The 121,961-nt window shown below is 42.0% G+C and overlaps 5 protein-coding genes and 2 long non-coding RNA genes across 11 annotated transcripts; all 7 read right to left on the bottom strand.

The window, feature by feature from the left end:
• Positions 1–2,827: 2,827 nt before the first annotated feature.
• On the bottom strand, positions 2,828–21,925 carry LOC309516544 (butyrophilin-like protein 9; the record flags this gene model as incomplete). Its single annotated transcript, XM_082195309.1, has 11 exons — positions 21,731–21,925; positions 19,676–19,772; positions 18,328–18,684; positions 16,391–16,675; positions 13,970–14,068; positions 13,194–13,220; positions 9,113–9,139; positions 8,239–8,265; positions 6,242–6,268; positions 4,048–4,074; positions 2,828–3,384 (listed from the first exon to the last, which is right to left on the bottom strand). Exons 2-11 carry the CDS (start codon positions 19,740–19,742, stop codon positions 2,828–2,830), a joined length of 1,500 nt encoding a protein of 499 aa, XP_082051435.1. The 5' UTR covers positions 19,743–19,772; positions 21,731–21,925.
• Positions 21,926–24,325: 2,400 nt separating this feature from the next.
• LOC309517313 (uncharacterized protein) lies at positions 24,326–105,192 on the bottom strand. Of its 4 annotated transcripts, XR_014213177.1 has the most exons (7): positions 105,078–105,192; positions 93,096–93,179; positions 92,428–92,494; positions 91,809–91,864; positions 89,424–89,455; positions 82,967–83,364; positions 24,326–24,692 (listed from the first exon to the last, which is right to left on the bottom strand). XR_014213177.1 is itself a non-coding variant. In XM_082196459.1 (6 exons), exons 1-6 carry the CDS (start codon positions 105,133–105,135, stop codon positions 24,937–24,939), a joined length of 435 nt encoding a protein of 144 aa, XP_082052585.1. In that variant the 5' UTR covers positions 105,136–105,192; the 3' UTR covers positions 24,735–24,936. The 4 variants fall into 4 exon arrangements, 3 of the variants coding, with proteins under 3 accessions (XP_082052585.1, XP_082052586.1, XP_082052587.1); XM_082196459.1 differs by lacking the exons at positions 24,326–24,692; positions 82,967–83,364 and adding an exon at positions 24,735–25,074; XM_082196460.1 differs by lacking the exons at positions 24,326–24,692; positions 82,967–83,364; positions 89,424–89,455 and adding exons at positions 24,735–25,074; positions 25,536–25,567.
• LOC309517459 (uncharacterized protein) lies at positions 27,661–38,959 on the bottom strand (the record flags this gene model as incomplete). The annotated part of the gene is made up of 6 exons (XM_082196692.1): positions 38,802–38,959; positions 31,702–31,767; positions 30,932–31,222; positions 29,994–30,011; positions 28,238–28,321; positions 27,661–27,728 (listed from the first exon to the last, which is right to left on the bottom strand). Exons 1-6 carry the CDS (start codon positions 38,821–38,823, stop codon positions 27,661–27,663), a joined length of 549 nt encoding a protein of 182 aa, XP_082052818.1. The 5' UTR covers positions 38,824–38,959.
• LOC309517326 lies at positions 36,820–38,789 on the bottom strand. Its single transcript, XR_014213191.1, has 3 exons — positions 38,538–38,789; positions 37,332–37,622; positions 36,820–37,251 (listed from the first exon to the last, which is right to left on the bottom strand). It is a non-coding gene; the product is annotated as an uncharacterized lncRNA (long non-coding RNA).
• Positions 42,763–57,986, bottom strand: LOC309517458 (butyrophilin subfamily 3 member A1-like; the record flags this gene model as incomplete). Its single annotated transcript, XM_082196691.1, has 6 exons — positions 42,763–44,043; positions 52,512–52,538; positions 53,533–53,553; positions 54,421–54,478; positions 57,207–57,263; positions 57,750–57,986. 6 exons carry the CDS (start codon positions 57,984–57,986, stop codon positions 43,499–43,501), a joined length of 945 nt encoding a protein of 314 aa, XP_082052817.1. The 3' UTR covers positions 42,763–43,498.
• On the bottom strand, positions 94,444–97,418 carry LOC309517321. The gene is made up of 3 exons (XR_014213186.1): positions 97,328–97,418; positions 95,688–95,753; positions 94,444–94,835 (listed from the first exon to the last, which is right to left on the bottom strand). It is a non-coding gene; the product is annotated as an uncharacterized lncRNA (long non-coding RNA).
• A 3,197-nt stretch (positions 105,193–108,389) lies between the features above and the next one.
• LOC309517309 (butyrophilin subfamily 3 member A1-like) lies at positions 108,390–121,403 on the bottom strand. Of its 2 annotated transcripts, XM_082196454.1 has the most exons (9): positions 121,249–121,355; positions 120,985–121,104; positions 119,634–119,731; positions 117,599–117,700; positions 115,467–115,523; positions 112,631–112,651; positions 111,374–111,394; positions 110,408–110,434; positions 108,390–109,624 (listed from the first exon to the last, which is right to left on the bottom strand). In XM_082196454.1, exons 3-9 carry the CDS (start codon positions 119,644–119,646, stop codon positions 109,080–109,082), a joined length of 786 nt encoding a protein of 261 aa, XP_082052580.1. In that variant the 5' UTR covers positions 119,647–119,731; positions 120,985–121,104; positions 121,249–121,355; the 3' UTR covers positions 108,390–109,079. The 2 variants fall into 2 exon arrangements, with proteins under 2 accessions (XP_082052580.1, XP_082052579.1); XM_082196453.1 differs by lacking the exon at positions 120,985–121,104 and having other exon boundaries at positions 119,634–119,736; positions 121,249–121,403.
• Positions 121,404–121,961: the final 558 nt, after the last annotated feature.

The raw sequence follows: 121,961 nt of genomic DNA, 5'->3' as shown, positions 1-121,961 counted from the left end.
ATAGAGTTGGAAGAGACCACAAGGGCCATCGAGTCCAACCCCCTGCCAAGCAGGAAACACCATCAGAGCACTCCTGACATATGGTTGTCAAGCCTCTGCTTAAAGACCTCCAAAGTAGGAGACTCCACCACACTCCTTGGCAGCAAATTCCACTGTCGAACAGCTCTTACTGTCAGGAAGTTCTTCCTAATGTTTAGGTGGAATCTTCTTTCTTGTAGTTTGGATCCATTGCTCCGTGTCCGCTTCTCTGGAGCAGCAGAAAACAACCTTTCTCCCTCCTCTATGTGACATCCTTTTATATATTTGAACATGGCTATCATATCACCCCTTAACCTCCTCTTCTCCAGGCTAAACATGCCCAGCTCCCTTAGCCGTTCCTCATAAGGCATCGTTTCCAGGCCTTTGACCATTTTGGTTGCCCTCCTCTGGACACGTTCCAGTTTGTCAGTGTCCTTCTTGAACTGTGGTGCCCAGAACTGGACACAGTACTCCAGGTGAGGTCTGACCAGAGCAGAATACAGTGGCACTATTACTTCCCTTGATCTAGATGCTATACTCCTATTGATGCAGCCCAGAATTGCATTGGCTTTTTTAGCTGCCGCGTCACACTGTTGGCTCATGTCAAGTTTGTGGTCAACCAAGACTCCTAGATCCTTTTCACATGTACTGCTCTCAAGCCAGGTGTCCCCCATCTTGTATTTGTGCCTCTCATTTTTTTTGCCCAAGTGCAATACTTTACATTTCTCCCTGTTAAAATTTATCTTGTTTGTTTTGGCCCAGTTCTCTAATCTGTCAAGGTCGTTTTGAAGTGTGATCCTGTCCTCTGGGGTGTTAGCCACCCCTCCCAGTTTGGTGTCAACTGCAAATTTGATCAGGATGCCCTTGAGTCCATCATCCAAGTCGTTGATAAAGATGTTGAATAAGACCGGGCCCAAGACAGAACCCTGTGGCACCCCACTAGTCACTCTTCTCCAGGATGAAGAGGAACCATTGATGAGCACCCTTTGGGTTCGGTCAGTCAGCCAGTTGCAAATCCACTGAGTGGTAGCATAGTCAAGACCGCATTTTACCAGCTTCTTTACAAGAATATCATGGGGCACCTTGTCAAATGCCTTGCTGAAATCAAGGTAGGCTACATCCACTGCGTTCCCTTCATCTACCAGGCTTGTAATTCTGTCAAAAAACGAGATCAGGTTAGTCTGGCATGACTTATTTTTCAGAAATCCATGCTGACTATTGGTGATCACAGCATTCCTTTCTAGGTGCTCACAGACTGTTTGCTTAATGATCTGCTCCAGAATCTTCCCTGGTATTGATGTCAGACTGACTGGGCGATAATTATTTGGGTCCTCTCTTTTCCCCTTTTTGAAAATAGGGACAATGTTTGCCCTCCTCCAGTCTGCCGGGACTTCGCCTGTTCTCCAGGAATTCTCAAAGATGACTGCCAGTGATCAAGTTTATTTTTAAATGCAGAACAAGCTTATGGTTTTAGTTAATTTTTCTTGTCAGTTTCTTAAACTTAGTTCCTTTGCTGTCCTATACGTGTCTAACAACTTCAAACTGATTATTCCAACTATCTATCTGACTCCACCTAACAATTCCTCTCACTCCCTCACAATTCAACTCTACCAACCCACAGACCTATCCTCCCTCTTCCCTCTTCAACTCCCAAAACTCAACTGACTTTCAAAAACTCCCACTCTAACTTTTACTCCTCCCCCTGCATTCTCACTGGCCAATCACATCACAGTCATTTAACCCTTTCCTTATGACCCATTCTAGGAGGCAAACGCCACACCCTACTTCCTACTGTAACAAGTTCTTTTTGTTTTTGTTGAAATGAAAATGCTACTCACATATTGACTCCATACAAAAGGTACTACAGTGGTACCTCAAGTTGCGGCCGTAATCCATTTCGGGGTACCATTCACACCCTGAAAAGTCAGCAACTAGAGCGCCTCTTCTGTGCACGTGTGCGGTGTGATCAAGCTCTTCCGCGCATGCATGAAGTGCGCAAATCACTTCTGTGCATGCGACGAACCTGGAAGTAAACACTTCCGTGGGGGCAGCGTTCATAAGCTGAAAGTCCGTAACAAGAGCAGAATGCAACACGTGGTATGACTGTAATCCTCATGGACTTGTGCATTGAGTTGCTGTGTGTGGTGTACAAGCATGTTTGTTCAGTCATATACCTCATAACACTCTTTTTACCATCTGCTCAGTTATGAAGACATCATCCCCTTCTTTTCTTCAGACAGTTGCATGCCCCTGCTTTAATCTTTAACCCAATTTCCATGTCTCCCATTCCCTCCTTTTTGCAATCCCTTCTGTTTCCCCATTTTCACATTCGCTCACTTTTCCCTTTCACCTTCTTTCTTACTTATCTCAACTGTTCCTTAAACACAGTTTGCCCCATTTTAATCTCAACTCTGCTGCCTGATTTGCACATGAACTCTACTACGTAAAGGCTTTCACTTGTGTGTGGGGGGGTGAGGACCCCACTACTAGCATTCAACTCCCAACAAACACTGTTTTTAGTATTTTTTATTTACAAATATGACAAAGGCTCATACACAAAAATGAAGGAAAATGTACAGTATGGTGGTTGAGTTGGTGCCATAAATGTATATCCATAGCAGTGGTTTTTAAAAACAAATAAAAGGAAAGGAAATGGCAAAAGCAAAGCAAAATATCCATCAGTTCAATTGTGCTAGTACTGTTTCCATTATTCTACCCTCCTTGTGAAGCCTGGGCATTTCATGCCAACAGTTCTTCCCTGAGAACTCTTCTTTTCTATGTTTCTTTACAAAGTTTGAAACGCTTTTCTTTAACGACTTTGGACCAATGTTTTCTGAAACATTGCTGATGGCTTTGGACCACTGTTTTCTGAAGCACTGCCATAAGCTAAAAATGGGTACAATTTGTCAGTGGATTTAATGGGGATAGAATCTATAAGGAAATAGAGACCTCTGGAGTTATAAAATGAGATTTCCCGTTTTTCTTGATCCAGTAACAAACCAATCACTGAATAAGACACATGTGTGTTCTTTTCAATCTCTTTCTCACATGGACTGGAAAAGAATTTTCCTTGGCTGCTTTTGAGAGCCCAGCAGCCTTCCTGAAAGGACTTAGCAACCTTTTTCTTTTGGAATTTGTCCCTTTCAGCCTGAGTCAGCACCCCCAGCTCCCAGTCCAATCTCTCTCCTACCTCCACCTCCCAGTAGTGTTTCCCAGCAGCATAACCTTCTTTCCCCACAAAAATCCGAGTTCCCAGAGCAGTTCCTTCTTCTTTCCCTGGGGTGAGAGGTTGAAGGCTGGCTCTTTTTTTAACTTTACTCCTGCTGATTTCTGGATGTTTATAATATGACTCCAAAGTGACAGGAACTATAAGGGAAGCAATCACAGGGAGAAAGGAAACAATGTTTAGTTCCGGAGCAGTAGATTCCTCAATCTGCTTTAGCAAGCACATTTTATCTCATAGTTGACCAATTATAGTTATTACACAATTTGGATATAGAAACTTAACTGGTTTGTCTATATAGAAATGCCAACACATTTGTGTAGGAACTCAGTACAATAAGAAGACATGGCTATATAGGTGTCTTGATCACCCTTCCCCTGGTTCAGAATGTTTTTGTTTTGTTTTTAATTTTACATTGTGTATCTGTTTTCTGCCCTGGGCTCTTTTGAGATAAATAAATGATACACCTGAGAAAGAGCTCAAGTGCTGACTTCTCTATACAGACAGCCACATGCAAAGTACAGTCCTAAAGAAATCTGTTAGCTCAGTTCCTCTCTGGTCTGTGTGCATGTCAGCTCTGCACTTTCATACAACTGGAGCAAGGTAGGATAGTTTTAGCAGCCCCGAAGTTGAATTCTGATTGCCTCAGACTGAATTAAAACTATGAAAGCACAAATTGAATTAATCCATTGCTACTGTGATGTTTTCATATGAAAAAGGACCACAAGTGAAAAGTCACAGAGTGATGACATTTGAGTCATGTATGCACAGCCATGCATTAGGCCTAATTAGGACAGTTTCCTTACCTGCGTATTGCTGAGCTCTTCTAGCCTCTACAAACAGAAGAGAAAATTTATCAATCATAGAGAACAGAGAAACATCTATGAAACAAGTGAACAACCCAGAATTTTTCAGAATTGAATAAAGTGATTTAGATCTAATTAACATACAAAAAACAATACTTCAGTACAGAACAATCATTGCCTCATCAAAAGCCATCTGCCTTACCCAGCTCATTGGAGATTTGACCTGAAGTGAAAGAATATTCCAATTAGTGATATCAGTGTCAAAATATATGGAGTTGTGCATCATGACAAACTTAGTCCACATCCTCAACTTATATTTATAGCATTATTATTCCAAGACTACCCCTAAAGCAGGAACTGCAGTTAAGTATCCTGAGAGCTGTTAGGAGATGCCTAATAGAGCTACAGTTCCCACGGTGGTTTAACCATCAATCCTCTGGAAAGTGCAGCTCTGTGAGGGGAAATAATAATAATAATAATAATAATAATAATAATAATAATAATAATAATAATAATAATATATTTATACCCCACCCATCTGGCTGAATTTCCCCAGCCACTCTGGGCGGCTCCCAATCAAGTGTTAAAAACAATAAAGCATTAAACATCTAAAACTTTCCTAAACAGGGCTGCCTTCTGATGTCTTTTAAAAATAGGATAGCTGCTTATTTCTTTGACATCTGGTGGGAGGGCGTTCCACAGGGCGGGTGCCACTACCGAGAAGGCCCTCTGTCTGGTTCCCTGTAACCTCACTTCTCGCAATGAGGGAACCGCCAGAAGGCCCTCGGTGCTGGACCTCAGTGTCCGGGCTGAACGATGGGGGTGGAGACGCTCCTTCAGGTATACAGGACCGAGACCGTTTAGGGCTTTAAAGGAATAGTGGTTGTGTGTGTTTCCTCACAACTCTCAGCACCCTTAACAAATAACAGTTCCAAGAAGCTTTGGGGAAAGCTACTACTGATAAAGTGGTATAATATTTTTAAAAATTTATGGTGCAGATGTGACCTTGGTCACACTTAGGTCCTATTGAAATTAAAGTAAGAAATTAGTCATGGTGACCTATTTGTCCCATTGATTTAAAGGTGGACTAAGTGCAAGTAACTTAATCTGGATCCAACCTAAGAAAAATATATTGCAGGGTAAACTCATAATACTATTATATATTTGGAATTCTATATAATACTAACTATACATGCAATAAATTCTGATCCAAATTGCAAAATACAGTACTTTCTCCTACCAAAATGCATGTCACCGTCCTACTCCTTCCTTATTAATTCAATCCCTAATCCCTGCCTCCAAATCCATACATCACATTTTGTCTCACCAAAATGGTGTTCCAATTCACGAACACCTATAAAAGAATGACTTGAATTAGAACAATGAAGAGTTAAAAAAATAAACGAGAAGAAGCGAATTACTAAGATGTGAGGCCAAGTTACACAACTGAAAATCCATATAGCTCATATGTTGTTTTCAGTGCATGCTAGATGCAAAACCCACAATGCTGCTCCCTGTGACCCCCCGTGACCCCTTGTATGCCAGGCATCCACCCCTCGTGCTCACTACTGCTAGCTGTTCATCTCCTCCTTCTCTACTGCAGCCATGTTCCTCCTATGTATATCATGAAAACTTTTATTATTACATATAAACTTTTATGATAATGAGTTATTTCACTGCCCCAAGAACAATGAATGATTCATCAGTACAACATCCAGTAAAGTTATTTATTTAGCAGTCAATAGGTGAGCCTGTTCCCCATGCTCTTTATTCTACTAGGAACATGGATTTGTTTATTTCATTTTATATTTTTTAAATAATATTTATTATTTATTATTATTTATTTATAAATTTATTATTTTTATTTTCTATTTTGAAAATAATTTTTATTAATTTTAAATTTTTATTAAAGATTTTCTTGGATTATAAAATTAGGTACATTGTCTCTATTTTCAGCTTGTAGACTCATTTTGAAATGTATATCCAACCCTTCCTCCCAAATGCCTATCTGGAGATCTGGAAGAGATAGGAAACCCCAAGGGCTTTCTCACCGCCAACCCAAGTCTGCTGCTGGCCTTTGGTTGTGTATCAAGGAGCTGGTAAGAATGGCTCACATAAGTGCAGGAAAGAAGCTTGCAGTTTATCAAAGACTACGGGCACTTTGTGGCTAGTTATTCATTAAAAGGATACTCACTTGCTTGTCCTGTGCGTTTCTCAGTTTCTACAACAATAAATGAAAAAGAGTAAATCTTAGCACACATGTACCCAGCTTTTCATTCAGTTCCTGGGATACTTGGTTTAATTTGAGCAGAACACTAGCCTGAAGCAGCCCATCCTCCATTCATTGTAATTTTATAGCCTCTGTCCTCCTTTTACAATTGTGCAGATTACCTTCCTATGGATACCTGTATGATGTGTTCTATTTTCATAATAAAATCTGCTCTCAAAACCACACAGGGAAGCAAATTCCTTTTAATTTAGCTTGTGCCCAGCACAAAAAGAAAGTATTTTTTGCTCTATAAGACTCACTTTTTCCCTCCTAAAAAGTAAGGGGAAATGTGTGTGCGTCTTATGGAGCGAATGCAGGCTGCGCAGCTATCCCAGAAGCCAGAACAGCAAGAGGGATTGCTGCTTTCACTGCGCCACGATCCCTCTTGCTGTTCTGGCTTCTGGGATTCAGAATTTTTTTTTCTTGTTTTCCTCCTCCAAAAACTAGGTGCGTCTTGTGGTCTGGTGCATCTTATAGAGCGAAAAATACGGTATGCTTCAGGTCACAGACTCCGCTAACCCAGAAATATTACCTCAGGATGAGAACAGAAATCATGCAGCAGCAGTGCAGCGGCAGCAGGAGGCTCCATTAGCTAAAGTGGTCTTCTGGTTAAGAACAGTTTCAGGTTAAGAACAGACCTCCAGAACCAATTAAGTTCTTAACCCGAGGTACCACTGTACATATTTGTCCATAATTTGGAAGATTTCTTTCCCAGAAGTACTTCTCTCACATACACTGTTTTCATATATGACTGTAAAACAAGAAGGCAATTTATGTGGCTTCTTGTTAGCTACCTCAAACAGAAAGCCTACTCTTGCAGAAACACTACAGCAATATTTTTTTTTTCTTTTGGAAGGATTCATCCTCCTGAATGGGAAAAACAACAACCATGCCTGACAATTTCATCCAATTCTGCTGAAAATAAAGATTAAAAACCAAAAGGGAAAATAAGCAAAGTGAAAGCTTTATACCGAGCACAGAGGACAAAAATCAAAATCAAAACAAAATCTTGGGCCTCTATGCTTGTCATTTGGCAGATGTTCTTCACTCTGGAAGCTCTGGCTGTGCTCCATTGGCTGTGCTCCAAAAGGCATGTTGTGGATCTGCCCAGAGACTCACATGGGAGAGAGAGGAAAGTGATGATCAGCTCATCAGCCAAGCTCAGGAGAGCTGTAGCCATGGGCAGAGGGGAGAGGCAGTGGGGAGGGAGATTGGGCTGCAATCCTGCTGGGGTGGAAACTGCTCTTCCTGATTTACTTAGCTTCTGCACGTGAGAGTTCTCTCTAGCAGTGGATCTGAAAAAAGCAGTAGGCAGAAGATGGCTTTTGGCAGATCTGCCATGAAAATTTATTGAGACACTCAATGCTTCAGTTGTAACCATACATAGGCAGTGGCAGGGCTTGCCCACAATATTTTACCGCTTGAATTCCTGGTACATTATAAGGCACATGTTAAAACCAGAGCAATACATATATTATTCTCCCTCTTTTTATGCCCCCAACATATAAACATGATCACATATCTCCTTCTCCTTGGCTTTCTCTTCTCTAGCTAATAGATCTAGTTTATCTTTTACTCCTTTTTTGATATATCTGGAAGACCCTTAACAGCCCAACTCCAAGTTGTCAGCATTATGGAATTTGAAATGCCTCTTGCAGTTGTCAATTTGAACATGGTTCCAGGAGTAAAACTTCATAGCAGTAAGAAATGCCTAGACAGGAGATGAATCAATGAACCTATACTGCAGAAATATGATATGATATGATATGATATGATACAATAATCTTTATTGTCATTGTTCCATACAGAACAACAAAATTGAAAAAATCTACATCAGACATTCAAAAACCAACAAGGATAGAAGAAATCCTGCCAATATAAAAAAAAGGGAGCTTGAAAAAAGGAAAACAATTTCATCTTACCTATTGCTTCGATTACATGATTTTGGTCTGAAAAGAGTGATAGCAAAATGTTAGTCATACACACTCTATACATACATGTAAGTATGATTAATCAAGAATTTACTTGCACCAATATAGCTAAAGGGGTATCTTTTGTGGGGAGAGTCCCTTCTACTACTCTGCCTGTTAGCTACTATTGCCAACACAACTACTATTAATAATACAAGTTATGGTATATAAAGCATTAGCTCAGGGGCCTAGGAAGGGGGGTAGAGGGGGCAGTGCACCCTGGGTGCCACTCTGGGAGGGGTGACAAGATGGCCCCTGCCTCCCCCCAACTGTAGAGCAGCCGAGGGTGCGCGCAGTCCATACGGGCTGCCACTCTTGCGTGCCATTCATACGGGATGCTGCTCACGCGGCAGCCTGTACGGACTGCGCATGTGCGGCATCCCGTACAGTCAGGGCACATATGCAGTCCATACAGGCTGCACTGCCCCGGGTGCCGGAGGGGGTTCCTCCGCCCCTACATTAGCTTGGCAAGGTATCTTGAGGATGTGACAAGATTATTCCCTCCTTGCTCAACCCAACCTCTGCTTTGAATAGTTTCAGTCACCAGGGCTACTGTATGACCATCCAGTCATATAGCTATTCCAGAACATTAAATTTTTCCAGGTAATAAGAGCATTTATTTTTTTAATAAAAAATTCTGGGGCTCACTCATTTTTGTGGTTAAAATTTTGCTATCCCCTCCCCACTCCTCTTTACTGGGCTATTAAAAACGTGTTACTGTTAGTCACCCTGAAAACAATACTGATAGGGGGAGGCATATGCTAAAAATATAAACAATTATGGAACACTTCTATAGAACAAGTGAATCTCTCTTAGAGGCATTTACCAGCTTGTGCTTCATTCTTCTGTTTCTCTGCAGAAAACAAGATGCATTGCAACATTATTCATTTATTTACTGAACATTATATGCTACACTGTATCTGTTTAGAAAGATTCATACACCACAATCATAAAGCTTTTAAAGTGATGCACACACTGAAACTATTGGTAAAACTCAGCTAAACTGAGTTAAAACCCACAAGACTGATTAAAAAGTATACAAATGATAAATATCACTGAAACAGAGCATAGATAACTATGTATATATATATATATATATGCAGGTTTTGGTGTCTTCGGGTGTCTTCCCGTGTAAGAGTCGGGGTGTCTGGGCGACGTTTCGACGAGGTCTCACTCGTCATCTTCAGGCTGGAGCTTTCGGCTTCTTGTTACTGGAACAGAGCAGAATCTGGTGTTTGAGTTCCTATAAATACTGTTGAGGGGTGTGGTGTATAGCCTCCAACGTCTGGGCAGAGAGGAAGTTCCTAGATTAGTGTGCCTTTTCTTCTTTTGTTCCTTAATTACTTGAGGGATATCTTGAGTGATTTCATGAGTGATATTCTGAATACCACTGGGTGGGTCATTAAGTGTAGATTAGTGGTAAAGCTTTCGTGTCTTGACCTCTTGAGCTTGTGAAGAGTTTTTCTGAGAAGATGGCTGTGCTGCATTTAGTTGTGCTCTGGCTTGGCTTCGTGTATAGGGGCGAGCTGTAATTTTGTGCCTTGTGCCAGCCAGATCTGTGTAGGGATTGCAGGGGGGTGCAGCATCAGGAGGTGCCACTATAGTTTGGCTACTGGATGGAGTCTGTAATATGTCTGTGGAGAGGGTCTGGGTTTGGGTCTGGTGTGGTTGATTGGTGACGGCGTTCTGTGTGCCTCTGGTTCTGGTGTCGGTTTTTGTGGGGAGGGCTAATTTCCAGATGTCTGGCAGGCGGGACGTGTCGTCACGCTTGTTCATGTTGTGAGGGTGTTTCTCTATCTCGATGGCTTCCATGATTATTCTCTTGTGGTGATGTTCCATGTTAAAGAGCAATTTGGAATCTGCAAAATTAATTTCGTGTCCTGTTTCTTTCATGTGTTGGAAAAGAGAGGAAGTTTTTTCTTCTTTTTTGACGGCATTCTTGTGTTCTGCGATACGTGCATTTATTCGTCTGTTTGTTTGTCCAATGTACGTGGCTGGGCAGACTTTGCAGGGTATTTCATAGACCCCTTGGTTTTCCAGCTGGATTTTGTCTTTTGGGTTTCTGAGGATATTGGCTATTTTTTGGTTGGTGCAGAAGGCTGTTTTGATATTGTGTTTATGGAGGATTTTGCTGATTTTGTCTGTAGTGCCCTTGATATAAGGAAGGAGGGCCATGCCATTGTTTTCTTCTGTGTCTTGGTTTTTGGGGGGTGTTTCTTTTTGGATTAGCTTCGTAACCCTGTTTTTCTGGTATCCATTGGCGATTAACACATTTGAGAGATTCTGTAACTCAGTTGTTAAGTGGTCTTTGTCAGCCAGGCGTTTGGTTCTGGAGATGAGAGTCTTGGCTACGGAGTTTATTTGTGCAGGGTGGTGGTGTGATTGTGCATGTAAGTAACGGTTGGTGTGTGTTTTTTTCCGGTAGATAGTGTGTCCTAGGGAGCCATCAGGTTTTTTGTAGATTAGGACGTCAAGAAAGGGGAGTTGGTTGTTGTCGTCTATTTCCATAGTGAATTGTATTTTGGGGTGTAGGCTGTTGAGATGTGTGAGGAAGCTATCTAGTTTTTCTTTCCCGTGTGGCCAAATTACAAAGGTGTCGTCAACATATCTGAGCCAAAGTTTGGGTTTGTGTTCTGACTTGTCTAAAGCATTGGTTTCAAAGTGTTCCATGTACAGATTTGCGATGACCGGTGAGAGGGGTGATCCCATGGGTGCTCCTTCTATCTGTTTGTATCTTTGTCCATTGTGGATGAAGTACGTGTTGGTTAGGCAGTGGTTGGTCAGGTCCAGGATGTATTTGGGGGGGTTGTATTTGTTTTGAATGGCTGTCAAGGCTTCATTAATGGGCACTTGAGTGAAGAGAGATACAACATCGAAGCTCACAAGTAGGTCATCGGGATGTAGGTATTGTTTCTTTATTGTTTCTATGAACTGGAAGGAGTTAGTAACGTGTGAAGCGATGGATTCTGCATAGGGCTGAAGTTGCTTAGCGAGAAATTTAGCGAGATTTTGTAGAGGTGAGCCTATGGAGCTGACTATTGGTCTGAGTGGTGTTCCTTCTTTGTGTATCTTGGGGAGACCGTAGAGTTCCCCAAGCTCAAGAGGTCAAGACACGAGAGCTTTAGCAACTAATCTACACTTAATGACCCACCCAGGGATATTCAGAATATCACTCATGAAATCACCCAAGATATCCCTCAAGTAATTAATGACCCACCCAGTGATATTCAGAATATCACTCATGAAATCACCCAAGATATCCCTCAAGTAATTAAGGAACAAAAGAAGAAAAGGCACACTAATCTAGGAACTTCCTCTCTACCCAGAACGTTGGAGGCTATACACCACACCCCTCAACAGTATTTATAGGAACTCAAACACCAGACTCTGCTCTGTTCCAGTAACAAGAAGCCGAAAGCACCAGCCTGAAGATGACGAGTGAGACCTCGTCGAAACGTCGCACAGACACCCCGACTCTTACACGGGAAGACACCCGAAGACACCAAAACCTGCATTCCTATACCCGTGAAAATCTACGAAAGCATATATATATATATATATATATATATATATATATATATATATCCGGGGAGACTTGCTGAAATAAAGAAGTTTGTAGCACCTGTAAAAGTGCAAGTTGTGCAGACTGAAACATTTAACTTGGCATGTAAAGTGGTTCCAGATCGTTAATGGCTTTACATACTAATAGTAATACCTTCAACTTAGCTTAGTAACAAAGTTGCAGCCGTTGCAGCCAGTACTGCAGCATTCTGCACTGACTGCAGTTTCCAGATCAACCACAAGAGATGTCCTGCATAGATTGAATTACTAGGGTCTTGGCATTTCCAATGACTGAACTCTTGTAGTCAAGCTATCACAGTTCAGGAATGATTCTAGCTGTGGCACCTGCCCAAGGTGACAAAAGGCACTCCTAGCCACCAAGGCCACCAGGGATTCAAGTGGAAATATTTAAGGTAGGTATCATCTCCAGAAATGGTAAGCATGCATTTAATGCTTCTCTCCAAAACAACCAGAAATTAATTATAGCCATTGTGGATTCCCCCACTTCTTGGTTACATCTAACAAGTCATAATCAAAGTAGACTCACTATAATCAGTGATCTTATTTCAATTGATCCTACAGATCTCAGCAGGAAGATGATGTCTGAGCATGGCTTCATCTACCAGACCCTCCAAGTGTCCCTCTTTTCCAGGGATGTCTCTGATTTAGAGGAGCCGTCCCAGTTTCTGATTTGATCTAAGAGTGCCCCACTTTTCCTTAGGTTGTCAATATTTTCATTGGAGAAATGTTAGAGGGTTTGGAGTTATTTGACACCCAAGCTGTCTGAAGGCAATCCTGTATAGTTGTTGTTTTTTAAAATAGTTTAATTTTTTATTGTGTTTTTATATATGTTGTAAGCTGCCCAGAGTGGCTGGGGTAACCCAGTCAAATGTCTGGGGTATAAATAGTAAAATTATCATTATGGAATGGGACATCCCTATTTTCATCAAAGAAATGTTGGAGGGTATGATTTTAATTGTCCATCACTTAGAGACATCTTCGATACTCAAAATGTATCTTGACTGCCCGTCATCAGAAGATCAGATAGCAAAAGTGTGAATATAACTAATTTACAGAAAATATGACTAGAATTTTAAATCAACAAATAATCATTTTAAAAGGCAAATGAAACCCTAGAAAAGCTAAATAACAGAATATTCCATCGTTAGCCATAGCGGAATAATAGGGCTTGATCCTCTGTAGAGGTGGAATTTGTTTTCATCCAAGGAAAGGAAAAAAGAAAAGAAAATAGTGCCAGGAAATTTGATTTTGATCCTTTATACCTCAGTAGTAAACTCCCTGTCCCTTACATAAATGATATGTATAAAATATGTCACTGTACTCACCATACTGAGATAACTTCTGATACTTCTCTGAAATAAATATAGCAAATGATAGAAATCAGACAATTTATTTATCTGACAGTCCTTATTTCTCCTAATACACATATTTTTGAAGGCTATTTTCACTAATACAGAGGTACCTTGGGTTACAAACACTTCAGGTTACAAACACTTCAGGTTACAAGCTCCGTTAACCTGGAAGTAGTAGCTCCGGTTGAGAACTTTGCCCCAGGATGAGAACGGAAATCGCACGGCAGCAGTGGGAGGCCCCATTAGCGAATGTGCACCTCAGGTTAAGAACGGTTTAAGGTTAAGAATGGACCTCTGGAACGAATTAAGTTCGTAACCCAAGGTACCACTGTATATGCATTTTTGTGTACACTTTCCCCTAGTATATTTCAGGTTGGAAAAATGAATCACAAAATTCAATAAATTTGCATTTTGGTTCGCGTCCTGGTTTGCTGAGTCCAACATAAGTAGAACCACATTAAAATGTAAACTGCACTAAATTTGCCAACTACGGTATCTGTTGGGGAAGTGACTGATTGCCCGAAGCAGCTTTTAAACTATGCTCATCTTAAGGCAGTTTAAGGAGCAATTACCGGTACTGGCTGTAGTAAATACGGATTGATTTAACTGGTATGTACCCTAATTATTCTCTGTATCTAAGAACACATCACTCATTTTAATAAACATGGGTACAAAAAACCAGAAAGTTTCTGTAACAGTTCATATCTACAGTTTAATGAGATTATGAAAATGACAGATTTAATACTTACGTCTGACTTTGTACCCAGAACCAACAAGAAGGCAGATGAAAATCAACAGAATGATTAGGAAGGGTGCTAGCCAAGGGGAAGTGGCAGGGTAAAGGGCATCTGAAACACACATTAAAATCTCAGTTACAGCAAAACTAACCCAACTGGTTTCAAGTTGCAAAACTAATTAACCAGTCTGACTTTGGCACTCACCTTCTTTGCCCCAAATTCTTCTGAACTTCCCATTTTGGGAGGGATTGAGCTGAAGTTGTGGCAATAGGGGTGCTTCAGCTGTGACCTGCCTGCCTCTCTGGTGAATAGTGGATATGGGAACCGGAAGACACTTTAGCCATTACCCCAGATGATAACTGATGAAATGTTGCTGAGCAGAACTACAGTTGTAGATAATCTGGATCACTGGGCAACAATTTTTTACTTTTTGAATATTGTTTAGATTTCTACAACTGATTTAGGGTATTTTTGCACTGCTGAATCAGGAAATGGCATCCGTTTCTCTCCATCAGGTCAGGTTTACTGTAAACTGAATGGTGGGCATTGTTAAAGGTAAGTACACGTAAATTGCATGTTGCTTCGCCATTTTTCAAACTTCAGGGCTTGAGTTTCCGTTTCTTGGAACTCCTGGAATGCTCAGCGGCAGGGAGGTCTCTCTTCAGAGTCCAAAAGTAGTCAGCCATCATGACTGCATCCCAGCGACCCTGATACCTGGTCTCCATCTCTTTCATGTCCTGATGGAATCTCTCCCCCTGCTCATCACTCATTGAACCCAGGTTCTCAGGAAACCGTGAAAATACGTAGTGCATCTTGACGCTCATGTTGCAGCCCAGGTTTCTGAAAGCAGTCAGCATGTTGTTGACAAGTTCTGCGTAGTTTCTGGCCTTCTTGTTGCCAAGAAAGTTCTTCACTACCAGAACAAATGCCTTCCACGCTTCCAGTTCCACTTCGTTCATTGAGTTTCCAAACTCTGGATCTCTGATGAGCTGACGGATCTGAGGACCGTCAAAGATGCCAATTTTCAACTTCTCCATGGTCAATGCTGGAAAAGCCTGGCACAAGTAAGTGAAGCAGTCACCATCCTTGTCCAGAGCCTTGGTAAACTGCTTGATAAAGCCGAGCTTGATGTGCAGCGGTGGGAAGAGTATTCTGTCTCTGTCCACCAGAGGGTTGTTGATGACGTTTCTTTCTTTGCAAGGCACCAATTCCTCCCGCACAGGCCAGTCCTTCTTTGTGTAATGCTGAGCACGGTCCCTACTATCCCACATGCACAGAAAACATGGGTACTTGGTGAAGCCAGACTGTTGTCCCAACAAAAAGTTCACCATCTTCAGGTCAACACAAATAAACCACTTATGCTGATTATAACCAATTTTTTCCCAGCACATACTTCACCGCTTCATAGTTCTCCTTCAGTGTAGTCGAGTGAACCAGGGGTATAGAGGCAAACTGGTTGCCGTTATGTAGCAGAACACATTTCAGTGATCGCTTGCTGCTGTCAATGAACAGTCTCCAATCTTTGGGTTCGTACTGTGGCACTCCAAGCTTGAGCAGAAGCTGCGCAATATCTGCACAATACACCAAGTCCTTCTCTTCTGAGAAAAAATGGAGGTACTCTTGATGCCTGTTGTGGAAGAAGCTAATGCGAGCACTGTCAGAGAGGAGGTCTTTCCCCTTCAACCTGGATGCCAACAGTTCGGCAGAGTCCTTTGACAAGCTGAGGTCGCGAACTAGATCATTCAACTCCTTTTGGGAAAATGGATGTGGAGCATCATCTTCAAGAGCCACTTCTTCTTCTTCATGTCCTTCAACACTGGAGGCATCTTCATCACTAATGTCAGGAAGTTCTCCGAAGATAGGCACTGGAATTTCATCACAATGAGCTACAGGACAACGTGCTGATTGAAGATCAGGATTAACTTAGTTTTGATCCCCCAACTTTATGCTTTGCCGCACCAATTTATGGAAAATTTCGAGGTTTTATGACTTCAAACTGATCCCTTTTTGACATAATCACCCAGAACTATCGGACCTGAATACTTCTTGTCATTAAAATAATAATTTCCAATCAAAACAATTATTCGACATGGCATTTTACCCCCACCAACTTCTTCCAAAATGCTCCACACAAGTGTACATGTGAACAAAAAAGTAAAAAAAGACGTGTGGCCATAGCTCAAAAACTTGACCTGATTGAGCAAAACCAATGTGATTTTTGGATTAAGCACACCAGATTCGTCCTAAATCAACTGAAAAAACACAGACAACAAATTTGTTGTTGACCAGTGTAATCCATTCAAAGAGCCTGATGTACTTCAGAGGCATCAAAATGGAATAAATTTCCCAAACCCCTCTCTTCTTATAGTACTTGCACTGAAAACACAGTGAAAACATTAAACCTCTTGGCACTTTTGTTTCACCCCTACTCACCAGAGATCAGGATTCTCGATTCACTCTCCATCTCTAGCAGTTCGTTGATGATTTTGCAAGAGACTTCATGGTCAACTCCTGATTCTGTTGTAATGGAACTGGAAACACTGAAGTTCCCTGCCTTGGTCTCTGTGATTGTAGTGTCTGATTGTTTACTTTGGACTTTCCCTTCACTGTCCAGCCAGAAAGCCTTGGGCTTTGGGTACCAACCGTTGGAGCTGCAGGTGAGGCCAATCCCCCAGCCTTTATAATCCACCAAGGCAATGGTAGGCTCTGTTCCTTTTGCTGCACAAGAAGAACACCACATATTAATTTTCCATTGCTCCAAGTATCATAGAACCTGTCTAGAGGTTCTGCACTCTGACCAAATACCAGGAATGATGCATTATTACAGCCAGTTCTTACAGTACACATTTTGTGACAAGCTACTGTTCAAAATTCCATGTATTGTCAAGCTACAGGACGATTGGTGCTGTGAGTAGTGCTCATGGGTGCAAAGAGATGGAGAAGTCTGAATGAGTGAGTCACTGACCTGGGTTCTACAGTTTTAAGTTTGACAAAGCGTGTTCTCCATAACAGAGAGCACGTGTTGCGGTTGGGAAAAACAGGCCACCCTGTAGTGACTAGGCAAATTTGGTGAGGAACCCAAGCCTTTAAGTGGTTAAATTGGGTTGCTAGGGAGTTTGAATTGTGGCAAATTTGTGGGTGGGGTCAGAGTCTTTAAATACAGGGGCCAAGACGTTGGACGCTCTCTTGGCCGTTTTGCATCGGATCACCCGCCCTCCCGCCCTTTTATAGGGTGGTGTTTTTTTTGTTTTGCTCGCTTGACCTTGCTATTGCCTGTCATGGGGTCGTCCGCCTTGGTGCGGGGGCCTAGTAGGAATTTTGCCATCTGGCTGATTGGCTGGTGCCATTTGGTTTTTGCCTACTACGTAGCAAATCGTCACAACTTGTAAGGTTGGCGGTTAGGCATTGGTTAATTTGGTGCTTGGAGGGGTAAGTGCCTACCCCTCCAAATGATGCGGAAAGGGAATTCCGTTAAAGGAATCCAGGGGCTTGCCATACAATTTGTCCTTGTCCCCGGAGTCGGACCTGCGGCCGTGCAAGCCCCACCGGAACATGAGGGTGAGAAGTGAGGGACTGTCGCCCAGTTTCAGATTTCTCACCCAATACTTGTTTCCCACGCTGGCTTCCGCTGGTGTCCGGAAGGGCCAGCTCTGTCCTTGAGGGCAAGGACAGATAGTCATAACCAATGCCTAAGCAACCACTCACATTTTTTTGTATTTAAATAAAGTTGTGGCCAAAATTATGCCAAAAACCTTAAACAAAAATTTACGTGTGAAGTGTGAAATTTTTGGTGGGTGGCACTGTGGGACTCAACACGCAACTTGTATTTCTGAAAATGTATGCTTAATATGGCCCACAGCACCTGGCAATGTCCCTGCCTCCTCAGAGGTGCTCAAGAAGAACACCCAGGAGTTAGGTGTAGGTGGTGGAGGCAGCAAGGCTTGGCTGCTGCTGCTATTCTTCATGTGCTCCTCTCTCTTCTGCAGCTGTGCATCTTGTGCAAGTGTCCATGCATACTCTTAACCCCATCCTCCTCTAGAACCCAACACACTTCCTTTTCTTCCTCTGCTCTCCCTCCCACCACAGAGCCCTAGAGAAGGAGGTTAAGTGGCACACACACACACACACACACACACACACACACCCCACATATGCAAAAGGGGGGGGGAATTGGCTTCTGCGGGCTTGAAGCTTGCAAGCTGGATTCAGAGTCTTCTAAAAACATGGTATTCCCCCAAAGGTGCTCTTGCCTACCTGGAGATTCAAGTCCTCTTTCTGCACCCTGGAGTGGGGCAGGCAAACCTAGAGACTCCAGGTCAGCCCCAGAAATTTGGCAACCCTAATAATAAGAATAATAAGAATAAACTCACCTGCCAAAACCAACTCAACCACCACCTCCTCATACCAGTCTCCAAGGAAGACTATACAGGTGTAATTTCCTTGGTCAGACAGATGGGTTTTCTTCAGAATCAAAGACATGTTTCCTTTACTAAGATCAATACGGGAAAGCTCAGCTCGATCTCGGTATCTGTTATCCTGTGTTTCTGGCCTGTTTCGACCATAATAGGATTTCACGTCAATTTTTTCTGAGGATTTCTCCAAGATCCACTGGACCTGCATGCTGGTGCTTTCTGGTATGCTTGAAGTTGTTAATTGACATGGCAGGGTAACTTCTTTTCCAAGGAAACCAACTATAGGGTTTTCAGGTGGAATGATCACAAATCGACCTTTGGGGAATAAAAATAATAATCAAAAGTTCACCTTAAACTAACCACTACTGGCAGTGATTCCTCCATGGAATTCTTTTTTGGGGGTGGGAAGATATGGCACCCATGTAAGAAGTGTAAGACTCTGCACTCAGGCAGGAAAAACCAGCTTGCCAATAGTACATTTGAAAAGGATCTAGGGGTTTTAGTGGATCACAGTCTGAACATGAGTCAACATTGTCATGCAGTAGCAAAAAAAGCTATTGCTATTCTAGGTTGCATCAACTGAAATATAGTCATATTACAGACACTTCAGGTTGCGTGTTTTCGGGTTGCACACTGCAACCCGGAAATACCGGAAAGGGTTACTTCCGGGTTTCGGCACTAGTGCATACGTAGAAGTGCCAAATCGCGACCCGTGCGTGCACAAACTCAGTGTTGCGGGTTGAGAACGCTGCAGGTTGCAAACTTGCCTCCCACACGGATTACGTTCACAACCCGAGCTTCCACTGTATAATGTTCTGAGGAAGAGAAGCAATAGTCCCACTCTGTTCTGCAGAATACTGATGAACTTCAGGACGGTAAGAGTTGTTCAACAGTGAAACAGATTCCCTCGGAAAGTGGTGGACTCTCCTTTATTGGAGGTTTCTAAGCAGAGGTTGGATGGCCATGTGTCATTGATGTTTTAGGAGAGGTTCCTACATTGCAAGAGGTTGGACTAGATGGCCTTTGGAGTCCCTTCCAACTCTTGGATTCTATGATTCTAAGAAGCATGTTTTGCTCAGCTGTAATTTGCACCAGTTATCTTCAACATTTTTCGACCCAGAACCTACTTTTAACCCAAACATACATTTGGAGATTCATTTCTTGGTCTTTTATCACAGATTTGCATGGTGGGAGTATCTATTAGTGGGTTCTGAGGCACCAGTTGAAGACCAATGCTTTATACACAAGCAGTAGCTCAGAGCTGAACTGCTCACTGCAGTAAACCTTACAAAAGTAGCTTGCTTACCTGCAGTTAGCACATGGGAGATTTGCAGAAAGATCAAGTTGCAAACAGTCATTGATGAGGAAGACATGGGTCAAAGATCTGAAGAATAGGACTATACCTGTACAATTGTTGGAAGAAAGAAATCAAATATAAAATTGCAAGATCCACTGGTCACCATTTATTAATTACTGTCAACAGTTCTGCCTACTTTATTTAAATAAATACAGGCATTTTGTTCATTAATCTTCATGTAATGTACTTTGGCTTTGTTAAAACTTTATTTATGCTATATATACCAAGAATGGTATATTTTATGCAAATCTGTATCTTCTTTTGCAAGTGGGTCAGAGGGTCATATTCAAAACAGTGTTTTGTTTTGTTCTTCCTGGTAGCCAAGCTATTTTTGAATTTTATTTTTCTATTATGTATTTTTGTTATTCTGGTTATCCTGTTTTGAACTTATTATATTTATGTATTTATTGCATTTATTTCACACCACTTTTCAGTCAATGCACTTGAGGTCGTTTACAATTTTAAAATAGTAGAACACAAATGTAGTGACAGAGACCTCTCAGGTTGACTGACAACTCATGGCATTTGCTCCTGGACTCGGCTTCCTTTCCATCTCTCAGGTCAGATGGGACTTTAATAGCCCCAGAGAAGGTAAATGAGGGCTGTCCCAGTAGTTTTTTCAGGCCACCTATCAGGAGCTGATTTGCCATGCTCCCTAGCCTGGGCATCCTAGTTTCTGATTTTCCTCAAGGAACACAGTAGCCCTAGGGACACTGGGGGAGGGGCTGCCTCAATGATTCTGTCAAGTCAATTGGGTAGTTTTGTCAGAAATCTGATATGGACTCTCTGGCCTGGGCTCACTTGCTTTTATGGATTAATATGGAGAGTGTTTTTTGGTCATGCATTTGATGTGTATTGCTTTGAGCACAAAGTATGTGGGGAAATGGTGCACAAATAAAGTGGCAACAATACTGTAAGTCATTCTTCACTTTCCCCTAGAGTTGGAAGCAGCTTGAAAATAAGATTGCTACTTAAATAGTACGCATTCACTCCAGTGTCCCCCTTTGTCTATTCTTCTACTCCTTCTCCACAAAAGAAATGTATTGCATATATACAGTAGTAAAAAAGATGAATTCAAAAGCCATCTACTCTGTCTCTATTGTAAGTGGATGGATGATGTTTTTCCCCACATCTTGTCAGCATTTCAGGAAATCGAACGCCCTGCTCCAATATTGTTAAGCCACAATACTAAATTTTAAAAGTTGCAGGTAAATTGTGTTGTGCAGCACCATGTATGCATGTCACACAGTTACTGCTCTGTCAGTCCCACACCACTCACTAATCCACTTTCCTCATGTAAATGTTGATACAGAGCTTTTCACAACACAACATATTGAGGTATAAGAAATATTCCTATAATGGGAAACTGCATCCTCTAAAGTGAAAAACAGGTTTTGTAGAAAGGGTCTAGAATTGGCTGGTTATACATATGTACTGAAATGTATGACTATACGGGAAATACATATTTAACTAAAGAGCTTGAAAAGCAGGACAAACCCTTCAGGTTGAGAGATGGTCAATGACATTCCAGACTCAGAAGACCTGGAACTTGGTGGGGAAAAGTCTGAGACGTCCCATGGCAGAGCTAACTCTGTGTGCCAATGGATAAATATCACTAGCCAGTGTCAAATGGGAGTGGCAAAGAAGCAGCCATTTTATGTCCATTACAAATGAAAGAAGCAATGACGAGTATTCAGGCTTGTGTGGCTAGGAAGGATCTCTGCAGAAAGGAGAAAGTCACTTTCATTCTTCTTTCAAACACACACACATTTATATTTGTAAACTTACATTTTGCATGGAAGCCCCTGAAATTTATTATCATAAGTATATTTGCAAATGTGACTTGAAAGTTTCTACACGAAGATAAACTAATCCTATATATATATCCTGAATGGAAGTAAAGGAAAAGCTTCTCTCCTTTCACCTGACCACCAATCCATCATTAAACAAACACATTCCAATAACTAAAAAAATTAAATGTAATTATGGAAATATTTTTCTTACCTTGTAGCAAACTGTGAGATTTGTTCGTCAGTTCCTGTACCTTCCTCCTGCTTCAGGTGGACCTGTGTTACGGAAATTATTTACTTTTATTTTCCTGCTCTGCATCAAGATAAGTAACTGCCAACAATTTGCTCTATGGTTAATGGCCCTGTGACAGTCAGCACCTGCCTCCAAAGGATAAAGGAGTGTCCCAAGCCAACACTAAGCTCCACCGATACTTGTAGAGCTAATGCACTGATGACAGAGCTTCATTTGAAAGGACAGTCCTATATGAACGGCTCTCTACACCAAGTCTGGTTTAAAGATAACCTTAAGGGAGAACAGAGACCTTGAAGTACTGCAGCAACAATTAGTCTCAGGACAACAGCCCGACAGTCACACAAGGCTCCTGGTCACAGACTTCCGTTCTATGATGAGCTGTGTTGAATTTCTATTTAAAATATAGCAATTATTTCTAAATTTGCATCCACATGTAATGTATAAATCAGAACATGCAAACTGATGCCATCTTTTCCTGATTTGTTTATGCTACTAACGTTAAAGGAGGAGATTCAACAGCAAGAGCAGGCACACAGCTCATTCATTCTAAATCACCATAGACTAGGCAATCTGAATTAATGCAGTGAATGTGCAACTTAGCCCTGTTTATTGCCTTGCTTGCTACAAATCTATTTCTACTCAGCTATGGTTTCTTTCTTCTCAATAATTTGATGTGATTGGCATCCACATGGAAGAGTGCACTTTCAATGGTGAGGTCAAACTGTTGGAAAGTTACAGCGCCTGCTGTGGCTGTGGAAACTGATACCAGAGACACATGTTTTCCTACAATTGTGCTGCTGTGGAGGCTCCATGGTGTTTATTCCCTCTGTGCTCCTCCTAGTGGTTATTCCTCTTCTGGTCACTGCTGTAGATGTACAAACTGACTGTCTGTCTCCAGGCACTAAGGTCATCTGCAAGGGATTCCTGTGTGACCGGGTTAATGTTGGCAGCCCTCATGACACATCTACAGGCATTTGATGTACACAACAACATTTACTCTTAGATCCTGAGATTGAGAAATGGCATCTGTCAAGAGCACACAATGTCAAGTTCTCATGGGCTTGCTTCCTGGAGGTATGTCTCATTGTGCCACCACCAAAGGGTTCTTTAGAGCAGGTACAATGGACATGTGGGCACAGTCCAAGGTGTACTAGCTGCTTACAAGGTAGAACAGCACCTGAGCCCTTGAACTGGTAAGCGGTGGCTTTGCAGGATGGCTCTGCTGCCCCCAATGAGATCCACTGATGGATACCTCTTACAGTAGTCTCCTGCTGGTGGAGAAGCCTATTGGCTCTCTCCACTGGTTAGAATTGAGGGTCCAACATCTTCTGAAGGGTATCAGGTTTGAGAAGGTTGATTTAAATCCATATGACGGATTTAACTGTGCCACTCTCTTATAGTTTACCAGTATATTTAAATCTCTGCTTCTAAACAAACACTGTCTTTTGTTGTGGTGTAAGACTTTCTAGTAACTCCCCTTTCACTGTCCAGCTTTCAGATACATGGTTCTCAAAGTTTCCTTCAGAACTTTTATTTTCTTCACCTTTGCTCAATGGTAACATGACATGCAGCGCACCCAGTAACTAACAAGGCTTTCAGCTAAACAGCTGGTGAAATCCAGACATGTTATGTGCTCATGTAAGATTTACTACGGGCAGCTGTAATATATATGTGACCTGTGGACTTGTTGCATATTGTTGGTGTGTGTGTGTATAAATATTACTAGAACCACTTTATATGGGATTAAGAATGGACTCATTTCCTACTCGGCTTGTTAAAGTATTATCATTGTTGTTGTTTTGTATTTGAATTTCAAACTTCATGAGTCTACACATTTGAAAGTGAAACAGGGCCATCCACATTTAAGGTAGTGGCTTCAGTGCACTCTGGGACCTCCCAGGTATGCAGACGTGAATATATTTTGTATAAAACATGAAATGAGAACTGAGACTATTCATTGGCTTCCAGGACCATGAGGCTGTCAGTGGGAAAGCAGAAATCAGCCTCTTGAGCCCCAAACACTATAAAGTATCCTTTAGGGAGAATTACAGTGGGATGACTACCAGAAACTGTTCACACATAAGCAGCAGTAAAGTAGTTAGGCTGGGGGTGGGGAGGGTCTGTTGCTGTCTGTAACCCCTATCCCTGAACTGGCAAGTGAGTGTGGGCCCAAGTTTTGAGAATTAGGCCCTAAGTCACATGATCATGCTAGATTGCATTTGGAATAAGTGCATACCTCTCCTTGCCCCATCATGTCCCTACCACCCCCTTGTTACACTTACACTGACTTATGTTTCACCAGTAGGAATTTATGCTGATATATATCTCTAGCTCAACCAAAACATGGATCTTAACCAGCATTGCCCTGGCTCAGCCCTGACTCAGCTGGGAAAATCTAATAACAATAATAATTATAATTATAATATATTTATATGCTACTCATCTGACTGAGTTACCCCAGCTACTCTGGGTGGCTTCCAACAAATTAAAACACAACACGACATGAAACATTTAAAACATCCCTATATAGGGCTGCCTTCAAATGTCTTCTAAAAGTCAGATAGTTGTTTATTTCCTTGACATCTGATGGGAGGGTGTTGCACAGGGCAGGCGCAACTGCTGAGGGCTCTCTAAAGTCTCTTATTCGAACAGATCCTGGGCTTCGACCTCACGACTGTTCTAGAATATAGGATAATCTCCAACATTCTCATGGGTGAAGGAGAGATTGATTACTTCATCTTCCTATATAACAAACCAATAGGCAAAATACATTTGCCACGATTTCTATGCTTTCTATGATATCCATATTTATATACCTAGGATGTCAGCAAGCAGAATTCCCAGGTATTTTGATTGTGTTGAACAGACAAGTGTACCATAATTAACACAACAGAATGAACAACACTTTCATAATTCCATCTACCTGTGGTTACATCATTTAATGTTTGACATTACCAATGACATTGCCATGAGGATATGGTAGAATTTGAAGGTTAAGTGCATATAACAGTAGGAAAACACATAAAGGATCCTTGCATGGTTAGAGGCAGGAAAGAGTAAATAAAATAATAAACAGAAAATCGGATGAAAATCTTCTCAGATCTTCTGGGGGCTGTAAAGCTTCCAAATCCCTCCAGCTCTAGCACTTTCAAACTTCTTCAATATTATCAATTCCCGTAAATTGTCATGCATTGTGAGGATGCTGCATCGGCATGTGAAATGTTGGAGGTCTCACAGGCGGGTTGCATGTACAATGGAGTAATAGTTGCATAGGCTGTTGTTTCTATATTTCGGGATGGTGATGGCTTGGAAATTTGAAAAATAAAAAAATAACAGTTACCTACTGATATTGGCTGTTTGGCAGAAGTAATTTGGGGCCAATTGTTGTTATGGCAAGAAAAAACTGTTAACCTACCCAAAGAATATCTGGAATATATTTGTAGTTTTACACAGTATTCCAGGGTCCTTGGTACATTGGTGAATCCAGAGGGGGTATGAGTGGGGCAGGCTCCAGTAGTCCACTTCCTTGGGTAATACTAGGCCAATGAAGTGCTTGTCTGAGTCCCGGAGCGGGAATTTTGTTAGAATAAAGTTCTTGGCATGACAGAGTAAGTCCAGCAGACCCCTGACACCCCGCCTCCCCCTCCCCCTAGCCAGCTTAGCCCTCCGAGTCCTAGGGCAAGTGTACTGAGCAGCCCCCTACCCCTGAAAAGCCCTGGTTAATGTACTATATAAACCCCAGATTTGGCTGAGATGTTTTACTCACCGCTGTTTGGAGGAGTCCTGTAAGTTTGGCATCTGAAGACAAATGCACAGTTAGTCTAGTCACACAGTACAACTTCAAGGATGTGTATAACTATGTGTACTTCTACGTACAATCGTAACATGTATCAACTTTTTAGGAGTGGTTCATCCCTGATTACCAGGCTCTTTCCTGAAGCTATCATTTGCTTCAAAGAGAATAATGCCCATGCAGCTCCTCAAGGCCATTGCCATCATTGACACCTCCTGTCTGTTCTGCTAGTATTGAGCTTCTCCAGAGGAAGGTGTCTGAAAATCAGTCAGATACTGAGTGACCACAGAAATGCCAGCACTGACACAAACACCCCTCACAGGCCCCATTCACTCACCAAAGTGCCAATTTGCTTTTCCAATTTGCTTTTCCAGAGCAGAAACACCTCTCATTTGCTATGTAAAGACTTGTTTCTCTCCTACTCTTCAAAAGGAAGAGGCAGGGTGTGTGTAGCTCCTTGGATCAATGTCTCAGCTCACACTTAGCCATACAATTCACATGCTGTACCTTTACTCTTGTTTTTCCTGGGTATCACCCAGGTCTATGCATTAAAGGGTTTGACAGAAACAGAAAGTTTGAGTTCTTCGTCCAACAGTGAGGGTCAGGACAGGCATTTCAGCAGGGTCTGATGAGAGTTATAATCCATCAGTGTCTGGATGGTTGAGCAATCTTGAGACTGCATCTGACTAAGAGGTCAGGGAGGGCAACAGAAACAGTTGTATAGTATAGGCCTGCAAAAATAGCTCTCTGGAAATGTGTATCACAATCAAATCCAGCCATTCTGGTAAGGCTACATTGAGAGAAGCCTTCCAAAATAGCTATGTGGGCATCCGTGCTTCTTGAATTTGTCATGTGGGTGAGGAACCACAGTGAGTACATTCTTTCCTACAGCCCACAACTTCTGTAAATAAGCCCATTCTACCAAATAGTGTGTTACAATTGCTGTAGGCAGGCATGAACCAGAAACTTCACTTAACTGCAAAAAATCTAGTTTATCCTGGAGACATAAGGGTTTACATCTGAGCTCACTGGAATGCAGCTGCACAACAAAAGAAAACCACTGTACCTTCCATTAGGTTTGGAGAGTGAAAGGATTTTTAAAAACATAATTAAATTTGTGGTTTTTCATGTTCCAGAACATAGTATTTGTATCCTAAAACGAAATTCTGCCTTTCATGCACAAACCTCCAAGGGAATGTATAACAATACTAAAAAGTTACACCTGAATTCAAAGTTCTTAATCCTTCATTTTAGATATTTCAAACATACATTACAGTCACATGATTAAGTGAAGTGCATAACTCTCTTCCTAGTTTTTCTGCAGAAACATGTATATACTCGTTTTTAGAGCATTTTTCCACAGTCGCAAAGTCTGCAAACTTAACTCTTCAGACCAAAAAAGATAAAGCTGCTAAATATTCTGCAGATCCTCTGATTGTGTGCTAGACTTTGTGGTTGTCATGACCCTCAGTCCAAAGGGAGAAAAGAATTATCTTACATTGAACTTCTTCAGAGGCCAGGTTTCTGCTGTTCTCCTTGACTGCAGTTCCTTCCCTAAGAAAAACAAGAGGCAAATGCATTTGTGATGCTGCATATTTACTGATTCTGTAGGCAGAAAGCCTTTTCTGAGAAGGATGAGATCTGCATTCCTTCACACAACCATGAATGATACAAATGCAGGAGATCTGAATTTTTAATCTTGGTTTAGTCACATGAAGCTTCAAATCTGATAGGAGCAGCAGTAGAATTGTTTAGGCAACAGCAGAAGGCTCTTGTTAGTTCATTCATGTATTTTCTTCCCCTGTACCACGTCTCTGATCTAAATCCCTCTGCTATTTGTCCAACAGTGGCAATGGGGAGATGTAGGGACCTTGCTGGAAAACAGCTTAGGGGAATGTGTAAAAAACAAGAAGCAAAACCCCACACATTCTCAACAATAGGGTGCATGAAAAAAGATCGGTTTGCTATGTTACTATGAACTTGTTTTTGGAGTGCTTGAAATATATTCCCATTTTCTTTGTTTCTACGATGCTTTGAGCATAATTTAGTGGGGGGTGGGAAGCGGCACAAAATTAAAGTGAATGAAGAAATGAAAATCTTACACATCATAAGGAATGTGCTCAGTATTGGCTCTGTCCTGCCTTGAAGCTCTCTGAAGACACTGCACTAAAACAAAACAAAAAAGAGAGGCAAAGAAGCTGTCATAAATTAGGGCTGCCATGTGTCCAGATTTTCCTGAACATTACTGGGATTTCAAAGGCGGAATTGGCATCCGGGTGGAATTTCCAAAAGAAGGCACTTTGTCCTGAATCTTAGGCAAGTGAATCAAAAAATTGCTGGGGGGGGGGGCGTTTTTGTAAAGTCAGGGTGCAGTTCAATGAAGGAGGAGTAATAGTTGAAGCCACTCCTCTAAATGCACAGTCCTCCAAATGGAGGCAAACTATTTTCCCTAATAGAATTCAGTTTTTACTTTCTTTTTGCTAACATGTGCATGTTTGTGCACAATTTCTCCCATACTCATGCACATGTGCGCGCAGACACACACACACGCACACACGCGCGCACACACACATAGAAAGTAATGACATTTTTGGTTGGAGACTTGCATTGATGAAACTTGAAAAATCAACCCTTTTCGTGGTAGATTATCATAGTTTCAGGTTACCATCACTCACCTTTCATGACCAAAAGGTAGATTGAAAGTACCAACACCAGAATGGTACCACCCACACAGCCACATATAATTCCCCAATTTGGCCCTGCCAAAAAAAGAAGAGTAATCTGAATTAGATCAAAAAGGAAAAAGGAGTCTTCATTTGGTTTCCCTCACAAAGCCAAAATTTGCCCTACCTAAATCAGGCTAGATCAAGTCTGGACATGAAAGGAAATGGCACCCTGGATGAATTTTTTTAATTTTAAGAGATGTCTGGAATTTCTGGTCCTTGTTCTTGTTGTTGTTCTTGTTGTCTGTCATCATCCCCCCTGAGCAGCAGAAGGAATGTCCCCCCCCCTTACATGGGATACTCAAAGCATTCTTGTGCCCCCTGCCTCCCCACGTGCAGCAGCCCACACTGGGGAGTAGGGGGCACAGAGGACAGTGGAAAGAGGGAGAGAGCAGCCCCCAGCTCCTGCCAGCCTCAAGGGAGGAAAATAAAGAGGACTCAGTTATCGTGGCCCTGCTATTGTTCCCCCTCAAGAGCTGCTGTGTCACCTTCTCAAAGCTGCTGCAGCTGCTTCCTCAAGGAGGAAAATTGCTCCCCTTTCCAGGATGCAGAGCAGGAGACGAGGAGCTCAGCTAAAAGGGAACAGGGCACCTGTGGCTACTTGCTCGGGAGCAGGTCCAAAGGAACTTACCTCCTCAGTCCCACCCTCCCAAAGCAGGGGGGGTGGACCTCAACAAGGAATCCCCCCCTTCTTTCCCTGATAAAGAAAAAGAATTGGCTCTTGGAAGCGTGGGTTATTTATTTTTATTTATTTATTTAGGGGGGGAGGCTGGGGTGCCAGGAATGTTACTTTTTGAAATACGCCAAGACTAAATTTTGTAATGTGGATTTTGTAATGTGGCTTTGCCACAAAAGGGGCGGGCCCACAAAATGTGCACGCCAAATTGAAGAGGGAGACCTTATCATTTACATAATCTCCAGTCAAAATTGAACTATTGAAATACCTGCTACATAATATACATATACATATACATATACATATACATATAATATACATATTATCTGAGATTTAAAACTCTCATTGATGAAAGTTAATTTTACAGTGGGTGTGAATGATCTATTTTGTGGCTGGTTTCTTTTAATCATTCTATGCCCAGGCAGGCACATTATGTGACGCATGAGAGCAGCAAAATAGTCAGACTGCACATTGATGATGGGATAAAATCAGGCCAAATCTTTATTGACAGCAGCAGGCAGGGCAAGGGATGGCAAGGCATTGGGTTCCAGGATCCGTTCACCATTCCACAATCCCCATGTTGATGGAGTGGATACACTGGGTGTGCATCACTCCAAACCTGTACAACGGGATTCAGCCTGTGCTTATTGGGCACAGAATGGGGCATAAAATGATATGATGAAAAGCTTGCACAGATAGCAGGAAAACCAGTAAGGAGTGATGCATTTCCCTGACTCTCTGTATAGCCAACTCTTTATGGCAATCATTTCTCTTTGACAAAAAAGGAGAGAAAAATCAGACATTGACATCAAGAGTGCTATCAATCTTTCTACAGTGGCAAAAAGATTCTATAAATGTGGCATCAGGATATTAACGATCTGTGATGGGAAATGAGAAAAAAATGTTTTCTTTTCATGATTGTGTTTGAGTATAGATTGCATTATTTTGTCTTTCTGTTAAGATTTAAAATGGCATACTAAAACAAACAATAAGATAAGTAAACATTTTTACTCACTAATGCTGTTTACTTACCATTGGAAGGACAATTACCTGGGCAGGGGAAAAACATGGACAATATCAGAAAAGCATGGCTCATCAACACATCAAGAAACACAAAGCTCTCATAAATGTGCTCTTATCAAGGCAGTGGTGCCAAACCGAACTGTGGATCAGAACACAACTCCTGATTGGATCACACACTTCTCTGGATTTTGTAATGTGGTTTTGCCACAAAGGGGCCCACTTTATATGTATTTTAATATAACGTGTATTTTATTTGGAAATGCATTGAAAAGCATTGAGAAAATGCATATTTTGAAGAATGCATACATATTGTGTACATTAATGTATATATTAAGGTGCATCATAACAATGGGTTAGATTTGAACTAACAATCAATGGTTATGACTAAGAGCCATTCATTTCAATGGGTCTACTCAAAGTATAACTTAGCTGAATGGAAGAATACATGTAACCTTTCAAGCACTCTTTAGAAAAACATGATGTGCCAAAAGAAATGAAACAGGGTGGACTTAGGCTGATCTAAGCCCCAACCCTAGAGGCTAGACACATAAATCATGAATATTTTTAACAGGCTGCAAAAGCATCACTCATTGATAAGCTGCCTAACAACAATGCCTATTTTTAATACACCATTAAACAGTGTCACTGGAGAAGTGTTGTCATCTCCATGCTATTGGGCAGATCCTCCAACATTGGTTGCATAGGTTCAAAACAGCACCTATTTTCATTTATATGAATATATGAATGTGCTCCAGGGAAGTCTGAACATGCTCTGTGGCTATGATTAACTGTTGTGGTAGGAGAATAGAAACCAAATGGATGGAGAATGAAATTAACTATGTTGGAATATGGCATGACTGGCTAGCTGGAACTCTAAACAGGACTATCCCACCATGCTACATTCTCTTGCAGGTCCCTTCCTAGTCTCATCATTTCTACAATCTTACCTGACTGGAGAATCAGATTCCAAGCAACACTGAGGGCAGATGTCTTCACTTCATTCTTTGCATCCTTCTGCTGGTAACCACAGGAATATTGGCCAGCATTCTTCGGCGATGCATAGACTATGTATTGAACATATTGAGATGTTGCTTTCTTGGCTGAAACAGGAGCCCCATCTTTACAGAAAAAAAATCTGGTCGGCACAACCTCTGATGGAGCCACACATAGTACTGCGATAATTTCCCCTTCAGGAAACAAAGTTGAATTCCAGAATAAACCAGGAACAGGAAGTTCACCTAGAGAACGAACAAATGAATGAACGGAAGAAATAAAGAAAGAGCATAAATTAATGCAGAGAGTAAATGAAAATGTTTTTGCAATGGAGGGTGAACATTTGAGTAATCATGTACAATTAGATTGCTTTATCACCATTATTTTGTCTTACTGTATCGCTTTTTAGCACTTTTTTCATGATTGTTTATTGTATACTGCTTTTAATTATTACTTTTCAGGGAAAGTGGCATGCAAGTGTTCTACTCTGTTTTATTTATTTAAAGCATTTTAATGCCACCTCAATTTTTATTTAGAAATTTGAGGTTGTAAACTCTCAATTTAATTCTTGATGATGAAATGAAACAGCCCCTGATCTTATTTGATAATGAACATTTAGCATTCACCATTTGGTTTGAGCAGAGGAACATACACACTCACATACACCAACCTCTGCAATCCTGCACACACTAGTGTACACAGACCTGTGCAGTCTCAAACTCACCTGTAGAAGTGCAAAGCTCTGAATCTTTGCCATCACCCAAACACCAGTGATTTGCAAGCAGAGAACCTGCAATAACATCCATGCAATATGTTTATAATATGTTTCAACAAGTAAACACAAGGGCAGAGCAATGATTTAATAATTCTCCTGACCTGCTATTTTGGCTGCAGCCTTTTTGAACTGGCTTTAGTGTTTTCTAGCATCCCTGGTAATTTCCAATTATGCAAATAATACACACATAGATGAGAGTCAATGTAAAGCCATATAATTGCCAAGTTTCCTATATGCCAGAACACCTCTTATTCTGGTGCAGTTGTTTTTTTCTGTGTGCAAAAGGGTGCATGGTGTTAAACAAGCATGTGTGAATGCAGAGCTGAGGAGAAATCAATAAAATTGTATTTTCGTATGTGTTGCAGGCTGTTTCTTCTACCAGCACTTCTTTAATTTGTACATTTACATTATGGTGTGTAACCCAGTCACTCTTAAACTAAAATCCTTGGTTCTCTTGGAGATAGAACTTGAAGGAGGAGGATGAGAAGTTAGATGTTTTCATGAAATGTCTTCCACAAGTTGAAGAGGAAGGCCTTATTTCAGTTTATTTTAAAAAATGTATGTTGAAAACAGCTTGGCTATCTGCAATGCTGGGGGGGGGGGCAATCCTACCACACAATCTAAAGACATGGGCATCTTAGGATGCAGCAGATTTCTCCCTCAGCTGGGCTCACCATGCAGCTCAGACAAAGATATGCTCATCACAGCTCAGCTAGTTAAACTGAGGGCACTGTCAGTCCTACAGAAGGCTGTTGCAGGGATGTGGCAAGGAGCAGGTGACTTAGACTGGAACCTGAGCTCATTCAAATCAGTCTTGAGTCCTGGAAACCTCACACATAACAGTATTTTTAAGGCTTGTTTTTCCACTGCCTCACTTAGGCAGAGCAGCAAAGTTGTATGATCGCCCACTCCCTGCCCTGCCATCCACCACTGCCAATCTTACTGATCCCCCTCTCACACAGGCACATGCTCCCTCACACGCGCCAGAATTTCCGGGATGTATGGCAACCCTAACTATGAGTACACACAGTTGTCTCTATTACAGTTGCATCTCTCCCCCCCTCCGGTTTATTTTTAGAGTTAAGCCAAAAATTCCTACAAGGCATTTTTCTGAGAACATTTCAAAAATATGTTTTCTATGAGTATTCCTTTTCTAACTATTTTAGTAAAAGTCCACCTTGAAGCATTTGCTTCTAGTATTTTCAACACTTTTCTATGCCAGATAGGCTTAGAAAGACATTGGTTTCAGGCAATGTGGAAGGAAACAGGATGGGATCCTGCCTGCCAACTCATTTCCCAATACCATTAATACACAGAATCAGAGAAAAGGAGATGGAAAATGAAAAGCTGTGCTACTTCTGGAATGTTGGGGAATTTCTCCTCCACGTCAAGTAATTACATGGAATTCTCTCACTAGTTTCTCTGTTCACTAGTAGTATGGAGAACCATAAGAGGCCATTTGTACATAACTCTCATTACTTAGGAGCCTTTTCTAGAATCCTGCTATTTGTCCATGAAGTGATTTCCAGAAAATGTCAAAGTTCCAATCACTGAACTATTTACCTTTTTATTTCTTTTTAGGACAGCATTCATATACATTCACACACACACACTGACACACACACATATTATCTTTTTTAAAAATACATTTTATTAGCGTTTATAAAGAGAAATACAAAGATTATTGTCAAATATCTATTTTTAAAATCCAAACTCAAACATTAATCCAGAGGGGGGAAAGAATGGAAGAACAAGGAAGAGAAAATGAAAAAGAAATAATAAAGGAATTAAAAGAGAAAAGGGGAGAAAAGTTAAGAAGCTAAAGAACTTCTGATTCGTCATCTTACTTTTACATATAAACATCACTCACTTCATCCTCTCCAGTGAAACACCCAATCATGCCACCCTCCATAAACTATTTTATTCAATCATCAAATCCAAATGTAATTATTTCATTTTCTTTTCCATGCAAAAAGTCTGTGAGAGGTTTCCAGTCTTTAGTAAATGTTAACAATGACATTGCTCTGATAAAATATCTCAATTTTGCCATCTCAGCTGAGCCCATTAATTTTAACAATGACTCCACCATTCTTGGTAATGATGAGTCTTTCCATCTTTCTCTCTCTCACACACCCCCCTAGGAAAGCTCTGAAGGGAATTGTGGAGTTTAGTTTCCCCAGATCTTTCAAGAAGTTGACCATATCCATGAATTCCCTTCCCAGTTTCCCAAACTTACAGAGAACCCAGAAGAGATTCATCAGGGCAGGGCAGAAGTTGGCTTCCCAATCTGATGTTTGTCCACTCTTCCCAACCTCTGACTCTCAGCTCCTTCTACTTCTCTCACAGAAAAGACAAAAATCATCACGACTTTTGCAGCATGCATGCTTCTATCCCCTCCCCTGGGCAACACCCCCACATGTGGCTGCAGCTACAACTCAAGGATGTATAATTTTACACCATTCTTTCAGATGAACTATTCAACGTATCTATAACCCTCAGGCACATTCATTTAAAGATAATATTTGATGGTCAGAAAGGCAGCTTTTCATCCATTATCCTGTTTCCCAGCACCAGAAACCCCTCTGAAAATGAGTACATTATTTCACGTGATAGAGAGAAGATTCAGACATGAACTGCTGTGAAAAATTCATTCTAGGGAAATAAATAGGAAATCTCCACCCACCCACCCGCCGCCACCAGTATTCTGCCAAGATAAAGTGGATGGGACTGCATACCAGCAGCCCATGCCCAAGATGGAGCTAAAGCATATACCCACCCATGCACACTAACCACCCCCTAGGTAACATGGCCTGTAAAGAGGGGAGGGTGCCTGGGCTGCATTGTGAGACCTCATGGGCCACGTTTATGCCACAGGGCCTTGATCTCTAGTCTAGCAGTTTCTGATGTTAAAGTGGAAAGAGCAACAGTTTTGTAAGGCATCTGACCTTGGTCCTTCCTGCTGTCTGGCTACAAGTTTCATCTTATTACATTCCATCTCAGCTGTGAAGGATTCAGCCATTCTCTTCATATCCCCATCAAAAGGGGCTCCAGCTTCCCTGGAGATGGGGAAGTGGTAATTTCTGTGAGCCTTTAGACTTGTTTGTGTCTTGGGAGGAATGAGGTATGTAATAAGAACGCCTTTGTGGAAGAAGAATAATTTGTAGATGTGAACTATTTAGGAGCCAGGAGGGAAGTTGCCAGAGACTGGATTGGTTTTACACTGGTGTGGACAGTTTGCAATCCATGGGCACAACAAGCCCATCACATCTTCTCCTTTGGCTGACCAAATTATGGAAACCCTGTCCACCCATCCTATTTTCGTATGAATATCAGTATACAAATATTTCTCTAAATAACTAAAGCCAGGCCTTCAACGGAACAATTGGGAGCTTCATGTGGGCCCCCAGTTGTCCCTTTGCTGGAGCAAAGCATGCCTTGCTCAGTGAGAGGGGGAAAGCTTCTCCTTCCCAGTGTAGCTCTTTGAAGCCATGTTGTGCTGTTCCTTTGAGCCCCTGGTTTTGGAGGTGGAAAGGAGTGTCATGAAGTGGCTTACAAAACATAGGGCTGCCAAACCCCCTTGCTTTGTGGTTACCTTGTTTGGATAATGTCTGCAGGGATTTTAACAGAATTATGTCATGTGATGGACAGGTAGGTTGCCTGATCCAACTATCAAAGTTGGTTAATGCGGTTGGACCCCAAAAGGTTCCCCACCACGGTCTACCAGCTGAGGGTCCCTATATAATTGTTTTTTTATCTGTCTACATATTTCTTTACTCATTCACATAGAATGTGGTCTTTCTAAACATAGCACATACCGGGTGGCTAACATATCATAGAAATAAGGCACAATACAAAGCAACACAATGGCTAAACAATTTATTTGGCAGTAATACAAATAATATTTTATTTTATTTTAATACTTTTTATTGTCATTTTCCAAAAAACAAAATAAAACAATCTTTACATTCATTCTTAATGTCAACTTATTTACATTGCACTAAATTGGGCCTCGACTTCCTTCCATCCCAGTTGCGGTTTTCATAATAGACATCTCCTCTTACAGTTTCTTCTGCTTTTCTACACACGTCACAAGAATTATCCTAGTCCTGCCATAGTTCTTAAACTTCTACAGTTTAATTCTATATATGTCACAAATTTACTCCATTCTTCTGTGAACTTTGACCCTTTTTGGTGTCGAATTTTATTTGTCATTATTGCTAATTCAGTATATTCAAAAAGTTTTGCTTGCCATTCCATAACTGTTGGAATCTCTGATGACTTCCATTTTTGTGCTACAAGGACCTTAGCTGCCACCATTGCATATTGAAATAACTTATGGTCTTCTTTTTTTATTTCGTCCCCTATTATCCCTAATAGGAATGCCTCCAGGGTTTTTTGGAAGGCATATCTAAAAAGTTTCTTTAATTCATCATATATCAGGTTCCAAATTTTTTTCATTTTCTCACATACCCACCACATATGATAAAGGTCCCCATCTTTATTTTTACATTTCCAACAAGTTTTGTTTCACGTTTTGTACATTTTCGCCAATTTGACCGGGGTAATATACCACCGGTACATCATCTTCTCTAGGTTTTCTCTTAGGGTGGAACATGCCGTGAATTTCATCTCTTTATTCCATAAATTTACCCAATTGTCATATTCTATATTATAACCAAAGTCAATTGCTCACTTTACCATCACTTCCTTAATTACCTCATCCTTAGTATCCCACTCCAATAAAAAGTTATACATCTTAGATAAAAGTTTTGTTTCTCCTTCCAAAATTTCTGTTTGATATTTAGATTTTTTCTCGCTGAATCCTAATTTTTGCCCTCCTTCCATAAAGCATTTATCTGGTGATACTGTAACCACCCTGTCAACTCATTTTTAAAATCCTCAAATGTTTTCATTTTCCATCCTCCCTCCGTTTTTACTAATATATCTTCATATGTTATTCTTTTTCCTTCCATGTTTAGTTTTGTTGTTGTTAGTATATCTATCGGTGATAGCCACCAGGGTGTGTATCTTTCTAATAAATTTTTGTTTTTTCCCCAAACATAGGCATGTTAAAATAAGCAGCAAAGAATATAAATCCCAGTAGACAAAATGGTATCCATTGAAGATGTTCATTAATACTATGCAGACATATTTGCTGTATTGCTTTCAGTACCTGCTGTAAAAACCTCTAGCAAGCTAACCAGACAACATGAACCCAAGCCCTTTATTGGAACCTTAAAGGTCAAAACCAGTACTTGAACTGGACTTAATAAAATACTGGAAACATTATTGTAAATGAATAAATGAATGAGAGAAGGAGGATAAACAAAGAACAGTCTGGAGGCATTTTTCTTTCTTCCAATGGGATTTCCTAGTTTCTGGGTACAGCCAAGGAGCAATTACATTTCTCCATGAAATAGGTGATGATTGGCACTGAGACCAGGAGAAGAAGCACGAATGAGGAGCGGAGAATCCAAATATAGGGAGATATTGTTTGACCTGGATCAAATAGAAAAAGATCAGAAAGGTTTGGGTGGCTATTCAGATATGACCTAATCTCATCATTTCTACAAGCTTACCTGACTGGACAATCAGATTCTGAGCGATACTGAGGGCAGATGTCTTCTCTTGGTTCTTTGCATCCTTCTGCTTGTAACCACACGAATATTGGCCAGCATTCTTCAGTGATGCATAGACTAGGTATTGAGCATTTTGAGATGTTGCTTTCTTGAATGAAACAGGAGCCCCATCTTTACATTAAAAAAATCTGGTTGGCACAACCTCTGATGGAGCCTCACATAGTGCTGTGATAATGTCCCCTTCAGGAACCAAAGTTGCATTCAAGAATAAATCAGGAGCAGGAAGTTCACCTAGAGAACAAATGAACGGAAGAAATAAAGAAAAAGCATAAATGAATACAGAGAGTAAGTGAAAATGTTTTTGCAATAGAGCGTGAACATTTGAGTAATCATGTGGAATTAGATTGCTTTATCACCTTTATATTTGTCTTACTGTATTGCTTTTTAAGCAATTCCCCACCACACACACAATTGTTTGTGGTATACTGCCTTCAATTATTTCTTTTTGGGGGAAAGTAGCATGCAATGTTCTATTCTGTTTTATTTATTTAAAGCATTTTAATGCCACCTCCATTTTTATTTAGAAATCTGGGGTTGTAAACTCTCAATTTAATTTTTTTTAAAGTATAGAAGATTAATAGTTAGATGAGCAAAAAGATCTTATGAGCCAATCCTATGTTGTTTCCAATAGAATGAGAATCTTAGGATACAGCAACTCTGAATATTGGCCAGCATTCTTCAACAATGAATAGACTATTTATTGAGCATTTTGGGATATTGCTTGCTGGATGAAATAAGAGCCCCATCTTTACAAAAAGCACAACCTCTAATGGACAAACACATAGTGCGAAGATAATTTTCACTTCAGGAGCCAAAGTTGCATTTAATAAGAAAACATGAGCAGGAAGTTCACCTAGAGAAGGAAGGAAGGAAGGAAGGAAGGAAGGAAGGAAGGAAGGAAGGAAGGAAATGAAATTAAGTGAAAACTTAATTGCAATGGAGGAGGTATATTCGAGCAGTTCTGTGAAAGTATGTAGATTGCTTTATCGGCATGATTTTCTTTCTCATTGCTTTGTTTTCCTAGCACTTCTCTTTGTGCTCTTTTATATTGCATCTTAACATGTTTATTAGTTGTACACAAACACACAATCCTGCAGTTCTTTACATACTTACCGGTGTGCACAGGCTTCACAGGTTCAAACTCACCTGTCAAAGTGCAAAGCTCTGAATCTTTGCCATCACCCAAACACCAGTGATTTGCAAGCAAAGCACCTGTAATGACATTCATACAATATGTTAACACTATGTTTTAACAAGAAATAACAAGGGCAGAGCAATGATTTAAGAATTCTCCTAACCTACTGTTTTTACTTCAGCTTTTTTTGGAGTGGCTTAATTTTTTTTCTATCAATCCCTGGTAGTTTCTAATAACCATATTCATGAATTCCCTTCCCAGTTTCCCAAACTTACAGATAATCCAGAAGAGATTCATCAGGGCAGAGCAGGAGTTGGCTTCCCAATCTGATGTTGCCACTCTTGACTCTCAAGTCCTTCTACTTCTCTCACAGACGAGATGGAAATGATCAAGACATTTGCAGCATGCATGTTTCTGTCCCCTCACCCAGGGCACATCCTCAGATGTGGCTGCAGCTACAAGTCAAGGTGAAGGGCCACACATATCTGCTATTTGGGTCCCTGAAGCACAGATTCACACAAAACGGCAAAACGGCCTTGCAGGTTATTAACAGGATTTTTATTTGAAGTGCATATGCAGAACAAAGGTACAGAGCAATAAGTTTGCAATCTGCACACCCTAGTCAGAGTGTGCCCCCTTTATATATATTTGCAGAATAGGATACTACCTGATCTCTTGTAAGTCACCTGATTTCTTGTAAACCACCTGATTTCAGGGAAATCGAAATTTATAATAAGTTCCTATTGTAATATGCCCCTTCAAAGGATGTGTAATTTTTACACCATTCCTTCTGGTGAACTATTCAATGTACAGTGGTACCTCGGGTTACAGATGCTTCATGTTACAGACGCTTCAGGTTACAGACTCCGCTAACCCAGAAATAGAACCTCAGGTTAAGAACATTGCTTCAGGATGAGAACAGAAATCGTGTGGCGGTTACAGTGGCAGGCCCCATTAGCTAAAGTACCACAGTATCTCTGACCCTCACGCACATTCACTTAGAGAATATTTGATGGTCAGAAAGGCAGCTTTTCATCTGTTATTCCATTTATGCCCCCACCAGAAACCCCTCTGAAAATGAGTAAATTAGTTCACACGATAGAGAGCAGATTCAGACATTAATCGTGGTTGAAAATTCCTTCTAAGGATATAAATAGGAAACATTTTTCCAGGATAAAATGAACAGTGCTGAACCCCAGCAGCTAATGCCCAAGATACACACCTATGCACACAAACCACCCCCATGTAGCATGGCCACCCCCATACCACAGAGCCTTGGTCCCTATTCTAGCAGTTTCCACTGAGAAACTGGGTAGAGCAAGTCCATTCACCCTTTTGGCGTGGCAGCATTGTGGGACAGCAGAGGCTTCACTAAGGCCTCAACAAGGGAATTGTGACATCAGTGCCCCATCCAAATTGGTGGCGGAGGCATAAGCTCTCACCACCTATCAAGAGTCGAACCCTGGCCTGCACCCCGGATAGGCTAATGGTGATGCAGGCTTGGACATGGGCTGGGCCAGGGGGGCAGAACCGATGGAGAAGGCAGGCTTCCCTTGGGTCCAGTCCCTGGTCATTTAAACAGCCCTCACCTGGGGCCCTACCTGCCTTTCATGCGTCGGGTTCTATCTGCCCTTTTTTACCTTGTGACCATGGCTGCACCCAGGATCATTGCCGCTTGTTTCAACTCGCCTCACCAGAGCTTTAAGCTGAACCAATTTTGAAGTCATTAGCTGCGAGGGTTTTGAGCTCCAGCGCTGCCCGGCCTGCTGGCTTCACAAGCAGCAGAGAGTGGTGCCAGAGCGACCATCAGTGGTGTGGAGAGTGGCAGCAGTGGCAGCAGTGGCACGAGCACTTAAGCTGCAGAGCAACAGCGGCGTAATTATTTTGGCCAAGGAGCAGCAGCGGCTCGATCATCCTCAGCTAGTGAAGTCTCCATTGTGCAGTCTTTGAGAGTTCGGCCCATGGGCTCAGCTGGCAGGAATGGCGCTACTTGCCTTATCAAAGCAGGTGATTGGCGGTAAACAAGAAACAAGAACAAAGCGTCCTGCGATCGGTCATCGCCATTTTAGATGTTTTAATTTTTTGTTAATGGCTACTTAGAGTTTTATTGTATGACTTTATGTTTGATTGCTGTATGTTTGTTATATATAATTTTAGTTATTTTAAATATACAGTATGTTTAGTCAGTATACAAATATTTTTATAAATAAGTAAATAATAAAACAATACATTGCCATTTATTATTGTCATCTGAAGTTTTATCTCTCATTCTTTATGGGCTCTGTAAATTCAGAACTGGATAGTTAACTATTCCAATATGGTTTAACGAAGAGAAGAGTGGCAAAAGAGGTGGGGGAAAATTGTTGAAGAAGAAGGATGTTGTTCTCATATTGGTAACAGGATTTGACTGATTTCTATCTATGGCACTACAAATAAGGTTTTTAAACACCAGTAATGGCTAAAAGTATGAGCAAATTAGCAGTGGGAAACATTTTTTTTAATGTCAAAATGGATTTTAAAAATAGTTTTTCTTGCTAGAATGCCCAGCACTATTCCCACTACTTTGTCCAACATGGGAAGTGTATTGGCTTGTCATGCCAAGTATTATTCCTTCAGAAGACTGTATCGAGGGTTCTTCCAAAGGGCTTGGGAATCTAATACGGCTTATCTGTAATGGACTCCTGTATTCTGAAGGCTTGTCAAAACTACAATGTCATCTAAAGCAGCAGACGTACTATTCACATGTTGCTTCCGCATTCTGATCTTTACTGTAGGCCTGTATGATAAATTGGGTCCTCCCTTAAAGAGGCACGTGTTGCAGTGAGACCTGGAAAACCGACACCCTGTGTTGTGGGTGGGTACGATTGGTCAGCCACAACACCCGATTGGCAGATAACTCGAAGCTGGGTGCAATCTGGCCAATGGGATGCAGTCCAAACTGTTTGAGGGACCTATTTATGCCCATTCATGTGACCCAGAGCTTCCTTTTTCAGCGCATGCATTCGGAACACCTGCCCACCTCACCCTACTTTTAGGGCTTTGCACTTGACCTTGTTATGCCGTTGTGTCATCTGTCATTGGGACAGAGGTACGGCAGGAATTTTCCCCACTTGGCTGATTGGCTGTTGCCATTTGGGTTTTGCCTGCCGTGTAGCAAATCGTCACAACTTGTAAGGTTGTGGATAGGCTCTGGTTCACGTGATAGGGATGGGAGAACGCTCTTGCCATCCCTGTTTGAAGGGTATTCTGTTAAAGGAATCCAGGGACTTGATGGTTTGGTCAACCCCTGAGAGGGGGTTGTGCCCATGCCTGAGTCCAGGGGGGCAATTGGGAGGCGGAGATAGCCTGTTAATGGCTTTCCGCTTATCCAGGTGTTCACCCTTGGCTGACCTGTGCTGGAACCCTGGGTCAGCGCTACCTGCATGGCAGGAGCTAGTTGAACCAGAGCCTATGCAACCAGTCACTTGCTGTAATCAATAAAGTTGTGGGCTAAATTCTGCCAAAAACCAAACCAAAATTTGATTCATGTGTGAATTTATTTAGGGGGGTGGTTTCTGGGTCTGAACATGCAATTACCAATTATCACTACATTGAGATACCTTCCAATAACTCTCTGAAACAAAGTACAGTGAATTACAGAATTACGGAAGTACCGTGAATTACAGAATTATGGAGCTCAATGAGTTTCGGGGGGGGGGTTGGGATTACCAGTGGATATCACTTGTTATTCTTGCAAAGGATTATTGCATCTGAACCAGGAAGCTGCATCCTGATTCTTTTTCATACATAAGAAGAAAGGGGGGCCCTTCAGAATATCAGTGTGTGCTTCTCTATGAGTATGTGTTTTACCCGCAATGAATTGAGCAGAACAGAAGGTGTGAGGCAGCAGGGTGCCAAATTCTGGGTTCACACAGGGTGCTGCCAAAATTTGAAAAATTGAAGTCTGCCCATGGGTCCAAGGAAGGGTTTCTTCCGGAGCAGCCTGTAACTGCCTGTCTCCTTTATAGCTGGTGGGCCTGTGCCTTCCCAAAACTTGACATTTTAAATTTAACAATTCTAAAATTATTATTATTATTATTATTATTATTATTATTATTATTATTCAAAATACAATAATTAAATCAATAGAATTTACTATGAGTTTCCTTGCTGAACAATCTACAACATTTATGCGGTCACTGAAATTTACTTTCCCTATTTATACATGCTTACAAGGAACAACTAGGCTTTGAGTCATTTTTATGTTTTAAATTGTATTTTATTAAGTTTCAACATTTTTAACATATACAGTCAAAACACAGTTTCCTATTTTATTTTTGTCCCATCACCCCATTTTCCATGAAGTTGTTGTTTCTCTCCTTCTGCTGCACCCTATCTTCTACCTACCAAATCATAACCACAATATTATAATCTAATCTATTATATTTCTAATCTAATCCAACCATTTCATCTTTTGTCTCCCATTCTAATATCAGTTTATACATTTTTGAAATCTGTTTTTCTTTTCCTTCAAGAAAAATCTTTTCAAAATCAGAACTTCATTCTATAAACACATTTTAAATAACCCATTAATTTCATAATATTGAAACCAATCCATTACCCATTCTTTCATTTCTTCAAACTTTTTCAATTTGCATACATTTCCAGAAAAATACAGTATGTCTCTATATCTGCCCCAATTCTCCATCATATTAAGTTTCTTTTGTCTACTGGTTTCTACAGGGGATAGCCATAAAGGTGTTTCCCTTTCAAGTAGATCTTGGAATCTTGTCCACATTCCATATGCTTTGAATCATTTCTACTTCTTAGATGCGGGAACATGATGGAATTCATTGACGTCATTGTGTCTACTCTGTTTCTCTCATTTTTTGACACCTGGATTTATACCACTATCCTGGCTAAATGAAAGGGCTTCACTAATTCTGAGCTATTCCAGGGCTAGCTGGTGTGTTTTCCCATTCTGTACCCACAATCACTCTTCCAAATTCCATGGAAGAATCCTTAGTGGAGAACTATCTAGCTCTGCAGTCACAGATCCTGTGGAGAAGAAGGGATAAAGCTCCCCAACATCAAGTGTTTTATAAGTGTGCAATTTCCTTTTACTGCTGACATCATAAAAAGATAGGCTTCCAGCTGATTTATCTAGGAATATTCCTAATTTTGTAAGCTTTCCATTCACTTTCAGGCGGGTCCATGGATCTGTCCGAGCCCAATAATCTTTCCCATCATCACATCCTATGACCCAGTAGCCATTCTCAGGAGACAGGGTGATCACCCCCTTTCTAGAAGCGGTTGCAGAGGCAACTCCCAAGTCCCAGGTTTTCTTCTGACCAATCTCCACCTCCCAGTAATGTTTGCCTTCTGAAAATCCACATTCTGCCAGAATGAATGTGTGGGAGTCAAACCGCTCCTCCCAGTCAGAAACCTTAGAAACATTTCCTGTGTTCCAAACACTTTTGCCATCTTCAGACACTTTTAGCTTTGGGTGAGCTGTCCTGGGGTCCAAGATCACATCAGCTGCAACAAAAAGAAGCCTTGATTCAAAGGCACAGACTTAAATGAAGCGTATAAATTAATTAAGTAAGGCTGTCTGTGGGCATCTCTCTTTTAAGTCACCCGTCTGTGGACCACACTCTGTCTGCTGGATAGCTGCATATTCCTACCTAAAGTATTTCCCCTCAAAATGTGCATTTACAAATGTTTGTGCTTTTCTTGAGCCAAACAGTATTGGATAAGTAAACTAGCCCAGTAGGTATGGATCTGGATTACAATTCCCATCAGCCCCGGAGACTTCCGGTCGGCGCCAGCGTTAATGGCAGTCCTCTCTCCGAGCTTCGGAGGAGGACTGCTCCGCGAGTTCGGGTCTGTCCCGCTACGGCAAGCGGGGGACCCCTAAAATCACAGGCGCGGAAGCCTGTGAACAAGGAGACTCGGCGGGCACCAGAAGCGCCCCCCTTTACTGAGAAAGAGCCTTTTTAAAGGCTCCGGAACGGCATCGGGAGAGCACGGTGCTGAGAGTCACTACCCAGCCCACGGAGCGAAGCCGCGTCGCCATTGACGGAGAGCACCGATTTCTTCCTGTAAATTGAACTGAATCGAAAAACCTGTGAGTAGGACTGAATGACTATTGGGATCTTTTAAATTTAAAGCAGAAATTTGGCCGGAAACGGGGAAGGTTAAAATTAAGGAAGTCTGCCTTCCCCCGACTGCATGACAGTTAAAGCAACGGAATTTTAAAGCTGTATCCAATTGAAAGCACTCTAGGATTGTTCAAGCCTGGCATTGGACATAAATCTCCCCTCTAGCAAGCAGGGCAGAGGGGAGAAAAAGCAGCTCTATGAACCTGCATGATTTACTTAAAAGAGAAAAGCCTTCCGCTGTCTTAACCCCCTGAAACAGACTGCCAAAATAAGACACCAGGGCAGTGAACGAACTTTAGAAACTTGCTATAAAGTTGCATAGTTGAAGTTTTGCTTGACACAAAGTTTTGGGACTTCGCTGCTACAATATATTGGATTGTGTTGACAGAGTAACTACTGGGGAAAAAAGTGTTGCAGCATTTATACTGAAGTTTCCTGGTTTCTTTGTTCTTTGTTTTTTGTTTCCTTCACTTGGACATTTTGTTGTGCTCCCTCTAGAGGGTTGAGAAGTAATAGTTGCAGAGCACGGATTAAGACAGTGGGATTTTCCATCAGGAAACTGTTCCTGTGGGAACGTCCTTGGGATATGAGCGGCCCAGCAGAGGAGATAACTACTAGAGCCAAAGCAAAACAGCAGCAACAGCAACAAAAGAAAAGAGGCTCAATATCAGGCCTAACTCCGACAGGAGCAGCTGGGCAAGAAAGAGTGACAGCCGCTTCCATGGATTCAATGACACAGGCGTTACTCAAGATAAATCAATCCTTAGAAGCTTTGACAAAGCAGAGTACAGAGAATTCACAAAAACTAACAGAACTAACAGCAATATTGGACTTGAACACGAAAAGTGTGACATCTAATACAGAATCTATAAATAAGTTGATTTAAGAAAACTCTGTAACACGTAAAATCGCAGAGGACGCCAGAAATATTGCTGGAGAGACACAGGAAAAACTTGAACTGATCGCCAAAAAAGTGTATGAACATGATGCGACCCTGTCTTTGATGGAATTACAGAGAAAGGAGAGAAATTTGAAATTACGACTGGTACCTGAAAGTGAAGGGGACAGCCTTGTGGAGTTCCTCATACAAAAGTTCTCGGACTTTTGGCAGGAAGATCTCCAGGAAGAAGAATTTAAGATAATAACTGCATTCAGATTGGGCAGGAGACAGAACAGAAAGACTCCGAGGGATTGCCTGATTACTCTCAGGTCCAAGGAAGAAAGAGATAAAATATCAAAACTACATTACCAAAAGGCCTTGGAAATAGAAAATTCTCCTATACAAATCTTTAAGGACATCCCCAAATACATTTTGGAGGTGAGAACCTTCTATAAAGATTTGGTCTACCTGCTGAAGAGGAACAACATTCTTTTTAGGTGGGAGTTTCCACAAGGACTGTCCTTTAACTACAAGGGAAAGAAGGTGAAAATAAAAACAATTCAAGATAAAGAGAAGTTCTTGGAGAGAAACCACGAGGATTTGCAGAAGGGAACGGTAGATCCAATTTCAGAGCAAAGGAGAGCAGTAGACATCCTGAACTTATCGTTTGGACTTAAACCACCACCATCAGAGGAAGAACAACAACTTGGAGCGGTAGGAGGAGCAATCGACAAATAACAAGATGGCCCTGCAATTCCTTAGTTGGAATTGTAATGGGCTGAACATGCCTTTGAAAAGACGTCAAGTGTTTCATATTTTGAAAAGAGAACAATTGGACTTGATCTGCCTACAAGAAACTCATGTGACCAGGGTACACAGGAAATTACTTATAAACAAAAGATTAGGACAAGAATTTATCTCATCGGACAAAGTTAAGAAAAGAGGAGTGGTGATTTATGTAAAAGAGAAATGGGCCCCAAAAATGATGTTTAAAGATGAACAAAGAAGATACCTGGCAGTGGAAATACAAGTACAAGGAGAAAAAAATTTTAATAGTTGGAGTTTATGCACCAAATGAAGGGAAGGCGGAATTTTTTAAGAAGCTCCATGAAACTCTGATGGACTATTTGGATTGTTGTTGTTGTTGTTTAGTCGTTTAGTCGTGTCCGACTCTTCGTGACCCCATGGACCAGAGCACGCCAGGCACTTCTGTCCTCCACTGCCTCCCGCAGTTTGATCAAACTCATGCTGGTAGCTTCAAGAACACCATCCAACCATCTCATTCTCTGTCGTCCCCTTCTCCTTGTGCCCTCCATCTTTCCCAACATCAGGGTCTTTTCCAGGGAGTCTTCTCTTCTCATGAGGTGGCCAAAGTATTGGAGCCTCAGCTTCACGATCTGTCCTTCCAGTGAGCGCTCAGGGCTGATTTCCTTCAGAATGGAGAGGTTTGATCTTCTTGCAGTCCATGGGACTCTCAAGAGTCTCCTCCAGCACCATAATTCAAAAGCATCAATTCTTCGGCGATCAGCCTTCTTTATGGTCCAGCTCTCACTTCCATACATCACTACTGGGAAAACCATGGCTTTTACTATACGGACCTTTGTTGGCAAGGTGATGTCTCTGCTTTTTAAGATGTTGTCTAGGTTTGCCATCGCCTTTCTCCCAAGGAGCAGGCGTCTTTTAATTTCGTGACTGCTGTCACCATCTGCACTGATCATGGAGCCCAAGAAAGTAAAATCTCTCACTGCCTCCATTTCTTCCCCTTCTATTTGCCAGGAGGTGATGGGCCCAGTGGCCATGATCTTCGTTTTTTTGATGTTGAGCTTCAGACCATATTTTGCGCTCTCCTCTTTCACCCTCATTAAAAGGTTCTTTAATTCCTCTTCACTTTCTGCCATCAAGGTTGTGTCATCTGCATATCTGAGGTTGTTGATATTTCTTCCGGCAATCTTAATTCCGGCTTGGAATTCATCCAGCCCAGCCTTTCGCATGATGAATTCTGCATATAAGTTAAATAAGCAGGGAGACAATATACAGCCTTGCCGTACTCCTTTCCCAATTTGGAACCAATCAGTTGTTCCATATCCAGTTCTAACTGTAGCTTCTTGTCCCACATAGAGATTTCTCAGGAGACAGATGAGGTGATCAGGCACTCCCATTTCTTTAAGAACTTGCCATAGTTTGCTGTGGTTGACACAGTCAAAGGCTTTTGCATAGTCAATGAAACAGAAGTAGATGTCTTTCTGGAACTCTCTAGCTTTCTCCATTATCCAGCGCATGTTTGCAATTTGGTCTCTGGTTCCTCTGCCTCTTCTAAATCCAGCTTGCACTTCTGGGAGTTCTCGGTCCACATACTGCTTGAGCCTTCCTTGTAGAATTTTAAGCATAACCTTGCTAGCGTGTGAAATGAGTGCAATTGTGCGGTAGTTGGAGCATTCTTTGGCACTGCCTTTCTTTGGGATTGGGATGTAGACTGATCTTCTCCAATCCTCTGGCCACTGCTGAGTTTTCCAAACTTGCTGGCATATTGAGTGTAGCACCTTAACAGCATCATCTTTTAAAATTTTAAACAGTTCAGCTGGAATACCATCACTTCCACTGGCCTTGTTATTTGCAGTGCTTTCTAAGGTCCATTTGACTTCACTCTCCAGGATGTCTGGCTCAAGGTCAGCAACCACACTACCTGGGGTGTATGAGACATCCATATCTTTCTGGTATAATTCCTCTGTGTATTCTTGCCACCTCTTCTTGATGTCTTCTGCTTCAGTTAGGTCTTTACCACTTTTGTCCTTTATTATGGTAATCTTTGTACGAAATGTTCCTTTCATATTTCCGATTTTCTTGAACAGATCTCTGGTTCTTCCCATTCTGTTGCTTTCCTCTATTTCTTTGCATTGCTCGTTTAAGAAGGCCTTCTTGTCTCTCCTTGCTATTCTTTGGAAATCTGCATTCAATTTCTTGTATCTTCCATTATCTCCCTCGCATTTTGCTTGCCTTCTCTCCTCCGCTATTTGTAAGGCCTCGTTGGACAGCCACTTTGCTTTCTTGCATTTCTTTTTCATTGGGATGGTTTTAGTTGCTGCCTCCTGTATAATGTTGCGAGCCTCCACCCATAGTTCTTCAGGCACTCTGTCCAGTAAATCTAAATCCTTAAATTTGGATTACAATGTAATAATCATGGGAGATATGAATGGCGTGGTTTCTACAAATATGGATAAGGCACAAAGACTGACAATCTCTAAGGAAGGGAGACTTCCGAAGACCTTCTTTGAAATGACTGAGAATATGGACTTAATAGACATTTGGAGAACAAGGAACCCTCTTGACAGAGAGGGAACTTTTTTCTCTCAAGCAATGATGACCTGGACCAGAATCGACCAAATCTGGGTTACTAGTGGGATGGCTCCAAAGATTAAGAAAATAGAAATCTGCCCAAAGACTTGCTCCGACCATAACGCCGTGAAGATGGAGATGAAACTTACAACAACTGGTCAATTCAGATGGAGGATGAATGACACCTTGTTTCGAGATGAGGAGATCCACAGAAAGGCCCAAAAAACTTTAAAGGACTATTTTGAAATAAATTTAAAGGCTGATGTAGAAAAAAAGAGTGATCTGGGACGCAAGCAAAGCTGTGATGCGAGGATTTCTAATTCAACAAAACTCAATAAAAAGAAGAAAGCAAAATGAGAAGAAGGAAAAGATTTTGGAAAAGATAAAAGAAGGAGAGAAGAAATTGAGATCAAAACCAAAGTCCCAGGAGATTTTGAGAGAGATTAAGCTATATCAGACACAATATATGGAATTGATGAATCAAGAGATTGAATGGAAGATAAAGCAAATGAGACAAAAGACATTTGAATCTGCAGATAAATGTGGTAAGCTTCTGGCTTGGCAATTGAAGAAAAGACAGAAACTAAATACAGTTACAAACCTAGAAGTGGATGGAAAGAATATATCCAAACCCAACGAGATTAGAAACTGTTTTCTGAGTTATTTTAAAAAAACTATACTCACAAGGACCACAGAATGAAGAGGATATAGACAAATTCCTTAAAAAATATGGATTACAAAAAATCTCACATCAAAGCAAGGTGGATTTAAACCAGAGAATAACAGAACAAGAGATAGAGGGTGCCATTCAGAACATGCAACTGGGCAAATCTCCAGGACCAGATGGGCTGACTTCCAGATATTATAAAGCTTTAAAGGAATGGTTGATTCAACCGCTAAAGGAAGTCTATAACGAGATTTTAGGGGGGGAAAGGGCACCAGATTCGTGGAAAGAAGCTTATATTACACTCATACCAAAGACAGAGACTGAAAAGACTCAACTTAAGAACTACCGCCCAATATCTTTACTTAATGTGGATTACAAAATTTTTGCAGACATTTTGGCAAAAAGATGGAAAAGAGTTCTGATGGAGAAGATTCATAAGGACCAATCAGGCTTTCTCCCAAAAAGGCATCTATCAGATAATGTGAGGAACATAATAGACATTTTGGAACTATTGGAAGTGAATATAAACACTAAAGCAGTTCTGATATTTGTGGATGCGGAGAAAGCCTTTGACAATATCTCTTGGAGCTTTATGAAAAAGAATCTTCATGGGATGGGGGTAGGCCAAAGATTTGAGAATGGTATGGGTGCGATATATTCTGAACAAAAAGCCAAGTTGATTGTAAATAATGTGATAACTGAAGAACTTAAGATAGAAAAAGGGACACGACAGGGGTGCCCAATTTCCCCACTGCTTTTCATTTCTGTTCTGGAGGTGTTGCTAAATATGATTAGAGATGACCAGCAGGTTAAAGGTGTACAGGTCGGAGCTAAACATTACAAGTTAAGGGCCTTTGCAGATGACTTAGTTTTGACCTTACAAGAGCCAGACACTAGTACGAAAAGGGTGTTGGAGATAATCCAACAATTTGGCCAGGTAGCCGGATTTAAACTGAACAAGCAAAAGACTAAAGTTTTTGGGGGGAAATTAACAGCCATGGAGAGGGAGAAATTTCAGAATGAGACAGGTTTGACAGTGGTTAAGAAGGTGAAATACCTAGGGGTTCATTTGACATCTAAAAATTTGAACTTGTATAAAGACAATTATGAAAAATGTTGGTTAGAAATCAAAAAAGATCTAGAAATATGGTCAAATTTGAAATTGTCAATGTTAGGCCGAATTGCAGTTATCAAGATGAATGTATTGCCTAGAATGCTATTTTTGTTTCAAACTTTGCAGATTTTGGACAAGATGGACTGTTTCAAGAGGTGGCAGAAAGACATTGCGAAATTTGTCTGGCAGGGCAAAAAGCCCAGAATAAAATTTAAAATACTTACAGATGCAAAAGAAAGAGGGGGATTTGCCCTGCCGGACTTAAAATTGTACTATGAAGCAGCAGCGTTCTGCTGGCTGAAAGAGTGGATGCTCCTCGAGAATACAGATATCTTGGATTTAGAAGGTTTCAATAATACATTCGGTTGGCATGCATATCTATGGTATGATAAAATTAAAGTGCATAGGGCCTTTAAAAATCATATTGTAAGGAAAGCATTATATAATGTTTGGATAAGATATAAAGACTTGTTGGAAAACAAAACCCCTAGATGGTTGTCACCCTTGGAGGCTAAGGCATTGAAAAAGCTCAATATGGAGGCCGAATGGCCAAAGTATTGGGAAATCTTGGAACAAGATGGAGATAAATTGAAACTAAAATTGAAAACGAAAGTACGAGATTGGCTCCATTATTATCAAATAATGGAGGTCTACAAACAAGATAGGAAAATTGGCTTCCAGGTGGAGAAATCAAAATTAGAAACTGAATTGTTAGAACCCAATACTAAGAACCTGTCAAGAATGTATAATTTGCTGCTGAAATGGAATACACAAGATGAAACAGTTAAATCAGCCATGATTAAGTGGGCACAGGACATTGGTCATAACATTATGTTTGCTGACTGGGAATGGTTGTGGAACACCGGTATAAAATTTACGGCATGTAATGCCTTAAAGGAAAATATTATGAAAATGATCTACAGGTGGTACCTGACCCCAGTCAAGCTAGTAAAAATCTATCATTTGCCTGACAATAAGTGTTGGAAATGTAAAGAAATTGAAGGTACTTTCTATCACCTTTGGTGGACGTGCCCGAAGATTAAGGCTTTCTGGGAAATGATATATAATGAAATGAAAAAGGTACTTAAATGTACTTTCCCTAAGAAGCCAGAGGCCTTTCTCTTGGGTATTGTCGGCCAATTGGTGCCAAAGAAAGACAGAACTTTTTTTATGTACGCTATGACAGCAGCAAGAATACTCATCGCAAAGTATTGGAAGACACAAGATCTACCCACCGTGGAAGAATGGCAGATGAAAGTAATGGACTATATGACACTGGCTGAGATGACTGGCAGGATCCATGACCAGAGGAAAGAGACGACGGAAGAGGACTGGAAGAAATTTAAAATTTATCTTAAGAACTATTACAAAATTGATGAATGTTAAAATGCCGAGGTGTTGAGAGAAAAAGGGATACAGTAAAATAAGATTAAGTTAAAGAAAAGATTAAGAGGACACATATTTGATAAAATTGCTTCGAAGTTGCTGAAATAATTTGGTAAATTGGGATGCAGAAAGGGGAGGTATGGGAGAGTCCGAGAAACGAAGGTTATGGAAAAAAGGTTATGAAATTATACATGTTTGTTTGTCTTTTTATTTGTTTGTTTTGTTTAAAAATTGTTGTAAAACCAATAAAAAATATAAAAAAACAATTCCCATCAGCCCCAAACAGTATGACCAAAGCAAGGGATGATGGGATTTGCAGCCACACACCACCTGGCAGCACACAGGTTGAGCTACCCATCACAGGATGACTGGAAGAAGCCCTAGTCAACAAACAGCAGTTTACAGAATTTGCTAGTTTCTCTCCAATATCCATTCTGTTTGCAAATGATTTTGCATCCTCCTCACCTCTGTAGAAGCGGGCATCTGAGAATTCTGTGAATAAAGGAATGAACATAAAGGTTTCATTGGCAAGAACATGATGGATACTTCTACTCATTCTACAAGCTAAGCAATCAATGCCATGGGTTGGATCTAGATTTAACCATGCTTAGATCATACTGTTTGAAATCAGTTGGGTTTAACTTAGTTTTGACTAAATTACATCTTTTTTATTTCAATAGGTCTTCGCTATGTATGACCCAAGCCTTCTTCCACTGTGGTAAAAGTGTGTGGTGGGTCAGGAGGTGCATGTGTAAGCCCCACACCCCCACATCCTTATGTTCATGGGCTCCTATCTGATCTTGATGCAATGAGCATGAATGTCTAAAGGGGGCTTTGACCTGCTTTCAGCTGAACATACATGGAAGCTTTAGTGTGAGAACCCTGGTGGATTCGGATCGTGTTTAATTAAATGCTCAAAGAAGCTCTTTTCATACCTTTTTCACCCCATGAACTAAGGTCTGGAAGATCCTGTATGTATATGGATATTGTTTGTAGATAGGTGGGTGGGTGGGTGGGTGGGTGGGTGGGTGGATGGATGGATGGATGGATTGATTGATTGATTGAATAAACCACCCTTTGTCAAAAGACCAAAATCAAAACAACTATTATAATAAGTATTTCATTAAAAATATATATTCTAAAAGCATAAGTTGGTATCTAGTCATCTCAGGCAAAAACCAAAAAGCATAATATAATATATTTCTAAGATGAGGAAAATGCAGCACTGACAGCTTTTTCGAAACTCTGCACAGATATGAAATGAAATTTAGCAACTGCTCAAATCTCCTTATGTCCAAAACTGATGAAAATTTGATAATACAAAAGCTTGAAGTGTGTCTCCTCTTTGGAACACACCCTTTTTGATTAATTCCTGGACTAAGTACAAAGAAAACAGGGAAATGAAGTGGTTGTGGCACGTGTGGTATTTTTATGATTCAGGAATATATATTTTTGCAACACATATACAAAATGTAAGACTACTTGCCTTTTTCGATCTTCAAGATTTCTGCAAAAAAAAATTAGCATGGCTTAGAAATGAAGAGCCTCATTCAAATTAAAAAAGAAAAACAAATTGCAAGAAAATCAGTTTGTAATCTAGAATTAGTAACAAATACTTGTACCCAAAGGACCCCTTCCACAGATGGAAGTCGTCTTCTGTCAAATGTCTAATTTATGTTTTAAACTTTGCATATTATATATTTTATTGTTGCAAGATGCTTTGATACCTCTATGGGATAAGCATTTCATAATAAATGGGATATTCATTCCATCAGAGGAAGGGAACCTTTGGTTCAGGTTGAGTCAAAATGGAAGGGATTGTGGGGAGGAGGGTAAAAGGAGAAATATTTTAGGTGGGTACATTGCTTGCATCAGTGCTTTTTTCTTGAGGCTTCGGTGTCAAAAGCGTCTCTTCTTTGATTTATAGAGACGGAGAGCACTACTAGCTGCCATGTCAAGATCAAGTATGGCTGTTTGGCAATGACACAACATTCAAATAGGTGGTGCCCCAGGCTGCTTAAATGGGCAAGGGGCAGATCCAAGGAAAGCTACCCACTCCAACAGCTCCACCCCCTGGCACAGCCTGAGTCCCAGCCTTCCTCCCCATTCACTGAAGCAGGGCAGGGTCAGGCTAGGATCCTGATAGGTGGGGGGGTTATGCCCCCACCGCCTGTCAGGAAGGGCACCACTGTTTCAGCTCCCCCATTGGGGCCCCAGAGAAGCCTCTGCCATCCCACAAGGCTGCCACACTGATCAAATCCTGATCAAATTCTAGCAGACCCAAGCTGCTCAGTAAACATATATGGGATGGCAAAATGGAGGAAGTCACTTGGATTCTGCATGTTCAAAAACTGAAAGATTTTGCAAGACTTACCATTCTCTGCTATTAATTTATCTGCAAAAGAGGGCGGGGGAGGGGAAAAAAGAATGAATTACATTTCCACATATATATACATACATACACACACACACATTTTTATTAATTTTTAAACATATCATTTCCAACAGTCATTTAACATAACTTCTTATCTTATACAATATTTTAGACATCGGTAAACAACCTCTGAAGATTTGCCGTTCTTTATCGCTTGTTCTGCATTTCTTAGTTTCTCTATTACTTTTATTTATCATTAACTAATAATTCTCTTCATAGTCTTCCCTGCAATATTTCACATAATCCTCCTTACAGAACTTCTTGCAGTCCTACTAGCGCAATCTGTTTATTACAATTGCTTTTCAAATAGTACAAATATTTACTCCAGTCTTCTAAGAATCTCTGATCCCGCAGGTTTCGAATCCTTCTTGTTAATTTATCTAATTCTGCATAGTCCATTAATTTCATTTACCATTCTTCTTTCATCGGTAATTCTTCTTGCTTCCATTTTTGTGCCAATAATATTCTTGCTTCCGTTGTTGCATATAAAAAACAACTTACAATTCTGTCTCTCAATATCCTCCCATACAATGCCAAGTAAAAATGCTTCTGGTTTTTTAGTAAATGTATATTTCAACATCTTTTTCATCTCATTGTATATCATCTCCCAGAAGTTTTTCACATTCTTACATTCCCACCACATGTGGTAAAAGGTTCCTTCTTTTTCTTTACATTTCTGACATTTATTACTTATTTTATACATTTTAGCTAATTTCACAGGGGTGATATACCACCTATACATAATTTTCATCACATTTTCTTTCAAAGCATTGCATGCTGTAAATTTTAATGCTTCTTTCCATAGTTTTTCCCAATCTTTTAACTGTATATGATACCCAAAATCTTTGGCCCAATGTATCATAACCGACTTTACCTCTTTATCTTTCAAATGCCATTCAAGGAGCAATTTATACATTTTAGACAAAATTTTATAATCGTTATTCAATATTTCTATTTCAAATTTTGATTTATTATCATCAAATCCTTTTTCCTTCAAATCCTGTTTAAACATTTCATTGATTTGGTGATACTGCAGCCAATCATTCACATATCCTTTAACCTCTTCATAGGGTTTCATTTTCCATTTACTTCCTTTTGTATTAATTTTTCATATGTGACCCAATTTTTACTCATATTTGTCTTTTTCACACTCATCTCTTCTAACGGGGAAACCCACCATGGTGTTTTACGGTCTAATAGGTTTTTAAACCTATCCCATATTTCAAATAGAGATCTTCAGAATATATGGTTACCAAGTCGTTTATGGACTTTTGTCTTGTTATACCATAAATATATGTGCCAACAAAATCTATTATCATAACCCTCCAAATCCAACAAATCTGTATTTTCTAACAACATTCATTCCTTTAACCAACAGAGGCAAGATGCTTCATAATACAATTTCAAGTCTGGCAGGGCGAAGCCCCCCTCTTTCTTTAACATCTGTTAACAACTTATATTGAATTCTTGGTTTCTTCTCCTGCCAGATATATCTTGAAACTATCTTCTGCCATTCCTTAAAAATTGCTACCCCCTTGTTTATTGGAATTGCTTGATATAAAAATAACATCTTTGGTAGCACATTCTTTTTAAGGACAGAAATCCTTCCCCATACTTCCAGATCTCTTTTAATTCCATTCCACACCGGTGTATAATTATTCTGAAAAAGGTCTATATTCTTTGATGTTAACCATATTCCTAAATATTTAACTTTTTTGACAGCTTCTATACAGATCTGTTGCTGCAACATATCCACCAAGTCTTGTTTCATATTTTTAACTACCATTTTAGTTTTCTTTTTGTTCAATTTAAAACCTGCTACATGCCCAAATTGTGCTATATCTTCTAATACTTCCTTAGCACTGGTTAACGTTTCTTCTATTGTTAACACCAAGTCATCTGCAAAGGCTTTCACTTTATGTTCCTTCCAACTGACTGAAATTCCTTTTATTTTTTCATTTCTCCTTATTGTCCTTAGGAAGACTTCCAGTACCGATATGAATAATAATGGTGATAGTGAGCACCTTTGTCTGTTACCTTTCGTAATTTCAATATTTTCTGTTATTATATTGTTTACTATCAGTTTTGCTTTTTCCCCTCCCAAAGGACAGGAAGACCTCCTATTTCTTCCCTCAGCCTTGCCCCAGCCTGGCTCAAAATGAGGAGTGTGCAGCTGCACAGGTACAAGCCCTCAGTCAGCCTGGACTTAGGAACTCATAAAGCTGAAGAAAACAAACCGGCCTGTGGTTTGCTTGCCTTCAGTATGGAGCAGAAGCAAGAGAGGCAGTTCAGCTGGGAGGATAATATGTCCTGTGCTGTACACCATCCGATTCCCTCCACAAAAGTTCCTTGCATTGGCAAGGGGAAACTCCCTCATCACCACTAAAATGCCTGAGAGGACTTGGGTTCAGAAGGTGTACTGTGACACACAACGTTGGTCTGGGGAGATTGGATCAGGTGCATCTGAATCATTGCGGGCTCGCCCCCAGCCCCCTTCCTAACCACAACAATTCCTCTGCCTTTTTTTCAGGACTAATCCTCCTTTCCCTATACACTTCCTTCTAACGGTACTTTCTTTTCAAATCTGAATGGAAGTTTGCATGCACAGCTTTGCTTTAGCTTTAATCACTGTACAGCAGTGCTGGTTTTCAGTGCTTTAAAGCATAAATGTATATACATAAATATCCAGAAGCACATCATTTGATTAACTCAAGCAGGAACCTCACCTGGTATTCTTCTTCTGTTTTCTTCACCATATCTACTTTGTGAATTCTTATGTTTCTCTGGAAAAGGAACACAGAAAGGCAATGCATGTTTATGGGTGAAATGGGCTCTATGTTTTCCATTACTAATACAGGATGAGAAGGTAGCTATTATTATGCTATATTTTTAAGAGTGTGTGCCACATCTGAGAATCCTGGTAGTCTAAACACAGAAGAGCAATGGGAGGCAAAGGGAGCCTTCACCCAACCTGCCTCAAAATAGCCAAGGATGAGGGCTGTGCAGATGCACAGGGACAAGCCTTGGAGTTTGTAAAGCTGAAGGGAACAAACAGGCCTGTAGTTTGGTTGTCTTCAGCATGGAGCTGAACTGGGAGAGGCAATTCAGCCTGGGGGATATGTGGACTGTAGGTGTAAGGGAGGGGCAACAAGGCAAAGTGGGACTGAGCCACAAAGCTCATTGAGGGAGAATCAGAAATTATTAATGCTTGTAGTATTTTGGTCAATTTTAACTGAAGCTTCGGCTACTTGTTTATTTGTTTCACCTACTTGTTTAGCTAAATTTTCCAAAGATTCGTTAATTTTTTCAAGTGCCTGAGCCAAAACGTCTTCGGACGACATAACTTTTGGTTTAACTTGTGGAGGTGCAGCCCCTGGTATTCCAGATGGTCCAGAAGGATCAGATGTTGAAGCCCTTCGCTGCAACCCAGTATCTGTCTGATAGGGTCTGCCAGACCTAGTAGTTTTTTCCTGCGTCAACTCTAACTTTCCTCTTCCATCTGCCATAACACTCTCATGAGAGTCCAAGGTCGATCCCACGGCTGGAATTTGTTTTGAAATGGAAAATTCCTCTAGCCCAGTTGTTATTGTAGCAGTGTCAAGCCTCCTCTAGGGGGACACAGTAACAGCCAAGGCTTGCAACTTTGAGAAAAGAAAATAGTCATTATAAGTCCCCCAATTCACATAAAAACAACAGACTTCCTGTTTATACCTTCCCGCTTCGGTGCCGAAGTAACTTGTTTTTCCCTTTAAATCCAATTTAATCCTAATCACGGGTAGTTGCTTTCAAAGTCAGATTGTCTCAGGAAAAAGTCAGCGCTCTCCGATAACGGCTATGCGGCTTCACTCCGCGGAAGAAGCAGTCGACTCTCAGCGCCGCGTCGCTCACCCCGTCTCACTCCGGAGCCCTTAAAAGGGTCCCTTCGCAGTTTGGGGGGTGCAAAAGGTGCCCGCCGAGTCCCCACGTTCACAGGCTTCACCCGCCTGTGATTTTTAAAGGGTCCCCGCTTCGCCGCAGTGGTCAGACCCGATCCCGCGGAGCTGGTCCCTCAGAAACTCAGAGGGAGTCCGCCATTACCTGGAAGTCCTGGCCATCCTATTCCTCTCCTCAGCCTTTGCCAAACCTGCCTCAAAATAGCCAAGGATGAGGGCTGTGCAGATGCACAGGCACAAGCCTTGGAGTTTGTAAAGCTGAAGGGAACAAACAGGCCTGTAGTTTGGTTGTCTTCAGCATGGAGCTGAACTGGGAGAGGCAATTCAGCCTGGGGGATATGTGGACTGTAGGTGTAAGGGAGGGGCAACAAGGCAAAGTGGGACTGAGCCACAAAGCTCCTTGAGGGAGAATCAGAAACAAATACCAAACAGGGAGATCAGATACTTATTTGTAAATGAAACTGAGTGGGAGCTTACAATATTTTGCAAAACCACGTCCTTCAAAGTATGAGTCATTGATACATTTTAAAAATCATAGAAACAATGGATGACACTGAAATATCCTGAAGCACAGCATTAGACTTTCTCAAGCAGTACAATGAAGAATTAGGAAAACATATGAGACGAAATGAGTGACTAAGATGTGAGGACAAGCTACACAACTAAAAATCCCTATAGGTCCTATGTTGCTTTAAGTACATATTAGATGCAAAACCCACAGTGCTGCTCCCCTTGACACACACACACATGGACCCCTTGTTCCTTGTCACTGCCAGGCATCCACCCCCCGGTGCTCCCCACTGCTGGCTGTTCATTTCCTCCTTCTCCACTGCAGCCATGTCCCTCCTATGTATATATTGCAAACTGTTATTATTACATATAAACTCTTATACTAAATTATTTCACTGCCCCAAGAACAACGAAGGAAAATTGGCTTCCAGGTGGAAAAATCAAAATTAGAGACTGAATTGCTAGAACCCAATACTAAGAATCTGTCAAGAATGTATAATTTGCTGTTGAAATGGAATACACAAGATGAAATAGTTAAATCAGCCATGATTAAGTGGGCACAGGATATTGGTCACAACATTATGTTTGCTGACTGGGAAAGGTTGTGGAACACCGGTATTAAATTTACGGCATGTAATGCCTTAAAGGAAAATATTATGAAAATGATTTACAGGTGGTACATGACCCCAGTCAAGCTAGCAAAAATTTACCATTTGCCCGATAATAAATGTTGGAAATGTAAAGAAACCGAAGGTACTTTCTACCAACTTTGGTGGACATGCCCGAGGATTAAGGCTTTCTGGGAAATGATATATAATGAAATGAAAAAGGTACTTAAATGTACTTTCCCCAAGAAACCAGAGGCCTTTCTCCTGGGCATTGTCGGCCAATTGGTGCTAAAGAGGGACAGAACTTTCTTTATGTATGCAACAACAGCAGCAAGAATACTTATCGCAAAGTATTGGAAGACACAAGATCTACCCACCTTGGAAGAATGGCAGATGAAAGTGATGGACTATATGACATTAGCTGAGATGACTGGCAGAATCCGTGATCAGGAAAGAGAGACGGTGGAAGAAGAATGGAAGAAATTTAAAACTTATTTAAAGGACTATTATAAACTTGATGAATGCTAGAATGTCAAGGTTTTCAGAAAGAAAGGGTTACAGTGATATAAGATTAGATTAAGGAGAAGACTAAGATGACAGAGGTTCGAAAGAAATATTTATAAGTTGCTAAAAAAAAAACTATGGACATTGGGATGCAGAAAGGGGAGGTATGGGGGAGTCTGAGAAAAGAGGTTTATGAAAAAAATATTATGAAACTATACGTGTTTGTATGTCTTTTTATGTGTTTGTTTGTTATAAAAAATTCTGTAAAACCAATAAAAAATTTTTATAAAAAAAAAAACAATGAAGGATTCATCAGCACAACATCCAGCAAAGTTATTGCAACAGGAGTTCATCAGAATGTATTGTGCTATTATTTGTTAGCAGTCAATAGGTGGGCCTGTTCCCCATGCTCTTTATTCTACTAAGAACATGGATTTGTTTATTTCATTTTCTATTTTTTAAATAATTTTTATTAAAGATTTTCTTGGGTTATAAATGTAGGTGCATTGTCTCTATTTTCAGGTCGCAGAGTCATTTTGAAATGTATATCCAACCCTTCCTCCCAAATGCCTATCTGGAGATCTGGAAGGGAAAACCCCAAGGGCTTTCTAAGCACCAACCCAAGTCTGCTGACCTTTTGTTGTGTATCAAGGAGCTGGTAAGAATGGCTCACATAAGTGCAGGAAAGAAGCTTGCAGTTTATCAAAGACTACAGGCACTTTGTGGCTAGTTATTCATTCAAAGGATACTCACTTGCTTTTCTTGTGTGTTTCTCAGTTTCTACAACAATAAATGAAAAAGAGTAAATCTTAGCACACGTATACCCAGCTTTTCATTCAGTTCCTGGGATACTTGGTTTAATTTGAGCAGAACACTAGCCTGAAGCAGCCCACCCTCCATTCATTGCAATTTTATAGCCTCTGTCCTCCTTTTACAACTGTGCAGATTACTTTTCTATGGATACCTGTATGGTGTGTGCTATTCTCATAATAAAATCACTGCTATCAAAACTAGGGAAGTAAATTCATTCTAATTTAGTTTGTGCCCAGCAGGGGGGAAAAACCCTGGACCTATTTGTCCATAATTTGGAAGAGTTCTTTCCCAGAAGTAATTCTTTCATATATGCTGTTTTCATATATGACTGTAAAACAACAAGGCAATTTATATGACTTCTTGTTTGCTACTTCAAACAGAAAGCCTACTCTTGAAAAAACTTTACAGCAGATATTCTTTTTAATTTTGAAAGGATTCACCCCCCCTGAACTGGGGGGGGGGGGGTAACATGCCTGACAATTTCAGCCAATTCTGTCAAAAATAAAGATTAAAGACCGATATGGGAAATAAGCAAAGTAAAAGTTTTACACCGAGCATAGAGGACGAAAAAGAAAAAAGAAAAATCAGAAATGAATGCCACTGATTATTCTTGCCAAGGACTCTTGGGTTTGAACCTCAGGAATACCAGCATGTGTCACTGCCAGATGGTAGGAAGATTCTTGATTAGTGAAGCCTGGTATAAGTCCCTGGAGTCTGGCCTTTACCAGGTCAGCAGCACCTTCAGCTGTTGTGCCTTAGTCTGTGGGTCATGCCCTTAAACAGGGCAAGCAAATTCTACTTTATTTCCATGACCTGCCAATAGCAATGGTTAGATCTACAAATTTTGGTTTCTCACCCTTTTTCATTTTTAATCTTAAATTTAGTTTGCCATGATTCTGCATATTTTCTTCATGAAAATTCATCAACATTTCAGTCCTTATTTCTCCTAATACACACATTTTTTAGGGCAATTTCCTTTAATATGATGCATTATTTTCACTAATATGTGTATTTTTGGGGTACACTTTCCTCTAATGTATTTCTGGTTGAGAAAATGAATTACAAAATGCAATAAATTTGCATTTTGGTTTCCATCTTGATTTGCTAAGTCCAAAGCATGTAGATCCACATTAAAATGTAAACCACACTGAATTTTCCAACTATCTGCTGGGGATGTGACTCTGATTGCCTGAAGCAGCTTTTAAACTATGCTCATTTTAAGGCAGTTTAAGGAGCAATTACTGGCTGTAGTAAATACGTATTGATTTAACTGGTATGCATTTCTTCTTTGTATCCAAAAACACACCACTCATTTTTATAAACATAGGTACAAAAAAGAAGGTTTCTGTAACAGTTCACATCTACAGCTAAATGACATTAAGAAAATGACAGATTTAAAATACTTACGTCTCCTTTTGTGCTTAACACAAAGAAGAAGGCAGATGGGAAGCAACAGAATTATTAGGAAGGGTCCTAGCCAAGGGAAAGTGGTAGGATAAAGGGTGCCTGAAACACACATTAAAATCTCAGTTACAGCCACATATTTCTCCTGAAGATTTCAAGTTGCAAAACTAACCTAACCAGAGTCTGCCTTTGCCACTCACCTCCATTGCCCCAAACTCTCCTGAACTTCCTATTTAGGGAGGGATTGAGCTGAAGTTGTGCCGGGGGGGGGGGCGCTTCAGCTGTGACCTACCTGCCTCTCTGCAGAATAGTGGATATGGGACAGAAGCCAGAAGACACTTCAGCCATTACCCCAGATGATAACTGATGAAATGCTGCTGAGCAGAACTACAGTGGTACTTCCGGTTACAAACTTGATCCATTCCAGAGGTCTGTTTTTAACCCGAAGCTGTTCTCACTAATGGCGCCTCCCGCTGCCGCCACACCGCTAGCGTGTGATTTCCACGCACATCCCGGGGCAAAGTTCGCAACAAGGGGATCTACTTCCGGGTTAGCAGAGCTCGTAACCCAAAGCATTTGTAAGGAGGGCAGTACGTAATACAAGGTTCCACTGTATATTCATAGATAATCTGGATAATCCATTCAAAGAGCCTGGTGTACTTCAGAGGCATCAAAATGGAATAAATTTCCCAAACCTCTCTCTTCTTATAGTACTTGTACTGAAAACACATTGAAAGCCTTTTACCTCTTGGCCCTTTTGCGTCACCCCTACTCACCAGAGATCAGGATTCTCGAATCACTCTCCATCCCTAGCAGTTCATTGATGATTTTGTAAGAGACTTCATGGTCAACTCCTGATTCTGTTGTAACGGAACTGGAAACACTGAAGTTCTCTGCCTTGGTCTCTGTGTTTGTAGTGTCTGACTGTTTACTTCAGACTTTCCCTTCACTGTCCAGCCAGAGAGCCTTGGGCTTTGGGTACCAACCGTTGGAGCTGCAGGTGAGGCCAATCCCCCAGCCTTTGTAATCCACCAAGGCAATGGTGGGCTCTGTTCTTTTTGCTGCACAAGAAGAACACCACATATTAATTTTCCATTGCTCCAAGTATCATAGAACCTGTCTAGAACACATGGATCAAAGATCTGAAGAATAGGACTATACCTGTACAGTTGTTGGAAGGAAGAAATAAAATATAAAATTGCAAGATCCACTGCTCACCATTTGTTAATTACTGTCAACAGTTCTGTCTACTTTATTATTATTTTTTAAAAAAGGCATTTTTGTACATTAATCTTCATGTAATGTACTTTGGCTTTGTTAAAACTTAATTTATGCTGTATATACCAGGAATGGTATATATACCAGGAATTGTATATATACTGGGAATGGTATATATTATGCAAATCTGTATCCTCTTTTGCAAGTGGGTCAGAGGACTGTATTCAATACAGTGTTTTGTTTTGTTCTTCCTTGTAGCCAAGCTATTTTTGAAGTTTATTTTTCTATTATGATGTATTTTTGTTATTCTGATTATCTTGATTTGAACTTACTTTATTTATATAGTTATTGCATTTATTTCACACCACTTTTCAGTGAATGCACTTGAGGTTGTTTACAATTTTAAAATAGTAGAACAAAAATGTAGTGACAGAGACCTCTCAGGTTGACTGACAACTGATGGCATTTGCTCCTGGACTCGGCTTCCTTGCTATCCCTCAGGGCAGATGGGACTTTAATAGCCCCAGAGAAGGAGAATGAGGGCTGTCCCAGTAGTTTTCTCAGGCCACCTATCAGGAGCTGATTTGCCATGCTCCCTAGCCTGGACATCCCAGTTTCTGATTTTCCTCAAGGAACACAGTAGCTCTAGGGACACTGGGGGAGGGGCTGCCTCAATGATTCTGTCAGGTCAATTGGCAGAAATCAGAGATCAATGATATGGACTCTCTGGCCTGGGCTCACTTGCTTTTATGGGTTAATATGGAGAGTGTTTTTTTGGTCATGCATTTGATGTGTATTGCTTTGAGCACAAAGTATGTGGGAAAATGGTACACAAATGAAGTGGCAACTATACTGGTAAGTCTTTTTTCACTTTCCTGTAGAGTTGGAAGGAAGTTGAAAAGGAGATTGCTACTTATAAAGTGTACATTCACTCCAGTGTCACCTTTTGTGTTTCTTCTAATCCTTCTCCACAAATATGCATATTTGTAATTTATTCTTATTTTAAATAAAACAAAGGGAATTATATTTTTTTATAAAAATTTTATTGGTTTTACAAAGTTTTTTTAAACACAAACAAACATATAAAAAGACATACAAACACGTATAGTTTCATAACATTTTTTTCATAAACCTCTTTTCTGAGACTCCCCCATACCTCCCCTTTCTGCATCCCAATGTCCAAAATTTTTTAGCAACTTCTAAATATCTCTGTCCAACCTCTGTCGTCTTAGTCTTTTCTTTAATCTAGTCCTATATCTCTGTAACCCTTTCTTTCTGAAAACCTCGACATTCTAACATTCATCAAGTTTATAATAGTCCTTGAGATAGGTTTTAAATTTCTTCCATTCTTCTTCCGCCGTCTCTTTTCCCTGATCACGGATTCTGCCAGTCATCTCGGCCAATGTCATGTAGTCCATCACTTTCATCTGCCATTCTTCCAGGGTGGGTAGATCTTGTGTCTTTCAATACTTTGCGATGAGTATTCTTGCTGCTGTTGTTGCATACATAAAGAAAGTTCTCTTTCTTTGACACCAATTGGCCGACAATGCCCAAGAGAAAGGCCTCTGGTTTCTTAGGGAAAGTACACTTAAGTACCTTTTTCATTTCATTATATATCATTTCCCAGAAAGCCTTAATCTTCGGGCATGTCCACCAAAGATGGTAGAAAGTACCTTCAGTTTCTCTACATTTCCAACATTTATTATCAGGCAAATGGTAAATTTTTGCTAGCTTGACTGGGGTCATGTACCACCTATAAATCATTTTCATAATATTTTCCTTTAAGGCATTACATGCCGTAAATTTAATACCGGTGTTCCACAACCTTTCCCAGTCAGCAAACATAATGTTATGACCAATGTCCTGTGCCCACTTAATCATGGCTGATTTAACCGTTTCATCTTGTGTATTCCATTTCAACAGCAAATTATACATTCTTGACAAATTCTTAGTATTGGGTTCTAACAGTTCAGTCTCTAATTTTGATTTTTCCACCTGAAAGCCAATTTTCCTGTCTTGTTTATAAACCTCCATTATTTGGTAATAATGGAGCCAATCTCGTACTTTAGGTTTCATTTTCTCATGGCTCTGTAATTTCAATTTGTCTCCATCTTGTTCCAAAATCTCCCAATACTTTGGCCATCCAACCTCCATATTGATTTTCTTCAGTGCCTTAGCCTCCAAGGGTGATACCCATCTAGGGGTTTTGTTTTCCAACAGATCTTTATATCTTATCCAGACATTAAACAACGCTTTTCTGACAATATGATTTTTAAAGGCCCTATGCACTTTGATTTTGTCATACCATAGATATGCATGCCAACCAAACATATTATCAAAACCTTCTAAATCCAAGATATCTGTATTCTCGAGGAGCATCCATTTTTTCAACCAGCAAAAAGCTGCTGCTTCATAGTACAGTTTTAAGTCCGGCAGGGCAAATCCCCCTCTTTCTTTTGCATCTGTAAGTACTTTAAATTTTATTCTGGGCTTTTTGCCCTGCCAGACAAATTTCGCAATATCTTTCTGCCACCTCTTGAAACAATCCATCTTGTCAAGGATCTGCAAGGTTTGAAACAAGAATAGCATTCTAGGCAATACATTCATCTTGATAACTGCAATTCGGCCTAACATTGACAATTTCAGATTTGACCATATTTCTAGATCTTTTTTAATTTCTGACCAACATTTTTCATAGTTGTCCTTATACAAGTTCAAATTTTTAGATGTCAAATGAACCCCTAGGTATTTCACCTTCTTAACCACCGTCAGACCTGTCTCCTCTTGAAATTCCTCCTTCTCCATTTCTGTTAAATTTTTTCCCAAGACTTTAGTTTTTTGTTTATTCAGTTTAAATCCAGCTAGCTGGATTAAAACAAAGGGAATTATAGCTGTGTATTTCTAAACCACAGAGCCAAGAGCTTGCCGATCAGAAGGTTGACAGTTCGAATCCCTGCGACGGAGTGAGCTCCCATTGCTCAGTCCCTGCTCCTGCCAACCTAGCAGTTTGAAAGCAAGTCAAAGTGCAAGTAGATAAATAGGTGTACTTCAGCTGGAAGTACCAGCTGGAAGGTAAACGGCGTTTCTGTGCACTGCTCTGGTTTTGCCAGAAGCGGCTTAGTCATTCTGGCCATATGACCCAGAAGCTGCACTCCGGCTCCCTTGGCCAGTACTGTAAAGCGAGATGAGCACTACAACCCCAGAGTCATCCGCGACTGGACCTAACAGGCAGGGGTCCCTTTACCTTTACCTTTATTTCACCACACCAGCAGAATGTATGTGTCAACTAAAGTTGTTTTCTATAGGCACACTTATCTGAAAATGAGGCATGTATAGAATTTTACTTTTGTTTTTATATAATACGTTTTATGTTCTTACACTATTTCAGTTTAGATCTGATAAAAGAAATGTATTGCATATATAGTTTATATATATATATTCAAAAGCTATCTGTCTCTATTGCAAGTAGACAGATTATGTTTCCTACACACACACACATATCTTGTCAGCATTTCAGATAATCGAATACACTGCTCCAATATTGTTAAACCACAATACTAAATTTAAAAAGTTGCAGGTAAATTGTGTTGTGCAGCACTATGTATGCCTGTCACACAATTACTGCTCTTTCTGTCCCACACCACTCACTAATCCACTTTCCTCACGTAAATGTTGATACAGAGTTTTTCGCAACACAACATATTGAGCTATAAGAAATATTCCCATAATGGGAAACTGCATCCTCTAAAGTGAAAAACAGGTTTTGTAGAAAGGGTCTAGAATTGGCTGGTTATGCATATGCACTGAAATGAATGACTATGTGGGAGATCCATATTTAACTAAAGAGCTTGAAAAGCAGGACAAACCCTTCAAGTTGAGAGATGGTCAATGACATTCCAGACTCAGAAGACCTGGAACTTGGTGGGGAAAAGTCTGAGACGTCCCATGGCAGAGCTAACTCTGTGTGCCAAGGGATAAATATCACTTGCCAGTGTCAAATGGGAGTGGCAAAGAAGCAGCCATTTTATGTCCATTACAAATGAAAGAAGCAATGATGATTATTCAGGCTTGTGTGGCTAGGAAGGATCTCTGCAGAAAGGAGCACGTCGCTTTCATTCTTCTCTCAAACACACACACACACAAACACAAACACACATTTATATTTGTAAACTTACATTTTGCATAGAAGCCCCTGAAATTCACTATCACAAGTATATTTGCAAATGTGGCTTGAAAATTTCTACACGAAGATAAACTAATCCTATATATATCCTGAATGGAAGCAAGGGGAAAGCCTTGCTCCTTTCACCTGATCACCAATTCATCATTAAACAAACACATTCCAATAACTAAAAGAATGAAATGTAATTTTTTCTTACCTTCTTAGCAAACTGAGATTTGTTCGTCAGTTACTGTACCTTCCTCCCGCTTCAGGTGGATCTGTGTTACGTTAATTATTTACTTTGATTTTCCTGCTCTGCATCAAGATAAGTAACTGCCAACAATTTGCTCTACGGTTAATGGCCCTGTGACAGTCGGCAGCTGCCTCCAAAGGATAGAGGAGTGTCCTGTGCAAACACTAAGCTCCACCGATACTTGTAGAGCTAATGCAGTGATGACAGGGCTTCATTTGAAAGGACAGTCCTATATGAATGGCTCTCTACCCCAAGTCTGGATTAAAGATAACCTTAAGAAGGGAGAAGAGAGACCTTGAAGTACTGCAGCAACAATTAGCCTCAGGACAACAGCCCGACAGTCACACAAGTCTCCTGGTCACAGACGTCCATTCTATGATGAGCTGTGTTGAATTTCTATTTAAAATATAGCAATTCTAAATTTGCATCCACATGTAATGTATAAATCAGAACATGCAAACTGATGCCCTCTTTTCCTGATTTGTTTATGCTGCTAACGTTAAAGGAGGAGATTCAGCAGTGTATGCAGGCACACAGCTCATTCATTCTAAATCACGATAGACCAGGCAATCTGAATTAATGCAGTGAATGTGCAGCTTAGCCCTGTTTATTGCCTTGCTTGCTACAAATCCATTTCTACTCAGCTATGGTTTCTTTCTTCTCAATAATTTAATGTGATTGGCATCCACATGGAAGAGTGCACTTTCAATGGTGAAGTCAAGCTGTTGGAAAGTTATAGCACCTCCTGTGGATGTGGAAACTGATACCAGGGACACACGTTTTCCTACAGTTGTGCTGCTGTTAATGTTGGCAGCCTTCATGTCACATCTACAGACATGTGATGTACACAACTACATTTATTCTTAGATCCTGAGATTGAGAAATGGCATCTGTCAAGAGCACACAATGTCAGGTTCTCATGGGCTTTCTTCCTGGAGGTATATCTCATTGTGCCACTACCAAAGGGTTCTTTAGAGCAGATATAATGGAAATGTGAGCACAGCCCAAGGTGTATTAGCTGCTTAGAAGGTAGAACAGCACCTGAGCCCTTGAACTGGTAAGTGGTGGCTTTGCAGGATGGTTCCGCTGCCCCCAATGAGATCCACTGATAGATACCTCTTACAGTAGTCTCCTGCTGGTGGAGAAGCCTATTGGCTCTCTCCGCTGGTTAGAATTCAGGGACCAACATCTTCTGAAGGGTATCAGGTTTGAGAAGGCTGATTTAAATCCATATGATGGATTTAACTGTGCCACTCTCTTATAGTTTACCAGTATATTTAAATCTCTGCTTCTAAACACACACTGTCTCTTGTTGTGGTGTAAGACTTCTAGTAACTCCCCCTTTCACCGTCCATCTTTCAGATACATGGTTCTCAAAGTTTCCTTCAGAACATTTATTTTCTTCACCTTTGCTCAATGGTAACATGACATGCAGCGCACCCAGTAACTAACAAGGCTTTCAGCTAAACAGCTGGTGAAATCCAGATATGTGCTTTTGTAAGATTTACTATGGGAAGCTGTAATATATATGTGACCTGTGGACTAGTTGGATATTGTTGGTGTGTGTGTGTGTGTGTAATTACTAGAACCACATTATATGAGAATAAGAATGGACTCATTTCCTACTTGGCTTGCTAAAGTATTATCATTGTTGTTGTTTTGTATTTGAATTTCAAACTTCATGAGTCTACACATTTGAAAGTGAAACCAGTGCACCCACATTTGTTGCTTTCTGTAATCCCTATTCCTGAACTGGCAGGTGAGTGTGGGCCCAGGTTTTGAGAATTAGGCCCTAAGTCACATGATCATGCTAGATTGCATTAGGAATAAGAGTATGTCTTGCCTTGCCCAATCATGTCCCTACCACCCCCTTTTTACTCTTACATTGGCTTATATTTCACCAGTGGGGATTTATGCTGATATATATCTCCAGCTCAGCCATCACAGGGAACTTAACCAGCATTGCCGTGGCTCAGCTTGGAAAATCTAATAATAATAACAATAATAATATATTTATATGCCACCCATTTGAGTTACTCCAGCCACTCTGGGTGGCTTTCAACAAATTAAAACATGATACGACATCAAACATTTAAAACTTCCCTATATAGGGCTGCCTTCAAATGTCTTCTAAAAGTCAGATAGTTGTTTATTTCCTTCACATCTGATGGGAAGGTGTTGCACAGGGCAGCCGCACCTGCCTAGAAGGCTCTCTAAACTCTCTTATCTGGACAGATCCTGGGCTTGGACTGCACTGCTAATTTGGAATATAGGATAATCTCCAACATTCTCATGTGTGAAGCAGAAATTGATTACTTCATCTGCCTATATAACAAACCAATAGGCAAAATACATTTGCCACGATTTCTATGCTTTCTATGATATCCATATTTATAGGCCTAGGGCAGGGGTGTCAAACTCAAATTCATCGGGGGCCGCATCAGCAGTTTGGTCACCCTCAAAGGGCCGGTTGTATCTGTAGGACTATGTGTCCACTCTTTATTATCATAAATTATTGTCACTGCATTCAATTATTACTGTTTTTTGTAATAATGTAAGTAATAACTAGCTCTGAAAGCAGAAACAGTCAGAATAATGGCAAGTAGATATTCAAATGTACAATTATTGTACAATTTACTGAAAAATGATTTTTGGTAACAGACAGTAATTTTTTTTTAAACATCCAAATATTGCCAAACACTGTTTAGTACACATATGGCAAACACAAGGCATTAACTTTTTTTTAACTTTTCTGACTAGATGGCTGACATCGTTTTCCTGAGGTCAGTCCATCGATGTCTGGCGTTAGGTCTTGTGCTGTAGCAATCCGCAAAACAGCATGGAGGTTATCATCAGTGATGCGTGATCTGAGCTTGGTCTTGTTCAGATTCATGACTGAAAACATCTGTTCACATAGATAGGTGCTCCCAAACATGGACAGAACACGTGCAGCTTGAAGTCGGAGCTGTGGCATCAAAGCAGGGGGGAGGAGACGGTAAAAGTCGTCGACTGTCGCATCCTGGAACTTCGCTTTCAGGCTGCTGTTGCACTGAAGTTCTATTAATTCCATTTGAAGCTGATGTGGTGCACTGTCAACATCAATGTTGAAGGGATTGGCAAAGCTGGTAAAGGTTAAGTTTTGTTCTTTAAAGTCAGAAAAGCGTCGATTGAATTCATCAATCAGCTGATTCACTTTGGTACCCAATCGAGCACATGAAAAAGTACCTGGGAATGAGGTTGAGATGCTCTGGCAGATAGGAAAGTGGGCAAGACTGTCTTTTTCAAGCTGTGACTTCCATAGGCGCAGTTTCTCCTGGAAAGCTGTTATTGCCTCATACATTGAGGTTATGACTTGTTTGCGGCCCTGCAGCCTCAGATTCAGTTGGGCGAGATGCTCTGTTATGTCACACAACATGGCAAAATCACACAGCCAGTTTGGATCTGACAGTTCTGACAAGGGCTTCCCTTTACTTTGCATAAAAAGAGTAATTTCTTCCAAAAGCTCAAAAAATCTCTTGAGAACTGTGCTCCTACTCAGCCACCTTATTTCTGTATGGTATGGCACATCTGTATGTTCCATGTCCATCTCCTTCAAAAATTGTTGGAACTGACGATGATTCAGACCCCGTGCACGTAGAAAATTCACTGTTTTTGTGACTGTGGACATTATGTTATCCAGTTGCAGAACCTTGCCACACAGAGCTTCTTGGTGGATAATGCAGTGTTAAGTTATCAGCGGCGTGTGGCAATTACTTTTTTTCATTTTCTCTTTTAACAGTCCAACCAAGCCATTTCTCTCCCCACACATTGCTGGAGCGCCATCAGTAGTAAGTCCCACCAACTTTTCCCAAGGTAATTTCATTTTATTTACGGATTCCTCCACTGCATTGAAGATGTCCCTCCCAGTTGTTGTCCCATACATGGCGACCACATCCAAGAGCTCCTCACTGACAGACAAGTCTTCCTTCACACCTCTTACAAAAATAGCTAGATGAGCTGTATCAGTATTGTCAGTGCTTTCATCAACAGCTAATGAAAATGCCAGATAACTGCATGCCTCTTCAGCCAACTTTGTTTTAAGACTACAGGCTAGGTCCCTGACTCGGTCTGTGATGGTGTTTCTTGACAAGCTGACATTGTTAAAAGCCTGTCTCTGCTCAGGGCACACCTGTTCACATACCTTCAGCATACACTGCTTTACAAATGCACCTTCTGAAAAGCACTTTGAAGCTCGTGCAATTTCTTCAGCCACAAGATAGCTGGCTTTCACTGCTGCATCATTTTTTGCTGTCATTTTTGCAAAAATATTCCGTTGCGAATGCAGGCTACCTTTTAATTCTTGGACCTTTTGTTGCTTTTCCTGGTGGCTAAGGTTAGCAAATTTGGCTCCATGTTTGGTCTCAAAGTGCCGGCGTAAATTGTATTCCTTCATCACTGCCACTGCCTCATAGCAAATAAGACATACCGGCTTGTCTCCATTAATCACAAACATGTATTCACTTTCCCATCTCTCCTGAAATTGCCTTCCCTCTGCATCAACTTTTCTTTTCTTGGACATTTTTGGGTTATTTGATTGTAGTTTATGGTCCCTATACCATTGTAAAGGGACACGGAAGTGGTCAGTATATCCAAAGTTTACCGCTCAAGACTTTTAAGCAGAATAATAAGCAGACCCTCCCTAATAAGCCACATGACTTGTGTTTGACACCCGTGCCTTAGGTATTATTGCTTCAGGGAATTATACACGGCTTTATACACGGGAATTATACACGGTTGGATGGCGGCTAACAGATTGAGGTTGAATCCTGACAAGACAGAAGTACTGTTTCTGGGGGACAGGAGGTGGGCAGGAGTGGAGGATTCCCTGGTCCTGAATGGGGTAACTGTGCCCCTGAAGGACCAGATGCGCAGCCTGGGAGTCATTTTGGACTCACAGCTGTCCATGGAGGCACAGGTCAAATCTGTGTCCAGGGCAGCTGTTTACCAGCTCCATCTGGTACGTAGGCTGAGACCCTATCTGCCTGCGGACTGCCTCGCCAGAGTGGTGCATGCTCTGGTTATCTCCCGCTTGGATTACTGCAATGTGCTCTACGTGGGGCTACCTTTGAAGGTGACCCGGAAACTACAACTAATCCAGAACGTGGCAGCTAGACTGGGGACTGGGAGCGGCGACAGAGACCACATAACACCGGTCTTGAAAGACCTACATTGGCTCCCAGTACGTTTCCGAGCACAATTCAAAGTGTTGGTGCTGACATTTAAAGCCCTAAACGGCCTTGGTCCAGTATACCTGAAGGAGCGTCTCCACCCCCATCGTTCTACCAGGACACTGAGGTCCAGCACTGAGGGCCTTCTGGTGGTTCCCTCACTACGAGAAGCAAAGCTACAGGGAACCAGGCAGAGGGCCTTCTCGGTAGTGGCGCCTTCCCTGTGGAACACCCTCTCACCAGATGTCAAAGAGAAGAACAACTACCAGGCTTTTAGAAGACATCTGAAGGCAGCCCTGTTTAGGGAAGCTTTTAATGTTTGATGTATTTTAATATTCTTTTGGAAGCCGCCCAGAGTGGCTGAGGAAGCCCAGCCAGATGGGCGGGGTATAAATAAATTATTATTATTATTTTTATTATTATTTTTATTTATCCCGTGAGTCCTGTATCTAGCAGTATTTTGCTTTTGTCTTCCCAGTACCCACATGCATCACGCCAATTTTATTCCAGGCAGTAAGTACTGGTACCTTACTCAAGACTGGTTAACGTGCTGTAACTACCAAAGTCTGATTTCCAATACGTGCTTTCGCGTGTGTGGGTGGCATTTTAATCCACATTAGTGACTGACAAGGTGAAACTGGAGCAGGGTAGTGATTCCAAATCACCACCACATTCAGAATAAAGGTTTGCCATCGACTGGTGTGTTTGTCTCATCAGTATTGTAACAATTCGATTCGGACCATTGGTCCATCTAGCCTGGCACTGCTAGGCACTGACTAGCAGCGGCTCTGCAAGGGTTAAGGCAAGAGTCTTTCCCAGGGTTGAGCACGGCTGACTAGCAGCGGCTCTGCAAGGGTTAAGGCAAGAGTCTTTCCCAGGGTTGAGCACGGCTGACTAGCAGCGGCTCTGCAAGGGTTAAGGCAAGAGTCTTTCCCAGGGTTGAGTGTGGATTTTGGGGGTCTGTAGAGATGAATAAAGACAGACGAGATGTTTTCTTTCAGGGAGCTTGCGTGTGTGCCAGATGAAAAGTGAGAGAGAGAGAGAGATTCTTTCCCTCCAGCCTCACAGCATCTCCTTTTATTCAAAGTTACAACAAGCATGGCCACGAATGTGCCAGTGGCTGATTGGCTCAATACAAGACAAAGAAACTGAAATCCTATTGGCTCATTTGTATGTAAGGCGGGCTTACATAGCTCCATAGATCTTTGGCACATGAAAGACAGAATGTCAGAGCTGTATTTAGACAGGCATATAAGCTCTTAATCCACCTATGACTAAGATTGATAATGTTATGACTAAGGTGTTTACTAATGTTTAGATTGTTATATAAACTCACACAATTAATTATACATTGAGGATTAACACATCATTGTGATTTACACATCATTGTGAACTAAAGGTGAACTAAAGAGAAAAAAGTGTGGTATGCAAAGAATGATATACAGAAAGATCTGTGCCAGGCACAGACCTTTAGCCTTGTGCGTGAAAGAGAGGGAGAGAAGCGTGATTGATTATAAACAGGCCTTATAGTCTGTTTTAGAAGCAAAGAGAAGATAGAAATAATTCCCAAAATGCAGGGGGGGAAATAACCCGTGTTTTACTACACTGGGACATAGAAATAACATGTCTACATCTCCTCCTTTTTTTTCTTCTTTGCGAGGTAAGGCAACTAGGTGAATAAAGCAACAATACTTCCGGATCAGTGGTTTGCCATCAAATGCCGGAAATAATACTGCTAGGCTTGATGGGGCAAAAGTACTTCAAGATTAGTGGTGTGCCAACAAATCTCAAAATAATCCTACCCACATCTCCCCTTTTATTTTTGTTTTTTACTTACTGGTGGCGTTGCCATTTCGCATAATAGGCTGCAAGGAGCGCGCTAGGTGGTGGTGGAGGAGAGAGAAGGCGAGAAAAAAGATTTGTAAGGCTAGGAATGCATTGGAGAAAGCAACAAAACAAAATTAATATACATACAATAATAATTACATAAAAAAAGACATCGCGTAGCCATTTGAGATTAGGTAGCCACGCCGTCGACCACAAGGAAAAGGAATCCCAGAGTCCGGAAAATCCGATATCCTCTTTGATGTGGTGAGTGAGATTTTGCAAATGAGAAATTTGCCTTTGAACGGCCTTAGAATTGTCAGTGATGTTAAAACAGCACATTTCCTTGAATTGTTCACAACCATAATGATGTACCATGAGTAGGTAGTCCAAGGTAGATTTCGACCTTAATAAACCATTGCGAAGTTCAGCTTGCTCTGTGTTGAGAAGATGGAGCGCCTTAGACGTAATATTCAGGGATTTTGCTGCAGAGCAAGCTAAAGAATTAATATTTGCGCTATTACGTACAGCCAAACCTGGAACACCTAAGAGAGAGACAGCTAAAGAGATGTATTCAGACCTGCTAGGGAGAGAGACAAGATCATCACAGTCATCAGACAATTCAACACTACGCTGATGTCTAGAGTAAGAGAAATGGTGTTTCTCAGGCAATATGATAGACAGACGGCTTAAGCAACAAGGTGTGCCGTGACTAATGTTTGCCGGAATGTAATTGAAAGTGTAACCTGGGCAGGACCAAAACCAGCCTGCTGGCAGTTCTGTGTACTTATATATATAAGAAATGTTTACATAATCAGAGCAATTGAAGTTATTTTTGCCCATTTTTACGCAGTTCGGTCTCGTACAGTTGACCATACGCACACAAACAGCGTTATAAGAGGCTACATATGGGGTTGTCAAATCAATAGCTAAAGGTGGGCGTTCACGCATTTGCGTTCCCCAATTGTGATAACCTTTATACCCAAGGGTACGAAGTGAATCATTTTGAGGTAGGAATGAGAAAAACCAAGTATCATTCTGTATGTCATGAGGATCATGGCAAACTGGAATGAGACAAGAGCCAAGGATATCACCAATGGCTACTTGCTGAGTAAGGCAAAATGATGAGACATTGAGCGTCCTTGCAAACGATTCCCATACATTTAACGATGTGGAATCACCAGTAGGAAGAGCTGAAGTAGAGAGAGGCAAAATTAAAATACTGAAAATGAGAATTATCATGGAATTCATATTAAGACAAGCAATGAGGGATAGAAGCTGGTTAGTAGGGCTTGCTTCCAGTTGCTGTTCTCTCCTATACTGTTCAGCTTGAAGAGAGAGCGATTTTATTTGGCCCCACGTCACTGGGGGATTGCGATGTCCCCGCTTACGAGTCCTGGGGGGGCTGGACGTCACATCGCTGGTGATCTGGAGTTGGTGGTTGAATTGAGGCAATGGATCCGGAAGAACCTGTCGCCACGCCATGGTGCAGCCGAATCCAACGTGCAGGAACCCACCGAGCACCCTGTGGAGTAGAAACTGCAGCGTAACCCTTACCCCATGTAATTAATTTCACTGGTTCACTCCACTCATTGGAGGGTAGAATTTTATAGCGCACCAGTGGAGCTGGAAGAATTTCCTTTTGCTGGAAATGCTTTTGAAGACGTGTGTAAGATTGGTGATCCTGTATGGAGATATTCAAATGATTAAGAGTGAAAAGCACACTTGACAACCAACTTTCCTTTTCTGAAAGTGAGTTTGGAATGCCTGCTTTCTTTTCCTGCCTGTTCAATGCAGTTTTCAGGGTACGATGAGAGCGTTCAACTATAGCTTGACCTTGTGAATTATAAGGGATGCCAAACAGATGATGAATATCCCAAGTTTCACAAAATTTTGCAAAGCCTTTTGCACAATACGCTGGGGCATTGTCAGTTTTTATAGAATGAGGCTTGCCCATAACTGACATTGCACGAACAAGATGATTGCAAACATGCTTAACTTGCTCTCCTCTTTGAGGCGTAATCCAAAGGTAGCCAGAGTATGTGTCGACAGAGACATGTAGAAACTTCCAGGGTGAAAAAGGGGCAAAATGAGTTACATCCATTTGCCACAACTGATTTGCTTCCAGTCCACGGGGATTAACCCCAGGGCTGGGATGGCCAATCTGATTGGAGCATTGAGGACACTGCTGAATAATTGCACGCGCCTCTTCCAATGAAATTTGAAATTGGCGGCTAAGGGCTTTTGCATTTTGATGATGAAAAGCATGACTTTCTATAGGAGAGACAGGCAAAATCTTTAGCAAAGAATCTGCTTTTGCATTTCCATCTGAAATGAAACCTGGAAAGGGTTGGTGAGAGCGAATGTGCACTACAAAGAGTGGGTGAGAACGATTAGAAAGAAGCAGTTGCAAAGACAGGAAGAGACTCAACAAGTTATCATCTAATAAAGGACTTACATAACTGCCTTGCATTCTACATATGACGTTTGAAACATATAAGCTGTCAACAATCAAGTTAATTGGTTGTAAAGAAAAATAATGCAGAGCTTTTATCGCAGCTGCAAGTTCAGAACGCTGAGCAGATTTTTGTGGGAGAGTGTACAGGCTATGCCACTCCTCATTCTGTTGCCAAGCAACAACTCCTCTAGAAGGAGCCCCGTCAGTGAAAACAGTCAGGGCATTCAAAGGAACAGGGGAAATGATAGAAGAGAAAGACATAGGGAATTGCTTGCTCATTTGCAGGCGCGTATCGGGTGGAATATGACAATCCACCTGACCCACAAAATCAGCGAACGCACACTGTAAATCCATGCTAGTGGAAAGAGCTGTTTCCCATTGTTCTAAAGGCATAGGGAGAATAATTTGATTACAGTCAATACCAAAAAGATGCTTACAACGTCGTCGTCCCTTGCTAATGAGCTGAGCAAGGAGATCCACTAAAGGGTTTACTGTGTTTCTTGGTGCATGATGTAAATAAAGCCATTCTAGTATATGAACTTTTGATGGACCTTTCTGAATAATTGCAGCAAAAGGTTGTACAGAATCCGTCATTATGACCAAATCAGGCATAACATTAGGGATCGCTCGATCCACCCAATGAATACGCATGAGTGCTTTCAACTCTGCAACAGTTTTGAGTTGATCAGAGTTCAAGGTGATTTGCTCACCTGGAGATTGATGGCCTTTTAAGGCTGAAAACAGTGGCCTTAGCACTTCAAGAGGGATTTTAAAATAAGGCCTTATCCAGTTAATATTTCCCAGCAATTGTTGCAGTTGTACATATTTCATTGTTTTTGAAATATGAAGTTCAGGGATTATTGGAATAGAATAACTAGCTATCATTTTATGTCCTAGATACTGAAAGGGGGGAGATTCCTGGACTTTCTCTGGAGCTATTTTTAAACCATACAAAGACAAACTGGTTATTAAATCATGTTTCCAATTAGGGGGAAGGACTGGAGAATAAAAAAGTATATCGTCCGTATAATGCTGAATCTTAAGATGTGGGTACTTAAGACGAAAGGATTGAAGTGCCTTATCCACAAAATATTGGCACATGGTGGGGGAATTTATCATTCCTTGTGGCAGAACCTTCCAGTGATATCTCTCAGATGGTCTACTATTATTTAATTCTGGAATTGTAAAAGCAAAAAATTTGCGATCCTTTTCATGCAGGGGAATAGAGAAGAAGCAATCCTGCAGATCTATTATAGCCAATTGATATGAATGTGGAATCATATTTGGATTAGGCATACCACATTGCAAAGGCCCCATGGGTTCAATGATGCTATTTATGGACCTCAGATCGTGCAAAAATCTATATTTCCCATTTTTCTTCTTAATTACGAAAACTGGGCTATTGAAAGGGCTGACAGAAGGTTCTATATGGTCAGCTAATAATTGCTGATCGACCAATTGTCTCAAAGCAATCAATTTCTCTGTTGTAAGAGGCCATTGAGGAATCCATATAGGATCAGTGGACTTCCAAGTAAGTGGAAGCACAAACTTATTCATTTATTTGAATGGATGCTTGTAATTGTTGCAACAAATCTCTTCCCCACAAATTAAGATGAATTTTGAGCACACAGGGCTGAATATATGCAATAACTTCCGAGCTATCAGGTAAAGAGACAGGCAGCCACTGTGCGCTTTTGCAAGAAGCCTGATTACCTCCCACGCCCCACACTTCAGGAGAAGTTTCAAGCGGCCAAATTTGTTCCCAAAAATTATTCGAAATGACCGAAACATCCGCACCAGTGTCTATCAGACCCTCTAATATTTTTCCATTGATTTTATACTTACGAAGGAGTTTCTCTCTTCCAATACGTTGGGTCACAGCTAGAAGCTGAGGGGAAAAAGATAAAGAGGGCTTGTGCAGATTAGTGTCAATAGCACAAACATCAGGTGGTGAAGGCAGCATCACCAAATGAGCAAAGGATTCACCCTTTGTTAACTGCATGGGCATATGGCTCCAAAATTGAACCATGATTGTGCCCACATAGTCAGGAGGCAAGGCACCTGGGATGACATGAATGCCTTGTTTTGCAGCAGAAAATTTAGGTAAAATTAAACCTGTGATATTAGAAGGAAGTGGACCTGCCATTTGGCTGGCCATGATTATGATTTCACCAGGCAATGCAGTGTTTTTGGTCTCTTGATTAATCAAATCAATGGCAAATTCAGAAGGCATATTTTTAGTAACTTTTGCAGCAGCAGAAACTAAAGGCTGACATCTCTCTATTCTTTGGGGCCCGAGAGACTGGGCCCAGTGAAGTTTCCCTGTGACCTACATTGATTTGCCCAATGATATCCTTTCCCACACTTTGGACATTTTTTGGAAGGTCTGGTCGTGGTATTTGCATTATTATTCTTCTGCGCAGTCCCACCTTGGGCCTTGCACTGTTTTGCAAAATGACCAGGCCGGTGACAATTATAACAGTTTCCTGTTTGTATCACGGAAGCGTGAAGTGCATTGGCAAACAAAGACATTGTGTGAGATTGACTCCCTACTTCCGAACACGCTTTTATCAAATCTGCAAGGGAATATGTTGAACGGCTTACGATTGATTGCAGCATTTTTCTGCAATCTGTGTTCGAGTTCTCAAATGCCAATTTTTTTAGCAACTCACTTTGAGCCGTTTCATTATCAATCTGTCTACAGATCGATTCCTTCAATCTGTCCACAAATTGATGGTATGGCTCTGTATTCTGCTGTTTAACATTTACAAAAGAACTCAGTGGCTGTCCTGAGACAGGAATTTTACGAAATGCACGCTGCACGCAAGTTGCAGTGCGCTGAAAGTGTGAAGGTGACAACACGGCTTGGGCAGCCAGGGTCTCAAAAGGAGGAGCGCCGAAAAGCTGGCTTGCTGTATGCGTTGGATCAGCCAGAGCGATGGCGGCATGTTTAAACTCATTTTCAAAAACTAAAAATTGCGCTGGAGATAACATCATCCTCATTAAATCTTTCCAGTCAATCGGAATCATTGTAAAAGAGGTAGATATGCCCTCTAAAATTCCCATTACATAAGAAGATTTGAGACCTGAATCACTAATGGCTTTCCTGAGATCTTTCATGACAGCATAAGACAATTTTTCATGATAAACTTGTAATTGCTGACCTCCAGGAGCATTTTGATAAGTGAGAGGAAAAATTAATGGCATTTCACCAGCCCATGCAGCTGTTTCTTCCAATGAAAAAAGCCCATCCTGCTTAGCCTGTAAAAGCCCAGCACGGACGGCTCCATATTGTTTTGGCAAAGCAGCATGGTCTAGAGACAAAGAGGAAGGGACAAAGGCATGCTGATTTGCTTGTTCAGGCAGAGAAGGGGGGCCGAGGGGGATGGGGGGGGAATTTGTAAACTGAGAAGGAGCAGCAGCAGAAAAAACAGCAGGCTGAGCCACAACTTTTACAGCAGGGAGAGGGGGAGGGGTCTCAGAAAGCTGAGACGAAACTGGAGCAAGGGAAGGAGAAAAGGGAGGGGGATTTTGGCTAGGTGATGAAGGGGACAAAGGGGGCAGAATCAGAGGGTATGGCGGGGGGGAAGTGATTTCTTCAGTTACCAGCAGTGAAGAAATTGAAAGAGAAGATTGTTCTAATTTCGCTATGGCGGTAGCACACTTTTGCCACGTGAGTAGGCAGCTGATTTGGGCACGTGGCTCAGAAAATAAAATTTTGCCGATTTTCTCCCATGTGCTAATTTGCAATGTGCCTTCTGCTTTATAAAAAGGACATTGATGATTTATCTCCTGCAGCAGCTGTTCAATCTCTTTTAGAGAAATTTGGACTTTGTCTATTGTCTGTCTTACTAACGAAAGAAGCTCTTTCGCATGAGCCTTTTGCACCTTACTTAAATCCCCTCCCATACTAACGAATTAAGCGCTTTAGACTTTTTCCCAGTCGGATTAGTATGAGGAATGCTTTTGGCTCTAAAGGGATCTCTATTGGGATCTCTATTGGGATCTGATTACTTACCCTTCTTCAGGATCACGTCGGGGTCACCAGATGTGGATTTTGGGGGTCTGTAGAGATGAATAAAGACAGACGAGATGTTTTCTTTCAGGGAGCTTGCGTGTGTGCCAGATGAAAAGTGAGAGAGAGAGAGAGATTCTTTCCCTCCAGCCTCACAGCATCTCCTTTTATTCAAAGTTACAACAAGCATGGCCACGAATGTGCCAGTGGCTGATTGGCTCAATACAAGACAAAGAAACTGAAATCCTATTGGCTCATTTGTATGTAAGGCGGGCTTACATAGCTCCATAGATCTTTGGCACATGAAAGACAGAATGTCAGAGCTGTATTTAGACAGGCATATAAGCTCTTAATCCACCTATGACTAAGATTGATAATGTTATGACTAAGGTGTTTACTAATGTTTAGATTGTTATATAAACTCACACAATTAATTATACATTGAGGATTAACACATCATTGTGATTTACACATCATTGTGAACTAAAGGTGAACTAAAGAGAAAAAAGTGTGGTATGCAAAGAATGATATACAGAAAGATCTGTGCCAGGCACAGACCTTTAGCCTTGTGCGTGAAAGAGAGGGAGAGAAGCGTGATTGATTATAAACAGGCCTTATAGTCTGTTTTAGAAGCAAAGAGAAGATAGAAATAATTCCCAAAATGCAGGGGGGAAAATAACCCGTGTTTTACTACACTGGGACATAGAAATAACATGTCTACAGTTGAGCACGGCTGACTAGCAGCGGCTCTGCAAGGGTTAAGGCAAGAGTCTTTCCCAGGGTTGAGCACGGCTCCCCAGCAAGGGGTTGCTCGCAGAGCACAAATGGTCACGTTCAGACCAATCCACAAACTCCTTACGTTGCGTTAGCGGCTGATATGGATCGGTAGCCTGCAAATAGTTTAAACTGCCACTTCTTGAACAATTCCCAGCTAGTTTCCCCATCCCAATTTATTTACCCTTATGGGATTTTTATGATTACCAGGAGCTTTCCTCGCCTTGCAACTGCCTCTCTGCAAAAAGTGAACACAACTTCTTTAGAAATCAGAGCGCTTTTTCTCCGCAACAACTGCTTTTCGGAGAAAGCTCTGCAGAGCGAGCCGCTAAGCAGGCGTGAATCCGGCGCTCTGATCCCCCGAGCTCGGCTGGCGCGCCAAAACGCCACCCCACTCTCCTGGTGGGACGGCGCGTGCCTCCTTTCCCGCTTTGCTGCTCGGAGCCGGACTCCCGTGCGCTTCGCCTTCTGCGCGCTAAAGCGAAGAGGCGGCACTGCAGCAGCCAAATAGGCCGTCCTCCTTTTCTCTGAATGTGCGGTGCTGCCACCCCGCCCCCGCCCCCGCCCCGGTCTTTCCCTCAATGAATACACACAAGCTTTCTCCTTAAAAAAAAAAGCGAGAATAAAAAAAAAAAGCGCTGGCAGCCGGCAGCAGCTACACGGGCCGCATGAGGAGGTCTGCCGGGCCTGATTTGGCCTAGGGTGTCAGCAAGCAGAATTCCCAGGGATTTTTATTGTGTTGAACAGACAAGTGTACCATTATTAACACAACAGAATGAACATCACTTTCATAATTCCATCTACCTGTGGTTACATCATTGAACATTTGACATTACCAATGAAACAGCAATCAGACACAACCAGGAGGACATATGGCAGGATTTGAAGGTTAAGTGTGCATAACAGTGAGAAACCAAAAAAAGGTTCCTTGCATGGTTAGAGGCAGGAAAAGAGTAAATACAACAATAAACAAAAAAATCTGATGGAAGTATTCTCAGATATTCTGGGATCTGAGATCTTCCAAATCCCTCCAGTTCTAGCACTTTCAAACTTCTTCCATATCATCAATTCCCATAAATTGTCATGCATTGTGAGGATGCTGCATCGGCATGTGAAATGTTGGAGGTGTCTCAGGCAGGTTGCATGTACAATGGAGTAATAGTTGCATAGGCTGTTGTTTCTGTATTTCCATATGGTGATGGCTTGGAAATTTGAAAGAAAAAAATAATAGTTACTTACTGATATTGGCTTTTTGACAGAAGTAAGTTGGGGCCAATTGTTGTTATGGCAAGAAAAAACTGCTAACCTACCCAAAGAATTTCTGGAATATATTTGTAGTTTAACACAGTATTCCAGGGACCTTGGTACATAGAAGGGGGTGTGAGTGGGGCAAGCTACAACAGCCTACTGGTAATACCAGGATGTCAGGAAACTGACATCAGAGCAACAGGCGAAGGAGAGGCTCTCTGATTCTGCAGGGGAAGGAACAAGCACTAGGGGGAGACGCAGCTTGATGGAGGGGGAAGGAAATCAGCGTAACACCAAGGAGCCAGGAGAGCAAATGGGAGAAGAGGTGGAAGGGCTCCGGGATTCTTCCTTGGAAGTCAGTGAGGAGAGCCCTGGTCCTCCACTACCCACGCCCTCCTTGCGCAGGAGACTCCCGCGCAATGAGAGGCGGAGACGATTGGGAGTCAAACAACTCTTATGCTGGCAACGGTTTAAGAAACGCCCACAGACAGACTCTGCGAGCGACTGAGGCAGCCACGCTGAGATGGGCTGTGCAGTCAGGACGGTTTAACCCAGGCAGCCAAGCTCCAAAAGGGGACAGTTTACGCACGAGTAACTCCAAACCACTACAGCAGTCTGTCTGTCACCGAAAGTTGCTCGTGCGCAACAAGTAGGCGGCATCATGAGTAAGACTGGAGAAGTCAGAGCCACGGAGGGGGCTGCTGGAGGACAATCGCTGGAGGAGAGGAACCTGCGACTTGGAACAGCACATAGCCCTCTTGACAGCGAGGCTGGATGAACGACGGTCTCAGGATGCCCAGGGGAGGCCCACCCCCATAGCAAGGAAGGTACCGGGACTGGTGCATAAGTTTGGGGGGAGACCTCAGGATTATGGGGTGTTTAGAACAGAAATAGAATACGCCTTGAAACTGCAACAGAGCGATTTTGAAGATGACGCAGCGCGGGTTGCTTATATTGTGGGGCACCTGCAGGATGGGGCTAGAGAGTGGATCAGGCCCCTTATGGCGATGCAAAATGCTGCCATGCAGGACCTGGGGAAATTTTTCCAGGCGATGGACGCAATGTTTTCCAGTGATGTGCAACAAAGTGTGACAAAACGGGAACTGATGAACTGTAAGCAGGGAGACCAGTCAGTTAGAGACTACTGGTCACGTTTTGCAATGATAGTTCACCGTCTCGTGTGGCAGCTGGACTCTGAACACATACAAATGTTGTTTGAGGAGGGGTTGTCACCAACGGTCAAGGATGAGCTTTCGCGCGCACCCCGCCCACAGTCCATGGACCAGCTGACCAAAGCAGCACTTGCAATTGGTGTACGGCAGGAAGCGCGGGCGCAGGAGAGGCGGGAAAGGAGAGAGCAGCGTTGCCATGACTACTGCATTCCTGAAATACCAAGGCAGCTTTCCCCGCCGGAGGAGCCAATGGAAATAGGTGGCGCGCGCGTCCAGGAGGTTTCAAACTCCAGCGAAGGGCGCAAGAGGGAGGGAAAGGACGTTAAAACGACCAAGAACTGTTTCCTCTGCCAGCGGCCAGGACATTTTGCCAGAGTCTGCCCGCAGAGAAAGGCCTGGCAAGGAATGGTGGGGGCCGTGGGAGGTGAGAAGGAAGAGCAACAGACACAGGAACAGGGAAACGGGAACGCTTGGCTGCCAATCAGCGGGCACAGCAGCCAGGCCAGCAACCAGTAAAAGTGCCCAAACCAGATTCCCCAAGGGCAGCGATAGCCATTGAGGTGGTGCTAGAACTCCCGAATGGGCACCCAGTCAAGGTTCAGGGGATGCTGGACTCAGGGAGCTCCTGCAATTTCTTCAGCAGGGACTTTGCATTAGAGCACCAGCTTCACTTGCTACCTTTGGATTTTCCCTTGCAAGTAACCTCCATTGATGGGAGGGAGCTTATTGGAGGGGAAGTGACCCACCAGACCCCACCAATGAGAATGAGGGTGTCTAGGCACTCAGAGACGATCGCCTTTCACATTGCCCCACTAGCGGGGCCCCCAATAATATTAGGAATGAGCTGGCTAGCACAACACGATCCCGTGGTGGCGTGGTATCAGCGGAGAGTCAGCTTTGGGTCAGCCTACTGCCTGGAGCACTGCCTAGGAGGGGAAACACCCAGGATGAGTGTCGCCCGAGTGGCAGGAATGGCAGTAGGACAGAAGGGGGAGGTGCCGCCACAATATGCTGATCTGAAGGAGGTCTTCAGTGAGAAGGAGGCAGATAGGCTACCACCCCACAGGCCCTTTGACTGCCAAATCAATTTGCTCCCGGGTGCGCAGCTGCCGGTGGGTAAGCTGTATGCCATGTCAGACAGGGAGATGAAGGAGTTACGGGAGTTCATTGACAAGAACCTAAAGAGAGGATTCATAAGAGAGTCGAAAGCAGTGGGGGGCAGTCCAGTGTTTTTTGTGGACAAAAAAGACACGGACAAACCCAGGCTTGTAGTGGACTTTAGGGCCATAAATTCGGTGTCGGAACCAGTGACTTTCCCAATGCCCAGAATTGACGACATTTTGATGAGGGTGAGGAAGGGAAAGATTTTTACCAAACTAGACCTCAGGGGGGCTTACAACCTGATCAGGATGAGGGAGGGGGATGAATGGAAGACCACCATGTTCACCCCCCTAGGGGCCTTTGAATATTTAGTTATGCCTTTTGGATTACAATCAGGCTCCGCCTGTTTTCAAGGTTTCATGCACCATGTGTTGGGGTCTCTGCTTTACAAGAACTGTGTGGCCTTCCTGCACGACGTCTTGATTTATTCGGAAAGCGAGGAGCAACATGTACGAGATGTCAGGGAAGTGCTACAACGATTGCAGAAACACCAGTTGTGGGTCAAGCTAGAGAAATGTCAGTTTCATGCCAGAGAAGTGGAGTTTCTGGGGTACAAATTGTCTGACAAGGGCTTAGCGATGGACCCAAGCAAGGTGCAGGCAGTGTTGGAATGGAAGCCCCCAAGGACACGGAAGGACGTACAAAGGTTCCTAGGTTTCAGCAACTTCTATAGGAAGTTCATAAAGAACTTTGCTCACTTGACCGCACCCATCACGGACTGTCTCAGTAGCAAAAAGAAGTTTGTGTGGACGGAGGAAGCTCAGCAGTCCTTTGAAAGATTGAAGAAGGCGTTCGCGTCGGAAGAGCAACTATTACACGTAGACTTGGAGAAACCCCTGAGGCTAGAGACCGATGCGTCTGACAGAGCCATAGGGGCAGTCCTTTTGCAGCCCGGGCGGAGCAAACAGGAATGGAAACCATGTGCCTTTTTCTCGAGGAAGCTGAGCAAGTCGGAGCAAAACTATACCGTGTATGACTGAGAACTGCTTGCGATCTACGCTGCCTTTCGTCGTTGGCGTCATCTACTGATAGGGGCGCAGCACAAGATCCAGGTTTGTACAGATCACAAGAACTTGGAATACTGGAGGACTGCACGAGTGCTCAACCAGAGACAGATTCGCTGGGCGCAGGAATTCTCCAAGTTTTCTTTTGAAATCCAGTATGTGCCCGGAGAGGAAAACGTGAGAGCGGACGCTCTCTCGCGGAAGCCAGAATACTTCGAAGGAGAGGGGCCACCGGAGACACGACACATCATACCTGAGGACCGATGGGTGTATGGGGGAACTCTAGTGGGCAAAAGAAAACTGGCAGGGCTTACTAGGAACGATGAATTCGCACGAACTAAAATCAGGGAGCTCCGGGATGGGAGAGAGGCACCAGAAGGGTTTGAGGAAAAGGAAGGGGTGTTGTACTATAGAGGGGCCATGTATGTACCGGGGGGAGCTCTAAGAGAAAGGGTACTCAAACAACTCCACGACAACCCCACAGCGGGGCACTTTGGACAGCACAAAACGATGATGTTGGTCACCAGACAGTTCTGGTGGCCACGGGTGAGGATGTACGGGAATATGTACGAGGGAGCGACCGCTGCCAAAGGGCTAAAGGGGAGCGAACGGTACCAGCAGGTTTACTGGAACCCTTACCCACACTGAGCAAACCCTGGGAGGTGGTGTCCATTGATTTTATGACTGATTTGCCCAAATCACGGGGGGGAACCGCGGTCATGGTAGTAGTCGACTTACTGACCAAAATGTGCCATTTTATAGCCTGCTCACATGCGGTGACGGCCGAAGAGACAGCACGATTGTTCATAGAGCACATTTTCAGGTTGCATGGCGCCCCCTTGAGGGTTATCTCCGACCGTGGAAAACAATTTACCTCCCGGTTCTGGAGGAAGCTCATGAGCTTGCTGCAAGTAGAGGTGGGGTTCTCAACAGCAAGGCACCCAGAGACCAATGGGAAAGCGGAAAGGGCAAACAGTATACTTCAACAATACTTACGCTGCTACGTCAGCGAGAGGCAGAATGATTGGGTAGAGAAACTAGCGCTGGCAGAATTTGCGTACAATAACGCTGAACACGTGTCGACGGGAATGAGTCCATTTATGGCCAATTATGGGTGCCATCCCAGAGCCTTCCCGGGGAGTGAGGAACAAAGCTGGAGTGTACCCGCGGCGGAGCAGTTCGTGGAAGAAATGGAGGCCCTACACCAGCAACTTAAGATGAAATTAGAGAGGGCTAAGGCGACTTACAAGAAGCAAGCAGACAAGCACCGCAGGGAAGGGGAAACCATACGGGTGGGGGACCGGGTGTGGCTGTCCACTCAAGGGTTACCTTTTAAGGGAGGGTGTAAGAAGTTGCAGCCCCGACGGCTGGGGCCATTTGAGGTAACACAACAGGTAAACCCCGTAGCATTCAAGCTCAAGTTGCCCGACAGTATGAAGATACACCCTGTGTTCCACAGGTCCTTGCTCTCACCACACAGGGAGGGGCGGGAATTCCTGGGGCGGGAGGTAGGAGTCATCCCACAACCGCAGGTAGAAGAAAGGGAACACCAGAGCTCGGCCATGGAAATAATTGATTCGAGGTGGCGAGGTCGTCAGGTGGAGTACTTGGTGGCTTGGGAAGGGGAGCCCAGGTCAGAAAACACGTGGGTCCCAGCGGAAGCCATCGATGACAGGTATATGGTGGAAGTATTCCATCGCCGGTTCCCAGACAAGCCCAAACCCTTAGAGAGATTCTGGGAGGAACAATTTGGAACCACAGATGACGAAGAGAGTTTCGAGGGGTTTTCAGAATCCGAGGAAGAATCGGACTGGGAGGGTCATCCCGTGGGTGGGAACCAAAGCAGGTGGACAGAGGTTTTCGAATCCACTGAGGAGGGTGACGGTTCCTTCAGGGGTTTCCCAGTCTCGTCGGCCGAGGAAGAGAGAGAAATCGATTCCACAGGTCGGGCGGGGGTTGGGGGGGTCCTGGAGGGGAGGTGGATGTCAGGAAACTGACATCAGAGCAACAGGCGAAGGAGAGGCTCTCTGATTCTGCAGGGGAAGGAACAAGCACTAGGGGGAGACGCAGCTTGATGGAGGGGGAAGGAAATCAGCGTAACACCAAGGAGCCAGGAGAGCAAATGGGAGAAGAGGTGGAAGGGCTCCGGGATTCTTCCTTGGAAGTCAGTGAGGAGAGCCCTGGTCCTCCACTACCCACGCCCTCCTTGCACAGGAGACTCCCGCGCAATGAGAGGCGGAGACGATTGGGAGTCAAACAACTCTTATGCTAGCAACGGTTTAAGAAACGCCCACAGACAGACTCTGCGAGCGACTGAGGCAGCCACACTGAGATGGGCTGTGCAGTCAGGACGGTTTAACCCAGGCAGCCAAGCTCCAAAAGGGGACAGTTTACGCAATAGTAACTCCAAACCACTACACAGGCCAGCGCAGAGCTTGTCTGAGGACCAGGGAGGGAGTTTTGTTAGAATAAAGTTTTTGGCATGACAGTGTAAGTACAGCAGGTCCCTGGCAGGGTCCCCCGGCTAGCTCAGCCCTCTGAGTCCTCGGGCAAGTGTACTGGTCAACCCCCATACCCCTGGGTAATACACTATATAAACTAGTCAGAGTCAGAATTGAATATGCTCTACTGCACTAAGACAGATCACCCCAAATTTGGCTGAGACATTTTACTCACTGCTGTTTGGAGGAGTCCTGTAAGTTTGGCATCTGAAAACAAATTCAAAGTTATTCTAGTCACACAGTAAAATTTCAAGGATGTGTATAAGTACAGTGATACCTCGGGTTAAGTACTTACTCGGGTTAAGTAACTCCGGAGGTCCATTCTTAACCTGAAACTGTTCTTAACCAGAAGCACCACTTTAGCTAATGGGGCCTCCTGCTGCCGCCGCACCACTGGAGCACAATTTCTCTTCTTATCCTGAAGCAAAGTTCTTAACCCGAGGTAATATTTCTGGGTTAGTGGAGTCTGTAACCTGAAGCGTATGTAACCTGAAGCATATGTAACCCGAGGTACCACTGTATGTGTACTTATGTGTATGTGTACGATCGTAACATGTATCAACCTTTTTTTTTAGGAGTGGTTCATTCCTGATCATCAGCTCCATCATTTGCTTCAAAGAGAACAATGCCCATGACACCTCCTGTCAGTCCTACTAGTAATGAGCTTCTTCTCCAGGGGAAGGTGCCTGAGAATCAGTCAGCACTGACACAAACACACCTCACAGGCCCCATTCACTCACCAAAGTGCCAATTTGCTTTTCCAGAGCAGAAACACCTCTCATTTGCTATGTCAAGACTTGGTTCTGTCCTACTCTTCAAAAGGAAGAGGCAGGGTGCGTGTAGCTCCTTGGATCAATGTCTCAGCTCACACTTAGCTATACAATTCACCTGCTTTACCTTTACTCTTGCTTTTCCTGGGTATCACCCAGGTCTATGCATTAAAGGGTTTGACAGAAACAGAAAGTTTGAGTTCTTCATCCAACAGTGAGGGTCAGGACAGGCATTTTGGCAGGGTCTGGTGAGAGTTATAATCTGGATGGTTCTTTTTTAAAAATAAGGGAAATGTTTAAAGCATAATCGTCTGAGCTTTGTCTATAGGTTTTTACATTAGTTGAACTTTTAAAGTTCACTTGTAATAACATGAATATGTTTTTAAAAATGGATAGGTAAGAGTATAAGATTTTGTGGACTTGTATAAATAAGTATAAAATAATGAAACCAAGGTGGGGAATTGGAAGGAAGTCAATTAAGATCTATTATTTTGACTGTTGTATCAACAACAACAACAAAACAGTGTCTGGACAGTTGTGCTATCCTGGAATGCATCTGACTAAGAGGTCACGGAGGCAACAGAAACAGTTGTGTAATACTGGCCTGCAAAAATAGCTTTCTAGAAATGTGTGTCGCAATCAAATTCAACCATTCTGGTAAGGCTACAGTGAGAGAAGCCTTCCAAAACAGCTATGTGGGCATCCGTGCTTGTTGAATGTGGGTGAGGAACCACAGCGAGAGCATTCTCTCCCACAGCCCACAACTTCTATAAATAAGCCCATTCTACCAAATAATGTGTTACAATTTTTGTAGGCAGGCATGAACCAGAAGCTTCACTCAACTGCAGAAAAATCTAGTTTCTCCTGGAGACACAAGGGTTTACATCTGAGCTCATTGGAATGCAGCTGCATAACAAAATAAAGCTATTGTACCTTCCATTAGGTTTGGAGAGTGAAAGGATTTTTTAAAACTTAATTAAATTTGTGGTTTTCATGTTCCAGAACAATATTTGTATCCTAAAACTAAATTCTGCCTTTCACACAGAAACCTCCAAGAGATTGTATAGCAATACTAAAAAGTTACACCTGAATTCAAAGTTCTTAATCATTCATTTTAGATATTTCAAACACACATTACAGTCACATGATTAAGTGAAGTGCATATCTCTTTCCAGCAGAAACATGTATATACTCATTTTTAGAGCATTTTTCCACAGTCGCAAAGTCTGCAAACTTAACTATTCAGACCAAAAAAGATAAAGCGGATGTCAGGGAACTGCCATCAGAGGGAAGAGGAGAGGAAAGTCGCTCCAGTGATGCAGGGGAGGGAACTAGAAGGAGAGAGAGAGGGCTTCCACGGGGGAAAGAAATCCAGGGGACACCAGGGAGAAAGGGGAAGCTGAGAGTAAGGCGGAGGGGAGGCTCCGAGACTCTTCCAGTGAGATCAGCGGAGAGAGCACAGGACCTCCGCTTGGCACGCCCACGCTGCGCAGAAGGCTTCCATGCAGGGAATCTAGGAGGAGACTTGGAGTCAAGCAACTTTTATGTTGGAGGAAATTTAGGTCCCGCCCACTGACGGATTCTGCCAGTGACTAAGACAGTCGCTTTTCAAGGGCTGTCAACCAGGGAAAGTTTTAGCTATACGGCTAGCTTGGAGCAGTTTGCAGTTTACGCACAAGCAACCCCAATTCCCATTACAGCAGCTAAACATTCTGCAGATCCTCTGATTGTGTCCTAGACTTTGTGGTTGTCATGACCTTCAGTCCAAAGGGAGAAAAGAATTATCTTACACTGAACTTCTTCAGAGGCCAGGTTTCTGCTGTTGTCCTTGACTGCAGTTTCTTCCCTAAGAAAAACAAGAGGCAAATGCATTTGTGATGCTGCATATTTACTGGTTCTGTAGGCAGAAAGCCTTTTCTGAGAAGGATGAGATCTGCATTCCTTCACACAACCATGAATGATACAAAATGCAGGAGATCCGAACTTTTAAACTTGGTTTAGTCACATGAAGCTTTAAATCTGATGGGAGCAGCAGTAGAATTGTTTAGGCAACAGCAGAAGGCTCTTGTTAGTTCATTCATGTATTTTCTTCCCCTGTACCACTTTGATGATCTAAATCCCTCTGCTATTTGTCCAACAGTGGCAATGGGGAGATGTAGGGACCTTGCCGGAAAACAGCTTAGGGGGATGTGTAAAAAAACAAGAAACAAAAATCCTCACACATTCTCAACAATAGGGCTGAGCAAAGTGCATGAAAAAAGATCATTTTCTATGTTACTATGTACTTGTTTTAGGAGTGCTTGAAATATATTCCCATTTTCTTTGTTTCTAAGCTGCTCTGAGCATGATTTTTTTTGTGTGTGGAAAAGCAGCATACAAATAAAGTGAATGAAGAAATGAAAATCTTACACATAATCATAAGGAATGTGCTCAGTGTTGGCTCTGTCCTGCCTTGAAGATCTCTGAAGACACAGCACTAAAACAAAAAAGAAGAAAGGCAAAAAAGCTGTCATAAATTAGGCCTGACAAACATTCCCAAACATTACCAGGATTTCAAAGGCAGAACTGACGTCCGGGTGGAATTTCTGAAAGGCGGTGCTTTGTCCTGGATCTTATTCAAGTCAATCAAAAAATTGCCTTGGGGGGGGGGTGTTTTTGTAAAGGCAGGGGGCAGTTCCATGAAGGATGAGTGTCAGTTGAAGCCACTCCTCTAAATGTACAGTCCTCCAAATGGATGTAAACTATTTTCCCTAACAGAATTCAGTTTTGTACTTTCTTTTTGCTAACATATGCATGTTTGTGCACAATTTCTCCCATACCGATGCACACACAAATCTATGCACACAGATACTACTCTCCAACATGTTTGGTTGGAGACTTGCATTGCAGGTGTCTGTTTTGAAGGAAAACTGAGTTTCAGTTCACATATTGTTCCTGTAAGTGTGAATTAGGTAAGGTCACTTCAAATGGGAACAGAATTTCTTCCTCACCCCTACACAGTTATCAGATTTGCTGATACTTGAAAAATCAACCCTTTTCGTGGTAGATTATCATTGCTTCAGGTTACCATCACTCACCTTTCTTGACCAAAAGGTAGATCAAAAGTACCAACATCAGAATGGCACCACCCACACCGCCACATATAATTCCCCAATTTGGCCCTGCCAAAAAAAGAAGAATAACCTGAATTAGATCAAAAAAGAAAAGGGAGTCTTCATTTAGTTTCCCTCACAAAGCCAAAATTAGCCCCACCTAAATCAGGCTAGGCTTGCCATACGTCTAGAAAATTCCAGATATGCAAGGAAATTGGATGCCTAAAATGGCCTCCTGGGGGAATTTTTTGAATTTTAAGAGATGTCCAGAATTTACTGTAAGCATGGCAACCTGCCCCCCCTCCATTTTCCCCCATTGGGCAGTGGAAGGAATGACCCCCCCTTATGTGGGAGACCCAAAGCGTGCTTGCGCCCCCCCACCTCCCCACATGCAGCATCCCCACCTGAGGAGTAGAGGAGCATGGAGGGCGGTGGGAAAAGGGCGAGAGTAGCCCCGAGCTCCTGCCAGCCTCCAGGGAGGAAAAAAATAGACAGTTATTCTGCTCCCATCTTCTTCTCCCCTCAAGAGCAGCTTTGTTACCTTCTCAAAGCGTCCACAGCTGCTGCCTCAAGGACAATTGCTCCCCTTTCCTGGACACAGAGGAGGAGGCAAGGAGCCCAGCTAAAAGGGAACAGGGTGCCTGTGGCTACTTGTTTAAATTTATTTTTTGTTTGTTTGTTTTGGGGGGGAGGCTGGGGTGTCAGGAATTTTACCTTTAATGGCAAGACTAAATCAGACAGTACTACTCCCTCATATCTTTTGAATAAATAAAACATTTAGCCATTTTTCTCTGTATACCGAACTGGCTCGATGAAACAGGATGGATTTAGGCTGATCTAAGCCCAATCCCTAGAAGCTAGACACATAAATCATGAATATTTTTAACAGGTTGCAAAAGCATCAAATAATAATAATAATAATAATAATAATAATAATAATAATAATAATAATAATGATGTATTATTTATACCCCGTCCATCTGGCTGGGCTTCCCCAGCCACTCTGTGTGGCTTCCAACAAAATATTAAAATACAATAGTGCGTCAAACATTAAAAGCTTCCCTAAACAGGGCTGCCTTCAGATAAGCAGTCTGACAGCAATACCTATTTTTAATATGCCATTAAGCAGTGTTCCTGGAGATGTGCTGTCATCTCCATGCTATTGGCCAGATCCTCCAACATCTGTTGCATAGATACAGAACAGCACCTATTTTTGTTTAGATAAATTTATGAGTGTGCTTCAGGGAAGGCTGAACATGCTCTGTGGCTATGAGTAATTGTTGTGGTAGGGGAATAGAAACCAAATGGGTGGGGAATGAAATATGGTGCTGGAATATGGCATGGCCGGCTAGATGGAACTCTAAACTGGACTATCCCACTATGCAACATTCTCTTGCAGGTCCCTTCCTAGTCTCATCATTTGTACAACCTTACCTGGCTGGACAATCACATTCTGAGCAACACTGAGGGCAGATGTCGTCTCTTGGTTCTTTGCATCCTTCTGCTGGTAACCACAGAAATATTGGCCAGCATTCTTTGGCGATGCAGAGACTAGCTATTGAGCACATTGAGATGTTGCTTTCTTGAATGAAACAGGAGCCCCATCTTTACATAAAAAAAATCTGGTCGGCACAACCTCTGATGGAGCCACACATAGTACTGCGATAATTTCCCCTTCATGAACCACAGTTGCATTCAAGAATAAATCAGGAGCAGGAAGTTCACCTAGAGAACCAACGAACGGAAGGAAGAAAGAAAGAACCAAAATCAATAGAGAGAGTAAGTGAAAATGTTTTTGCAATAAAGAGTGAACATTTGAGTAATCATGTGGAATTAGATTGCTTTATTTTTGTCTTACTGTATTTCTTTTTTAAGCACTGTTCCCCCCCCATAATTGTTTGTTGTATACTGCCTTTAATTATTTTTTGGGGGGGGAGTGGCATGCCAGTGTTCTACTCTGTTTTATATATTTAAAGTATTTTAATGCCACCTCCATTTTGGGATTGTAAATAGTTAGGTAAGAAAAAGTATCTTATGAGGCAATTATATATCAAGTTTCCAATAGGATGAGTATTTTAGGATACAGCAACTCTCTAGCTCCAGCCCATAAAGGTAAAGGGACCCCTGACCATTAGGTCCAGTCGTGACCAACTCTGGGGTGCGGCGCTCATCTCGCTTTATTGGCCGAGGGAGCTTCCAGGTCATGTGGCCAGCATGACTAAGCCGCTTCTGGCAAAACCAGAGCAGCACACGGAAATGCCGTTTACCTTCCCGCCGGAGCGGTACCTATTTATCTACTTGCACTTTGATGTGCTTTCAAACTGCTAGGTTGGCAGGAGCAGGGACCGAGCAACGGGAGCTCACCCCGTCGCAGGGATTCGAACCGCTGACCTTCTGATCAGCAAGTCCTAGGCTCTGTGGTTTTCGCATCCCAAAATTTAGCATTAAACATTTGGTTCAAGTAAAATACTCATCCTATTGGAAACTTGATATATGATTGCCTCATAAGATACACCCACCATTCTCTGCAATCCTGCACACACTAGTGTATACAGTCTTGCACAGTCTCAAACTTACCTGTAGAAGTGCAAAGCTCTGAATCTTTGTCATCACCCAAACACCAGTGATTTGCAAGCAGAGCACCTGCAATAACATCCATGTAATAGGTTTATAATATGTTTTAACAAGTAAACACAAGGGCAAAGTAATAATTTAATCATTCTCCTGGCCTGCTATTTTTGCTGCAGCCTTTTTGAACTGGCTTAAGTGTTTTCTAGCAATCCCTGGTAGTTTCCAATTATGCAAATAATACACATATAAATACGAGTCAATACCATATAATTGCCAGAGCACCTCCTATTCTGGTGCAGTTTTCTTTCTTTTTTCTGGGTGCAAAAGAGTGCATGGTGTGTGAAAGAGATTAAACAAGCATGTGCAAATGCAGAGCTGTGGGGAAATCAATGAAATTGCCCTTTCCCCTGTGTCCATGCTGTTCCTTCTACCAACACTTCTTTAATTTCTACATTTACATTATGTTGTGTAACCCAATCATTGTTAAACTCAAATCCTTGGTTCTCTTAAAGATACAAGAAGAAGAAGAAGAAGAAGAAGAAGAAGAAGAAGAAGAAGAAGAAGAAGAAGAAGAAGAAGTAGTTAGATGTTTTCATGAAATGTCCTCCACAAGTTGAAGAGGAAGGCCTTGTTTCAGTTTATTTTTTAAAATGTATGTTGAAAACAGCTTGGCTTTTCTGTAGTCCTCAGGGGCAATCCTATCACAAGATCTAAAGTCATGGGCAGCTTAGAGTGCAGCAAATCTCTCCCTCAGTTGGTCTCACTATGCAGAAAGTCCCTCCAGATCAGATAAAGATATGCTCATCACAGCTCAGATAGCCAAACTGAGTCCCCCAGAAGGCTCTTGCAGGGATGTGGCAAGGAGCAGGTGACTTGAACTGGAACCAAAGCTCATTCAAATCAGTCTTGAGTCCTGGTAACCTCACACAGAACAGTATTATTAAGGCTTCTTTTTCCACTGCCTCACGTAGGCAGAGCAGGAGTCCTTCTGTTGAAAATGGTTTGGATTTGGTGTATTTACTATTTACCCTTTTCTTTCTTTTTAGGACAGCATTCACACACACACACACACACACACACACACACACTATTTTTTTAAAAAAATACATTTTATTAGTGTTTATAAAGAGAAATACAAAGATTATTGTCAAATATCTATTTTTAAAATCCAAACTAAAACATTAATCCAAAAGGGGGAAAGAAAGGAAGAACGAGGAAGAGATAAAGAAAAGGAAATAATAAAGGAATTAAAAGAGGGAAAAGTTAAGAAGCTAAAAAACTTCTGATTCTTCATCTGACGCTACATAAAAACATCACTCATTTCATCCACTCCAGTGTAACACCAATAATGCCACCCTTTTTAAACCATTTTCTTCAATCCTCATATCCAAATGACATTATTTCATTTTCTTTTCCACACAAAAAGTATGGGAGAGGGTTCTAATCTTTAGTAAATGTTAAAAATGGCTTTTCTCTGATAAAACATGTCAATTTCGCCATCTCAGCTAAGTCCATTAATTTTGACAACCACACATACGCACACACTCCTAGGAAAGCTCTGATGGGGATTATGGAGTTTAGTTTCCCCAGATCTTTCAAGAGGTTGACCATATCCATGAATTCCCTTTCCAGTTTCCCAAACTTACAGAGAACCCAGAAGAGATTCATCAGGGCAGAGCAGGAGTTGGCTTCCCAATCTGATGTTTGTCCCCACCTCTGACTCTCAGCTCCTTCTACTTCTCTCACAGACGAAACGGAAATCATCAAGACTTTTGCAGCATGCATGCTTCTATCCCCTCCCCTGGGCAACACCCCCACATGTGGCTACAGCTACCACTCAAGGATGTATAATTTTATACCTTTCCTTCTGGAAATTCAATGTATTTATAAATTCAATGTATTTATGACCCTCAGGCACATTCACTTAGAGATAATATTTGATGGTCAGAAAGGCAGCTTTTCATCTGTTATCCTCTTTCCCAGCACCAGAAACCCCTTTGAAAATGAGTAGATTATTTCACATGATAGAGAGAAGATTCAGACATGAATTGCTGTGAAAAATTCATTCTAGGGAAATAAATAGGAAATCACCCCCCTCCTCCCGAGGACAGTATTCCCTTAGGATAAAGTGGATGGGGCTGCACACCAGCATCTCACGCCCAAGATGGAGCTAAAGCATGTACACACCCATGCACACAAACCACCCCCTAGATAACATGGCCTATAAAGAGGGGAACGTACCTGGGCTGCATTGTGTGCATGAACATTGGGTGTGTGAAGGTGAAGTAGTCACCCTGCATGAGATAGCACCCCTGGGTTTCTCCGTCCTCCACCAGTCACGGACTGGGGGGAGGGGAAGTGTTGTTAATCTGGGAGGATTGCTTTATCAGGGCTCTGCCATCACCATCAATCTCCAGCATCGAATGTGTTGGCCTAGTGTGGGGCATCAAGGAGAGCTTGGCTGTCTGGCTGGTGTACCGACCACCTAGTGCACCAGCAGCCACCCTGTCGGGCCTGTTGGATGTGGTGGCGGGCTGGGCCTTGGAGTTCCCTACCCTACTGGTTTGGGGGGGACTTCAACGTCCATTCTGATGCCACCCCCTCCTCACAGGCTCTGGACCTGGTGTCTTCCATGGCAACATTAGGGCTCTCCCAGTTTGTTTTGGGTCCCACACACCAAGCAGGCCACACGCTGGATTTGATTTTTGGTGCGGGTATAGATGTGATCATGTCCTCACTTGTGGAAGTGCCATGGTCTGATCACTACACTCTGAAAGCCAGGATTGACTTCCCGCCCCCGCCCTGCTCAGGTGGCGAGCCTATTCGGGCTTGGCAGGGGGTTGGACTCGATGGCCCTTGTGGTCTCTTCCAACTCTATGATTCTATGATTCTATGATTCTATGATTCTATGATTCTATGATTCTATGATTCTATGATTCTATGATTCTATGAAGGCTGATGGATCCTGATGGATTTCGTCAGGCCTTGTGGGACCCTGCTCCCCCTGGCAGCTCACTAGATGAAATAACCGGCTCTTGGTGGCCATCAATGAGATCGTACCTAAGCGCCCTCTGAGACCCTGCTGAAACCGGGCCCCCTGATTTACCGAGGAGCTCCAGAAAATGAAGCTGGACCTCAGACAGCTAGAGTGAGTATGGTGGCGTGTTCACGATGGAGCCTCAAAAACATCTTATAGGACACTTATGAAAGCCTATGAGATGGCAGTGAAAGCTGCAAAGTTTTACTTCTCAGCTTCCATTGCATCCGCTAGCTCTTGCCCAGTACAACTTTTTAGAACAACCCTAGAGGAACAGCCAAATTTAAATACGAATTTGACCCTTAGCTTTTGAGGCATTTGTGAGCTTTTTTGTGGAGAAAGTCTTACTGCTCCTCTGTGACCTCCCTGCCAATTTGGATACAGTAACAGAATTGGAGGCCCCTCGACTGTCCTCGGGTCCAGTATTGGACCACTTCGATCAGATACTCCCTGCTAATGTAGACAGATTCCTCCGAGCTGGAAGGCGCACCACTTGCCCCCTTGACCAGTGCCTGTCCTGGCTGATTAGAGTGTGCCCAGACGAGGTGAAGGCCCCCGTGGGTGAGATCATCAATCAGTCCCTTGGCACGAGGACTTTCCCAGGAGAGTTGAAGGAAGCAGTGGTGCGTCCTCTCTTAAAGAAAACATCTCTAGATCCTTTATATCTATCCAATTCCCGCCCGGTTTCGAATCTTCCATACCTGGGTAAGGTAATTGAGAGAGTGGTTGCCAAACAGCTTGGTAGGTTTCTGGATGAAACATCGGCTCTGGATCCATTTCAGTCCGGCTTTCACCCTGGTTACGGGACCGAAACAGCTTTGGTCACCCTAACAAATGGTCTCCATAGACAGCTGGATCAAGGCATGTCGGGACTGCTGATTCTTTTAGATTTATCAGCAGCTGTGCTGGTCCCGGGGGGAGGTTACCGTGGGGCGAGGTCCAGGACCTGAGTCGAGGGTCAGCAGACAGTTCTCCACGGGTGAAGCGGGGTCCGAAACGAGGAGCCGGGCAAGGACAGGAACTCTGGAGGAACAGGACTGGGTGCTGGCCGAAACAGCTACTCAACGACGTTGCTCCCACAACCTGGGACCGGGCTGACTGGCCTTTATCTTCTCTGAGGCCAGGGGCGGCCCCGGCCCCCAGGAGACCCGCCTCTCCTGGCCTTAAGGTGAGCACTCCTCCTGGGAGAAACCAGTTCCCTCCGCCTCTCTGCCCTGAGCCTCTGCAGCTCAGAAGAGGCTGGGGATTACTGGACCCAGGGGGAGACTCACCTTCCCCTGACAGGGCTGGGAGAGGCGCACCTGTAGGCACTGTGTCCTCAACCACCTCCAGAGCCAGAGTGGATTCACCTGGTGCCTGCTCCTGAGGATCTAGCACAGGTGCAGGCGCTTCAGAATCAAGGCCCTGCCTGTTACAATATTGAAGCAATGCAGCTGCGAGCTGCTAGCTTGAAAACAGCACATGATGGAATGTTAAGACTGTTCCGTGGGAAACAGAGGGACAGTCAATTCACAGGGCAATGCACCGGAATTAGCTCAGAGTGTAATATGAGCTCTTCCTTTTGCTCTTGTACAAGAAGTACAGGTTTTGTTTCACTCTCGACTGCAGGAGTATGAAGAGAACAGTCATGTTTTCTGTAACGCTGCAAAGACAGAAATAAAGGCATGTAAATACGTTTCTGTCTATCTCTTTCTCCTGTCGGGGGGGGGGGCAGGAAAGAGGGATGTGTTCTTCTCACGCTGAGAAGGATTGCCTATCACAACCTCTGCCTGGAACTTGCCAGGAAAGCAGACAGGGAGGTCAACAGGAGACCAAGCCGGGTGCCTGGGAGAGTTGCCACTTTCTCCTGATAAAGGCTTGATTTCCGACACTGCCCCAGTTCAGCCGGCCCTGGAGGCGGGGACTCCTGTGCAGGCTGGGATTCCTCCGGTTCAGCCTCTGAATCGGATTCCCAGACCATCACAGCCTTCGATATGGTTGATCACGAACTTTTAGACCACCGCCTTGCCAACGTGGGAATTCAGGGCACAGTCCAACAATGGCTGCACTCCTTTATCTCAGGTTGGGGACAGAGGATGGTGCTAGGGAGGGAGTTGTCACCATGGCAGTCCTTGCTGTGTAGAATCCTGCAGGGCGCAATCCTTTCCCTGATGCTTTTCAGTATCTTTTTGTGCCCCCTTGCCTAGATTGTCCGGAGTTTTGGGTGGGTTGTCATCAATATGCTGATGACACCCAGTTTTATCCGTTGATGGATAATCCGTTGATTTTATCCGGATGGCCACCCTGACTCGGCCCCGGACACACTGACCAGATGCTTGGAAGCTGTGACTGGATGGCTGCGTGGGAGCAGGTTGAAGTTAAATCCTTTGAAGACAGAGGTCCTCTGGCTGGGTCGGGACAACATGGGGTTGGGGGGCCAACTTCCATCTCTTTCAGGGGCTCAATTAGTACCAGCGCCTTCTGTCAAGAGCTTGGGTGTAACCTTCGACGCCTCCCTTTCCATGGAGGTGCAGGTTGCAGCCACAGCAAAGGTGGCATTTTTCCATCTCCGCTGTATCAAGCAGTTGGTCCCTTACCTTTCTTGCCCTGCTCTGGCCACAGTGATCCATACAACGGTCACCTCCAGGCTTGATTATTGTAACTCGCTCTACGCAGGGCTGCCCTTGAAGCTGACCCAGAAACTCCAGTGGGTGCAGAATGCCACGGTGAGGCTTCTTATGGGGTCCTTGCCATGGGATCACATTCATGCAGTGCTTTACCAGCTGCACTGGCTCCTGGTGGAGTACAGGGTCAGGTTTAAGGTGCTAGTTTTGACCTTTAAAGCCCTATGCGACATAGGTCCCTCGCACCTATGGGACCGCCTCTCCTCTTATGCCCCACAGAGGACCTTAAGGTCCACAAATAACAACATTTTGGAGGTCCCAAGCTGCAAGGTGGTTAGATTGGTCTAAACTAGGGCCAAGGCCTTTTCAGTACTGGCCCTGACTTGGTGGAACACTCTGTCACAAGAGACTAGGGCCCTGCAGGACTTGACATCTTTCCGCAGGGCCTGCAAGACAGAGCTTTCTGTCGAGCCTTTGGTTTGGACTCGGTCTGACCCTTATGTTTCCCTCCCCTTATGGTTTTGATTTATGGGCTACTATTAAAATGAGGCTGCATTTTAAATTGTATTTTAACCCATATTTTAATAAACTGGTTTTTCCCCCCCTATTGTGTTTTAATGTAATTTTATTGGTGTTAGCTGCCCTGAGCCTGGCTCTGGCTAGGGAGGGTGGGGTATAAATAAAAATGTATTATTATTATTATTATTATTATTATTATTATTATTATTATACCTGGTGGATCACGTTTATGCCACAGGGCCTTGATCGCTAGTCCAACAGTTTCTGATGTTGGAGTGGAATGAGCAACAGTTTTGTAAGGCAAGTGACCCTGGTCCTTCCTGCTGTCTGGCTACAAGTTTCATCTTATTACATTATATCTCAGCTGTGAAGGATTCAGCCATTCTCTTCATATCCCCATGGAAAGGGGTTCCAGTTTCCCTGGAGATGGGGAAGTGGTAATTTCTGTGAGCCTTTAGACTTGTTTGTGTCTTGGGAGGAATGAGGTGTGTAATAAGAACGCCTTTGTGGAAGAAGAAGAATTTGTGGATGAGAACTATTTAGGAGCCAGGAGGGAAGTTGCCAGAGGCTGGATTGGTTTTACACTGGGGTGGACAGACTGCAGTCCATAGGCACAACAAGGACCATCACGTCTCCTCCTTTGGCTGACCAAAATATGGGAGCCCTGTCCACCCATCCTACAATAAACATCCTCAGCTTGTTTCTGATTTTGCCCTTTTAATATGGTTTTTATTATGTATTTTTATGTACAATTGTTGTAAACCACTCTGATATTTTCGTATGAATAAAGGTAAAGGTACCCCTGCCCGAACGGGCCAGTCTTGACAGACTCTGGGGTTTGTGCGCCCATCTCACATCTATAGGCCGGGGGCCAGCGCTGTCCGGAGACACTTCCGGGTCACGTGGCCAGCGAGCCAGAGCCGCACACGGAACGCCGTTTACCTTCCCGCTGGTAAGCGGTACCTATTTATCTACTTGCACCCGGGGGTGCTTTCGAACTGCTAGGTTGGCAGGCGCTGGGACCGAGCAGCGGGAGCGCACCCCGCCGCGGGGATTCGAACCGCCGACCTTTCGATCGGCAAGCCCTAGGCGCTGAGGCTTTAGCCCACAGCGCCACCCGCGTCCCTGCCCTTTCGTATGAATATCAGTATATAAATATTTTTTTCTAAATAACTAAAGCCAGGCCTTCAATGGAATAATTGGGAGCTTCATGTGGGCCCCCAGTTGTCCCTTTGCTGGAGCAAAGCATGCCTTGCTCAAGGAGAGGGGAGAAGCTTCTCCTTCCCGGTGTAGCTCTTTGAAGCCATGTTGTGCTGTTCCTTTCAGTCCTTAGTTTTGGAGGTTGAAAGGAGTGTCATGAAGTGGCTTGCAAAACATAGGGCTGCCAACCCTGCTTGCTTTGTGGTTCCCATGGTTGGATAACGTCTGAAGGGATTTTAACAGAATTATGTCATGTGATGGACAGGTGGGTTGCCCGGTCCATTTATCAAAGTTGGCTAATGGGGTTGGACCCCAAAAGGTTCCCCACCATGATCTACCAGCTGAGGATCCCTATATAATTGCTTTTCTATCTTTCTACCTATTTCTCTACTCATTTACATAGAATGTGGTCTTTGTAAACATAGCACACACCGGGTGGATAACGTATTATAGAAATACAGCACAATACAAAGCAACACAATAGTTCAATTTATTTGGCAGTAATACAAATAATACTTTAAAACATAGGCTTGTTAAAATAAGCAGAAAATAATATAAATTCCAGTAGATAAAAGGCTATACACTGAAGATTTCCATTAATAATATGCAGAAACCTTTGCTGTATTGCTTTCAGTATTTGCTGTAAAAACTTCTGGGATGCTAACCAGACATCATGAACCCAAGCCCTTTATTGGAACCTTAAAGGTCAAAACCAGTACTTGAACTGGGCTTAGTAGAATACTGGAAACATTATTGTAAGTGAATAAATGGATGAGAGAAGGAGAACAGACAAAGAACAGTCTGGAGGCATTTATTTTTTTCTTCCAATGGGATTTCCTAGTTTCTAGTTCCAGCCAAGGAGCAATTACACTTCTCCATCAAATACATGATGATTGGTGCTGAGACCAGGAGAAGAAGCACCAATGAGGAAGGGAGAATCCAAATATAGGGAGATATTGTCTGACCTGGATCGAATAGAAAAAGATGAGAAAGATTTGGGTAGCTATTCAGATATGACCAGAGGCAGGGAGATAAATCAACAAATAGACATTAACAAGTTCCCTATGGTTTGATTCTTGTTGTAAGAATGTACAAGTGTATCATAGCACTTTTCCTACTCTGATTATATACCCCTATTGATTCTCTCAAATACAATCAATCAATCAATTTTTATTGTATATAGCCAAAGGCCTTTACAATGGACAACAGAGAATAAAAGGAAATTTTCATCTAAAATCATACAGGTAACCTGTAGCAGTTTGCAATATATAATAAAATAGTAAAAGAAAAACAATCTGCTCAGTTTTCAACTATAGTTCTTTCCATTCCATCCACCCTATGAAGCTGTTTTAGAGAGGGGGAGAACAAGAAAGGGGAAAAGTTGAAGAGTTTGGAGTTTGCTTGATATGTATTTTAATATATTGTGTATTTTATTAGGAAATGCATTGAAAAGTATTGTAAAAATACATATTTTGAGGAATGCATACCAATGGTGTCATTTAATGTATAAATAAATGTACCTCATAACAGTGGATATGTTTCCAACTTAAATCATAGGTAGGCCCACTGAAATCAATGGTGGCAAATAACTAGGAACTATTAATTCCATTGGGCCTACTCAAAGTATAATTTAGTTGGGTAGAACAACACCTGTAACTTTTTATGCATTCTTTAGCAATGTATGCAGTGCCAGCAGAAATTAAATGGGATGGACTTGAGCTAATCTAAGTCCCATCTGTAAAGGCCAGACACATAAACCAGGCACATGAATATTTTTCACACGTGGTATGTAAACTGATGAAAAACACTGTAAGGTTGAATCTCAAAAGCAGACCAGGGAGGACTGAACATGCTCTGTAGCTTTGAAATACTGATTAATTGTTGTGATGGGGGAATAGAAACCAAATGGATGGAGAATGAAATTAACTATGCTGGAATATGTCACGGCTGGCTAGCTGGAACTCTAAACAGGACTATCCCACCATGCAACATTCTCTTGCAAGTCCCTTCCTAGTCTCATCATTTCTACAATCTTACCTGACTGGACAATCAGATTCTGAGCAACACTGAGGGCAGATGTCTTCCTTTGGTTCATTGCATCAATCTGCTGGTAACCACAGGAATATTGGCCAGCATTCTTCAGTGATGCATAGACTATGTATCGAGCATTTTGAGATGTTGCTTTCTTGAATGAAACAGGAGCACCATCTTTACATAAAAAAAATCTGGTTGGAACAACCTCTGATGGAGCCATACAGAGTACTGTGATAATGTCCCCTTCAGGAACGAAAGTTGCGTTCAAGAATAAATCAGGAGCAGGAAGTTCACCTAGAGAATGAACAAATGGAAGAAATAAAGAAAGAGCATAAGGAATGCAGAGAGTAAGTGAAAATGTAGTTGCAATAGAGGGTGAACATTTGAGTAATCATGCAGAATTAAATTGCTTTATCACCTTTATTTTTGTCTTACTGTATTTCTTTTAAAGCAGTCCCCCCCCCAATTGTTTGTGGTATGCTGCCTTCAATTATTTCTTTTTGGGGAAAGTAGCATGCAATGTTCTATTCTGTTTTATTTATTTAAAGCATTTGAATGCCACCTCCATTTTTATTTAGAAATCTGGGGTTGTAAACTCTCAATTTAATTTTTTTAAAGTATGGAAGGTTAATAGTTAGATGAGCAAAAAGATCTTATGAGCCAATCCTATGTTGTTTCCAATAAGAATCTTAGGATACAGCAACTCTGAATATTGGCCAGCATTCTTCAACAATGAATAGACTATTTATTGAGCATTTTGGGATATTGCTTGCTGGATGAAATAAGAGCCCCATCTTTACAAAAAGCACAACCTCTAATGGACAAACACATAGTGCGAAGATAATTTTCACTTCAGGAGCCAAAGTTGCATTTAATAAGAAAACATGAGCAGGAAGTTCACCTAGAGAAGGAAGGAAGGAAGGAAGGAAGGAAGGAAGGAAGGAAGGGAAGAAAGAAAGAAAGAAAGAAAGAAAGAAAGAAAGAAAGAAAGAAAGAAAGAAAGAAAGAAGTGCAGAGAGCAAATGAAAACTTAATTGCAACGGAGGACGAATATTCATAGAATCATAGAATCATAGAATCATAGAGTTGGAAGAGACCACAAGGGCCATCGAGTCCAACCCCCTGCCAAGCAGGAAACACCATCAGAGCACTCCTGACATATGGTTGTCAAGCCTCTGCTTAAAGACCTCCAAAGTAGGAGACTCCACCACACTCCTTGGCAGCAAATTCCACTGTCGAACAGCTCTTACTGTCAGGAAGTTCTTCCTAATGTTTAGGTGGAATCTTCTTTCTTGTAGTTTGGATCCATTGCTCCGTGTCCGCTTCTCCGGAGCAGCAGAAAACAACCTTTCTCCCTCCTCTATGTGACATCCTTTTATATATTTGAACATGGCTATCATATCACCCCTTAACCTCCTCTTCTCCAGGCTAAACATGCCCAGCTCCCTTAGCCGTTCCTCATAAGGCATCGTTTCCAGGCCTTTGACCATTTTGGTTGCCCTCCTCTGGGCACGTTCCAGTTTGTCAGTGTCCTTCTTGAATTGTGGTGCCCAGAACTGGACACAGTACTCCAGGTGTGGTCTGACCAGAGCAGAATACAGTGGCACTATTACTTCCCTTGATCTAGATGCTATACTCCTATTGATGCAGCCCAGAATTGCATTGGCTTTTTTAGCTGCCGCGTCACACTGTTGGCTCATGTCAAGTTTGTGGTCAACCAAGACTCCTAGATCCTATTCGAGCAGTTCTGTGAAAGTACGTAGATTGCTTTATCGGCATGATTTTCTTTCTCATTTCTTTGCTTTCCTAGCACTTCTCTTTGTGCTCTTTTATATTGCATTTTAACATATTTATTAGTTGTACACACAATCCTGTAGTTCTTTACATACATACCATGTGTGCACAGGCTTCACAGGCTCAAACTCACCTGTCGAAGTGCAAAGCTCTGAATCTTTGCCATCACACAAACACCAGTGATTTGCAAAGAAAGCACCTGCAATGACATTCATACAATATGTTAACACTATGTTTTAACAAGAAATAACAAGGGAAGAACAATTATTTAAGAATTCTCCTAACCTACTATTTTTACTTCAGCTTTTTTTGGAGTGGCTTAAGTGTTTTCTAACAATCCCTGGAAATTTCTAATAACCATATTCATGAATTCCCTTCCCAGTTTCCCAAACTTACAGAGAATCCAGAAGAGGTTCATCAGGGCGGAGAAGGAGTTGGCTTCCCAATCTGACGTTGCCACTCTTGACTCTCAAGTCCTTCTACTTCTCTCACAGACGAGATGGAAATGACAAGACATTTGCTGCATGCATGTTTCTGTCCCCTCCCCCAGGGCACACCCTCAGATGTGGCTGCAGCTACAAGTCAAGGATGTATAATTTTTACATCATTCCTTCTGGTGAACTATTCAATGTACAGTGGTACCTCGGGTTACAGACGCTTCAGGTTACAGACTCCGCTAACCCAGAAATAGTACCTTGGGTTAAGAACTTTGCTTCAGGATGAGAGCAGAAATTGCATAGCAGCAGCTGCGGGAGGCCCCATTAGCTAAAGTACCACAGTATCTCTGACCCTCAGGCACATTCACTTAGAGAATATTTGATGGTCAGAAAGGCAGCTTTTCATCTGTTATCCCATTTACCCCCCCCCACCAGAAACCCCTCTGAAAATGGGTAAATTAGTTCACATGATAGAGAGAAGATTCAGACATTAATCGTGGTTGAAAAATCCTTCTAAGGATATAAATAGGAAACATTTTTCCAGGATAAAATGAACAGTGCTGAACCCCAGCAGCTAATGCCTAAGAGACATACCCATGCTCACAAACCACCCCCATGTAGCATGGCCACCCCCATGCCACAGAGCCTTGGTCCCTATTCTAGCAGTTTCTACTGTGAAACTGGGTAGAGCAAGTCCACTCACCCTTTTGGCGTGGCGGCATTGTGGGACAGCAGAGGCTTCACTAAGGCCTCAACAAGGGAATTGTGACATCAGTGCACCATCCAAATTGGTGGCGGAGGCATAAGCTCTCACCACCTATTAAGAGTCGAATCCTGGCCTGCACATTGCCTGGATAGGCAAATTGCCTGCCTCCTTTAGAGCAGGTGGGCTTGTGCCTTCCTAAAACATGACATTTTAAATTTAACAATTCTAATATTATTATTATTATTCAAAATACAAAAATCAAATCAATAATATTTACTATGAGTTTCCTTGTTGAACAATATACAACATTTATGTAGTCACTGAAATTTACTTTCCCTATTTATCCATGCTTACAAAGAACAACTAGGCTTTGAATCATTTTTATGTTTTAAATTATACTTTATTAAGTTTCAACATTTTTAACATATACAGTCAAAACACAGTTTCATATTTTATTTTTGTCCCATCGCCCCCCCCCATTTTCCATGAAGTTGGTGTTTCTCTCCTTCTGCTGCACCCTGTCTTCTACCTACAAATCATAACCACAATATTATAATCCAATATATTATATTTTTAAGCTAACCATTTCATCTTTTGTCTCCCATTCTAATATCAATCAATATCAATATCTGTAACCTGAGGTACCACTGTATAAACACATTTTTAAATAACTCATTAATTTCATAATATTGAAACCAATCCATTACCCATTCTTGCATTTCTTCAAACTTTTTCAATTTGTATACATCTCCAGAAAAATAAAGTATGTCTCTATATCTGCCCCAATTCTCCATCATATTAAGTTTCTTTTGTGTACTAGTTTCTATAGGGGATAGCCATAAAAGTGTTTCCCTTCCAAGTAGATCTTGGTATCTCGTCCACACTCCATATGTTTTGAATCATTTCTATTTCTTAGATGCAGGATTCGTTGATGCCATTGGGTCTCCTCTGTTTCTCTCATTTTTTGGCACCTGGATTTATACCACTATCCTGGCTAAACGAAAGGTCTTCACTAATTCTGAGCTATTCCAGGACTAGCTGGTATGCTTTCCCATTCTGTACCCACAATCACTCTTGCAAATTCCATGGAAGAATCCTTAGTTGAGAACCACGTAGCCCTGCAGTCACAGATCCTGTGGAGAAGAAGGGATAGAGCTCCCCCACACCAAGTGTTTTATAGGTGTGCAATTTCCTTTTACTGCAGACATCATAAAAAGATAAGCTTCCAACTGATTTATCTAGGAATATTCCTAATTTTGTAAGCTTTCCATACACTTTCAGGCGGGTCCATTGCTCTGTCCGAGCCCAGTAATCTTTCCCATCATCACATCCTATGACCCAGTAGCCATTCTCAGGAGACAGGTGGATCTCCCCCTTTCTAGAAGCGGTTGCAGAGGCAACTCCCAAGTCCCAGGTTTTCTTCTGACCAATCCCCACCTCCCAGTAATATTTGCCTTCTGAAAATCCACATTTTGCCAGAATGAATGTGCGGGAGTCGAACCGCTTTTCCCAGTCAGAAACCTTAGAAACACTTCCTGTGTTCCAAACACTTTTGCCATCTTCAGACACTTTTAGCTTTGGGTGAGCTGTCCTGGGGTCCAAGACCACATCAGCTGCAAAGAAAAGGAAAGGGCTGAACTCAAAATGCACAGACTTAAATGAACCGTATAAATTAATGTATAAATTAAGTAAGGCTGTCTGTGGGCATCTCTCTTTTAAGTCACCCGTCTGTGGACCACACTTTCATCTGCCTGCTGGACAGCTGCATATTCCTGCAATGCAGGGAGTTGGCCCAGCTGATCCTCAGGGTCCCTTGCAACTCTACAATTCTATGAATCTATGATATGATGACTAATACCAATTTCTATCCAAGCTTTCTGCATTGCATGATTCACCCTCTCTCTACAACAATTCTTCTATGTTCCTCAACATATCTCCTTATGCTTTAGCCATCTGAAACATGTTTAATGTGCTAAGCACATTCTTGTCACATTAATGATGGTCATCCTCACTTTTGCATGTGCTTACCTGTCAGTCCATTTCCACATTGATCTACCCTTCCTGTATACCTATTGTATAAACACATTGTTTAAAGTATTTCCCCTCAAAATGTGCATTTAAAAATGTTTGTGCTTTTCTTGAGCCAAACAGTATTGGATAAGTAAATTAGTCCAGTAGGTATGGATCTGGATTACAACTCCCATCAGCCCCAAACAGTATGACCAAGGCAAGGGATGATGGGATTTGCAGTCAAGCACCATCTGGCAGCACACAGGTTGAGCTACCCATTACAGGATGACTGGAAGAAGCCCTAGTCAACAAACAGCAGTTTGCAGAAGTTGCTGCTTTCTCTCCAATATCCATTCTGTTTGCACATGATTTTGCATTCTCCTCACCTCTGTAGAAGCGGGCATCTGAGAATTCTGTGAATAAAGGAATGAACATAAAGGTTTCATTGGCAAGAACGTGATGGATAATTCTACTCATTCTACAACCTAATCAATCAATGCCATGGGTTGGATCTAGATTTAACCATGCTTAGATCATACTGTTTGAAATCAATTGGGTTTAACTTAGTTTTGACTAAATTACATCTTTTTGATTTCAATAGGTCTTTGCTATGTATGACCCAAGCCTTCTTCCACTGTGGTAAAAGTGTGGTGGGTCAGGAGGTGCATGTGTAAGCCCCACGCCCTCATATCCTTATGTTCATGGGCTCCTATCTGATCTTGATGCAATGAGCATGAATGTCTAAAGGGGGCTTTAACCTGCTTTCAGCTGAACATACATGGAAGCTTTAGTGTGAGAACCCGGGCAGATACGGATCGTGTTTAATTAAATGCTCAAAGAAGCTCTTTTCATACCCTTTTCACCCCATGAACAAAGGTCTGGAATATCCTGTATGTAAATGGATATTGTGGGTGGGTGGGTGGGTGGATTTAATAAACTACCCTTTGTCAAAAGACCACAATCAAAACAACTTTTATAATAAGTATTTCATTAAAAATATATATTCTAAAAGTGTAAGTTAGTATCTATTCATCTCAGGCACAACTATAAAGCATAATATATTTCTAAGATGAGGAAAATGCAGCACTGACAGTTTTTCAAAACTCTGCACGGATATGATATGAAATGAAATTTAGCAGCTGCTCAAAACTCCTTATGTCCAAAACTGATGAAAATTTGATAATACAAAAGCTTGAAGTGTGTCTCCTCTTTGGAACACACCCTTTCTGGTTAATTCCTGAACTAAGTGCAAAGAAACGGGGAAATGAAGTGGTTGTGGTACGTGTGGTATTTTTATGATTCAGGAATATATATATATTTGCAACACATATACAAAATGTTAGACTACTTGCCTTTTTCGATCTTCAAGATTCCTGCAAAAGAAAATTTGCATGGCTTAGAAATGAAGAGCCTCATTCAAATTTTAAAAAAAAAACAAATTCCAAGAAAATCAGTTTGTAATCTAGAATTAGTAACAAATACTTGTACCCAAAGGACCCTTTCCACAGATGGAAGTCTTCTTCTGTCAAATGTCTAATTTATGTTTTAAACTTTGCATATTGTATATTTTATTGTTGTAAGATGCTTTGATACCTCTATGGGATATGCATTTTATAATAAATAGGATACTCATTCCATCAGAGGAAGGGAACCTTTGGTTCAGGTTGAGTCAAAATGAAAGGGATTGCGGGGAGGAGGGTAAAGGGAAAATATTTTAGGTGGGTACATTGCTTGCATCGATGCTTTTTTCTTGAGGCTTCAGTGTCAAAAGCATCTCTTTCTGATTTATAGAGATGGAGAGCACTACCAGCTGCCATGTCAAGATCAAGTATGGCTGTTTGGCAATGACACAACATTCAAATAGGTGGTGCCCCAGGGACGGGCTACTTAAATGGGCAAGGATCTAAGGAAAGTCACCCACTCCGACAGCTCCACCCTCTGGCACAGCCTCAGTCTCAGCCTTCCTCCCCATTCGCTGAAGCAGGGTCAGGCTAGGATCCAGGGGGGTGGGAGTATGCCCCCACCACTTGTCAGGAAGGGCTGTTCCTACTCCCCCTTTGGGGTCCCAGAGAAGCCTCTGGCATCCCACAATGCCGCCACACCGATCAAATCCAAACTAGTTCTGAGGCAAGTTCACAGTTCTAGCAGACCAAAGCTGCTCAGTAACCCTCCCACCCCACCCACATACATAGGATGGCAAAATGGAGGAAGTCACTTGGATTCTGTACGTTCAAAAACTGAAAGATTTTGGAAGACTTACCATTCTCTATTACTAATTTATCTGCAAAAGAGGGCAGGGGGAGAAAAAAAGAAAGAATTACATTTCTTTTCCGATTTATAGAGACACAGAACACTCCTAGCTGCCATGTCAAGACCAAGTATGGATGTTTGGCAATGACACAACATTTATTGCACAGATCAAAACCAAACTAGACACTTGATGCCCCTGTTTTCATCAGAGAAATGTTGGAGGGTGTTATATAGTTCTGGGGCATGTTCAAAGTTCTAAACTGCTCCAAGCTGCTCAGTAAACATATATGGGGTGGCAAAATGGAGGAAGTCACTTGGATTCTGCATGTACAAAAAGTGAAAGATTTTGCAAGACTCACCATTCTCTGCTATTAGTTTATCTGCAAAAGAGGGCAGGGGAGGAAAAAAAAGAATGAATTACATTTCTATATATATATATATATATACACACACACACACACACACACACACATTTTTATTAATTTTTAAACATATCATTTCCAACAGTCATTTAACATAACTTCTTATCTTATACAATATTTTAGACTTCCGTAAACAACCTCTGAAGATTTTCCATTCTTTATCACTTGTTCTGCATTTCTTAGTTTCTCTATTACTTTTAATTATCAAAATAAAAAAATTCCTTCCAGTAGCACCTTAAAGACCAACTAAGTTAGTTCTTGGTATGAGCTTTCATGTGCATGCACACTTCTTCAGATACTTCTTTTAATTATCATTAACTAATAATTCTCTTCATAGTCTTCCTTGCAATATTTCACATAATCCTCCTTACAGAACTTCTTGCGGTCCTACTAGCGTAATCTGTTTATTACAATTCCTTTCAAATAGTTCAAATATTTACTCCAGTCTTCTAAGAATCTCTGGTCCCGCAGGTTTCAAATCCTTCCTGTTAATTTATCTAATTCTGCATAGTCCATTAATTTCATTTGCCATTCTTCTTTCGTCGGTAATTCTTCTTGCTTCCATTTTTGTGCCAATAATATTCTTGCTGCTGTTGTTGCATATAAAAACAACTTACAATTCTGTCTGTTAGTATCCTCCCCTACAATGCCAAGTAAAAATGCTTCTGGTTTTTTAGTATATGTATATTTTAACATCTTTTTCATCTCATTGTATATCATCTCCCAGAAGTTTTTCACTTTCTTACATTCCCACCACATGTGGTTAAAAGTTCCTTCTTTTTCTTTACATTCCCAACATTTATTACTTATTTTATACATTTTAGCTAATTTCACAGGGGTGATATACCACCTATACATAATTTTCATTACATTTCTTTGCATTGCGAGCAGTAAATTTTAATCTTTCTTTCTACAGTTTTTCCCAATCTTTTAACTGTATATTATACCCAAAATCTTTGGCCCAATGTATCATAACTGACTTTACCTCTTTATCTTTCAAATTCCATTTGAGCAGCAATTTATACATTTTAGACAAAATTTTATAATCATTATTCAATATTTCTATTTCAAATTTTGATTTATTATAATCAAATCCTTTTTCCTTCAAATCCTGTTTAAACATTTCATCGACTTGGCAATAGTGCAGCCAATCATATCCTTTAACCTCTTCATAGGGTTTCAGTTTCCATTTACTTCCTTCCTTTTGTATTAATTTTTCATACGTGACCCAATTTTTACTCATATTTGTCTGTTCTACTAGGTGTTTATACCTATTCCATATTTCAAATAGAGATCTTTGGAATATACGGTTACCAAATCCTTTATGGACTTTTGTCTTGTTATACCATAAATATGCATGCCAACCAAATCTATTATCATAACCCTCCAAATCCAACAAATCTGAATTTTCTAACAACATCCATTCCTTTAACCAATAGAGGCAAGATGCTTCATAATACAATTTCAAGTCTGGCAGGGTGGAGCCCCCTCTTTCTTTAGCATCTGTTAACAACTTATATTGAATTCTTGGTTTCTTCCCCTGCCAGATATAACTTGAAACCATCTTCTGCCATTCCTTAAAAATTGCTGCCCCCTTGATTTTTGGAATTGCTTGATATGAAAATAACATCTTTGGTAGCACATTCATTTTAATGACAGAAATCCTTCCCCATACTTCCAGGTCTCTTTTAATTCCATTCCACACCAGTGTATAATTATTCTGAAAAAGGTCTATATTCTTTTATCTTAACCATATTCCTAAATATTTAACTTTTTTGACAACTTCTATACAGATCTATTGCTGCAACATATCCACCAAGTCTTGTTTCATATTTTTAACTACCATTTTAGTTTTCTTTTTCTTCAGTTTAAAACCTGCTACATGCCCGAATTAGTCTATCTCTTCTAATACTTCCTTAGCACTGGTTAACGTTTCTTCTATTGTTAATACCAAGTCATCTGCAAAGGCTTTCACATTAGTTCCTTTCGACCGACTGAAATTCCTTTTATTTTTTCATTTCTCCTTATTGTCCTTAGGAAGTCTTCCAGTAGAAATATGAATAATAATGGTGGTTGTCTTGTACGTTTTGTAATTTCAATATTTGTTATTATATTGTTTACTATCAGTTTTGCTTTTTGTCCTCCCAAAGGACAGGTAGACCTCCTATTCCTTCCCTCAGCCTTGCCCCAACCTGGCTCAAATTGAGGAGTGTGCAGCTGCACAGGTACAAGCCCTCAGTCAGCCTGGACTTGGGAATTCATAAAGCTGAAGAAAACAAACCGGCCTGTGGTTTGCTTGTCTTCAGTATGGAGCAGAAGCAAGAGAGGCAGTTCAGCCGGGAGGATAATATGTCCTGTGCTGTACACCATCCGATTCCCTCCACAAAGGTTCCTTACATTGGCAAGGAGAAATTCCCTCATCAGCACTAAAATGCCTGAGAGGACTTGGGTTCAGAAGGTGTACTGTGACGCACAACGTTGGTCTGGGGAGATTGGATCAGGTGCATCTGAATCATTGCCTGCTCACCCCCAGCCCCCCCCCTAACCACAACAATTCCTCTGCCTTTTTTTTTCAGGACTAATCCTCCTTTCCCTATAACACTTCCTTGTAATGGTACTTTCTTTTCAAATCTGAATGGAAGTTTGCATGCACAGCTTTGCTTTATCTTTAATCACTGTACAGCAGTGCTGGTTTTCAGTGCTTTAAAGCATAAATGTACATGCATAAATATCCAGAAGCACATCATTCGATTAACTCGAGCAGGAACCTCACCTGGTATTATTCTTCTGCTTTCTTCACCATATCTACTTTGTGAATTCTTACGTTTCTCTGGAAAAGGAACGCAGAAAGGCAATGCATGTTTATGGGTGAAATGGGCTCTGTGTTTTCCATTACTAATACAGGATGAGAAAGTAGCTATTATTATGCTATATTTTTAAGGGTGTGTGCCACATCTGAGAATCCTGGTAGTCTAAATGCAGAAGAGCAAAGGGAGGCACATTTCTCCAAAAGTGGTAGGGAAAAGACAGGTTGGCTGTCCTATTCCTCCCCTCAGCCTTCGTCCAGCCTCCCTCAAAATAGCCAAGGATGAGGGTTGTGCAGATGCACAGGGACAAGCCTTGGAGTTTGTAAAGCTGAAGGGAACAAACAGGCCTGTAGTTTGGTTGTCTTCAGCATGGAGCTGAACTGGGAGAGGCAATTCAGCCTGGGGGATATGTGGACTGTATGTGTAAGGGAGGGGCAACAAGGTGAAGTGGGACTGAGCCACAAAGCTCCTTGAGGGAGAATCAGAAACAAATACCAAACCGGGAGCTCAGATACCATATTTTTCGCTCTATAGGACGCACCAGACGATAGGACGCACCTAGTTTGGGGGGGAGGAAACAAGAAAAAAAAAATCTGAATCCCAGAAGCCAGAACAGCAAGAGGGATCTGGCTTCTGGGATAGCCTCTTGCTGGTTCTGGCTTCTGGGATATGTGCTGGGAAAGCTGGTCTAGCTTTGCGCGAAGCCTCTGCAGGGCAAGGGAAGCCTTCATCCCTGTGCCCGGCGGAGGCTTCGCGGGGCCATCCAAAATCTAGAATAGGTAGAGGGAGCACTGCGCAGCGCTCCCTCTAGCTGTTCTAGCTTCATGCGAAGCCTCCGCAGGGCAGAGGGAGCCTTCATCACCGTGCCCTGCGGAGGCTTTTGGGACAGCCCGCCAAGCCTCCGGAGGGCAGCGGGATGAAGGCACCCCGCTGCCCTGCGGAGTCTTTGCGCCGGTAACCCCGAAGCTAGAACAGTGAGATGGAGTGCTGCGTAGCGCTCCTTCTCGCTGTTCTGGCTTTTGGGACAGCCCGTGAAGCCTCCGGAGGGCTGTGGGATGAAGGCACCCCGCTGCCCTGGGGAGGCTTTGCGCAGCCATCCCCAAGCTAGAACAGCAAGAGGGAGCGCTGCGAAGCGCTCCGTCTCACTGTCCTGGCTTTGGGGACAGCCTTTGAAGCCTTCGCAGAGCAGTGGGGTGAAGGGACCCCACTGCCCTGCGGAGGCTTTGTGCAGCTAACCCCAAAGCCTTTGGAGGGATAGCCACCCGAAGCCTTTGGAGCGCAGCAGGACCTCGCGCTGCGCTCCAAAGGCTTCAGGCAGCTATCCCTGAAGCCTGGAGAGTGAGAGGGGTCGGTGCGCACTGACCCCTCTCGCTTTCCAGGCTTCAGCAAAAGCAACGCATAGCCTCCGGAGTGCGGAGGGAGCGCTCCCTCTGCGCTTTGGAGGCTTCACGTTGCTTTCGCTGAAGCCAAGGAGCCTGCATTCGCTCCATAGGATGCACAAACATTTCCCCTTAATTTTTGGAGGGGGGAAATGCGTCCTATAGAGCGAAAAATACGGTACTTATTTGTAATTGAAACTGAGTGAGAGCTTACGATATTTTGCAAAACCGGGTTCTTCGAAGTATGAGTCATTGATACATTTTAAAAATCATAGAAACAATGGATGACACAAATACACCTAAAACAAAAGTGTTTCCTTATTTTCATGAAATATTTCACATTCATTCATTTTGCTGCACAGGTTCAGCCAAATTTGAGAAGCATTTTGGCCAAGCTCACAATGCAACATGAATGAAAGGGACAAGATATTTGTGAGGGGAGTCATTTTGGCAAACCAATAAGTGAACTAGAATAGGAATTCCTATCCCAGCCCCCAGCTTCAGAACATCTTTAAAAAAAGAGAGGCAAGTTTTAAAAGAAGATGCAATTTCCTCATGGTGAATACTTCTGCATTCTCCCTCTGAAACATTTATGGCGTCATTTTGAGGGTTCATTAACAACTTCTGAAACTAAACTTAAAGACCTAACCATGATTTCCCACCTGTAAACAAAGGGGAAATTGAAGAAATCCCACTCCTTTTACCAAACATATATTTACCTTTAATTAAACAAATCAACGTGGCAATGAGAGCAAGAATAGCTACTGCAAGCAGTGCCCAGGAAACATAGGTCCAAGCAGAGCAATATGAGGTAGAGTTTCCTGGAATACAGAAATGTCCAAGAAGTTAATATAATAATAATTATTATTGTTATTTATTCATTCATTTATACCCCGCCCATCTGGTTTTGTTTCCCCAGCCACTCTGCAGCTCCCAACAGAATATTAAAAACACAACAAAGAAGGTAGTAAATGAATTACATCTTTCTAGGCTGCATTGCCCCATATTTTCATTTTCAGTGTATCAATTATATGGGACAGTTAACACAGTATAACGGCTCAGCCCAAGCAGAAGCAAATGTCTTTGCTGAGGACGTAGCATGCTCATCCCAATAGATTTTACCATGTCTCACATTTTGGGGCATTGCATGTTTAAATATGTGGACCGTGGCTAAGGACAGACTCACTTTCTCTTAGTTTCTCATTTCTCATTTCTCTAATCTTCCCTTTGGCCCATTTTTTAATCAGTTTGTTTTGGACAGGTGGAGATATATAGATAGATAATCAGCACACAAATTTGTGCAGATTCTTGTGCATTTTTCCTAATACACATATTTTTCCTTACAAAAGCTGGCCTAGTATAATCTATTTTTGTACACTAATCTCCCTAATATAAATATTTTTGTATTTACTTTCCCTAATATATGTTTTAATATGCAATTCGTCACTTACATGATTTATTTAATCACATCAAATACTATTTAATATAGTTTTACACATGCCATAAGCTGTGCCACCCCCCTCTCCCACACAGGACAGAGTAGTCCTCATTACCTGAAGCAGAGAGACTTAAGGTATTTAGAAATTGTGCTTCTTCATTATGTGATGCTCTTAAACGGGGGGCGGGTATAGTGAGTGAATTATTCATAACCAATAGAAACCTTTAAAATCCTGCTATAACACCCTGTGGTAGAAAATGGGTTTTGAATGCAGTCAGCTCCAGGTTCAATTCCTTTTCAAAGTATGGGAAGGCCCTATCAGATTGGGTGTCTTGTGGCCCCTTGTGATATGTGGACTCCATATGAGTTGCAGAGCAGTCTTGTGAGGTATTGTGGGCCTATCTTATTGCAGTTGTTGCAATTGGCTTCGGTTGCTGTGGCCAGCAGTTGTAGACAGTTTTGTTTTATCTGTCTGTTGGGCTGAGCTCCAGATCCTTGCCCTCTTCACTAATTCTAACTTGCTGGTGGTTGGATGTAGGAAAAGTCTTGCCTTAGATATTTCTTTTTAGGCTGTGTTCTTTTTTTACCCCCCCCCAAAAAAAAAAAGTTCAAAATGACTTTTTTAAAAAAAAAATTGTAAATAATGCAGCCATGTAAATAATCCAGAATGTGCTCTAGATCAAGGACTTCAAAACAGTTTAACCTTGAGTCCCCACCCCTCCCATTGGTGCTGTTTGTTCCTGAAGATGCTGCAAAAAACACCTTCGGGTCTGGTTGGGAAGGAGTTGGCAAGTCCTGTTCCCTCCCCTCATAATCTAGATTGTGATGTGAAACACTGCCACTGCTTTTTCTTCAGATGAAATGAGACCTGTATAAGCACACGTTTTGGATATGTTTATGTGAATAATGTAGTTTGTATTTTGTCTCTTAATGACTTCAACAGAAAGTAACAAATAAACACTTCTTTAAAAAGTTTAAAGTTCCTGATGAATTTTAATGAGATTTAAAGTTGATCCTGAACTATAAAAAGGTATAGAGTTAGTTGCTTGGATTCCCTCAGCATCTGTAATAGGAGCATAGCCCCGAAAGCAGGCACACGTTTCCTGATTCTGGTAACCTGATATATACAAGTAAGGGTTCCTTGATGAGAATTATGGGAGGTGGGGGAAAGGCCCATTAATTTGTAGGAGTCCATCAGCTATGAAGCAAGAGGAGCCTCAAGCACATATGAAGTTCTGGTTCATAGCCTGCATTTAAGTACTTTACCAAGTCTATGGCAACACAGCACATTTCTGGTGTTTCTCTGAACCTTTTACCTAATAAAGACATTGCTGTTCCCAGGATTACAGCACAGAAGGAAGCAAAAATTGTACATTCCGTGAGAGCCAAGTCTCTTGTTCCTCTTCAGGCTGTTCTGATCTGAAATAAAAGCAACAATGCCAGCAAAAATAAATATGTGCCAATAACATGAAATTGCTTTCTGTAACATTCATGCACGTGCAAAAACAGCCCACCTGATTCAAAATTAAGGAAGAGCACATTTAACCTGTTTTGTATAACTGTAACTACCATGGCTATCTGCCTTTCTACCAGGCTGTTTCAGAGGGATCAAAAATTTCTGGGACTGACCTTTCACTGAGAATGAACTGTTATAAGAAAGGTGGGGAAAGCTTTCTTTATATAAAATCATCACCATCATCTCAATCATCTCCATCTTTTAAGAAAATAGTACAGTGGTACCTCAGGTTAAGAATTTAATTTGTTCTGGAGGTCCGTTCTTAACCAGAGACTGTTCTTAACCTGAGGTACCACTTTAGCTAATGGGACCTCCTGCTGCCACCGTGCAATTTCTGTTCTCACCCTGAAGCAAAGTTCTTAACCCAAGGTACTATTTCTGGGTTAGCGGAATCTGTAACCTGAAGCGTCTGTAACCCGAGCTACAACTGTATAAGCAAAAATAAGACACACACAACCCATTTTACAAACAAGAGGTCACTGACACAACTAGTGCAACAAGGCTGGTGCACACTTCTGATTACTCTGCACCCAGTGCACTCCCACAGATGGTGTGAAAAGCCGTGTACATGAAACATTAACCACAATATAGATCTACCCTGACCTTCCTCATGAAAAGCTGCATTTTGATGTTTTTTCCCCTCAGACCAGCTTCAAACTGAAATGAGAAAAAGAATGACATAGCTGCATTTTAAGGCAGTGATGAGTATACAACCAGAGTACAGTGGTACCTCGCAAGACGAATGCCTCGCAAGACAAAAAACTCGCTAGACGAAAGAGGTTTTTGAGCTGCTTCGCAAGACGATTTTCCCTATGGGCTTGCTTCGCAAGACGGAAACGTCTTGCAAGTTTGTTTCCTTTTTCTTAACACCATTAATACAGTTGCGACTTGACTTCAAGGAACAACTCATAGAACGCGGTGTGGTAGCCTTTTTTGAGGTTTTTTAAGACTTTGGTGATTTTTGAAGCTTTTCCAAAACTTTCCCGACACCGTGCTTTGCAAGACGAAAAAATCGCAAGATGACAAAACTCGCGGAACGAATAAATTCCGTCTTGCGAGGCACCACTGTATGTAACCATAACCACCATTTAACAATTTTCCCAGTAGAATTATAATACAGTCTATTATCTTGTCAAGTGCTAAAAATGTACCTTGCATTTTTAATGCAGGGTGTTCTTATTGATACCATGGTTTTTTGAGTCCCATAAACTACCAGGAGGGCGAAAGTTCAATCAGTGACACAATTTGATATCCAAGGGTATGTGAACTAACTTGCATATAATGGGAGGGAGACAAAGAAACAGGTCATAATCCAAAAATATTTCATGAACTGCTCACCGCCCACCCGCCTTTTAAACCATATATCACCCATTTTCATGTTATTTTGAGAGAGAGAAACAACAACAAAAATGTACCTTTTCCTGAGCATTAGAAGTAATCCCAAAGTTCAGTCCCCAGCTACTGAAATGAGAATTGCATTCGACACGCATGGTGCTGTGGCACAAATTAAAGTGAGAGTAGAGAAATCATAAAGCACAACATGACGTGAACATTGACCAGGAAAACTTAAGGATTAGTTACCTATTAACCATCCAGCTATTGTACGCGGATCTTTGTTTGCAATAACACCCTCTTGACACACATGAAACTGGTTTGTAACTGAGAAAATATACTAGCAAAAACCACCTGTCATTATGATGGGTAGCTTGTGTTTGAACAGAGAGCTTTCTGGGCCTGTGTGCACATTTGCAAATTGCAGACACTGTGCTGTGGCACTCCACATGTTGCAGCAGTTCACCTGCCAGGAAAACACTGTCCCTGGCTGACCATGCCTGAGGATGTTTGTTTTCTTGTGCCCTCAGAGACTGCCTGGCTTGGGCAGATGCAGCCAACCAGCCCAGGACAAGGAAACCCATGAAGTAGAAGCCAGGACAGCATCAAACAACATCCTAATGGTATCTTCACTAATATATATGTATTTGTATTCACACTTTACCTCTGTGTACACATTATTTGTCTGGAGAACTGGATGGCAAAATTTGGAGCAGTGTGAATTTCAAAGGATGTCCGTGCTGTGGTTCTGACATTGTTTCAGAAAGCATGAATTCGGTAGGTTTGCCTTTAAATA

Source organism: Podarcis vaucheri (genome assembly GCF_965113315.1).
Source record: "Podarcis vaucheri genome assembly, chromosome: 13".
NCBI classification, from domain to species: domain Eukaryota; kingdom Metazoa; phylum Chordata; class Lepidosauria; order Squamata; family Lacertidae; genus Podarcis; species Podarcis vaucheri.
The sequence above is the reverse complement of the archived record's forward strand: the minus strand, read 5'-3'. Positions and strand labels throughout refer to the sequence as shown.

What these genes read in the sequence shown, in the direction of transcription:
- LOC309517313 (XM_082196459.1), bottom strand. Translation starts at nt 105,135, where the DNA reads ATGAACCAAAGGAAGACATCTGCCCTCAGTGTTGCTCAGAATCTGATT. An exon ending in CTACCTTTTGGTCAAGAAAG is followed by an intron (nt 92,495 to 93,095) that starts GTGAGTGATGGT and finishes TTTTTGTTTTAG; the next exon opens with TGCTGTGTCTTCAGAGATCT. An exon ending in CAGGACTCCTCCAAACAGCA is followed by an intron (nt 25,075 to 89,423) that starts GTGAGTAAAATG and finishes CAAATTTCCAAG; the next exon opens with CCATCACCATCCCGAAATAT.
- LOC309517309 (XM_082196453.1), bottom strand. An exon ending in TAAACTAATAGCAGAGAATG is followed by an intron (nt 111,395 to 112,630) that starts GTGAGTCTTGCA and finishes TTTCTTTTGCAG; the next exon opens with GAATCTTGAAGATCGAAAAA. An exon ending in AGATGCCCGCTTCTACAGAG is followed by an intron (nt 109,625 to 110,407) that starts GTGAGGAGAATG and finishes TTTTCTTTGCAG; the next exon opens with CTGATGTGGTCTTGGACCCC.